Source organism: Callospermophilus lateralis, chromosome 3 (assembly GCF_048772815.1).
Source record: "Callospermophilus lateralis isolate mCalLat2 chromosome 3, mCalLat2.hap1, whole genome shotgun sequence".
Classification (NCBI taxonomy): domain Eukaryota; kingdom Metazoa; phylum Chordata; class Mammalia; order Rodentia; family Sciuridae; genus Callospermophilus; species Callospermophilus lateralis.
The window spans coordinates 112278732-112422910 of record NC_135307.1 but is presented as its reverse complement, the minus strand read 5'-3'; the positions used below and the strand labels follow the sequence as shown (position 1 = coordinate 112422910).

Below are 144179 nucleotides of genomic sequence, written 5' to 3'. Positions count from 1 at the left end.
TCATCTGATCTCCCAGGCAGTGTCCACTGCTGCTCCCTCTGTGTTCCATCAGCACTTCGTTCAGGTTCCCTTTCAGCACTGATTGTTCTGTTTATCTTTTTCGTTAGAATGTGAGGATTTCAATGAGAGAGAGCATACTTGCCTCACCTCTGGATTCTATGTTGAACATAGGAACAGGCATTTCCAAGTCCCAGTAAATGGCTGCTGGATCAATGAAAAATTTTCCACTTCACAACTTCCCCAGAGTCAAACTCTTTTTTTCAGACTCCACCCTGTGTTCTTGGCTCTCTCTTGATTGCTTAGCTCTCATTTTTCTTGTTGATAAATTGGAAATACATATTTAGGTGTTGTGAGAATGGATAAAGATAAAAATAAACTTCACATAGAAACCACCAAGGCAAACTTAAAGAGTGGCTTACATAGCTTTGACTTTTTAAAATATTTTAAATGTCAATTCATAAAACAAAAACAAGTAAACAGAAACTACAAACCTTTACTAAGTGTAGATTATGTTCCTGATATTGGGCTGGAGGCTAGAAAGAGACACAAATAACCCTTGCCTTTACCTTAGCATTAATGGAAGTTGTATACATTTTCCATCCCAATTTCTGTGAACAGATCAGATCAAAATGTTCCATTCACTAGAAGACATTGTTCTCTGAGACTGGTGGTGTACTTTCATATTAAGGATTCATACTTGAATCAATCTATTTACTAAATTAACAAGTTAACTCAGAAAGAAAAAATGAAGAGCCCAAAGCAGCATGGTGAAGAAAGAGCTCAAATTTGAAGGAATCAGTACTAGTCACAGTTCTACTCTTAAGAGATGTATATTAATCCTCCTGTTTCCTCATCTTTCAAATGAAGAGAACTTGGCAGATCGTATTTCCCAAAGCTATCTCCCATTCCACATGTTCTTCTTGCACCTTGACACTGATTCTTCTCCTATCATGTCCTTTTCCTTGATGCTGGGCGATTTGGGATTGCCTCAATCACTAGGGCATGGTAGAAGCAATATTATGTGACTTCTAAGGTTCAATTATAAAAAGCAGAGCAATTCTGAAGTACTCATGGGACAATAGCTTTTGGGATTCAGTTTATATTGTGTGAGAAAGCCCAAACCAGCCAGGGTGATGAGACCATAGAATGAGGCCATGTGTTGGAATTCCAATCAGTAGTTCACCAGAAGTTCCCCCTGACAGACATGTGAATGAATTCACATCCTGATGAGTCTAGCCCCTGGCTCTTGAGTTGCCCCCAGCCTTGGAGTCTTCCAGTAAATGTCCCAGACATCATGGAGCAGAGAAAAGCATTTACTATTGTGCCCATTTGAATTCTTGTCTCAAAGAATCCATAACACAATGGTTGTCTTATGCCATCAAATTTGGAGTGTTTTTTACTCAGTAAATAGAGCAGAAGGTCACAACAGTCCTGACAGCCTCACAAAATTGTGAGGATCAAATGAGATTCATAGGTAAGACCACAATCTGCCCATTTTAAAGTAGTCTACAAATATAATTCAATAAGCTCACATGGAGCAATAGGTTTTAGTATTTACCTGTCTACCCACCCCATGCACACTCAGGAAGCATACCTGGCAGAGTCTAAGGCAGCTCTGTGGAACTCAGCACCCCAAGGAGCCCAGTTTGAAAACTGCTACTCTCATCCAGCCCATTTACTCTATGGATGATGAGAAAACAGGCCTGAGTGACTTGTCCAAAGTTTTATAACTGACTAGGTGTTTGCTCCAATTTATCATGCTGCCTCCAAAAAGTGAAAGTTGTTTGAGGTAGGACCATCCCTGTGAGAGCCAGAAAGTTGCAAGCAGGAACAAGCAAGATCATTATGCAACATTTCTCTTCAAGTCTCAGACACTTTGAACTGTTGCCCAAGCACGCCCAAGACAAGCCTGTTTCATTTCCTTCATTCCCTCCCCAACTCTTCTCCCACTCAGTCCTAGCAGCATGGACCATTTCACTGGGTAACACAGAAAGGCAGAGCTGCGTACTCAACCTTGAGCTCAGCAGGCTGTCAGCTCCGTGATGAATGGAAAGCTGAGCTAATGCAATCCGCCTGGTTTGGGCAAAGCTCTGTTTGGTCACTCATCATTGGCATTCATGGAAGGTTTCTAATTGTCACCTGGTGATAGGGTGCTGCACTGTGGTTAACTGTGTGGGGGGGCCTCTCTTAGTTATTAACCTTTCTGTTGCCCCTCTAGCAGTGAGGGTGAAGACAGGAGGGGTTCTAATCAAGTTATATTTAATGTACTGCCTCTCTTACTCTGTTAATATTTCAACTATTTCAGAGGAAGGAAGAAAAATAAATACCCAACAGGAAGGATAAAGGTGAAAACTAGCCATCTAAGTACAGTGATGTCTTTCCGCCAGACACGGTACATTCCTACACTTGGGAAGGTCCCTGCAGATATTGATGAAGGACCCCTGGCATTCTGAAAGCCACAGACACATATATCTTCAAGTTTGAAAGAAGCTTTGGTGCCTGTCCTCTGAAATGAGAGTGTTGTTCATTTAGGATTTATGACACTGAGGAAGACAATTTATCTAAATGGCTACACAGAACATTAATGGGAAACTTCAGTGTTTGCAATGCAGTGGAAGCCAGGAGACAGGAAGCTTTACGTGGGAACCCGGGCAAACCAGGTTTGCACAAACTTCCAGACTCTGTGGATGCAGCAATCATGGAACAATCATTTAGTTGGACTATTTGTGTCGGAGGCGTGGGGGAATAGATAATGAATTGTCTTTAAAGACAAAGCAGATATGTTTAGTGTTCAGAGATTTTAAATTAAAAATGAACATTTCAAATCAGGAGCAGTGGCGCATACCTATAATCCCAGCAGCTCAGGAGACTGAGGCAGGAGGATTGTGAGTTCAAAGCTAGCCTTAGCAAAAGTAAGGCACTAAGCAACTCCGTGAGACCGTCTCTAAATAAAATACAAACTAGGGCTGAGGATGTGGCTCAAAGGTCAAGTGCCCCGAGTTCAATCCCTGTTACCCCCCCAAAAAAAATAAAATGAGCATTTGATTACTATAAAAGTAGGTATTCACTGAACAAAACTTGGTAAATATTGAAGTTTAAAATGAAACTAAATGACCCATATTCCTACCATGTGATGCTAACTACACTAAATACACAATCTTTTCTTTTGATCTTTTCCTCTGTTTATGTGTATACACATACAATTTCATGTAATACATATAATTTAAAGTTAAGAACTTCTGCACTGCAGTTTTGCATTCTGCTTCTTTGCTATCATTACATATTCTTCAAATGTATGTTCTGTAAAAACTATATAACATTTAGTCATGCAGATGTACCATAATGTATTCAATGGTTTCCCTACTATTAGACATTTAGTTGGTTCCAGGTTTCACTCTGTCTCTGAAATTTTCTTTGGGTAAATCCTAGAAGCGAGATTCCTGGATGAAAGGATATATACTTCTTTGTAAGGCTCTTGACACAAATTGCTTTCAGAGTCTTCCAGTCATTTTTTCTTCTCTTCTCTTTGGCAGTAGGCCACGGGTGAGCCATGGAGTGTCCATTGACTTTTTATCCTTTTCGTTTCCTGAGAATGATTATTGGTGTGTCATTCCCCTTCATCACTCCCTAGCCTCACAATTCCACAGCTTGGGTTTTGCCCTTGGCTCTGACTCCTACTTTACCTGGGACCTCACTCACTCCCTGCTTCCCCTCACCAAGACTGCCTTTGCCATCGGCCCTCCCTTTCCCTTTTCCCCTCTGCCACAAATCCCTTCTATGCTCAGGACCCAGTTTAACTTTCTCCTCCCCCACAGAGCCTTTCCAGACCACTCTCTATCCACAGGCTTCGCTGTTTCCAAACTGCTCCATAATTTATGTTCTTCACACCACTCCTCCGACAATTAATCACCACTTACCAGCTGTATGACCTTCAGTAATCCCAGAAGCTTGTCGTGAGAATTTAATGAGATCAAGCCTATAAAATAAATACCTATCACACTGAGGGACACACATTGCAGTTAGCAATAAATGGAAGCTCTTATTACTAAGATGGCCAGTTTGCCTTGTGACATTTCTTCTGTTGATTGTTACATACATCTTCTTCCACTGCCATTTAACTGTGTGTGACCTGGATCCCAAGTCCCCAAGGGCAGCTGCTCCACAGCACCTAGAACAAAATGTCATCTCAGAGCAGCTCACAGGGGATATTGCTGCTTGTAACCAGGCAGTAGGGTCTCATCCACATGTCTCTCCTTTGCCTTCTCCATCTAGTTTTGCGTCTTCACTGACCCTGGAGCCCAAAGCTCTGAACTTTTCTACCTCTTGCTCGCCTGTCTAAGCTGCTACAGTATATAGCAACATCTAGCAAATGCAATGGTTGAGTACTTAGAAATTATTCCAGTTTTGTATTTAATTTGATTGAAAGGTAGAAATATTCTGTATGTGCATTAGGGTTTCTATGTTGGAAGGAGACTTTAAGAACACCTTGTCCCTAGAACCCATTTTCCAGATATGGCAAAAGAACTTCATACGGTGCCTGGGTTGGTTTCCAGAAGGCCTAGGCTCTAGTTCTTCTCTTTATGAAGCTTTGTGTCCTGGATAAGTCACTACCTTTCTGGTTTTTAGTTTCCTCATCTACAAAATGAGAGGATTGAATTAGATGACATCAAAGGTACCTTTTAATTAAATGTTATATTTCTATGAAACGGAAGCCTGGAGAGGTTAAATTGTGGAGAACATGGGCTAAAATAAAAATCTGACACATCCCAGAGCTTTGTAATCACTCTAGTCTATTCTGCCAATCAGTGACATTCATCTTGTGCTTTCCATATGTTAGACAAATAGAATGATCACAAACAGGTACAGTCAGGGGCCCATTTCTCACAAAGCTTTCATAGTTTAGCTGAGAACACAGATACAAACAGAGAATAACAAACCAAGGTAAAAGTTGAACCTGCTAGGTTGTTCCCCAATATTCATTCTCCCCTTTCTCTAGCATGATTAATAGGAATTATACTGAGTAAAATAAAATTAAATTTCTCAGCCTTGGTTGCAGCTGAATATGGCCATGTGATCAGATCCTGGACAGTGAGATGTGATCAGAATCATTCTGGGCAATTCCTGGTCCCCCTTCCTCCATCTCTCCTTTTCCTGCTGGCTGGAGTGTGGGTGTGGTGATGAGCTGATCTGGGTCACGGAACCAAAGGCACTAATTACATGGTGGATGAGAATCGAGACTGTGGGAGCCTGGGTTCCTGATGCCCTGGAGCCACAACTGAACTGATTACTCCTGCACTGTTGGCGAAGACAGACATGTATTTCTAGGTGTCAAATGAGGCAAAACTCTTATCTTGGGTCTCTCTCAGCTTCTAAACACACATACTAACTAACATACACATTTCTACAAGCTGTGGTAGTCAAGTTCCTTTTAAGGAGTATGAGTTGGCTTAACAGAATAATGGGTAGAAGAAAAGTCAATCTAAGTGAAGTGCATGGAATTGAGCAAGGTCATTGAGATGGACATATAGATGGTAATTTGGAAAGGTACTAATGAGAAAGCTGGCCTGATTGTGATGATCAGTTGATGGCTTCCAAATCAACAGATCATCATAATCATTTGGGTTTAAAAATGCCAATTTCTGGGTCCTAGCACTGGTTTTTAGGATTACAGTGAACTAAGAATGAGATCCAAGAACCTGTATTTTAAAGCTCCCAGGTGATTCTTATGAAGGAACAAAATGCAATGATTAAAAAAAAAAAAGAAAGAAAGAAAAAAACTAGAACAGGACCAGATCATGAAGGGCTGTAAGTACCAGGCCAAGAATCCACTGCTCCCCAAGATCATGGCTGGCACCATCTAAAACTTCCTGGATTGTGCTCATAAAAATGATTGTCAGGGAGAAGGAATTCTAAGAGCACACGTGCTGTCCTAGATATATCAGACCCAGGCTTTTATTCCAGCTCTACCCTTTGCCAACTGTGTCACTTGGAGCATAAGCCTTAATTTCTTCATTGGGGAAAACAGGCAAAATAAAGGTTGCTGTAGAAATGCTTGGGAAAATGTATGCACAAATATCTAGCTCAGAGTCAATAGCCAATAATGTCACTGAAATGTCAGCTACCCCCAGGCATGGTGCCCTTGCTTGGATTGCTGTACACAAGGTGGGGTGATTCTGGGGAGCAGTGGAGGAGGAGGCAGGACTGGCAGTCTAGAGACCAGGACTGCTGTCTTCCCTCTGGCACCCACTTACCATAGACTCAGGGACCTTGGCACTCTGCTAGAAGTAAACCATGCCATCACAAGTCATTGGCCCCTGGATAAATAATTCAACCCTGTTATTATTTAGCACTCTGTGGTCACTGCTGGAGACCCGCCAAAGTCAGGCCAGGCCTCTGTGGCACTGAAGGGCTCTCGTGGACTCCCCAGCAAGCTCAGCTTTCAGCCTTGATTTCCATTAGTCCAGGATAGAGGAGAAAGGGTGCATTCTGGAAGCTCCCAGGGTTCTGCATTGTGACTTAGAGAAAATAAAAGGGCTTAATTACTTTGGGCTAAAGTACATGGGCATTTGACATTTTGAAAAATGGTTTTATGACATTTCTTTGATAGGTCTGGACCAAAGGCAGCAGTTTATACTTTAGAGAGGTGACAGAAAAGGAGAAGCAGAGAGCGCAAGCAAGGAATCTCAGTCTTTTATAACACTCCCTTATGTTTACATGCTTTATTCTTTTCAAATCAGTTTCACATTCATTACTAAATTATTTGATTTTTATAATAACTCAACAAGGGAGGACAGGGGGTAAAGAAACTCTTTCACTTACCAGCTTGGAAAATCCTTGGCAAATTAACTTCTCTGACATCAGTTTTCTCTTCTTTGAAATAGGAATGTTGTCTACTAAGGGAGTGGGATATTGGTGACAATTATATGAAGCCACTGGCAGCTACGAGTACAGAGCACATGTTCACTAGCTGTGAGTTTCCATCTCCTCCCACTACACAGATGAGAAAGTAGAGATGACAGAGACAGAAATAATGTGAATCCAGAAAGTGAGAGGACCCAGGATCTATATGTGCCTAGTTCAGAGGCTTCCACTACAACATTCTGGTAGTGGAGTCTGAAGTGGATTTGTGGGGCTCCCAATAGACTAAGCAGGACAGGAAGCAAGTGGAAGGAGAAGGACTCACATGAAAGGCAAGAGCCAGGCAACAGGGGAGCCGAAGAGGAAGCCACAGTGTCCATTGTCTGTCTCCAGGCAGTATGTCCTCCCTGCCAGGCTTGCAGTGGGACAAGCTGGCACATGGCACAGAATGAAGAGCCTCCAGAGCTGGAGAAAGTTCCATACATGAGCCTAACACAAGACACAAGACGGGGAGGACCTGCCACAGCAATGCCTGGCAAAACCAAGGCAGGAAGTGATCCTGACAGACTGAAGAAATAGTAAAGCTGAAACCTAAAAAGGTTAAACTCGGGGTCATACATGGGGTTCAGAAACCCAACAGCACAAAATATTGAATGAGAAAAACTGACTTGAAAGTAAAAGACACATTCCACTTTCTCCCTGAAATGGCTGCCAATCAGGAGGCAGCCTGATGTAGCTGAATGAGCACCAGAACAGGAGTCAAGAGACCCCATACCACCTCCACTCTGCTTAAGTTGCGAGCCTCTGCATAGAACCTGGCCCTCTCTGGACCTGTTTCCTGTCCTGCAAAATTAGTGAATTGGACTACTAGATAGTCTTGTGGTTTCTCTTGCTTTCAACCTAGAATTCTCTTATTTCATTCATACAAGAAGACTTGGTGGTTTTAGTTGGTTATCAGTTCAATAAGAGTATGTAAATAGTAATTAGTGCAAACTTCAGGCGTACAAATAGGTATAAAGGTCACTTTAAACCAGACAATGACCCAGCTGACCTCAATTGCCTGACAGCCCTCTGGGTAGTTGTCCATTGTGAGGACAAGATTCTTTTTAAAGAATCTAGAGGAGCCAGGTGTGGTAGCACATGTTTATAATCCCAGCAGCTCTGGAGGCTGAGACAGGAGGATCACGACTTCAAAGCCAGCCCCAGGAATGACGAGGCACTAAGCAACTCAGTGAGACCCTATCTCTAAATAAAATACAAAATAGGGATTTGGCTCAGTAATTGAGTGCCCCTGAGTTCCATCCCCATACCCAGAAAGAAAGAAAGAAAGAAAGAAAGTCTGTCTAGAGGAAAACTAGATTCTGACCAGAGAAAGTTCTTCAGTATTGTGAGAGGTCATATTTGCATTTGAAAAAATTGATAACTTGGAAATATTTATCCTCAAGAAGACAATCCTATGGCTGGGCTGTAGCTCAGTGGTAAATTGCTTGCCTAATATATGTGAGGCACTGGGTTTGATTCTTAGCACCATATAAAAATAAATAAATAAATAAATAAAATGAAGGTATTGTGCCCATCTACAACTAAAAAAATATTTAAAATATAAAATTAAAAAAGAAGAGAATCCTGAAAAGGAACATAAGAGCTATAAATTTAATGTCTGATAGGCTGCAACTAAAAGATGTGTCAGGATTGTGTTGAGCTCCAAGCTGCAATCTGGATAAAGTGTGTCCATTTGAGCTAAACATGTGAATCCGTCTCTGTGGAGCCAAGAGAAGAGGCTCATGAAGGAGAGGGGCTGGCTGCTGTTGGAGGTGTAGGCCCCAGCTGAGGGACCAGCTTTGGGGAGGCTATAGACAGGGCTTCCGTGCTGGGTGTTAGAGTTCCAGAAACACTCCAAGATCTCTCTAATTCACAGAGCTGAGGATAGGGAGGAGCAGGGAGGATTGAAGGAGCATGAGCCACTGAACAAACGAGGAGCAGGGTGAAGGGAGGCAGTGAGGAGGGGGCCTGCTGCTCTGTAAATGCCATATTAATTATGTGGCTACCCCAGGCAGTGTGCTAGACTAATTAACAAAGGGCAAGAGGCAAAACAACATGGAGGTGGGGGATCGAGGAGTTGACCTTCACAACCCGAACTGGAGCAACTGATCAGGAAGGGAGCCATGGGTCAGCAGAGCTCAGCAATTGCCATTTCCTGTCTGCTTTGTGCTTCAGATTGTCAGACCCTAGAGAGCAGAGAACTTACTCAGATCTTTCTGTCTCCCTATTAGTTAACTCCTGGCACCACATCAGACACACCACTGGTCTGATGCTCAATAAACATCTTGTCAAGTGACTACATGAAAGGACAAAGGAACCGCTGGAGATCAATAAATAATTATTGACTCAATTAATTAATGAATTAATTAATGGAAAATGGATCCAGACTTTCATTCTGATCTCGGAAGAATGAAACCATGAGAAAGGAAGCTCACAAAGGAGAAAAGACGAGGGTGGTGAAAACAAAGGAAACAAGAAATGTGTGGAAAGAAGGGAAAGAAACTAGGTGCAGTGCCACCTGCCTGTAATCCCAGGGGCTCCGGAGACTGAGGCAGGAGGATCAAGAGTTCCAAGCCACCTTCAGCAAATAAGTAAGGCTATGAGTACCTTAGTGAGACCCTGTCTCAAAAAATAAAAAGGATGTGGCTCAGTAGTTATGTGCCCTTGAGTTCAATCCCTGGTACCAAAAACAAAAACAAAAACAAAAACAAAAAAAAAACAGGAAAGAGAGAGGAATGGGAGAAAACTGAAATGCTGATCAGTAAGAGACCAGCAACACTGGCCTTTAGTGCACACACAACATACCCACCCACCCTTCCTTCCTTCCTTCCACTAATTCACTCCTCTCTTCACTCCCTTGGCCAGCCATTTTTCAGGGATTACCATCATATCAGTTGCTCTGGAAACTGTGGAGGACACGATGAGGCACAACCTCATGTAGAAGAAAAGCCAAATTAGGTTTGTTTTTTTAAAATATTTATTTCTTAGTTTTAGGTGAACACAATGTATTTATTTTACATTTATGTGGTGCTGAGGATCAAACCCAGTGCTTCATGCATGGGAGGCCAGCACTCTACCACTGAGCCACAATCCCATCCCCCAAATTAGGTTTTTCCTATTCTCCACTCCCCACGACACTAAACTCAATGTTTCTGTGACCCCCACAGATATGTGGGCATTCTTTAATTTCATTATGACCCTCCCTACCTGAAGAGAGTATCAGATCCCACAGGTTAGGGCTCAGTCCCACCGAACTCCCGACTCCCTCCACCCTTTAGTTGTTGGTCACAAGCACAGGTTGTGGCCTATGCTTCTAATCAACGGGATATAATGGGAGTTTTCCATGACCTCTTCCTTGGGTTGGAAGAATTTGCTAGAGTGACTCACATAACTCAGGGAAACATTTTACGTACACCTAAGTCAAATGCTTAGAGAAAGTCATGAGAAGAGGCCCAGAGCTTCCCTGCCCTCTCTGAGCACGCTACCCTTCAGGAACCTTCATGCATTTAGCTCTCAGGAAGCTCCATGTAGCCACATGAATTGGAGGGGGGGAATGGGGGGTTATGGAAACACCATTATATAGGGCGAATAATTAAATTATTGGTCATTGGTGATCAGCTCAACTTCTAGTCCTTCCCCCCTCTGCAACCCTCTAATCACCTGTTGATCTTTCTTATTATCAGCCTACATCTTGAAGCCTTTAGGATATGCCAGCTATTAGTCATCTCATTAGCATAAAAAAAGACACTCTGACCAGATTACAAGGGTTTTAGGAGTTACTAGTCAGGAAGTGGGGCGGAAGATCAAATATTTATTTCATAATATGATGACGCCAGAGGTAACTTACAAAAAGAATACTCCTCAAAAAAATAGTAGAAGATGCTGAGCACAGCATCACATGCCTGTAATCCCAGCATCTCGGGAGGCTGAGGCAGAAGGATTGGGAGTTCAAAGCCAGGCTCAGTAATGGTGAGGTGCTAAGCAACTCAGTGAGACCCTGTCTCTAAATAAAATGCAAAATAGGGCTGGGAATGCGGCTCAGTGGTTCAGTGCCTCTGAGTTCAATCCGGGTACAAAAAAAAAAAACCCCAAAAAAACTGTAGACATATGAGGGCTCCAGATCATATGCTGACTCAGTAGTTTCTGAGGCCACCAGGGACTAGATTGGGAGGAGTTCAAGGAATAATATTTTAAAACATTTCTCTGGCTGCCTCCTATTCACTCTAAGGAACCCTGAATTCCCCCCAGTAGTTCTGGGGTTTCCAGTGGTGATTCACTCTGGGAGTCTTAGAGCCCCTGATACCAGCTGGCTCACCAGCTCTGCCTTGCTGTGCTGGTCTCAGTCAAGGGCACAGACAACAACCACATATGGTGCCTGCCGAAGCCAGTTGTGTTGGAGTGCCACCAAGGGTCCTGCTGCTGCTGCTCATTCTGAAGCTGCCAATGTCCAGTACCTGTCCACGCCCCTTCTCTCCCATGCCGACACTTGGCAAGGGTATGGAGGCGGGAGGTATACTCCCCTTCCACAGTGGCAATGGTTGCTGTCTTAGAGCTTCACCGCCTTTGGCCATTACTGTGAAACTGCTCTTTTATAATTTTCTTGTAAAAAAAAGTTATATTTTCCTGCAAAAATGGGCCCAGGCTCAGTCAAGTGGAGAGTAGCTCAGACTCCAGTCTAGCAAAATCTGCATTCCCACTCCTATAACATGGCTCATAATCCTTGAATTTAAGCTGTATGGCTCCCTTCTCTCTTCTCTTAGGATAAATTCTTTTCCAGAAGGCTCCCTTGTTTTTCATCTAAACAAATTCCTGTCCCAGTGGTTCATCAAACATTCTTGACCCTATTGTGATCTTAACTCACTTAGGCTCTGAGACTCCCCACTAACTAGGGATGAGCTGATTGCATTGTATTAGGACTGGCCTGAGGTCCTCATTGGTCAGGTAGCTTGTAACATTGTGTTGAAGGTATTGGGGACTCATTTAAGTTTAGCAGAACAGAGTCTAGGGTGCTGATTGATTACTAATGCCTGCCTATGCCTTGAGAGGGAGAAGGGTAGTATGTGTGCCACACCTATGCCCTCCCTGGTTACCATTTGCCTTCAGAGACCAAAAAGTGGGCAGGAAGGGGAGGGATTTATGGTTTACTTCTAGAAATATTTAATAGTGACAATCTCATTATGTCTTACAACAACTCTGAGAAAGAGGGGTTACTAATAATCCCTTTCCCAGATAAAAATCTGAACTCAGAGAAAGTAAGGAATTTGTTTAAGGTCAGCTAGCCACTACTACATGGCAGAGTCAGACTCACACGTAGTTCACCATGCTTCACCCACCAGCCACCCACATGGTCTCTTAGTGTTTTCTGCAAATGGTTGGATCGGAAGACCAGTGAGGGCAGTGACAGCTTCACCCAATCACCCCCCAGAAGCAGGCTCTTTAGTAACCCACCCAGCAGTGATGTTGTCTGATAATGATGATGAATGCTGTGGTGATACTGCCCAGGCACCTCCTCATAAGGGGTTGGACTTCTCATCAGCAGAGAAAGGGTTAGTTGCTCCCAAAGGCATCTTTATATGTGATAGATGATCAGATCAACTCCTGACCACTTCAAAATGCACATATTCATCAGCATTATCCAAGCCCCACAGGAGCACTCAGCTAAGAGATTCACCTAAATGCTTTCCCTAAATGCAGACTTTGTCTTTGTCCTCCTTGCTGACACCAACCACAGAGCACAGGTCACCTTTGACTGCTGGTTGTCCTTGATCATTGAGATATCTGTATGCATCACCTATGAATTTCCTGCAGCATTTACCAGCCTAACAAATCACACACAGCTTCATTTCCACGTTTGTATCTCCAAGCTCCCTGCTCCCAGCCGTCCTGATTGTGGAGAGTCAGGGTTTTCACTGGAGGCAAATGGGTATGTTCCACATGCTAGTTCAAAGGTGCGGGAACTCCCCCTTCCCTATTGCACACCCTGCTGGGTATGAGAAGTGAGTTTCAGCACTCAGATCAGTTAGATACTTTCTTCAATCAACAACGGATCATCATGGATCATCACTGATATACTGGCCCTTCAATCCTGTAGGGAAGACGAGAACAAATGGAATTCACAGACCCTGTCCTCGAAGAGATGAGAAGACCACTGAGGCATAACGACACCATGCGGTAGGTAATTGAGTGATGGATTTCAAGGCAAGGAAAAAAAAAAGATTTTTGAAAATTGGAAAAGTCAGAAGTAAATATAGACTTTCACTTTCAGAGGAGGGTTTGTGAAGGAGGGAGGGGTCAGAGGGATGAACTCCAGGCTGCAATGAGGCTGCGATAGGAATTTGGAGAGACATCTGGGTGTAGTCTGGGCCCTGATCTTCACAAGGTGGCCGACCTCAGCACTGTACCTCCTCTCTCAATCTCAGCCTCCTAATCTACCAAAGAGGACTGTGACACCGAAAGTGATTTTTGTATCTCATTTGGCAACCACATGTGAACACATTCAGTGGGTGGAGACAGGCGTGAAATGATGGGAATCTATTTATGGTTATATTTAACCCATAAAGTAGGAATAGTTATATATTTCAGTACAGAAAAATTAGTGTGTTTGATTATGACCTGTTGTCCCAGATCCCACCAGGGGTGATATATAATAGAACATTCATGCAGTGCACATAAACTGAAAACTCTCCTGGCTACAAGAGGCCTGTATTATTACACAGCTTCAGCTTAGGAGAGAAACAGTCATTTCTAGAACCCTACAACTGGGAGAAGAACTATGTTGAGCAGAAGTTGGCAAACTTTTCTATAAAGGGTCAGATAATAAATATTTTAGGTTTTGTGGGCCACATATGGCTTCTGTTGTAACTATTCAACTCTGGCACACAAAAGCACCTATGATCAATGGGCTTCCAATAAAACTTTATTTATAAAAAAGAAAAAAATTCAGCCAGCTGGGCTGTGATGTGCCAACTCTGATGTAGAGAAATGGTTTGAGACCAGGAAAGACCCCCAGAGGTAGACCCCCAGAGGTCTTTCCTACTTCCTCCTACCTCTAGGTCACAATCATGTCTCTGAGAGGAACAGGAAAAGGCAAAACTGGGCCCAAAGTCCAGGCCTCGACTCCCTCCACACTCACTTCCTGGCGAGTATCTCCTCCTTCTGGACGTGGCCTCCACCTGCCTGCAGGCCTTCTAACCAGTGGGAGGACAGAGGGCCAATGAGCCTCTTTTTTCCCTGATTCTGGGCCAGAGAGCATTTGAAGCAGAAGAGGATCTGAACGTCCTCATCCAACAGATGAAAATGCTGACTTAAAAATCAAAGCAGCAAGAAGCAGAAAACTAAGTCTCAGTGCTCTTCTACTGTAGAGGCCATTTGGCTGACTGGCTAGGCCACAGGAGGTACTGCCAGCAGAGCAAGACCATAGCCAGAGAGAGGTTGGCAGGTGATAGCCACCCAGGGGCCCAGGGGTAGGGGTAGCTCTGTTCACCATCTGTCATAGTCCTCCCATCTTCCCAACCAGATCAGGGAAGGGCCAGCCTTTTGGCCAGGCACCAGAGGGTGCCATCTCTCAACCCCCCAAGTTAATGCCAAAAACAGGAAGTGATGACAGAGCTCAATGAAAGCCCTGGCATGGGTTAGGAAGGCACAGCTTTGAGTGGAAGCCACAAGCCTGTGCCTGCTAGGACATGGGGCAGCTGGCGGCAGGAGCTAAGCTTGGGCCCAGGAAGCCAATGAAAAGACAAGGCCCTGGGGGCAGTGACAGAATCCATAAGCCTTAGCAGGAAGGAGCTTTAGGAATTCCTTAACCCCTTGCTCCCACTTTACAGATGAGAAGACTTAGACCCATCACACACTTCTGAGCTGCCAGCCATGTGTCCTTATTCTAAGCCCAGGCCTCTTCCATCAACAAACACATATCTTACTTAAAAGACTTTCATCCATAGGGAATGTGTCAATGTGTAAAAATGGCTACAATCACAGTCCCTACCTCGTGGAGTTATTTTGAAGATTAAATGAATAACTACACAGTATAAGCTTTCTCAGAAGCAGGATTCATCAGTTAGACCATCCTGCTGCTCCTCTTTTTGGTTCAGTCTGACTAATTGATTTTTTTGTGTGTGGATGAAAAGAATGCTCTGAATGGTCATTGATCGGCTCACCATAAAGACTTTGTGCCTTTGTAAAAGCCAAGAGAGAATAGATGATATGCTGCTGACTATATATATACATATAACCTTGCTAGAGACGAGCTCAGAAACAAAACAGCCAATTCCAATGCTCTCTCCTCCAAGCAGGGAGAGAGTAGGCAGACAGCACAGAAAGCCTTTCAAGCACCCCACCCTCTGCAGCAGCCCTGTCTTCCAGAGTGCCAGGAAGCATCATCAATTGCCTGGTAGATGCTTCTAGCTCAAAGCAACAAGTCCCAGCTGAAAGTGTCATCTTCTTTATACCCTGGCTCCATGTCCTGACTATACTGATGGAGATCGGGTGTCAGAGTGGCTCAGGATTCAGGGTCTGTGATTCAGGCTGCTGGGTTTACATTCCATTTCTATCAATTACTTGCCAGGTGACCTTGGGCCAGTTGAATTGAATTTAGCTTCCTAAAATTGGGTCAGTTCTCCTAATAAGGTCACTCGCTGCTGTAGACTCCTCCATTGTTCCTCTTTCCTTCCTTTTGTATATAAATTAGCTACCAACAGTGGCTCTTTTTAAATTGCACAATGACATTTTTTCCCTTGCAAATGCCATGAAGGTAGTGGTCAAGCACCTCCCCAGGACACTGTAGGAAGTGCTCAATAAAGATGAACCTTTTAGCTGGACATGGTGGTGCACACCTGTAATCCCAGCAACTCTGGAGGCTGAGGCAGGAAGATTGAGAGTTCAAAGCCAGCCTCAGCAGATTAGTGAGGTACTTAGCAACTCAGTGAGACCCTGTCTCTAAGTAATATATAGGAAAGGATTGGGGATGTGCCTTAGTGGTTAAGTGCCCTGGGTTCAATCTCTAGTACCAAAAAAAGAAAGAAAGAAAGAAAGAAGGACCTTGAAGTCAATTGATTGACTATCTTATCAATAACCCTTCCAGGACTCCAGGGTCAGCTCTCAATGCAATGAGCCTGGTGCCAGGGGTGTAGCATTGTGGGAAGCAAATCTCAATTTCTCTAAGCCCGCCGCCCAGTTTCTTTGATCTTACTTTAGTTGCCCCTGGCCTTGAGGTATGTTTGGGTCCACACTGGTTCTTGAAAGGAAGCTTCTGGGATCCTGCTCCGTCAGGGCCAGAAAACCCTCTCTGGAGGGGCTGTCACTGCCTTGATGGATTCTGCCTGGCAGGGGGACCATGGCCCAGTTCTTCTATCATTGCTGCTCAGCAGAGGGCTTTTAAGCACAGAGCCAGAGAAAAACAGAAAGTTTTTTGCTTAATAATAGACATTTACTGAATAGGGACGATATTTCTCCCTTCCTTCCCTCCTTCCTTCTTTCCTTCCTCTTTTCATTTACTTCTTAACTACTTTTCAGTTATTCAGCTTTCCTTCTCTTTTCTTTCTCCTCTGGTCCCTGTTTCTCTCATCACAGTAAAACTCATTCTATGTCCTATAGTAGCAATCAAGAGCTTTTAGCCTAGTTACATTTACCTCGATTTTGTCAGAAGATGAAATATAAAATGGATGAATGGATGGGGTCCTAACAAACTAAGCACATGACACTTGAGTTTGCCCATCTTTCAGATGGACTCTTTTACATCTGGTTTCCTAAAGTCATTAGGATAAGGACAAATTAAATGCCAGCCAAACCTTCTTAACAATACCATTTTCTTTAAACTTAGGGTTTCCACAATCATTTGTGGGTTTGGCTTGTCAGACTACTGTGTTCTTCCTGTGGAATTTATCTATAATCTAGGTATGCCATCATTGGGAGGCAAGGCATTTGTGGCCTGCTATCCAAATACCTGGGGTTTCCATGGTCAAAATGTAAAGAAAAACAAGGCCATTTCACTCTATCCACTCCCTTCTTTAGCAGATGGGGGGAAAAAGTGTTCGTGGGATTTGATAACTGGGCCAGGGTCATGAAATGGGTTGGCATCAGAGATCAGGCCAGCGGAGACAGCATGAATTTCTAAGATCCTAAATCAGAGCTATTTGGGATCAAGGCTGTTGAGGGCTGTCTTTAGCTGGAAGGGAAGAAGAAATCCTGAAGATTGGTATCTGTAAGGAACCCCAGATTTAGAGCCCCTAATCTCCAACTTCAAGTTTGCTAACATCTATAGTAAAGGATAGAGATGTGGTTTTAAAGGCAAAAGAGAAGAGGAGTTGATCTGTCAAAACTGGAAGAAAAGGAAAATGACTTCTTTGGGCAGTCAGAGAAGGTCTGCCTGTGGGTTGTTGAGATGAAACCAGGTGCTGGCTGGTCCCTGGCCAGAATATTTGTTTATGTCATCTCCAGCTCAGGGCCTAGGCCTGGGCCTCCCTGGTTACTCAGAAGCCACCCCAACCAGTAGAAGGTGCCTATGCATTTCCTCAGTTTTGCTCCTCTTAGAAGCCCTGTTTGCTGGCCCCTGAATAATATCTCAGTGCAGGACAAGTTATTTGAGAAGTCCCAGAAAAAAAAAAATCTCTAAAAATGCCCTGCATTCTGAAACTTCCCTGGTTAGAGATCATTCCTTTGCCTAAAGCAAACTTTAGCATCAGAATCACCTGGAGGCCTGTTAAAGAGGTCTGAGATGGGGGCCTACAATTTGCATTTCTTAGAAGTTCACAGATAATGCTGCAGCTGCAAGTCCTCACAATGAGAATCCCTGGCTAAAACTTTTGACCTTTTCCCTGGCTCTACCCTTCAGGAGAAGTTGGAGTAGTGAGATGGACTTGACCTGGAATTGGGTATGTTAGGTCTGTCTCTTGGTGGGAGTCGTTGGGCAAGTCCATTCCCCTTTCTAGATCTCAGGTTTCTCACCTGTGATATGAAGGGTCTCATTTGAATATTCTCCCTTTGAATTTTGCCTTAGACATGTGAAATTTTATCCCCGCCCCCTCCACCTGACCAGGGTTTCTGTCCCCTCTTCAGTACTACTTGGTTGAAAGTGGAGTTGGTTCCTCTAGGCAGAAACCTGTACAACTTGACCTACAGTCTTGGTAGATGTCCTGGTTCATGGGTTCTTTGTGCTGAAACTTTCACCTCCCACGGTGGTGCCTCCAGCTCAGCCAGGTCTGAAAAGTTCATGTTTTTGAATGAACAACTCACAACTATTTTTACTGGTAGGAAGGGGAAAAGACAAAAAGTACAGTGTAGAACACATTCTGGTGAGAAACTTCTCCTACAAGGTGGAGACGGTGAGAAAGACAATAGTTTCTAGGTTCTAGGATTTAGGGCCCACCAGAATAATCCAGGACAATCTTATCTTCAGTTCCCAAATTAGTAACATCTACCGAAAGACTGTTCTTTCAAATAAGGTCACATTTATAAATTCTTAGGGTTAGGATCTAGACATATCTTGGGGCGGGGAGGGCAGGTTACCATTCAACCAACTACAGGAAGCAAGAGACATACGCTCTATTGCTTCAGTGTGCGTGGCCAAGGTGCTCTGCGAGTCAGCTGCAGACAGCTGCTTCTCTTGGTCCATAGGTGGGTTTCTGTGAGGCAGGTCCAGGAGCTCTGACTGCTGAATATACGCTGAGATAAGCTCCAGGGCTATGCATGTACCAGCAGAGACTAAAGGCTGAGAACAGCCCTTCCTGTACCACTGACTATAAGATGGGTTCACCCCTTTTTACCTCATCCTATCTAGAATCAACCCACAAAGGAAACAGGCATAACCACACAGAGACTCAAGAATATTTGAAAGGCAACACACAAAGTGGCAACCTCAAAGTCTAAGCTCTGGATAGAGGACACCATGTGTTGTAGATGGGAAGGGGAATGGGCTGGGCTTTGAGAAAAACAAACTTGGACTGTCATTGCAGCTCAGTAGTAGAGCACTTGCTTAGCACACGTGAGGCACTGGGTTTGATCCTCAGCACCACATAAAAATAAATAAATAAAATAAAGATATTGTGTCCATCTACCAGTAAAAAAAAATTAAGGAAAATAAAACTTGGGAAGTCCGACTCTGTGAATTATGAAGATTAAAAGAATTATTATTCCTCTGTTCCCCAGATTGCCTCATGTACGTGATCTCACACCCCTGTAGCCAAGGGTAATAGTATGATATTAATAGCCTCTAAGGCTCAGGTCCTGGCCTGACAGAACTCAGCCTGTCCATAGTGCTGGAGCTGGACCTGCAGGCTCCTGCTGTGTGACCCTTAAACTTAGACTGCTGACTTGTGGACATCTGGGTCCTAAGAGTGGGGTGGCTGGAATGTTGATATCAAGAAAGCTTCATTACCGGGGCCAGCTTTTCAGCAACCAGTATTTGCATATTTGAATATTCTCACAATGAGGATGTCTGCCCTGATGCACTGGCTGGATAGTGGATGTTGATAATCCCACTTTGTAGAGGAGGCTTCGAGGCTCAGAGGGGAGAGGATATTTCCCTGAAGTGAGAAACTTGGTTGGGAAAGAAAGCTGTCAGGGCTGCAGCCTTGGAGGGAGTAAAAGATTTCAACCAGAAAATCTCCCTGACAGTTTTTATCCAAGGAGCTTAGAGAAAAGCAGCCACTCATCGGACAGCTTACCAGGGGGATCTCAGAGCAGCTTCTTCCTCCCTGGGGAGCCCGAGTCTGATGGTAAATATGAGTGAAAACTCACCCTCCTTGCCCAGATATTGAGGCCTCCCTTCCCAGTAGGGACAGTGCAGCGTTCCCAGCCCGGCAGCCCTGTGTACGAATGGAATGGAATGGAATGTCCGGACGCTGCCAGGTGGAGGGACGTGGAACAGAGCATTTCAACGTGGCAGCAGGAAGGGCCTGGCAGAAATCAAGCCAACTGGCTGATGATGAGCATTCAGGGAACACTCAGCCTGTGGAGCGTTAGTGGGCGTGAGGGTCAGCTGGGGTCGGTGGGGAGGCTGCAGCCCAGCCCCGCTCCTGCCAGCACTCTCTCTCAGTTGGTTTGTATGTCATAATGCTGTTTCTGATTGAGGTGGGGATATGATTTCACTGCCTTAAAAAATCAGCAAACCATTGACTTCATTTGCATCTCTCTTCTTACTTATGAGGAAACTGAGGCACAGAACAGGAGTGACTGGATGTCACTTGATGGTCAGTCCAAGTGGATGACACTCCACTTGGACTATTGCCTCCTTTCTCGGGCCAGCACTGTGCTGGGCCAAGGGCCAAGTGGGGTAGAGGGGTGGGGAAAGAAAAAAACAGGACACACACACACATACACACACTCACTCACATTCACTAGGATTGCTCCTGTCTTTCTTCAAGCCATCACTTTAAGAACTTCTAACCTATCTCTTTGCTTCTGTGTTTGCCTCTGAATTCATTTTCCACCCTGAGCACAGGGATCCTTGAAAAAATGTAACTCATGCCATGTCACATGTCTGCTTGAGACCCTCTAGTGGCTTTCTATCACACTTAGAATGAAATCTAAATTCCCTATATGGCCTGTGAGGTTCTTTATCTGCCCCTGCCCCGCCCCACATCACCTCCCCCATTCTTCCCTTCATTCACTGATCACTGTTTATAAGAATTTTTCTTACTTCCTCTTCCCTGGAAGGTGATTTCCTGGAGAGCAGCAAGCTTGCCTCTCTTTTTATAGGCATATCCCCAGTGTGATGTTTGGTAGGCACTCAAAAGATGTTTATGGAATGAACAAGCACAAACACTGAGATAGACAGCCTCTAAGATGGCCCAAGGACCCCTGCCTCCTAGTGCTCAGGCTGCTATGTCATCCCCTCCTACACCAAATAGGATGGATTTGTGTTATCAGTAGTATAGACTATTACAGAAGATACAAATTGTGACTTCTGAGGCCGGGTCCTGATAGGTGTGACCATCTTTGTCTTGCTCTTGGGCTCACTTGCCCTGAGGGAAAGCAGCTTCCATGTCAGGAGGGAGCTCCAGCAGAAGGCCCATGTGTGGGGTATGGGCCTCCTGCTGCCAGCTGCCAGTGGGAGAGCCATCTGCAGGCAGCTCCTCTAGCCCAGTCAAGCTTCAGGAGCCTTGTGAGGAGCTGTGAGCTGTGAGCTGAATCCACCCTGAATTCCTGACTCACAGAACCTGTGAACAACTAATTGCTATTTTAAGATACAAAATTGTAGGCTAATTTGTTAGCTGGCCATAGGTATTTATTAAAAATACATTTTTCTTTAGAAAGATGGAATCATAATACTGTTCAGAAATCAACTTTTTTCACTCCATCAGTATACTGTGAACATTTTACATGTTAATGAATCCATACCTTGGCAAGTTGAGACTGTAGGATTCCAAGTTTGACAGCCCAGCCTGGACAGCATAGCAAAACCCCATCTCAGAAAAAAAGAAAGAAAGAAACTAATCTATATCTATAATCACTCAGAGCTATAATGAATAAAAATAGCACAATTTATCTACTACTCAAAGTCTCAATTTTTTCACCATTATAAAAAAAATACAGGGGCTGGGGATGTGGCTCAAGTGGTAGCATACATACAAACAAAGATGTTGTGTCCGCTGAAAACTAAACTAAAATAAATATTAAAAATATTAAAAATTCTCTCTCTCTCTTTCTCTCTCTTAAAAAAATTACAGTTAGCTTTTTTTGTGGGTGATTCTTTATGACATGCATAATTTTCTTAGGATAAATTCCTAAAAGTGGAATCTCTGGGTTAGAGGATATATTTGGGGCTACATATTTTTAAATTATGTCTCCAGAAAGCTTTCAGGACCCTTTTCCTTAGGATTTGAGAGCACCTGTTTAACAGGCAAACTTCAAAAACATTTACTATTTTGCCCATCTGATAAGTTTAAGAAATACTCTTTGATTATTTGAATGTACATTTCTTTGATTCTTAATTACAGCAGCTTTGAGGCCCTGGGCAGGGAAGTATCCAAATAGAGAAGGTTCTGCCAGCAGTTCTTTCAGACAGCCCAGCACCCCACCTCCTGCAGTCTTGGGAATGCCACACTCCCCACCTCTTTCTCGGCTGTCCCCTGCTTTTTTTCTCTTCACAGTGAGCAAAGTAGAAGTCAGGGATTTCCTTCTCCAGGCCATGGCGAGGCCTTGCTTTGCCCCTATGGATGAAGACACCGGTGTTGCTAGCTCCTGACCTGCTGGCCTGGTGGGTTGGCAGGGCAAGGTCCATCCATCTGACCTCTCTACAGCTGTCTGGGGAGGGCCACCCGGACACCTGTTCTCACAAATTAAAGGAAAAGCATTGCCTCCATTTCCCAGCCCCAAATTCATCCTACCACAGAACGGAATAAAAGAACTGAACGGGTGTTTATACAATAACACAGTTAGCTTTATAATAAGACTAAGCCATTTTGCAATTTCCAGATCATTCCGTTCTTCATCTCAGCTAAGGTATCTGCTGAGCAGGAAAACCACCTGGTCTGCAGGGTGGCCACACCTCTCACACCTGGAAAGCCCTCCTGCAAAGTTCACCCTCCCTGGTAGGTCTGGAAGCCTGCAGTGCTGTTCCCTAATATTTCTGTTTCCTGGAGCCCCACAAACCCTCAAAGGCCCAGCTCACTAACCAGCCTCTCCTGAACTTGCTGTTTTCTTAGGAATCAAACAGATGGTGTCTGCCTGGTGGATGTTAGGGTGTCATGGAAACATTAACGGCTCCTCTGGAGCTATCCATTCCTGGAGCATGGGTCTCTCTATCTTCTCTCCAAGTAATAAGAATTCTGACCTTCAACATTCCTGTTGAAAATTTACACATTTTCAAACAATTTATAGTGATAATTTCTTTAGAGCCTGAAACCAGGAACAAGAGAGGAAGGGGACTCTCAGTCCTCTTTTGCACTTGTAGGACACTGGACCACAGAGAAAGCTGCACCCCCAGATGAATGATGTGATTGAGGTTACAGGGTCACCAGGGTTTGTCTTCAGATCCTGTTCAAATTTCTTCCAAACCTGTTCTGAGGACCACACTGTGACCTTTCTGGGCCCTAAGCACTTTAGCTTTCTTGGGCCTCTTCCACTACCACAATAAAATATTTAAAATGTTATTTTATGATTGTCCTGGTATAAAGACAGACAATCTGGGTTAGATTTATTAGTCTATATTCATTAATATTTTTTTCTTCTGATTTTAAATGATACCAAAATTAAAACATCTTCCCAGGCCCTCAAAGTCCCAGGGGCCCCAGGCAAAGAGCCTGCATTAATAGTCAAGGGGCCTTGCCCAGCTGCCCACATGAAACACACATACACCACCACCTGCTTTTCAAAGTGCCTCTATAGATGTGGAGACTAGATTATTAAGAAGAAAAAAAACCTCACTGATTAATAATGAAAAACACCTGCAAGTCGCACAGCCTTCCAGCTGGGAAACACACAACAGCTACCATTGATCTGGGAGCATCAGGAAGTTACTAGAGTTCATGGTCTCCTGGGGTGCCCATTCCTCCAAGTCTCATGCCCGCCTGGTCCCCAGCTCCCACCCCACCCTGATGAAACCGGCTTCAAGATCCTTCTGGTCACAAACATGTCTGGTGCCACTGTAGAGACTCCTCTTCTCTTTCCTCTTGAGGACACATAAAAGACTTTTCTCCTGAAGATCAAGAGGACTTGTGACGTGACTGGGGATAGCTCCAATGTTCCAAAATGATACTGGGAGACTGCATTCAATTAAGAGACTAAATAACTCTTTGTGTGAGTCTTTGAAGAGCCCAGGTAATGGCTTTTATAATTCCACTGCAGGTAATTGCGTGAGTCTCGCGCTGTCTTTTTGCCTTCAGGGAGGGAGCAACTAGAGCAGATGAGGCAAATGTGGGTTGCACATGTGACTGGATCCCCTGCCCACAGTGCAACCGACATTTTCACTCTGTCAGGCACTCTGTCTGCCAAGGAGTCCTTTTGTGTTCATGGGCCCCTTCTGCCATAACAAAATATTAAGAATTGTAGTTTCTGATTGCATTGGCAGTCGGCCATTGAATTCTTCATGACCCTCACAGTGCAGCGTTCCAGGTGGCACCTGGGATTCCACACAGGCTAGCAGTTGAGAACTATTAGTCTTCCCTGATCTCACCCACTCACTTCAGGTTTTACTCCCCCCACTCTTTTTGTAACTTTAAAGTAATATAATCATAAGAAATACAAAAGGCACCACGCATTGACATAACAATGACTATATATAAGTGTGTGTGTGTGTGTGTGTGTGCATGCGCAAGTGTGGGCATAAAACATTTTCTCTATTTTACAAAGGCAGAACGTGAAGTTCAAAGAGTTTAAATATTTAACTCAGGACATAACAGCTAGCAAATGGTAGAACTGGGATTTGAATCCAGACTGACTAACCCCAACCAGAGCACAGCTCAGTGGAAATGTGAATTCTAGTGGGGATTAAGCCCTTAAATTAGTGATGAAGCATTGACTGAAATTCCTGGCAATGGGAGGCTAGGGGATCAGGGTAGCATTATTCTGCAACCCCGTGGTGTGAGTCTGCCTAGTGGGACTGAGATCTTGTTCTCCCATCAAAGGCTCACAATGCTGTGTGAGGCTTTAAGGGAAAGGAAAGGTGCTGTTGTGGAGGGCACCCGTTTCTCCAGGAGCTCGTTCTCCTCTCCAGAGATGCACTCAGCTGCCGGCCTATTGGTTGACTGTGAGACCCTGATGGTGTCTGGCACAAATCTTGGGTCTCCAGCGTGGCCTCTGCCTCAACTGCTGCCTTTCTTCCCAACCCTAAGAATCCAGAGTTTCGGGAAAGCGCACCACTTACTTTATTTTCACCAGTCACCCACAGGAAGCCTTACCTGTACCCACCAGCACCCAGAGAGATTAGAATAAAACAGGGAAAATGTAAGCAAAGAATCTACCCATTACATGAGAGGATGGTGCTGAGCCCCCAATCCACAGGGCCAGTCCCTGCAAAACGCAGGAAGCCAGGGCTCGAGGGCGATGCCTCATTCTTGCTTTTGCTCCTTTCCCGGTCTCAGCATCTCATCTGCTTCTACACCACACCTTTGGGATACATAAATCCCCTCCACTGGTACCTGCCCTCCTACCATGGCTATTAGCTTAGACCTCTTCTCTGTGAGGACAGAGGTGGGGGTGGGTTGGGGACAGCACCTGCCCCCTTGTTAAGCACCAGTGATGTGCTGAGTACTGAATATATCTTATATTATCTTCAGCCCCATGTGTTGGTTGCACCCTCTTCATTTTACAGTGAAGCAAGGAAAAACTGATGAAGTAATTCACCAAGAACCACACAGCAAGAAGGGGGAGTTAGAAGTCTAGCCCAAATCTGCTCTGCACCACAGATTTTCTTTCTCCTCTCCCTGTCCCAATCCTGCATCTCCTCCCAGCCATGAAGCTGACCAGGAAGTTAGAGCTGTAACACTGATGGGTTTCCCCCTCCTGGGTAAACTGCCTTTCCATGAGAATGACCTCAAAATCACAGACATGCCTTCCCTTATATTCAGATCCAGAAGGATCTGAATACCTTCACCAGTCACCCACAGGAAGGCTTACCTGTACCCATGAGTCCAAAAGAGATTAGAGTAAAACAGGGAAAATGTAAGCAAAGAATCCACCCACCAAGTGGGAGGATGGTGCTGAGCGCCCAATCCACAGGGCCAGTCCCCACAAATTCTTGGTGGGGCCCAAGAATTTGTAATTCTAACAAGCCAGGTGATGCTTGTTAGAGTCATGGGCATAAGGAAGGGACGGGGTTTCAGGTTTATAGCAGGAACACATTTGGGGCTCAAGGGATTTTTCCAGAGACCATGAAATCACACCACATGGGCAGCTGTGTTGGCTCAGGTCTCTGGTATTCTTCAAGGTGAGCCAGGGAATCTGTTCTGTAATTTGATCTTGGGAGAGGGAACCACAGAGCCCTGGTCCTGCCTGCTGAGGACTGCCAAAGCCAGGCGTGTGGGAAAAGAGGAAGGAGGAGGCAGCAGCTGCGGAGCTGCTCCAGAAGCCTCCGCTGAGCTTTTCATTAGCTGGAGCCCTACTTGCCCTTGGGGTCGAGTCTGACACCCGGCTGACAGGCCACAGCAGATGCAGCCCCCGAGGCAGCTGCCCCCACCTGCCCAGTAACAGACACAAAGCAGGGAGCTAAAGGGCAGAGTGACTGCTCACCTCAGGGCACTCAAGGGAAAGCTGCCACCCTTTCTTTCTGGCATACTCAGGGCTCAGGGAAGCAACTTCCAGTTCACCTAGGAATATGCTCCTGAAAAGGACCGGAATCCATGCCCCGAGGCAGGCAGGAGAGGAGCTGGGTAATGAGCGCAGTGTCAGAATGGCCTGGACACAGGCGCCCAAGCTAGGAAGAGAGAACATTTACTGTTGCTCCAGGCTGTGGTTATGGTTTGTTCCCAGTAAGAACTCTCATCTCAGAAAGGCTTGGAAAAACCTTTTTTTTGGTAAAAGAATAGCAACAGTAACAGTTATTTTTGAGCTCTTACTAAGTGTGTGCCAGGCCAAACACAATTTCTTTAATCCTCAGGCCAAATTCAAAAGGTATTATAATTCCAGTTTTAAAGATGAGGAAATAAAGGCCCAGAGGGGCCTACCAGCCAATGTCTGGCAGAATCAGGATTTGAACCCAGATTCCAAAGCTCTTCCCATCAGGGCAGGGAGCCTCCATCCAGTACAAAGGAGTCTCTGAAATGAGGAAGGAAATTTTGAGCTGACATTCAAGGGGATGAAAGGACCAAGCTACACAAAGTGGAAATCTCTCTTCCACTGATTTTTTATTTGATCATTTTTGTCAGTAAACATGTAAATTAGCCCTTCCAGTCTTTTAAAAAGCTCTCCTTCGACTCCAATTCTCCCTTCAATTACTGCTTACTGCTCCATTTCCCTGCGAAGCCCCACAGTTTTCTGTACTAGTACAAGAAGATGTGTGTAAGGTGAGCCCACACCTCATCTTGGGGAGGGACATACCCTGGATTTGGAAGGCCCTGTGCCCTTAAATGTGGCAAGGCAGAGGGTGGGGTGCTCTTGCCTCTTCTCCCATTTCTCTCTTGGCCACCCTAGGAAGGGCTCTGTCTCTTCCGGGCAGAGAAGGGATTGCATGTGGCCAGGCAAAAATAGGACATTAGGGAAACGAGGCTGAAGGTGGAGGCGAGGCAGCCTAGGTCCTGCTCACAGTTATGCTCTGGGTTGCTTTATGGGCCCTAGAAGAAACCATCATTTGTAGAACCCCCACAATACTCCAGCTGTGAGCAAGTAATATACTTAATCTCATTTGCTCCTCGAGTGATATAGTAGGGAATTCTGTCTTTGTTTCACACAGGGGAAACGGAGGTACAGACAGGTAAGGTCCTTCATCAAGGCACCCAGCATTCATTAAGCCAGGACTAAAATCTAAGAGATAGTTGGGGGGCTTGCCCAGCTGGCTCCATTCCATAGTGCATGTGGGATGAGAAGACAGCTTAGTGTCTACAGTGACTTGAAACCCACCCCCATTTTATGCCTTGATGTACTAAAGACAGATTGATCAACCAGTCTTGGAGGGTAGGCAGCTTGGCTTTGATCCAAATGCTAGGTCAGTTGGAGAGGACCATGCCATGGTGGTCACACAATCCCCACATTGCAGAGCCATCCATGTCAAGAGGAACCCCCAAGGCTGTCATTTCCTACCAGGCTGGACAGAACTGAGGGAGGGGCAGCTAAGGTGATCCCATGATCCCAGCAGCCCAGGGCAGGGGCTTGCCTGAAGAGATGGAGTTTCAGAGCTAACTGCTGGTCCTCGAGCCATGTCTGAATGGTTGTTGAAGGAGGAGACTGGGGCTCGGCTTGTTGTTTAACCTGGCTCTGTTTACCAGCTGTGTCTTCTAACTTCCCCAAGCCTCAGTCCTCATCCCTCTAAAATTATGGTAACCTTCCTTTGCAGGTTGCTGGAGAGTGAAATGAGATAAAATAAGTGAAGCACTTGGTATAGCTCCTGTCACATCAATGGTGCCTCTAAGTGAACAAAGGCTAGCTTGTTAAGTAGGAGAAGAAATGGGTTGACTTCAGGGAGGTGAGCTACAGCTCAGACTAGTGATGCTGTTTCTTTTTCTTTTTCTTTTTTAGTTGTAGATGGACAGAATGCATTTATTTTATTTGTTCACTTTTATATGGTGCTGAGGATTGAACCCAGTGCCTCATGCAAGCTAGGCAAGCACTCTGCTACTGAGCTACAGCCCCAGCCCTAGTGATGCTGTTTCTTTTCTTTTTTTATTTGTTCTTTTTAGATATACATGACAAGCTGGGCGAAGTGGCGCATTCTTGTAATCCCAGCAGCTCGGAGGCTGAGGCATGAGTTCAAAGCCTCAGAAACTTATCGAGTTTCTGTCTCTAAATAAAATACAACAGGACTGGGGATGTGGCTCAGTTGTTAAGCACCCCTGAGTTCAAACCCAGGTACCAATATATATATGAATGACAATGGGGTGTATTTTGACATACCATATATATGTGGAATATAACTTGCTGTTCTTGTTTGTTTATATGATGTGAGTTTACTGATGATGTATTCATGTATGAATATAGATAGGAAAGTTATGTCTCCAATTCCCCCTTCAATTACTGCTCCATTCATTCTTGTCTTTCCTATTTCCATTCCTCCTCCTTTCCCATTCCTCTTTGTCTAATCCAGTGAGTTTCTATTCTTCCCTCCTCCTCACCCCCTAGTGATGTTTTTCCTTCCCATGCTCAGCCCTGAAAAGGGAGATGGCTTACCATCTGGGTCACCTCTGCAGGACTCTAGAAAAGAATCCTGAGAATTCATGGAGATTCTCCTTGGATTCATGGAGAATTCTGCTGCCAGGATGCTGTAGGATCAAGGCTTCCTAATGTCTGAATGTGACTGACTCCCCTGTGGCTCCCCATGGAAAGAGGAGAAGAAATCCATTTGCCTGCTCCCTGTGTCTCCTGACAATGGTGGTAGAGACAAGAGGGGACAAGGGTCTATAATAGCCAAGGATGTGCTTTAAAACTGCAGTCAACCAAAGACAATTCACAGGGCAAGTACTATGTCTACATGTGGCAGTGACTCTGCCAAGCTACCTATCTCCTGAGATGAACACCAGCCTGCCCTCCACAACCCACTTCTTCTGGCTTCCTGGCTCTTACCACATCTAAGCTGTTCATCCCAAGACCACCCAGAACACAGGAGACAAGAGAAATGGGTGTCTCCCTTTCTCCGAGTAGGCTTAGAAATCGCTTCTCACTTTAAGCAAGACTGTCTGTAAGAAACAGGGAACACAAGGCATGTCCCCACTTTCAAAGAATGTGCTAGTCAGCTGAGCACACAGAGGAAAATCACAAAGCATGTTATTAAGGATCAAAAGGAATGTCCCAGACAATGAGCTCTTGAACCATTTGAAGTTGACAGATCACTGGAGCCTGGGGTGCAGTGTGGAAGGCTTAGCGGCAGATGTGAGCTTTGAGTTGGGCTTTGGGCAAGAAACATTTTCCTAAGAGAGAATTGGAACGGGTTTTCTTTCCAAGTGAGAGGCTGGCATGAGCAAAGGTATGAGGGCAGGAGAGTGCAGGGCATGTTGGAGGCAGGGAGGTGGCAGCCAGTTTGAAACACGCAGCCTGGTCATGCAGGGAGCAGAGGAGGATGTGGCTATGACTCTGACAGCAGGCCATGTGAGGCTTAGGTAGGGGGAACCATGGTCCCACAGAAGACTCAGGGTCTTGAGTGTGGGAGTGGCTTGTTAAAGGTTAACGGAAGGGTACAGGGTGGATTACAGAGAGAGGGAAGCTGTCACAGTGCAATGGTATGAGTGGAAAGAGGATCCAAATCCCTGTGCCACCAACCAGAACAGGCAGAAGAGTGGCAGGATTCAACTGGAAGAAGTCTCCAAGAGGTGATAAGCCCAAGGAGTGGGGAGAGACGGGGAAGAACCTGAAGGAACTCTAGCCTTCCAGCAGAGCCACAGAGAATGGGGTAAAAGGGGTCAGAAGAATTGGGATCATGAAAGAAAATGACATCATGGGGGAGAGGCTGAGTCACTTAGAATGCAAACCGTTATGTGGAAAACTGGGAGCAAGGAATCTGGAGTGAGATGGTCTTGAGGCTTCTCTTCCAATTCTGAGACCATGATCTCAAGTCCAGTTGCCCCCTGGGGAAGCCTCAGCTCAAACACACCTCCATCCCCATCTCCTGGACCCCCTTCATTGCCTCATCCTTCAGTCATGAGAAGCCCAGGAACAACCCCTCAACTGCCCTACTGCCCTCATCTGACTCATCGTTTAATTATTTCACTCCCAAACAACAGGAGCCATGTCACAATGATACTGTTGCTCTCAACAGCAATTGAACAGTAAAAAGGTTAATTACATTTTTTTTTTTATTAAAAAAGATCAGTGCACAAAGAAGATGTTCAAACAGTTGGGCAGACTAATTGAAAGCTAATGTTGTCACTAAATTGAATTTCAAATGAATTTTACATCCATAGTTCATTTTGCTAATTTCATTCTCTGCATCCTGTAATTTGTTGACAGTGATTGATTATTTAAGTGAATAATATCTGTGTACCAAGATCATTTAGTAATAGAAAATGCCACATATGATCATAATGTTAATGAATACTGTTTACTTACATTTTCACTGCCAATTTAGTTTGTGGGAGACATTGGGTCAACAGAGTAAGCCCCAAGATTCAGGGGCTCAGGATGACTGTGGGGACCCAAGGCTGTTGGGGTCCTTCACGGAGGGGGCTGAATGGATCTCTGTGTCTTTATGATAGCAGGCCACATGTGCACATCATTTGTGTGTCATCTGTTATTATGTATTTTTTTCAAGCAAAAAGAAAACAAACACAATATTCTTTCCCTCTTCTGATATATCTGGGTTTAAGGTTCTAAATCTTTTTGGATAGATTGTTGGTTAGGCTAGTATTGAGAAAAACATGACTTGCTGATGAGAAGAGAGGCACAAGAACAAAAAGGCTGAAGACAGAGGAGTGTTGCTGTCTGTGGAGAGCTGTAACTTAAAGGAAAAATGTGTGTGTGTGTGTGTGTGTGTGTGTGTGTGTAAATGTGTGTATATCCTAACACTTTAAAATTTACTGTCTGTTGGAACCACCTGGGGATGCCGTTTAAAAATGTAGACTTCCATGCTTCACCCCCTAGGAAATCTAGAAAGAGGCCCTGGAATCTGCATGTTAAGCAAGCAGGCACCCAGGCTGGGGGTGTAACTCCATGACAAAGCATGTGCTTAACATGCAAATTAAACATAACACATCAACAAACCAAAAGTCCCTAACGTGGTGCTAATGTGAGGGGCGCTGATTAACACTTTGAGAAACCTCATCCATTCCTGAATGTTCGCTGAGACCCGCCTCAAATTCTTTCCCCAGCTGTTTCTAATCCATTCCATTCCCTGCTACCTCCTCACCCACCCTCAAAATCACTGCATGAAATAACAGCTATTATTCCCATGTTCTGATTGAGGAAACTGAGTCAGGGAGAGGTTAAATATGTAGTGATTGGAAGTCCAGAATTTGGTAATAGACTTGAGAAACATTCTTGCTTCTAACTCTGTGACCTTGAACAAGTAGGTTTCTTAACCCCTTGGAGCCTCAGTTTCTAAAATGTAAATGGGGAAATTAATCCATTCTTGATAAAGGATTGAGTGGGCTTAGATAAAGTACTTTCCATAACACCAAGTGCCCAGCAAGCATCAACTAGACTGCAGCTATTCCTCTGAGCTGACTGTATGAGTGCCACCAGAATGAGGCCAGGAGGAGCAGAGAGCATAGAGAACTGGGCAGCCAGCCACAGCCAGGGACATATGGAAAACTTGAACCTCATAAACAAATAGTCAGGACCAAGTTTTGCTTATTAAATTTTTCATATTAAAAGTTCACTTATTCTAAAAATGTACTGTTTATAGTGACATATTCACAAGTGTGAAACTAATCTACATACATATTTCCTGCACTGTTTGAAATATAAAGAAATTGAAAACAACCCAAGCGTCCATTCATCAAGGACTGGTTAAATCATTTTAAGGTTTATGCATACCATGAAATGCTGAACTACTATAAAAAGGAACGAGGAAGTCCTCCTGTACAGATGTGATATTTCCTCAAGTTTCAGGGTTAATAATAACAAAAGAGAGAGATATAGATCAATAGATTGACAGATCAATAGACAAATGTAAAAAGTGTTGAAGGATAGAAAAGAAACATTATCAGCTGCCATTGGGTCAGGAACTGAAGTGGGGTTGGACAGACGGGACAGGAGGAAGATTTTTGCATGACAATTTTTTCATACCCTTTGAATTTTAAATGATGAACATGCTTAAAAACCAGAAAAGAAATAATTAAATGAAATAGAAAAAAGTGTGTTAACAGTTACTTGATCGTTTACACAATAAATATTTTGGGGACTGCTGCTAATTGCTGAGGACCCAACTAACAAAACAGGCCAGGATCTGCCCTGGTGGGTTTGTGTGCTGGTGGGAGGGAAACAAAAAGCATAATAAATGCAGTGTGCAGCCTTCTGACAGATGCTATGGGGTGGGAATAAGTGGGGTGAGCAGAGTAGGGAATGCAGGGGGGTGGCGTTCTTTTGTTTGGGTACTGGAGATTGAACTCAGGGACCAGAGATGCTCAACCACTAAGCTACATCCCCAATCCCCAGCCCTTTTTGGTACTTTATTTAGAGACAGGCTCTCGCTGAGTTGCTCAGGGACTTGCCAAGTTTCTGAGGCTGGCTTTGAACTTGCAATCCTCCTGCCTCAGCCTCCTGAGCTGGGATTACAGGCATGCACCACCACACCTGACTTGTGGGGGGCTGGCATTCTAAAAGTAGGGTCAGGGTAGACCTCTCTGTGATGAGGAAATTCAAGGAGTGATCCCTGCAGATGTCTGGGGCAAGGATCTTCCTGCCAGTCTAAGAAAAAACTAGTGCAAGATTCCAAGGGGGCCATACTTGACATAGGGGAGGCCAGTGTGGCTAGACTGGGGCAGGCTGGGTGGAAAGGAGGAAAGGAGATGAGAAAAAGAGAGAGAAGGAAGGGAGAGGGCGGGCCAGGTAGGGCTTTTCAGGCCACAGTTAAGAATTTAGTTTTTACTTTGAGTTAAATTGGGAGCCACTGGAAGTTTTCCAGCATGGCACAAGGACTGGGCTTGCTAGTGTCTTGAAGGCTTGCTCTAGTTTGTGTTCTGAGAAAGGACACCCAGAGCAGGAACGGGAACACATCAGTTAGGAGGCCAGTTGGGATTACAGGGCTGTATTCATTCCCTAGGGTTGCCATAACAAATCACCACAAACTGGTGGCTCCACACAGTGGAAATGTATTCTCTCCCATTCTGGAGGCCATAAGTCCTAAATCAGGGAGGCACCAGGTCTGTGCTCCCCACCAAGGCTCTAGGGGAGACCACTTCCTTACCTCTCCAGCTTCTGGTAGTTCCGGGTATCCCTGGACCTGGAACTGAACATCTTCAATCTCAGTCTCCATCTCCACATGGCTTCCTCCCTGTGCACCTGTGTCTCCTCTATCTTTCTCTTACAAGGACCTGTTACAGGATTTAGGACCCACCTTGAATCCAGGATGATCTCATCCTGAAGTCCATAATTGTACCTTCAAAAATGCGTTTCCAAATAAGGTCAGATTCCTGGAGTTAGGATTTAGGCATATCCTTCGCGTGGGGGGTACAATTCAACCTTCTACTGGGGACAAATACCAGGATAATAGTGGTGGAGATATTGAAAAAGACTTAGATACTTGATGTATTTTGAAGGTAGAGGCAGCAGGATTCAAGGAGTAAGGAGAGGAGTCAACAATGACCTTGAGGTTTTTGGCTGAGCACCTGTAAGAATGGGGTTGCCACCCATCGTGATGAGGAAGGTTGTAGATGGATCAGATTGCATGCAGGGAGGGACATCCTATGTTTGGTTCTGAACATCCTATGTTTGAGATGAGTAGTGGGCATCCAATTGTAGATGTCAGGTAGGCAGATGGATAGAAATGCTGGAGTCAAGAGGAAACTGCTGGGCTATAGCATGCACCTGGAACTCTGCAGCATATAGATGGCATTTAAAGCCATAAAGCTGGATGAACTTGTCTGGGCAGTGAGTGTGTCAGGAGAAGAGAAGAGGATCTCTGCCTGGGATGTGTACTGGGCTGTATGCAGAGATGAATATAATGCCGCTGCTTCCAAGTGACCCATAATCTAGGGTCGGAGAGAGACTGGTGCATAGATCAATGCTCATAAGTATTCCAATTGAAAGCTACCCTTCTCCCCAAACCAACGCCCAGTCCACTGCAGGGGATGATTGTTCTTCCTCCACACATCCTCCAACTGGCTGACAGGTCAAGGTTTCTGTTTTTATAGATGTCCTTCAACAGCTGGTTCTTTGGGACTTGCATGCATGCAGAGATGAAGAGCAAGAAGACAGAAGGCAAAGCCCTTTGAAATTTAGGAAAATTCTTCACACTCTCCAGGAAGCACCTGGGCTATAGCACCTCCCAAGTTCATCACCACCTGGCACAGGGTTCCCATTTCTGGCTTTTCTTTCCAAATGAAAGGTGGGTCAGAAACATGTACTTATGAGAATAACTCTGCCCAGCTGAGTGGCATTGCTGATTTCCATCCATTTCAGCAGCCTTCAATTTCCATTTCTATTTGTTGAAAGATGAGAAAACAAATATATCGGCAGGTTGTCAAGAAATATTTTCTCCCCACATCCAATATTCTGTGTGTGAGTCAAATCTAGTTCTACTCTTAAAAAAAATTAAAATCAATGCTTCTATTTGTAGCAAGGCCATTTGTTCTTATCGAGTTTGCTCTCATACCAAGGAAACTGGTGAATCCTTCTCCATTCAGGAAGCTCAGAAGTTTTTGCAGGTGGCTGATGGGGCCTAGGTGCCAACACAGGCAGGAGCGCTCAGAACAAATGAAGCAAGTTCAGGAGTGTTGATTAGGGGTGCATAGCCACAGAATATAAGTCCTTAGGTTTAGACTTTTGGGGGTACAGGGAAATTTAACTACACTATTGGAGTTTCTGTTAGTACAACTAAGTCACACGTTATCTAAAATGTGCAGTGCAGACTGCTGTCCTCTCGCCTTGTGTTCCCATGGTTGTCTGTCTGTGCATGCATAGCTGATGTCTCTTCTGTGACCTAATCTTCCATTCTTATAAGAATGCCAGTCATTTTGGATTAGGGTCCATCCTAAAAAATCCCATTTAACTTAATTACCTCTTTAAGGGTGTCTCCAGATATAGACACATTCTGAAGTCCTGGGAGTTAGAGTTTCAACATGAATTTTGGAAGGACACAATTCAGCCCAGAACACTAGGCCAATTCTCTAAACTCTGGGGAAAATTGTCATCACACTGTGCTAAGGGAAAGAAACAGGTTGCAAAAAATATGCATAAATCCTATTGTTGCTTAATAGTGTGTGTGTGTGTGTGTGTGTGTGTGTGTGTGTGTGTGTGTGTCTAGAAAGACTTTAACAAGGGCAGAGGCCAGTTGCTTTCCCTGAAGAATAGGACAGGATGTGGAGGACTTATTTTTATTTTATGAATCCCTTTGTTGTTTGTTTGCATTTTAAAAACAACTATTCAATAAGTTTGTAATTTAATTTTTGCAGAGAGAGAGGACAGGAAAAAAGGAAGGCTGCTCTTAATCCCTGGGAAGCTCACTGATAGTGTACAGCACAGGGCTTTCATCATTGCCACCATGTGCCAGGTATTTTACTATCAACTCATTTGACCTCCACCATAATTCTGTAAACTACATATTGGTACCCCCATTTTAGAGATGGAGGACTTGGGCTCAGAGCAGCTAAATTATTGTCTCAAATGCAGACAGACAGCAGGGAACTGGCAGGCCTGGGTCTTGCAGAAGCACCCACTGGGCCATGTGAATGGCTTGAACTAAACTTTTCCCTTTGTCAGAAAAAATAGCTCCAATATCACCACCGAGCTGGTTGATAGTAGGAATTATTGACACTTTTTTACAAAAGGAGTATTCCCTTCTTTGGCCAATGGGGACCAAAAAATGATCATAGCAAGCTCTACAGCTGAAACTGCTTCAAGCTAACATTTGAGAGTGCCCACTATGTCTCCAGCTCTATCATAAACACTATTTGTTAATAGACCCCTCACAACAACCCCTTTTATTGATGAAAATACCAAGGCACAAAGAATTCACAAACAGTAAGGGAAGCTGAGGAAGCAAGTACTGTTGGATTTGTGCAAGTTGCTGGAGAGCTTGGTGCCTTAATCTCAATTGCGATAATCAAAGGCAAAATGGGCATAAATAATAAAAACTGGTTTTGGGGGGGCATACTGGAGATTGAACCCAGGATCGCTTTACCACTGAGCTATATTTCTAGCTTTCATGCCTCAGCCTCCTGAGGAGCTAGGATTATAGGCATGTGCCACCATACCCGGTAAATAATATAAATTATTTGATAATAAGAAAGGCTCTTTTAAAAGAGTGTGGGTCAGATGGTAGTGGAAGCAGATTCATTATTAAGTGGGGGTAATGCAGGTTACAAGGCCAGCAATAGCACCTGGAACAGTGTGTGTCCTTCTGGACAAGTAGGAGTTTAGTCTCAGGCCAGCTTCCTGTGACAGAAGCCATACTGATCCTTGGGCTGCAGGGTCTAGGCCTACCCCCAGAGGTGAAACTGAGATACAGAGCCAAACATATACATTTCAACCAGGATTCAGTGCAAGAATTCCATGTCAGACAGAGATGTTCTTATTTCCCTTAGGTGAAGACTGGGGGTTCCTTCTTGGTCACTGGGGCTGAGCTGCAGGAAGGGTCACTATGGAAGGTGGGAAGTGAGAATGAAGGGGCTGGGCAGGCTTGCACCCCTGAAAATGCTGAACACAAGCTAGTTTCTTTTTATTCTTAAGCTTTGGAGTGTTGTTAGTGCACTGGCGACATTCAGGATGCCTTAGAGCTCCACATTTCTAAACCAACATTTTTATAATTGCCTCTAGGACTGTCAGACTTCATTGGGATTTTGAGTCCAGCTGGTGATTTCATGGAAGGGGTGATGTTCAAAGCTGTGGATAAAAGCAGGTTGGAGAGAAATAGCCTAAAACCTCTCCAAGACAGAATGGGGACTAACAGAGTTGAATGCAAAGTCATGCTGTTAGGTTCCAAATATCATTGCACAAGATGACTTGGGAGGTCAGGCTGGATCACACTTCACATGAACACTTGGAATTTCTCACTTGGCCACAAGTTTCATGTCAACTGAAAACATAATATGATACAGCTGCTGGAAAAGTTATTACAAATTTTGTCTCATTCCTAGCAGCATGATGCGGAAGCCTAGCGAGGTGAGGGTTCCAGTGCCCCAGACTTCATCAGGGTGTCAGGTCCAAATGACGATTGGCAATAACAGTTGTCAAGAGCTCCCTGAAGACTCATTTTATTTGGCCCACAAAATACTGTAGAAATTCAAAAATTGAAAGAAAGAAAAAAAAATCTGACGAAAATTAAAAGTTTTTTAAAAATCTGATGTCCAGCAGCTTTTGAAAGTTCAGAAGTTTCTAACACAGTCCTTTTGTAACAACACCTGGCAGGATCTGAATGCATCTGCCTCTTTAGATCAAGCAGTTGCAGGACAGGTTGTCACACCCACTTCCGGTGTCCAGCCACAGCAAGGCTTAGTGCTACCTTTTATCATTGGATCTGCAGAGAAAAACCCTCTCTGTATCCATGTCTCTAGGAAAAGTGGGAAAATGGAGTGAGAAGATCAGGTGGTTTTACTGTACCTGGCCTGCTGTTTACTTGCATTACTAGCCTGGTTCTGTAAAAGCTTGAATTTACAGTTCCTGAGAATGATACACATAAAAGAAGAAGCGGATTGCACAGGAAAGTATAATGGGGAAGGGCTGAATCAACTATACAGGAAGCTGATGGGAAAGGCCATCCTAGGGCACAAAGATTGGATGTATTACTTTGGTGGGCAGACCAGATGATGAGTCCAGAAAAGTAGATTTCAGCATAAGATATGAATGAATTTTTAAGCAATCAAGCTTTCCAAATGGGAACAAGTCGTCCAGAGGAACAGAGAGCTACAGCTGGTGAGGCAGAGGTTATTCAAGGATGGAGTCACAAGAACTAAGAAAGAAGGATACACTTTGCCAGAAATTCTGGTGCCCCCATTTATTCATTGTGATCTTGAACAACTTACTTAACTTGATGTCACAAAGCAGACATTAAAATCATGCTGCCTTTTGGAGATGCGGTGAGGGTAAAATTAAAAAGTGCAAGCAAGTTATTTTGCATAAGCTTTGGATATAGTAAACATTTAACAAACGTTAACTATTGCTATTTGCAATTGGGTGAAAGGTTGGATAATTTATCTCCAAGGGCACTGCTAAATCTATGTTCTGTGATTTTGAGTCTTATTCATCTCTACTTCCTCTCTACAAGAAGTTACTAAAAAGAAAGAACATGAGTGAATGTCAGTCTCATTTTATTTTATTGCTTTTCTTCTACTCCCACCAAGACATTTCTAATTTATGAAAGAGCCACTGGATAACTATGCAAATTTACAGACTTAATTTTATTTATTTGGCACTGGGGATTAAACCCAGAGGCACTTTACCACTGAGCTATATCCCCAGCCTTTTTTATTTTGAGACAGGGTCTCACTACATTGTTTAGGGCCTTGCTAAGTTGCTGATGCTGGTCTTGAACTTGAGATCCTCCTGCCTCAGCCTCTTGAGTTGCTGCGATTGTAGGTGTGCACCCTGAGCCATTCCTGGCTACAGACTTTTTAGCTTTTTCTATATCTTCTTGTACCAAACATCATGGAAGTCCACTAAGATTTGCAGAAGACATTGAAGCTATGCCCTTGTCCCAGAAGCAGAGTGGCAGCTGGGTGGGCTGGAGCACAGTGGAGAGCATAGGTGGTAGCTGTGCAGAGTCTGCCAAGCCAGCCTAGACCTGAGGCTCTGAGAGCCAGGGCATGGCTTCTGCAGATGCTGGCTCCATTCAGTGCTGCTGCCCTGGACCCCCAGCATATACCATCCATCCAACTCAAGCTCCTACTTCCTAAGCAGAGTGGAAGGAGTAGGGTAGATCTAAATGGGATCACAGGGCTAACCAATAGAACTGATACTTTTCCAAACCCTGGAAAAGTACCAGTTCTATTGCATAAATCTGGACCAAATAGCATTGACCCAAGAGCTATATAGATTTGCACACTCAAGCAACAACCCCCATTGGGTCCCCTCTCATCCTGTGAGAGCTGTTTCTTTTCTTCCCACTTGAATAAATCCTACTCTTTGGCACTCACTCTTTCTCATCTGTTGAGAGCCACAGCGGATTCGGAATGGCCCCTGGCATTTTGCCAGAAGTAATGGTTGAGAGGCGAGCCATTAAGATGATGCTGGATTGATTCAATTGTATATTAGACTTTTACTGTCCGGGAATAGGGTGGCTCTTGCTGCAATGGTCGCAGGCTACTTTGGAGTTCCCATTGAGTTCTCTCAGTTCCGGTGTATGCGCAGCCCGGGGGAGGGAGTTATGGTTGGTGTGGTGTGTTCCTGGAGGAGCCGTGTGTGTGGTTCAGGAGAGTTCCCAGGGAGTGTCCTGGTGGAGTTTGGAAATAAAGTTTGTTCCTGCTTGAGTGGCTCATGATTTGTGCCCAGCCAGACTGTGGCACTCATCTGCAGATTTCATTCTTTGAATTTGTGAGACAAGAACCCAGAAAGAAGAAATTGGTGGTGAACTTCCGGGGACTGCTGCAACACTAAAGGGCATAGCCTGCCATTAAGAGGTGCAACATGTCACTCAGTGGTAGTGGAACCCTCAGAGCTGATGGCAGCAGGCATCCCCTGCCTTGATTAGCTGTTAACACTGCAACAGGCTTTCTCGGCTACAGAGGCCTGCAGTTTTTACACAAACCCTACCTGCCAGCAGAAGCGAAGGAACTCCAGTTTCAATATGCTCATTTGCAAATGTTTGCTTACCTTCATTCCTCAGATTTAAATTGATTGCCCTGAGACATTTTATCAGAAATTATTACATTAATGGGCTTAATCTAGTTCAAGATCAATCAGCTCCTTATGAAATGGAGGAAGTGGACAACTACAAAATGCTGAGTCATTAAATGGAGAAGAGACCTCTTCCTTCAAAGATGGCATGGATCTTTCTGGCTGTATGGGTTCTGGGCTTACGGCTTTATGGCTAAATCTGATAAGGGAAAAAACATGAGAGGAACACAAGTTTGTCCTTTTTCTAGCAGAATCTGGATATGGTGGATACTACAAAATATATTCCTACTTTTCCTTTCTAGTCAAATAATTTTCTTGTTGTTCAGGATACAGATGTGCCCAACTGCCCAGCTGCACAGCTAATGCACTTCCTTAGTACCCCCCTGGTGTAGCTGGTTCTAGACAATGAAACAAAGGCAGGCTTCAAGGATACACCCTTACCTTGCTTAAGCCATTGATTACCACATGTTCTGTTACTTCTAGTCAAACAGAATCCTATTGGATTCATAGTTACTAGGTGTTTCTGTTTATTGTCACTACCTAACAAACTACTATAAAACTTAGTATGGGGCTGGGGATGTGGTTCAAGCGGTAACACGCTCGCCTGGCATGTGTGAGGCGCTGGGTTCGATCCTCAGCACCACATACAAATAAAGATGTTGTGTCCGCCGAAAACAAAAAAATAAATATTAAAAAATTATCTCTCCCTCTCTCTTTAAAAAAAAAAAAATACTTAGTAGCTGCCGGGTATGGTGACACATGCTTATAATCCCAGCCGCTCAAGAAGCTGAGATAGGTAGGTCCCAGATTCAAAGCCAGCCTTAGCAGCAGCAAGGCCCTAAGCAATTCAGTAAGACCCTGTCTCAAAACACAAAACAGGGCTGGGGATGTGGGTCAGTGCTTAAGTGTCCCTCAGTTCAATCCCCAGTACCCACCCCCCACCCCCAGAAAACCAAACCAAACCAAAACTTAGTAGCTGAAAAAAAGAATTTCATTATTTCTCTGAGCCTATGGGTTGACTGAACGAAGCTCATCTAGATCATTCTTCTGCTGGTCTTTCTTGGGGTCTCACGTGGTTGCGGTTAAAAAGTCCCAGATGACTTCACTCGCACACCTGGCACCTTGGTAGGGACAACTGAAAGGCTGGGCCTCTCTTTTCCTCCTGACCTTCTCTCATGGCTGACCTTTTTACACGGTGCTGGATCCCGAGAGAGAGAGAGAGATTTCCATGAGAACATGTTCCAGTGTGGGTGTACTTCTCAAGTCTTGGCTTGCATGCAGTCAGCTAATGACCACAACCTCTGGCCAAGTCCGTGGCTGTGGGAGGAGACTCCACAAAGGCCTCAACTAATGGTCTACCACACCAGGGATGCTATAGAGTGACATATTCTTTATGTACAGGGCAGAACTATGTACGTCCCCGAGTCCATTCTAAATAGTGGAATGGATTAAAAAAAAAAAAGTAGAGAAAAACATATTTTTCACGATTTCATCCTCCTCTGTCTTATTTATTTTTCTTGGAATACCATTCCCTTCTAAAAAAGGGCAAAACGCACTGGTCTGTGTCAAGTTCCTCCGAAAGTATCTCAATGACTTGGGATCTAGGAGTTAGAATCTGAACCTTGGACACTAACATTATAAATGGATAGCCTATAGGCATGATATATGATTGATTGAATATATATGATTGATTGATATATGATTGATTGATATATTATGATTGAAGCAGTGTGGTTTTGTTTTTTTTTTTTTAAAGAAATTCCATTTTAGAAACCGCATTCTAAGCTTCTTTTGAAGAGCAAGCAACCCTGGGTCTACAATTTTCCATTGCTACAACTGGCAAGAGAGGAGAAAAGCCCTCCCTTTCAGAGGGTCCTGGGCTGTCCAGTTCCCTGACCACCACCCCCCATCCTGCCTAGTTCTAACAGGAACCACAGGTTCTGATGGTGAGCCAACTTCTCTGCCTCACTCATTTCTGTTATCTGCTGGTCTCTGAAGATTTGTGGGTTGCAACTACATCTTTATATTTTATCTGAATTTTCTCCCTTTCACCATTTCCTCTCATTTACCATTTATCTCCTCTCCATAGAACATGCTTATTTTCCACTAATCATGATTCTGTCATCGTAGCTTATCTAAAGCCTTCCCTGGCTTGAGGCCCACTCATCAAATAATGTCCTGCTCTTTGTTTAAAAAGAACCTAAAAATCCCACCTCTTTTAAAATCCTGGCTTGACCTACTAATGGTAAAGTGGTAGCCGATTCTTCCGCATTTCTCTAGGTTTCCATCCAGGACCTGGACTTTGCTCCTTTCTAATGCCTCAGCTCAAAGCTGGATTACAGAAAGCAGCTCAAGACACAAGGACAGAGTCTCCATGTAAAGCAATGTTGTGGCATGTGAGGACCGCTGGTCTAAATTTGGGACAGTATTCATGACAGTGGTTCTCAAAGTGTGGCCCTTAGGGCAACATGTCCTGCAGACACTTGTTCAAAAGACAAAGTGGTAGGCCCCACTCCTGAACTAAGGATCAGGAACTCTGGGGAGTGGGCCAGCAGCCTGTGCTTTGACTGGCTCTCCTGGGCACTCAGATGCTCACTTCCGATGGAGAGCCACTAGCACAGAGCTGGCCCACACCAGGAACCCTGTGGTTCCAACCCAAGCTAAGCAGAGTTAAGTGGACGCTTCCCAAGGGGCAGCTGGTTCTGTTGTCTCTTCAGTTAATGATTCTGCAAGTTAATGATTCCCAAAGTGGTTTCACACCAGCAGCACCTGCAGCCTGACTCCCAGCCTCCCTTTCTCTGGTCTGGGTGGAGTCTGGAGGCTCTAATGCATTCCCAGATGATGCCAGTGATCAGACAGGTTCAGAACCATTTGTTGAAAGTACCTGCTGTGGGCTTCTTCCTGCCTCCTATTAAGCACAGGTGGGGTAATTGACGCATATGTTCCTAGTCAACTGCCTTGAAAGCCTCCTGATTCTGCCACTGGTTTTGGAGGGCCACTGACAGGCAAGGGACATATATGGAGTGACACACCTCTTTACATACTGCCCCACTTCCACATACGGAGTGCAACACCTCCCTCCCCCAGCTTCCCCTACCTAAATGCCCACATGGCCAAGCCAAGCTATTTGGTGTGTCTGCCCTTTGGGGCTTTCTGTAATGGCACTTGACCCATAATATGCTTTTCTCCTGGCCACAGGGGATTGTTTGCAGACCTTCAGGAGGGTTGATAAATAAATGATGGGCTTCTTTCTGGCCACGGGAAACCATCTCAAGGTCAATGATATTGCAGAGCAGGGCTTTACAGGGCTTGCTAAGATTAAAAAATCATCAGCTCCCACTAACCACATCCCCTCTTTTCTGAAACTTTGAAGCTTCACTGCTGCAAAGAGGAACACAATTAAGCCTCGATAAAATTTTAATAGCGGGAATTATGCACTCTGCAACCAGTCTACAATTAGCCGTTGCTATGCTACGGGCAAAACCTAATCACGATAATGAGGCAAACAAAGGGAGGGAATTAATCAGGGCTATAAGGTTAGCGCACAGCCGGTTCCATCTCAGAGCACTGATTTCTGAAACACAGCAGTTGGGCCCATGGGAAATCTCAGGCCTGTGCAAGGTTAGATTAGCTGGTGTGTATATAGTGTATGTGTGTATGTGTGTGTGTTTGTGAGGGAGAGAGAGAGAGAGAGACAGAGAGATCTCCTGAGCCAGGAAGGCTATGTGAAATTCATTCCTACTATCACCATAAGGATGAATCCATTTAAAAAATGATGATGCCCCAGCCCTGGCCAGGAAACCAGATTCCAGCAGAGAGATTGCTATAGGGAATGCAAATCCTGCCCTTTGATACTTTGCTATTCTAGGTGTGGTCCTTGGATTATGAGTGTCCTCTGGGAGTGGGTTAGAAATAAAGAATCTCAGGTCCACCTCAGACCTACTTAATCACACTGGATTTTTAACAAAATTACCAGGTGATTTGTGTGCACACTGAAGTTAAGGCGACCTGCTCTGGGAAATAGCAATTTAGTAATGATCACTGTTGTTAGCAGAATTATTATTTCTGTCAGATTCTGAACAAGATAGTCAACACATGTTGAATACGATGGTATTCAACATCTTATTTAATCCTCACCATAATCCCATGGTTTACCCCTATTGTGGACCAGAAAAACTTGAGGTTCAGAGATGTTAAGAAACTTAATCCCAGTGGAGACTGAGGCAAGAGGATTGCAAATCCAAAGCCAGCCTCAGCAACCTAGATTCTTTTTTGTTTCTCTCTCTCTCTCTCTCTCTCTCTCTCTCTCTCTCTGTGTGTGTGTGTGTGTGGTGCTGGCGATTGAACCCAGGGCCTTATGCATGTGAGGTAGGCACTCTACCAACTGAGCTATATCCCTAGCCCCAAAGCCTAGGTTCTTAACTACTGGTTCACAATGACTCCTATCACACATTGAGCAGGGGTAGTTAAAGAGAGCCACAATTAAGGACAAGGACGATATATGATAAAGGACCACAAGTGATTTTTTTTATTTATTTATTTAAGAGAATAGTTTTAGGAGATCATAAAGTGGCAGGGGAGATTAGGGGTGGAGGAAGTGACATTTGAGCTGGCGTCTGCATAATAAGTAGGATTGATCCAGATGTGGGGGTGGGAGGGCATTCTAGGCAGCAGGATCCCGGTGAGAGGCTTAATGACTTGGAGGCCTGAAAGAGGTCTGTGGGGCTAAGAGGACCACACTCAAGTGGAACCATGTGTGAGGTGGGGCTGGATTATGGGAGGCCTGAATGTCAGGAGAAGGGTTTGGACACTACTAGGAGGTGATGAGGATCCACAGAGGAGCCAGGGGCATGGCATGGTCAGGCCAAGCTTTAGAAGGATCTGCCCTTGATTGTGATGAGCTCAATAGAGAAGATCAGAGGAGACTCAGAAACACCAAGCTACCAAGTGGCCATTGGGACCAGAAAGAAATAGGCCATGAGATCCTGCATGGAGAAGGGGGACAGGACCCAAAGGAGATGTCGGAGGGAGAGAAGGCTTGGGGAGAGGACGGAGGCACGGTTTGTGAGGTGTTGCATTTGATGTACTCCACAGCCTCTATCAACCAATGTCGAGAAGAGGGACAGCAAAATGAATAAGGCACAGAAGTCAACTACAAGGACAGCTAATCCTGATGGGGCACCCTAGGCAGGCCCCAAGGTCAGTGGTCTACAGGCTTTGCCCTCCAACACTTAATACAGTCTCCTGAGGTGACTTGTCACCCAGGGGCTCCCACCCCAAGCTGCCCGTGAAGATCACCTACAGAGCTTTAACAACACAAGTGCCCGGGGCCCACCACTCAGGCGATGTGTGTACTGAGCTGAATCAGGGTCCTGGTCAAAGCTATGAGGATCTCAGCTGAGGCTCATTGGTTACCTCCAATTTCATCAATGCCCTCTAACTGAAAACCACCAGGAGCACATCTGTCATTCACCAATTAGGGTCATTACTCACTGCAGAGGGGGAGAAAGCACATGGGGAGTTTTGGGATGTGTTCTCTCCAGGAGAAGGTGTTAGCAAGGAACTGATTATAGAACAGGGCTCTGGTGGGATGCCTTGGGGGAGGGAGGGTCGAAGGAAGCAGGGTTGCTCTAGACTGGATGCTGTCAGAAAGCAGGGACATTTCTACAATTATCTCAGTAAGTCTCATCTGTTGGTGGGAGAGACCAGTATGAAGATTGAAATTGGTAAAGAAGTAATGAAGGGGGGGGATTTGGTGTTTTGTGGGTGGCATAGCAACTGTGTCTGTGTTCAGATAAATTCAGGAAGTGGCCTTTCTGCGTAACATTTGATCTCTGTCTTAGAGTGAATTGTCTGAGGCTGATGTTCTGTGAACTTGTTCATGTCATAGGAGGATAGCCTGGCTTTGCCAGGAAGGTCCCTCCAGCTTCTGAAGGTCAGCAGCTGTTTTTTTCTTTGTCACCATCCATACTCTCCTTGCCACTCCCCAGAGGGGACAATGGAAGGGTAAAGATTTAAAATAAAGCAAGAAGAGGGAAGAGAAGGAATAAGTGGAGGGCAAACCTCATGGATTCTGCTTTAAAGCTCCAAATGGAAGCGCCTCTCAGCTGCCTGGGTGGCAGGGCTGGAAAGAGATGAGGGGAAGCCACTTGTTAATTTTTCACTGCCGTGCAGCCCAGCCCTCACACATCAGCAGTGACCTTGCCACTGCCACCCGCCTTGGAGCAAAGACTCTTTCCCACCATCTGTTTGGCATCAGGCGATTGGTGGTGTTCAGCTTGGTGTGAAGGAGAAGCTGCTCATTGAAAGGGAGGAGGGGTGGGTAGTGAGAGGATCTGGGGACCCAGGCCTGCAGCATGTGTGTGTGTGTGTGTGTGTGTGTGTGCGCACATGTGTGAACATACCTGCATAAGTGTGCTCTGAGAGAAGTCTTGTCCAGACCATGCTGAGGAAGGTAGTCACCCACAGTGTGTGTGGCGTGGGGTCTCCCTGAATCTGGAGCCCTGGCTGCAGGACACCTATACTGGATGAACTGGTGTCCCTTTCACAGTACAAATGTTCTGCCGCCTCTCTGCCCACACTTTAACTCACCCAGAGGAGGAGTGGCATGTGTTGGGACCCTTCCTTGTTCCCACCCAACTCAAGGGGCCTATGTGTTCTCCCACTTTGAGACTGACTTCATGAAACTCTGGTGACCCAAGGGTCTTGGAAGCAGCAGGGGACAGGTGGCATCAAGCATGCCATGCCTTTTGTGCCTTTCTCAATTTGTTTTAGGTTTTCCTGTTCCTGGAATGCCCATGCCTACTCTGCCCTATGCAGCCTTCCTGACAGACTCTCCCCCAGCCCAATCAGCCACCCCCGCCTCCGCGCTCCTGCTCCTACAGAAGAAACTCTCATGCTGTATTTATTGTTATGTGTTCCTTACCTGAGTGTCTCTCCTATAAGACAGGGAGCAGGCTTATTTATCTCCTGGTCCACAGCCCCTGGAAATTTGCCAGACTCAGAAAAATCATTCGGTAAATGCTTGAGAAGGGAAAAGAAGAGGAGAGAGAGAGCCCCTTGCTATGTCTAAATGCCCAGCAATGTCCTGGAGACTCCAGGGGTTGGAGAAGACCCCTGGCAGCTAAGTGCCTGCCTGGTTGCTATGAAAGACAGTCCACTGATTCACATTTGGGCCAAGTCACAGCTGGTCATCCCTGACCTTTCTCTTCCCATCTTACAGGAGCTTTTATGCAGACAGGCATGAATGAGACAGACCTGGGGGAGTCATAAAGTCAGAAAAATGTGGGCCACAGAAAGCAGCAGGTGTCCTGGGGGTAGAAAGTCCTCAGAGGAAGGGATGTCTGGCAGGCGGCTTTCTTGTTAACACAATTTTAACCCATTGACTGAAACCAGTCCTTCACTGAAGCCACAGAGGCAAAACAAAGCAGAGTTCCCAGGAAATAAGATGGGGGAATTGGGGATTAGGAAACATATTACACACCCGCTGCGTCCCTTGGGCAGAAGCAGAGCGACTTCGGCACTCCTGTGGTGCTGCTGGGTCCCTGGGCAGATGCAGGCTGTCATCTCCCTGGCCACCGTCAGGGCCTCCGCAAGAGAGACCTGAAGTGCAGCTGTCTCCTCTTTGCACTCAGATCATGAAGCTTTGCCACTAGGCTTCAGCTTCAGCTCCAATGGAGATGCTAAATGACAGTGAGGACCAGCACAGGCATGGCGATGCCGATGATTCCAACCGTCTGTAATTGGTGAGACAATGAGAACAGGGAGAGGTGATGACGGAGGGAACAGTTTCTTTTCTCAGCTTGAGATGACTGTGTTGGCCAAGCAACCTGGGAACTCCCAGCCTGGAAGGTCCTCCCTCTAGGTCACCTCAGGAATCCCAGGGAGGCCTAGTTTCAGAGGTTCAGAGACTCAGCCAGCGGCTAGGAGGAGGAGAGTTAGAATAACATCTGAAGTGTCCCTCTTAGTCTACCCCCATGGGGCACTGAGGGGCACTAGGAGCAAGATCTCAGCAGTAGTGACTTCAGGAAGGCCTCCAGCATTGCAAAGTGGCCTACTGGCAGTCACTTAGGCCAGAGTTCCAATCCTGGCTCTGCCACCAACCACTTCAATGATCTCAGACAAGACACCAGGACTTCCCATGCTGCTCTTACCTCATCTATAACAAAGAATGGTGGCTGTTGTGTGAAGCTGGTGGGATTTGGATTAAGTGAAAAGAGATGGCAGCTGGGAAGGGAGCCAGCACATGGCCTAGCATATTGGTGATGCCCCAGAATGGAAATTTCTTCCTCCCTTGCTTTCCTCTTCTTAGGGCAAGAACATGCCCTTTCAGATGCTGCCTGCCAACACACTCAGACAGCCTCATTCTCATCAAAATTAATGATCCAGGAATTTACCTGTGTCTAAACACTCCATGATTGTGTCCTTGGCAAAGAGGAAGCACTTGGCTGATGGTAGTGGTCCAAGGGTTCCAAATATTGACTCTTCTAATTTGTCTCAAAGAATATCCATCCAACTGCAGGTCAGGCCTCAAGCTGGAGCAGGCTGGGATTGGGTAAGAGTCTCCCCTTCCCCATGATGATTTTATCCACTCTAATTGCCTCCCAGTCCAGACTTCTAGCCTCCCAAGTTTTCAGCTTCAAGTGATTCATCTCAAAGGCCACCTCCATGAGCCCCTCATCTGCTCTCTAATTGGAGACGGGGGGTGCTAGAGGCCCCAGTGCCTTAATTGCATTTGTTAATGGGTAGGTGCAATTATTGCTGCCACACTCCTGCACACTGCCAGGCAGACAAAGATGATTAAGGGGATCTTTAAAACTCTAGCTCCCTGCAGCCCTCTCCACTAATTGAGCAATGGAGGAAGAGATATTGAGCTCCATCGCTCCTTTTTTAAAATTAACTCCTGGCTCCAAAGTCCTCCTTGGAGCAGTGCTTTGGCCACATGGCTCAGAGCATTCAGTTCCAAACCCATCCATCACCTGTCACTTAGGCATGGGGCCCAGCCAGATCATCAGTGGGTCTATCCATCACCCACAGGCTGGGAGTGGGCTGGGGGAGGAGAGGTGCCTTCATGGCCCCCAGAGGGTGATATCATCCAGCCTGACTGTAGCACCTGACTTAACCAAGAGGTGGCCTGAAGGGGTTTCACTGTCCTTCTTAGCCTTAGGCATCTATGCTCAGCCCCGTTCTGAGTTATGGCAATTAGCTCCTGACTGGTCCCCTGCTTCCGAATTCAGTGTGTTCTCTACTAGGCAGCCAAAGTGATCAGCTAGAAATACAAATGGGATGAGCACTAATGTTAGAAACCCGCCAATAATTTCCCAGCTTATTCAGAATGCAATTCAAGTTCCATGCCATTGCTTATAAGGCACTGGCGGCCTGATACCTCTCCATCCTCAGCCTGTCTCCCTCTAGCCCTTGCTCACTAACTTCTACATGGCTCTCCTAATTCCACCCTTCCAGTCACACCAAGCTCTTCCAGCCTCAGGGCGTTTGTCCTGCTCTTTCTTCTGCTTGGAAGAGGTGGTCTTCATCCTTCTCCTAATTGGTCTCTTCTTCCATCACCCATTGCTTGAGAAGCCTGCTATCCTTCTGTGACTGCCTTGCTTTAAGTAGTTTTCCACTTTCTTATTTAAAAACACAACGACAACAACGACAAAAATCCTTGTTTGTTTCCTTCAAAGTAGATGTCACAGGGCTGAGGAGGTAGCTCATGGTAGAGCACTCGCCTAGCATGCACAAGGCCCAGGGTTCTATCCCAGTACCCCCCCCCCACACACACACAAAAAAAAAAGGACAGGTTTTTTCCTTCCTTATTTAAGTTTTGTTCTTTTGCTGTTTCTATTTCACTAGACTATAAGCTCCCTGAGGTCAGGATCCTTCTCTTGGTTCATCACTGTATCTCAAATGCCTACTGGAGTGCTTGACACTTTCTTATTAATCCAGCAAATATTTATTGGTATACTGTGTGTCAGATACTCTTTTAGGCACCAGTGATGAACAAAAGGGGGGAAAAAAAGTCCCACGTTCCTGGATCTCATGCCCTAGAGGGACCAGGAAAGATAGGAATAGACCATTAGCATAAGAAGTCAGTCACATAGAATGTTAGAAGGTAATAGAGCTCTTTCTACCAACCAAGGCTGGCTGTGATCAGGGAAATGAGATCCAGGTACCAAGAAAAGGAGAGAGAGAGAATATTGGGATGTGGGAGGTCAGTTATCAAGGTCAATTAACACTGAGGCATGGTGTGTTTTGTTCCCATGAAAATGAAGACTGTTGGCTTCCAGCTTCCTTCTTCTGGAGTCCCTTTTCCAACCACTGCCACCTTCTGAGTGGATCTAGCTCTTCTCGGTGACACCCACTCTTCATGCTCCTCACATTTTCCTCATTCCCAGCTTCTGACCATGGAAGGCTGGTGCAGTCAGCTGAGCTTGGAGTTTGGCCTGTCCAGCATTCGCTTCCCTTTCTTCTGAAAATTGCCTTCCAATTTTTCTTTGGGGACCAATTCCTACCCCCCAGTGGATGTAGATTTGGTAGGACTGCCAGTCAGTAGGCTGCCAGGCCCAGGCTCCTCTCAAAAACTGAATCCAAAATGGAGAGACCTAAAGATTTCAAACTGGAAGCTAATTCATTCTGATGAAATAATCATCCACTGCTGGCACCTACGCCCTCCAAGCCGTCCTGCTTCCTGGCCTTTCCCATCATGTGTTTCCAACTTTTCTTTTCCTTCGGAAGCTGCACAGCCATTTTTCAATGCATCCATTTTGTTGTTGTTGTTGTTGTTCCTGTTGCAGTGAGCTTTCCAATAAATCCTCCTTGTTTCTGATCATGGGAGCTGGTTTCTGTTGCTTGCAACCAGAGATCCTGACTGGCACTGACCATCCTGACTGTCTTGGAAGAGACGGATGGGGACAAGCCCATCCTCTTGTTTGCTAGCTAGTAAACTTGGCCTGGTTGGGTGAAATTGATGATATGTTTTGGGGCCTCAATTTCTTTGTCAGTAAAACGAAGACAATGCTGTCACGTTCTTCATAATTATCATGAGGATTTAAAGACTTGAAGTGTGCATTTACAACTGCCTGGCAGTCCCCTCATCCCCTCCTCTTCCCAGCCTGTCAGGCAAGTGCAAGTGCGGGAGGAGATGTGGTACAGCAGGGACAGCAGGTCCCACAGAGGTTGCTATGGGAACCCAGCCACATGTGCGGCATCCCTGGGGTGCCAGGAGGGGCTAGGCAGCTGCTGGGGGCCGGCTGCAATGACTCTGCCTTTTGGAGCAGAAAGCCTCAGCTGTTCCAGTGCTCCCAGGTCCCCCACTCAGCTCGGTTCACAGAACTCCAAACAGAGCAGCTGTTCAGCTTCAGAAACCGGAGGAAGAACTACTCTGCATGCTCTTCGCTTCCAATCTCAGGGGAGGCTGGGAGTGAGGAAGAGCATTACTCGGCTCAGAATCCTCAGACTAGAGACAAGCCTGAAGAAGCCATTTAGCCAATCAATCCAACAACAGACCTTCAATGATTCAGTTCTGGGAGCCCAGCACTGAACTGGAGGCAGTGAGGGAGGCAGGGAACCAGGAAACATTAATGGAAGGATTTCAGTGAAGATAAAAATAGAAATTAAAAATGGCAACCACAGCTATCATTTGTGGGGCCCCACCTTGTGTTCGCCAGGCTGTTAAGTTCTTCCTTCTTTCTTTCTTTCTTTCTTTATATATATATATATTTTTTTTTTAGTTGTCAATGGACCTTTATTTTATTTATATGCGGTGCTGAGAATTGAACCCAGTGCCTCACACATGCTAGGAAGCGCTCTACCACTGAGCCACCACCCCATCCCAAAGTTCTGTATTTATATTCACCTCTACACCCCACGCCATGCACTCTGCTGGGAGGTGTCTGTGTGCCCCTTTTACCCGTGTGGACAAAGAGCTCAGAGAAGTTGCTGGGCAGGCCCAAGTGTGACCTAGCCAGGAAAGATTGCCTGAGTAATCCTATCTTTAGTCTAGTTCATCTATTCACTTCTATTAGAAACGTGTTGAGCATGCTGCATGTTTTGGGCTCTGTACACGCCACGCTTGGAGTTGGGTGGGATAGACTCATGGGCATACAAGTGACCATGATATTGGCAAAGGGCCAGGAAGGGATGTGAGAGCAATGGGACAAACCAATGGCAAATCCTTGAATGTCAGGGTGGAGTGGGGAGATACTGGCAGCACTGGGACTTCCAGGCTGGATGAGTGGCAGGTCAGCAAAGGAGAAGGTGGGAGGGGTGGAGAGAATTCCACAGGGAGCCCAGCAAGGGCGTTAAGCTTCCTGCAGGGCATCTTTATCCTGGGGCCCCCAGCTGTGCAGGGGAGACTGTTCAAGAGCTGAAGTCTAGCTGTATATGGAATGCTAAGTATCTGAATTGCATTCTGTAGGAAAAAGGAAGACCTCTGAAGAGTTGTAAGCACTGGAGTAATTTGTTCAGATTTGCTGATATCCAGTTGCCTTCTGCCCTGGTGTGTTAGGATGGACTGAAATGTGAGCTGGAAGCAAGGCAGGAATCCTCTCTGGAGATGGTTGTCCTGTAGTCTAGGCAGGGGCTAAAGGGACTAAGGCTGTGGCAGAGAGAAAGAGGGATGATTAGGAGGGACACTTCAGGTGTGGAATTAGTAGACTCTTGTTGGCAGGAAACTGAGGATGAAACTGCTCCTTTCAGAAACAGAGTGGCTCTCTGTGGTGCTTGTGGGCATAGGGATGTGTCTGTCTACCCACAAGTCACATGAGTGCATGCACGAGAGCATGCACGCACCTGGGGCCGCTGTCTGGACACACTCTGGTGGTCCTCTATGTACCTCTGTGTGTGGGAGTCTGTGCTCTCCGGCATGTCTGCTTTTGCAAGTCTGTGCCTATGGCCTGGGTGTCCGCCTGCTGCTCCCAGTGCAGCAGCGAGCCTCAGCCCCCGCTGTTGTGCTCCCAGCTCATCGCAGGATTCTGTGTGCCAGGCACCCCCAGGGACTTAAGCTGCTGCTTTAGAGACTCCTGCTGCTAAAGCAGGATGCATCTTCCATCCCTGTGTGATGCTGCCACAGGAACCCCAAGGCAGTTCTTCAAAGGGAGCTACTGGGGGTGGAAAGAAAGAAAGTAAACATCAGGATTAAACTGTGAAGGAACCCTGCTCCTGGCCAGGACCTCCCCGCATCACGCAACATGCAGGCTTTGATTTGACAAGTGCATTTTCCTGGGCCAGGAACCCAGGGCTAAGGGGTTTCTAGGAGCTGCTGTTTGCCACCCAGCAGGTTCCCATAGACTGGGAGTCCCCTTTCCACCGTGGAACAGGCTGCCGATGGCCTGCCCTCAGCGGCAAGGACAGAGGAGCCTTCCTTTCCTTCCCTTCCCTCCAGCACCTTCCCTTCATTCCTCCTCCCCTTCCCTTCAACTTTCTTCTCTTCCCTCTTCTTTTCTCCTTTCCTCCTCCTTTAACCACCATTTCTAAAGGACACCCAGGGCTTTAAACTGACTCACCTCTGTGTGCTAACTCTGACATTCAGGGGGTCTGTGATCTGGGGTAAGGGTGCCTGTTTTAAAATATAGCTACTTGCATTTCACAGGGTTGTTTGTCAGGATTAAGAAAATCAGGTACACAAGTGCCCATCACAGCGCCAGATATGCTGGAGGAGCCCAGCAGATGGTAGCTAGCTTTATACCACTGTGACAAAATAACTGAGATAATCAACTTAAGAAGAGGAAAGGTTTATTTTGGCTCACAGTTTTGGGGGTTTCAGTCCATAGTCATTTAGCCCTAGTGCTTTGGGCTTATGGTGACATAGGACATCACCAGTGGAGCAAATGAGGAAGGAGGCCTGTTCACCCCATGGTGGCTAGGCAACAAAGAGAGAGAGGAAGGCCCTGATCCCAATACCCCCTTCCAGGGGACACCCCCAATGTCTTAACTTCCTTCCACTAGGCCCCACCCCCTAAAGTTCCACTGCCTCTCGTTTGTGCCACAAGGTGGGACCAAGCCTTTAATTTATGGGCCTGTAGGGGACACTCAAGATCCAAACTCTGGCACAATTAGAATTGCCATTATTATTGTATGGTGATCATAAAGCATCTGTCAATCTCAGTTTGCTTCTCCCCCAAAGTAAACAAAGAATACAGTAAAAAATTTATAAAAAGGAAAGTGCTAGGGTACTTAGCGGGGCTCAAAAGAGCAGAGGCCCAGCCTTCCTGGAAGACAGAGGGCAGGGGGATCAGGAAGAGCTTTCTGGAAGAGGTGACTCTTGTCTTGAGTCTTAAGGACAGCTAGATCTCACCAGGTGAGCCTGGCCTCGGGTCCTGGGTGGGAAGTCTGCCTACAGGCTGTGATATAGGCAGGTCACGGGGTAATGGGCACCAGACGAAGGGTGCTGGACTGAGGAGCTGAAGGAAATCTTTCTAGGCTAAAAGACCCTTCCTGGCATAGCACACATCCAAGAACAGATCGAAGCGGAGTATCAAATCGTGACCATTGCAGCCCAAGTCAGGGCAGCTCTGAGGCTGATCCAGCTCCTGGACCTCCAGGCCTCAGCTGAGGCTGTCATTTCATTCATTGCTGTACACATTACCATTGTGCAAATTACCATCTTTATTTATCCTTTCACCACTGATGGGCATTTGGGTAGTTTCTGGGTTTTGACTTCCACAAATAACTGTATATGAACGTTCTTGTACATGACTTTTAATGGATGCACAAATGAACTTCTAATAGATATATACTCAGGTTCAGGATTTCTGGGGTAGGTATGAATATATACAACTTTAATGACACTTCCAAATGTTCTTTCTTTATTTATTTATTTTGGTACTGGGGATTGAACTCTGGAGTACTTAACCACTAAGACACATCCCCTGCCCTTTTTTGCATTTTATTTAGAGATAGGGTCTCACTGAGTTGCTTAGTGCCTCACTTCATTGCTGAGGCTGGCTTTGAACTCACAATCCTCCTGCCTCAGCCTCCCCAGCTGCTTCGCTGGCTCCTGGCTTCAAATGATTTTTCTAAGGGGACTGTACCAATTCACCCTCTCACCAGCAGTACAGGAGAGTTCCAGTTACTCCCGTCTTGAAATTTCAGCAGCTCTGTCCTAGCTCCTTCATGAAGTGGCTGTCCTAATTATTTAGCCTCTGTGTTCATATTGGGGGGGTTTGCCTTGTTGATTTGTAGGGGTTCTTTATATATATATGCAAATTCTTTGTCAAATTCCCATGATCTTTGAGACTCAAATATCCCCAGGGAAATGCAGGGCCTAACATCACCAACGGTGAGTGGTACCAAACTGCTTTCTTCCCTCTCTGGTGTGGGAAACCCATCCAGAAAGAGTCCTCCTCAGCAAGGTTGCCCTCTCCTTCTGCCTACCAACTCCCTCCAGCTGGGAGAAGCTGAACTATGAAGAGGATATGCAGAAAAGAACCAGGAGCCAATATCTGAAGTTTTCACAGGGGGTGGGGGTTATGGAACGAGATAGCCTTCCTCTTCCTGGGCAGTAACAGATGGATAGCATCTGGCCTGTAGGTAAGGAGGTGAGTAACCCTAGATTGTGCTCAGGGAAGCTCACAGACTCAAGACTCCTGGCAGAGGCTGTAGGCAATCAAAGCACCTTCTTCCTTCCAGAGAAAGTGCACTGAGCCAGGGGGCATTAGAGGGAGATGAACAGGAAAAACCAGGGCAACCAGAATTCCTTGGGGGCAATGTGAATGTACAGGACTCATATCAGTGAACAGGACTCTGTCTTCCTCTCCTCAGGTCCCTGACCCTTAGCACCGTAAGTGCCCCGTATATGCCTACAAGGAAGTAAGGGGCATGTAGAACCTTCCAGAAGGAAGCTTAGTGAGAGAAGGGTGTGTTAGTCAACTGTTCATCTCTGTGACCAAAATACCTGACAATAAACAGCTTAGAGGAGGAAAGGTCTGTTTGGGCTCATGGTTTCAGAGGTCAATCCATGGTTGGGTGACTCCATTACTTTGGGCCTAACATGAGGCAGAGCATCATTGGTGGAAAGGCTTAGTGGAGCCAAGCGTCTGGACTCAAGGCAGCCAGGAAGTAAGAGAGAGAGGGAGAGGAAGAGGAAGGGGCTGGGGGGGCCCCCGGGGAGACCCCCCACCTCCCTTCTTCACAACTGTTCCTGAACATCTACTGCGTGCTGAGGCCAAAGCCAACAATGCAGCTCACACTTCCCTGTAGAAGATAACCAACTGAGGGGGCCGGGGCGGGGCCGGGGCGGGGCCGGGGCGGGACCGGGGCGGGGCGGGGCCGGGGCGGGGGCGGGGCCGGGGCGGGGCCCCTCCCTCCACTGCTGTGCTCAGGTCTTAGAGCTCGGTGTTAGTGCTGCTGGGTGAGACAAGCCGCAGTCTGCGTTTCCAAGCACCTCTGGAGACACCTCCTTCCCTGCGTGGCTTTTGTTTTGTGAAAACTTGTTTTCGGGGGAATCTGCTGGCTTGTGGTGGAGGTGGGGGCGGGCTGGAGGGTGACGCAGACGCAGCTAGAGCTTCCTAACCAGAAAAGGGGCAGACTTGGGAGGAGGAGATGGTGTCCTGGCAGAACCTCAGAGGACAGTGGCCAGAGAGGCTAAGACTGCTTGTCACCCAGGCTCCTGAACTTGGCAAAGATGCAAATAACACACACACACACACACACACACACACACACACACACACACCTGCACACGCACGCACCTCCACACAGAGGTAAGAGATGAACTGGGCAGGGACACTGCCAAGCGTCCAGTTCTCCAGGGACTAGGAATCCTGGGTGACAGCCGTGATCTTGGCAGCCAGCAAGGACCTGCTCTGCACTATGTGGATTCTGACACCCTTGCCAGAGCTGGAGGAGCCCCGCGGTGCACCCCTTCATCACCTGGCTCTCAGCCGTCCACTTTGAAACTTTCCGTCTCTGAACTGTCATATTTCTCTTTAAGTTTCCTGTTTGATCCTCCACTCCCTGACCCTAGGGTAGGCCTCAACCCAGAATCCATATCTGCTTTTCCAGCCCACACACCCAACCATGAGTCCTTTAGACGGAGACTGTGGGGGGATGATAAAAGGACTCCTTCACCTGGAGGCTGTGAGGTGAAATGAGGTCATCCATGTCCACCGTTGAGTGTAGTGCCTGGGACTGGAAATGACCATCATTAGCCCTGGGCTGATTTCCTTCCCTAGCACAGGGCAGCAGGTGTGGAGGGACATGGCGCATTCAGGGCTTGACCACAGACAGGTACAGCAGTGGGCTCCTGGGCGGGTCACTGAACAAAAAAGTGACCTGGAATCTAGGACATGTACGTGACCACACCCGCCAGGCTGAGGGGCCTGAGATCCCCGTGCAGGCCACGGGAAGCTGCACTGTCTCTAGGCAGGAATGTGCATTTTTGAAAGGCTCTGAGGCCACTGTGTACAAGACAGATCTGAAGCAGGGAGAAGAACTGTCCACGGGGCCATGTCTGCCCCTGGATTATGCAGATGGCACTTCAGCATCTGGGCAGGCAAGTTATGGAGCAGGGGAGCTGGGCTCAGTGGCAGATGCCCGTAGTCCCAACAACTCAGGAGACTGAGGCAGGAGGAGCACTTGAGCCCAGACTGGACAACAGAGTGAGACCCCCATCTTCTAATAAATAAAATATATAAAAAAAACAAATAAAGGAGAAAGGGAGTCTAACCTATTTTCCTATTTCCTAACCTATTTTCACTATTTTTAGTGAGTAAGCAACTTTAACACACATTAATTCTACTGTCAGGGAGAAAAAAGAAAAAAAAAAACTGCAAAGAGATTGCACAATAGAAAATCTACCAATGGAGCTCCGTAGGTGGGAGTGATTCCAGCACAGGAAAGAAAGTGTCTTGTTTTCTGAGATCCTGACACATCTTCTCCCATTGACCCCTGGAGGCCTCTTCTTCAGCTTGTGCATTAATTAGGGCTCTTCATGCTGCAAGTAGCAAAAGAAACAAATAAAACCTCAGCTCCAGTCAGCTTAAACAGAAAAGGAAAATGATTGATTTGCAAAACTGAAAAGCCTAGAGTGAGGGCTGGTTTCAGGCGAAGTTTGATCTGGTGACTCCATGTCACCTTGGGCTCATTTCTCTCTGCCTAAGGATGAAGTTCACGCTTCATCCTTAGGCCTCCCTTTGTGGAAAGAACCTCTGGCAACTCCAGGCTACTCTCAAAATGACCAGAGGCTGCACGGGGGCCTGGCTTCACATCTTGACTTTCCTCTTTCTAAGATAAGGGGGATTTCTCTTCCGGTGGAGGATTCCCTTTTTCCCAGAACAGCCCCCCTTTTCTCCCCTCACTCCCACCCACATCTTTTCATTTCCCATTAGCTCTGAGGGTCACATAGCCATCTCTAAACCTGCCAGGCATGGCTTAGCCTGTCTTAGCCCTGTCACCCTGTCTCAGCCACCTGGATGACAAGGAGCCCTGCAGTGTGGGATGAGCTCTGGGGTGACCCCAGCACCCGCTTCTCCTTGTATTCCTTTCCCTCCCCCTAGACTTCATATCTCCCTCACCCCCATCCTGTGGGGCTCCTCTCTGTGCAGGCTCTGTGCCATCCTGGGCTTTTCTCTCCTATCTCGCCCTCTCCCATCTTCCTTGACCACCCATTTATTGGTGACTCCAACGCCTGCAGGACCTTCCACCCAGAGATCCCACTGGCGCGTGAAACCCAACACTCTAAACCTCGGTTCATTCTCACGCCCAGCAAACCACCCAGCTCCACAGCTGCTTCTCTTTCTGCAGTGTTAGCGTTACCACTGATTAGGGACCTGGCCACCCTCGACTCCTTCCTCTCCCCCTTGTCCCCAAATCTAATCAATCCCCAGGCCATGAGTCTCATTCCCATCCACTTCTTCCTTTCCTCACTATCCAGCCCCTATAAGGTCCTCAGCAAGTATGGGTGGTTTCCATTTTTCTGTGGCCCTATTCCATGCTCTGCAGAGCCATCTCACTGACTGCTACAGTGGCCTTGCCTGTGGGCAGACTTCATATTTTCATCACTGCAGCGCTGAGGAGAGCCCAGGACAAGGTGCTTCAGGGCTTCCTCAGAAACCTGGAGCATAACAAATGGAGGAATGAATTCTTGCTGGGAACTGATCATCTCCGAGGGCCTGGGGAGACCAAAGGGGCCTCTGGCAACCCGTGCTGGCCTCCTGGAGTGTCCCCTGCCTCATTCAAACTCCCTGGCAGGGGTGTAGGGAGGCTGCTGGTGTGAGACCGCACGGAGAGGAAAGAATTCTCCCACTCCATGAAGCCCTGGATCCTGGGTTCCCTGCGATCCGCTTTCCCTTTAAGCCCGAGTATGCGGCCCAGCTTCCACAAGAGCAGCTAAATGTTGAATTGCTCCACTTTTTGTCAACTAGTACATTGCCACAGGGGCTCTGGGAACAGAGTGTGCTTGTTCTTGCCCACCCCGTCACGGGCGGTAGGCATGTGGGTTAACAGCACCTAGGATTTTATCTGCAGCAGAGATGCTAAAATGTGCATCAGGGAGAGGAAAATGTGCCCCTGTGAAAGGAGTCTTAAGAGCTCACAAGCTTCATCCACCTTCTACAATTTGGTGGAGACGGCAAATTGGTGGCGAATATAGGAATATGGTTGTGTGCTCTGCTTTCCTCCAAGAGGTTTCTGTAGTTTCGTTGGCTCGATCTTGCCACTCTCCTGTTAAATAAGAGCCTCCTTCAGTCCTTGATAGGCTTAGAAATAAGGAGAAGGAAGATGAGAACTTGGCTTTGTGGTGTTCCTGCTTGGCTCACTTGTGCAGGACACCTCATAAGCATTGTCTTATTTAAGTCTCATGGAAACCCTGACAACAAGCATTCTTCCACCCCCATTTTTACAGATGAAAAGACAAAAACTCAGAGAAGTCCCCTGACTTTGCCTGAGGTTGAATGGTTGGTGAGTGGCAAAACTGGGACCTAAATGCAAATCTGTTTCCCAAATCCCTGGAGGGACCAGACTGAGGACACAATCATGGTCAAATCCAAGACCTTAGCAACTCTTGGGAGAGATCTCGGTGCCCAGGGGCCTGGAGCCTATCACACTACTTTTGACTCTGGTTCCCAAGGAGAAGCCTGAGTAGTAAACCTCACAGAACCCCTCTGTCTTCCGAATGGCAGGAATTTGAACTGCATATATCATGGTAGACTTTGTCAGATTTCTCCCTATGTGCTCCACTTTATATTATGCCCAATGGAACTTTTTTTTTTTTTTTTTTAAAGAAAGTTACCAAGAAGAAAACCAAAAGTGAACCATAATATCACTGGTCAGATAAACTTGTCAACAATTAAAAATCTAAAAACATAATTAAAAATTCAAAAAACAGAGAAGTTTTAAAAATTAAATACCATTTCTCTCAAAGGCTTCTTTGCTAATATTTTCTTACAATTCCTTTCAGTAAAAAGGAACAGGTATGATCCTGTATGTATGACTCTCTTTTATTTTTCACACAAATGCAGTCATAGCCCCTTCGGTGTTCTGCAGCTTATTCTTCTTCACTCAGACACACTAGAGAGAATCTTTCTATTAAGTAGCACAGAGAAACCCACCTTTCTTTTCCTAATGGCTATGTGTTCAAATTTTTTGCTCATTAAAAAAAGAAAAATGTGCCCTGGGGTCTTTTTCTTATTAAACTCTTTATAAATCAATCAGTTTTTCTTCAACTTTGTGTGTTATAAATATATTTACCTTGTTTTTCACTTCCATAACTTCAAGTGACAGCATTTCTTCTTTCTAGTGTATTAGTCTGTTTTATGTTACTATAACAGAATACCTGATGCAGGATACTTTATCAAGAAAAGAGGTTTAGCTTACAATTTTGGAGGCTGAAAGACCAGGACTGGGTGGATCAATCTGCTTAGCCTATGGCAAGGGCTTCCCTTAATGTACCACAATATGGCGTATAAGCAGGAAGGGCAATGACCACACAGAAAGGGGCAAACACATGGGGTGGCCTTGCTTTATAACACCCTGTTCTTGTGGTTCTAATCTAGTCTCAAGAAAATTAGAACTCCTACAAGACAGCATCATTCCCTGCTGAGGTGGTGCCCCTTGTCCTAACCACCTTCATCCAGGCCCTACCTTTTAAAGTCCCACCACTCAACACTGTCACACTGAGGCCAAGCTTCCAGCTCACCTTTGGGGACTCCCTCAAACCTCAGCAGGTAACCTCACAAGGACCACAGAGAAGGGACAGGGGGCTGTACTAGCTTCCTACTGCTGCCGTATCAAATTACCACAAACCTAATAGCTTTAAACAGCTCAGATGTATTGTCTTACAACTCCGGAGGTGTGAGATCTAAAATGGGTCAGGGCTGAGGGCCTTCCCCAGGCTCTGGAGAACCCTTTCTCAGCCTTCAACGCCAACCATCTTCAATATGTCCCTGACCTCAACATGCGTTCTTATGCGTTGTCTGAGGCTCCTGACCTCCTCTTACGAGGACCTGTGATGACACTGGCCCACTCAGGTAACCCAGGACCATCTCTCCATCCTATCATCCTTAATTTAATCACAGCAGCAAAGACCCTTTTGTAAAGTGACACAGTCACAAACTCCAAAGATTAAGACAGGGACATCTTTGGGAAGCCATGATTCAGGGAAGAAGAGGAGGAGGGCCAGGGGAGGGCAATAATTCGCTCCCAAGTGGAGCTGCCCCCTCACCTCTGTAGTTCTGGAACTTTCTATACTCAGTGTGACCTAATCTTCCTAAATGTGACATCCTTGCTCTGCCAGGGCTGTCACATCACCAGATTCATTTCTTATTCACCTCCCCCTCCCCCCCCCCATATAGCTTGGGGCAATTTATGGGAATCCAGGACCTGTGCCAAGAGATTCCCACTCCCAGCTGGGTCTCACCCCCTGGCTAGGATAGAGCTCCTGCAAGCCAGTGGCCAAGCTTGGTTGTGGTTGTGGTTGTTACATCACATAACATGCCCGGCACAGCATTTTATAAGTGAGGAGAGAGAAAAGGGAGGAGGCAAAGAGGAGGGAGGTGCTGCTCCCCCAGCCCCAGCCCTGGCACAGGCCTGTAGGAGATCCCCCTTCCCCCTCAGGCCCCAGCCCTGCCCCTCCCCCAGCTCAGGCGACCTCCTTCCTCTAGGTGATGAGACGTCCAAGAGGACATTGCCCACAGGCAGGTGTTCCAGCAAGTCTGCGGGACAATCATGCCCTGGTTGCCACTGAGCCACCAGTGCCCTATTTTCTATTTAGTAGAACCTGGAACCAGAAGAGGAGTAAAGTCCAGCCTCTTGGAATTCTGCTGGGAGGGGAAAGTGAGGGAGGTGAGGGCAGTTCATATAGAGTGGTGAGGGGCTCAGCTACTGGGTCTTATTCAGAAGGCAGGGGGATGGCCTGGATGACTCTCAAGATCCCTACCATCTCTGTTCATTACCACGCTGTCCCCAACCTTGTAAATCTCTCTCCAGCTTCTTTGAATCCTTCAGCCTTAAAGCCTCCCAGAGTAGATGGCCATGGATTTTTGATTATAAAAATAGCACATACTTCTTATTACTAAAAAACAAACAAACAAAAAAAAAACATTCAGAAAAGCATAAATCAGCAGGAAAATATGATACCCAGCAGGGTTTGGCAGCGCACACCTGTAATATCAGTGGCTCAGGAAGCTGAGCTAGGAGGATTATGAGTCAAGACCAGCCTCAGCAACTTAGTGAGGCCCTAAGCAACTTAGTGAGACCCTGTCTCTAAATAAAAAATAAAAAGGACTCGGGATGTGGCTCAATGATTAAGTACCCCTGGGTTTAATCCCTGGTACCAATATATATATAAAGCCCACGATCCAGATGCCTGGAGAGAACCATGGTTAATATGTTAGCCTATTTCCTTCTAGCCCTTTTATTTATCTATTTGTTTATTTATCTTGCTTTACTGGGGCTAGAACCCAGGGCCTTGCATATGCTAGGCAAGTACTTATGACTGAGATACAGCCCCAGCTCTTTCTATTTTTTTTATTTTAAGACAGGCTCTTGCTAAGCTGCCCAGCTGGCTTCTAGCTTGCCATCTACCTGCCTTGGCCTTCTGAAGAGCGTTTTAGCTGTTTGCCCTCTGGTCGGCTCTTCTAGTCTTTTCTGTGCATATGTATTTGTAAATTCTGGGACAGGGTTCCTCCTGGGCTCTTCCACAACCTCCAGGTGCTTTGTCCCCTGGGGCATGACTGCTTCCCACCCTCCGCGAGTGGCTCTTTGTGAGGGGGGCTGCTTCAGTACCACCTCTCCCTGCAACCAGGGACAGCCTGCAGTTACCTGACCTGAAGGAAGGTGTCAGACCTTCTCCAGGTGTTTTAGAATTGGAGTCCCATTTGGCGGGCAGCAGGCAGAGGAGGTGGCTCCTGAGGTGCCGTGGATCTTCACAGGTCTCCTGTATTGGTCTCTTTGCTTTCTCTTCCCTCTTCCTGTGCCACCTCTGGATTTTTACCTTCCCTAGATGTCCAGCCTGCCCCCTCTGGGAACCACCTCTGTTCCTGAAACTATGGAGAGACTCTTGAATCCCCCCTAGGTCTCCCACATCTCCTAGCCTATGGGTTTCAATGGTCTCATCTTTCCTCCACCACTGCCAGTTGCTACAGAAGAGGGGCGCAGGGGAAGAGGGGGTTCTCAGGAGCAGAGCTGGAAGGTCTTCCCCTTGAACTCTAGCCATAAGCCCAAGAGTGCATCTAAAATAAGAAATAGCTCACTATCCAAAGACTAATGTCTTCCAGGAAAAAAAACAAAGCTATGTGACCCACATAAGACATTAATATTCCTCCTATTAACTATACGCATAATTCTATTTCCTATGAGCAAATACTCTGACCTTATTAGCCCAAGAGAACATTTACTTCCTCTCTCTGTCCAAGGCTGGATGACAAGACATCCTTCATTAACTTGACAAAAAAGCATATTGCACTCAAGTTGCCAAACCTTTTAATCGTTTGGAAGGGAAATAGGAGTGGGTGAGGGATGGCAGAGAGGGCAGGGTGAGAAGTCTCATTTCACTCAATCACACTTATTTTTAACATGCTTGAAATTACACAATTTTGTATCCTGTTTTTTTCCCCATAATATCATAAGCATTTCCTGAAGTTTTTGAAGACTCCACACCCTGTCTTATATAAGCACGGTTTTAAATGAATGTAAAAGATTCCATTGGAAAGCACAGCCATGGTTCTAGAGTCATTTTTAGGAAGACAGAGTCCTAAAGACCGGAAGATCCAATATATTTCTGCAGAGCAAAAACTTTAAGAGCCCCAAGAGCCAGCTTAGTAAGGGCTGGGGACTTTCCAAATAAATCGCTAATAGGAAACGACTTAAGTCAGATGATTGGAAATATCACTGTAGATTGTCAAAGCTGTGTGCAGAAGGCATTGAGGCCAGCCCTGCCTGTAACCACATAGAGTCAAATGACATCATAGAAGGAGTTAAGGTAAAGTCTAAAGCCAGATACAAAAGATACAGCGTCTATCTGGCTGGGGGATATAGCTCAGTGGCATAGTGTTTGCTTAGCAAGTGTGAGGCCCTGGGTGTGATCTCCAGTACCAGCAGAGGGAAAGGCTACAGTATCTGGGTTATTGTGCCTGCAGCTGTCAGACTACTCAATGGAGTGGAACCGAAGACATTTTATCTGGGACACTCACAGGCAGCTGTTTTACTAGACATAAGCAGACAGGATTGAAGTAGCAGATTTCTAATGTTGAACTCTTGACAGTCAGTGAGATTGTGTAGTTGTATAGCCCTGACTACACATTAAAAAAATAAATAAATAAAAGCAAATGGCAAAGATTTATTGCAACTGATTAAAGAATAAGATTTTACTTTTTCTGTTTTTCTTCACTCAGGATAGCCTCAGAGAGAAAAAGCCCTCTACTCAACTTCTGTAGCTTAGGGACCCCCAAAAACCTTTCTGGAGGCTGGAAGTAGACTGTCTTAGTTTCCCCAGCCCTTGCCCCTGGAAGTTAGGAATCTATGTTCCTTGGTCAGGACTTTGCAGGAAACACTGGCATATTGACAATTCTACAGAGCATTTTATATCACCAGTTTCTTTGGTTTTGTTTCATTTTGTTTTGTTGAACAAATTTTATCTTCAGGTTTCATCAAGGGGAGTTGGTTAACAGGATAGAAATTTTGAAACAGGAACTCAATTTCTGCTTGTCACAGATCTTCTTAAAAGTTGTCAGTTATCTGCAGGGGACCTTCAAAGGAGGGGTAAGTAGCTTATTGCCTCACTAGGACCCCCTATGACTCTCCTAGAGGGAGCAGCCAAACAGATGTGACTTGGAAATTGGCAGAAAGTAAAGAATGGAACAACTCCCTTGTGACAGCACAAGCAGCAACCAGCAGCCAGCCTGGAAAGACGTCTCTTCCTCGTGATGTATCCCCACCCCAGCATACCTCTGATCAGCCCTAGACCTCTACCTATGTCCTGTCCCTCCCCAGCACCAACTCTTCAGTGCAAGAGCAACCTCTTAACCGGTTTACCAGCCCCTGGTCTTTCTGCCTCCTCATTTCCACACCATGGCCAGCCCAATCTGTCTAATCTGGGAACTGATATGGAGATGGTATAAAGATAGCAACACCTCCTTCCTTTCCTGGAAATAATCCAAAAGTAAAAAGCAGTTGAGAAATAAAATCACAAGTTCCATTTTTAGTGAAAATATCAGATACCCAAAGCACAAAAGGGGTGAAAGAGTCACCCAAATCAACGGAGCCTCAGCAGAGATATCCCAGGAGGAAGTGGAGCACCGACGCCTGTGGTCAAGTGTCTGGTGGCTGCAAAACACTCACCCAGAAAGGAGGGGCATCGTGGACGTGGAACGCAGACCTCCTTATTTGGAGGGGGTCAGTTACTGATGGCATGAGCTTTGCTGGATTGGGACTAAAGAGGGCATCACCCACACAAGCTGTTTTTGCAGGAAGTGGTCGTCTCCGTGGCAACGGGTGGAGAGCCGAGCTGTGGCACTGGGCAAAGCCTTACCACTGGCAGGAGAGAATTCAGAGATAAGTGAACTTTCATCAACCCTGGGTCAAAAGAAAACAAGAAGACAGTGTTGGCTTCTCTCACACATGAGGTTCATGGGGAAAATAAAATTTTAAAAAATCCCTTGTGAGGGGCAGGATGGCGCACACTGTAATCCCAGTGGCTGGGAAGGCTGAGGCAGGAGGACTGTGAGTTCATAGCCAGCCTCAGCAACTTAGCAAGCCCCTGTCTCAAAATAAAAAGAGATATAAAAAGGTTTATGGATGTGGCTCAGTGGTTAAGCACCCCTGTGTTTAATCGCCAGTACCAAAAATAAAAAATAAAAATCCCTTGCTTCAGTGGTGAGTAATTTATATGAAGATTGGCAAGGAAAAAAAAGGGGGGGGGTGGCAAAATAAGAAAAAAACAAAACTGCAGGTAGAAAAAGATCCAGTAACACATATTTCCTGGAGAAGAAGAAATTTCTAACTAGAAAATTAAGAGAATTTAGCAAAATAATCCCCACCCCCAAAGAAAGCACACACTTTAGATATCTGAGAAGAGGTAATAAAGCAATAGGAGGAAGTGAATCCTGAGCTGGCAGAGGTCGGAGAAGTGGTGGAAGAAAAAGAAACCATCCCACTTGCATTTTGACAATGAAGCCTACCATCTCGAAAAGAGTACAATGGAGAATAAATACCGTCAAAAACACAGAGAGAGCTAGCAAGAGCAATAAGGAAAGCAAGCACATTAAATGAAATGAAGGACAGATTAGAGAAAGTGACAGGTGTGTATGAAAGGCAAAAAGGTTTGTTTGTGTGTGCATTAAGTGTCTCTGAAAGGGCACACAAGAAATTGGGAATGTTGGCTGTTCTCGGGAGGAAAATTGCTTTCAGGGTAGGGTGGAAGGGTGGGAGGAGGGCAGGGGTGGAAGGAAAATGTTTCACTTCCACTTTTTTTTTTTTCAATTGTGACTTGTATGAATATATTAGCTCATCAAAAAAAATTCAGATGAAGCACTCCCACTCCCCTCCATCGCACTTTGTTCAAAACACTTTCATTGCTCTCATTGCTCTTTGGATAGACAGTGCATATCTCAAAATGGCTCATCAGTAGGGTGATCATAGGATTTATTGGCCAACAGGACACCTGAGGTTGAAAGAAGGAGCTACAGAAGGAAACCAGGACTAAGGTGACCTATGATAAGGCCCACTGTGATCTGGCCCTGGCTTCCCTCACCAGCCTCACCCCACCTTCCAGCCCTCAGCTCCCACCTAGCCATCCTGACTCCAGGCAGCTGCCCTGATCCTTCCAGACTCTCCCCCCAAGCTGCTTCTTCAGGACAGCACTCTTCTGCCCCCAAGTCCCTCTGACACCTAAATTTTGGCTTATTCTTCATATCCTTTGGGTCCCAATTTCTCTCCCAATGTTTACATAGTTCATGAACTCTAAAATGCACCTCCCCCTGTATTTTTTACAACTCTGATATTGGAATAGGTCTTACACTCCATGGTGTGTCACCATTCAATCAGCAGCAGTTGTCTTAATGATTCATAAATGAATGGGACATCGTCCAACAGAAGGCAGATTCAATGACCTGTGTTATCACACTGTACCCGAAAGCCAGTTCCATGACTTTTCACCAACTGGGGTATCTCCAAGGACAAGACTGTGTTATTTTTTTACAAAATTCCCAGTGGCACTTGCTGGAAACCAGTAGTTACACAATGAATGTTTTCTGAATGTATATAAATAAAGCATATAGCTTTACTAACTTCACTGAAAACATTGCAGTTTTCTATCAAGGTCCTGGAGCTTAACTAACTCTACAAGACTTAAATGAAGCAGAAAATGTTAGGGGGGAAAAAGTCATCTAGGGGTAGGGGAATTCTCCTGGATATTTCTGAACATTGTTTTCTCCTAAGCAGGTCTGGTTTTCTAAGGGCCTTCAGATCTCCAAATGTCCAAACTTGATGACTGAAAGAAATCAAGTTCCATATAGAATGAATATTTAGGTTTCTAACAATAGGTCTTTAGATCTATACAGGGAAATAAAATACAAGTATTTTGCATATGTATGTATATCTGCTTTAGGGGAGAGGCATAGGTAAAAGTTATTTTAAGGAGTGCTCTAGTTGATTCCCATAATCTTGGATGTCTAGGCTATAGCAGAGGTTTGGAACTTTGGCAGCATGGTAGAAACACATAGAGAGTTTTGAAAACTTTTATTACCCAGCCTCCTCCCCTATAAATTCTGATTGCATACATCCACATGCGTCCTAAGCATTTGTCTTCATTTAAAGTTCACTGGATAATGGTAGTGGGCAGTCAGGCTGAGAACCCAGGGCCCCACAACCTCTGGGATGGTTGGAGATCAGAATATGGAACTTGCTGCCTCTTATGTCCAGGAATCAGGCATCAGGCTCCTATGTACAGCTGCCTACTCATGTTCAAGATGAAATGTCTTCAAATCCAGTAACTCACCTAGTTATGGTGCCTTCTGCATCTGGTTTATGCATTCACCTTGGCTCCTCCTAGGATGGGCTTCCAGTGCAGAATCAAGTCTGAGAGGCAACCCCCACTGTAACATTCCAGCTAGATCTGGCCTCAAAACTGCCTATGTGCAGCTGTGACAACCTGGAGCAATACTTCCCATCACCTACCACAAGCCATTCTCCATTAGCAAATGCTTTGGAAAGTCCCCAGGGTATCATTTCCATTAGTGACTTCATTTTGAAATTCCATCAAGCCTACCAGGTGCTATATGCACGCCTCTGTATGCATACACCTTAAAGAAAGCAAGTGTTTTCCTCCTCCTCTAGCTCAAATTTTTCTAAAATCACTTCACTTGGTCTCTGAGGAACATTGAAGGAGATGAGAAGATTGGAGCTGCAGAACACCTGGCATGAACAGTGCCAGCATTTTTTTTTTCCTATGACCAGTCCTTGAAGTCCCTGGTACTCTGAGACATCGTACCTTAACAGGACACAATAGGAGCTTCTTCCCAAGGTCATGGGGTGCTGTGGAAAGTATCCAAGCTCCACACCCCAGTTGGAGCTTTGTGACTTCTGTGAGCCTTTGTCTCTCTGTCAGTATTGGGGTGAGGACTGGAGGTGATCTAACTAAAGCAATAAGTAGGGCACGGTGCACGTAGTAGGTGGCTATGATTGCTATTACCTCCCCTCTGCCTTTTGGTATTTCTCTTCCAGAGAAATGCTTATACTGGATTTTTTTTTAAATGTCATTGCTCAATGAGCTAGAAAAGGCAGCCCTGCTGATTAGAATGCTGGTTTGCAGGAAACAGAGTAGTGGTGTTGACATTTGCAGAAAGCTTTCTAGCTAAACTTTAAACACTGCGGATCTAATCCTGCTGGCATCGCCTGTTAGTGATATTTCTATGGCTTTAATGGACACACCAGTTCAATCAGACCCTCAGGGAAAGGGCAGGATAATTGGTTTCCTTTAGGGTTCCAGCAAAATCAGGTGGACACCAAATCCCTTTGAGCATGAAGGAAACAAACGCATATTGAGCGTTACCTGTCTCCTGTACATAGGAGGTGCTCAATAAGTGCTGACAAACTGAATACTGTGAAAGAATGAATTTACTGCATAGGCCAGAGTGGACTGCATTGTTCTTCCATACTAATTGTTTGCTGTGGCTAATTGGCTAATTTCAAATATCAATGTCTTTATTTGAGCACAGTGGCATGTCAGGTCCCATGCTAGTTCTGGGGACATAACTAAGCAAAACAGACAAGGTCTTTCTGCCTTCTGAGACCTCAGTGCAGTCTCAGAGGGGGACAGGGCGGAAACAGGGATATAGTGTGACAAGTCCCATGACAATGAAAGCCCTGGAGACCTCACCAGCCTGGCGGGGCCACTGGAACGGAGAAGCAGGAAGATGCATCGGCAGTGGGAAGGCAGGTTGCTCTAGAAGTTAGCAGGAAGGAGGATGGGAGAGCTGCCAGCCCTCAAAGGAACTGGAAACAGGCTAGTAGAACTGGTGCTGGGAAAGGTGGGGGGCAAGTGAGAGGGGGAGACCCCCACCAGCTTTGCCAACCTTGCCTGGTGGTAGACAGGCAGGCTAGTGCACCCCAAGGCACAAGCAAAATGTTCTGCTATGGCTTTAAAAATACTTAATGAGAAAATCAGCTCTTTAGTAAAGAGTATGGCTTTAATTTTAAACTACACCCACAGAGATGATGGGTCTATGCGTTCAGGGCTGGTGAAGTTCTCCATCAGTCTCCACCGGTAGCTCCTTAAAAGCAACCAGAGCTACTGAAGCAAGTAGGTGGCAAACAAATAAAACAAACAAAATATCCAGCATGGCTTTCTCTGTCTCTATCTCATCTGGTTCAAGGGGAAGCTGGTTCGCTAATGCTGACGGCTGCGGAGATAGACCTGTGGTGCGACCTCTTTCCACTTTTCCACCAGTCTCCTGGGAGGACCGGGAAAGAGTTGGGTACTTGGTTCTGTCTGGAAGCTTGTGCCTGAGAGCCAGAGATCTAGGGTCTGTCACGTCTGGCCTGAGCCCAGGCTTCTCCCCTCACCCCACTCTCCTTCTCTAGGGAGGTTCAGGCAGGGTTGTGACCCTGAAGCTGGATCTCAGGGTAGGGGTCCCTCTTCCCCACTGCTGGCAGCCACTTCCCCACTTGCACCTTTTAGGGGTGCAAGCTGGCCTGATCCTCTCCGTGCCGTCCCCTCCAGTCTCATCTGTGCCCAGGGTTTGATTCTTCCCTAGGCTTTTTATGTAAAACCTGCCTGGCCCCACGGAGCCTGGAGATTCCTGGTGGGGTGCTGCTGTCCCGGCTGAGTGGGCATTGCCAGTGCCCCGACACCCACCCTACTCCAGGCTCACCATTACTTTCCCTTCACTTGCCTGGTGACCCCCAGCCCACCACCGCTCTGCACAGCACCCCAGCTCTTAGGTTGTAGACACCCCCCCACCCCTGCTGGTGCTCACACCCTCATGTCAAATCAGGCTTTTCCCATCCTCCTCAATAGACCACCCCTGGCACCTAAGCCCCAAAGAGGTGGCTCCTTCTCCTTCTCCTTAAAGTAAGGTGCCTACAGTCACCATGATTCGGTAAGTTGTACAATCCTGTCTACCATCCTTCTTCCTTCCACCTTGTCTGCCTGCCCCTCTTTCTCTTTTTATGATTTTCCCTAGTTTATCACAGAGAATGCACAAATCCCTTTTCATTGTAAGACATTGAAACAATACATGAGATTGCAAAGCAAACTGAAAATCATATTGCCACTCCTCACTCACAATTCCACTTCCCTCCTCAGGGGCAAAACCACCTAGCAGTTTGGTATACATGTTCCTCACATTCGTACTCATATGAATATATACATCTGGGGATATACAATATGGGTGTACCACATATATGTAGATATGCACAAGTACATATAACTTGTTTGTGTTTTTATTTAGATGGGATGGTACCACAAGTGTCTCTATTTTCATTTACTAACATGTACTGCCTATAATACAACATACATATTCTTTGCACTATAGCACATCCATAACTGTGGATTTATTGTGGTTTATAATGTCCTGTTATTGACATTTTTTGGTGTTTCTAATTTTTTTTTTTTTTTTTTTTTTGCTATTACAAGGAAGTGGTGATTATTGTAATTATATCTTGTTGCCCAACTCATTACCCTCAAACTTAGAGGTTTAACACTATAATAAATATTCATTATTGCTCACAATTATTTTTTTCAGTAATGGGGATTGAACCCGGGGCCTATGCATACTAGGCAAGCACTCTGCCACATCCCCAGTCCTGGATCACAAATTTTGCCAGCCAGGAATTTGAGATCTGCTTGGCTCGTGGGTTGTGGCTCAGCATTTTTCATGAGGTTGCAGTTGATGCTGGTGGGTCTGCAGTCACTGAGTTTGCCTAGAGCAAGGATCCACTTCCTCACAGGGCTGGCCAGTGGGGGTTGGGTGTTTGCTGTTGGAGGGAGGCCTCATCCCCCCACCCCCGGGTCTTTCCATGAAGCTGATGGAGTATCTCCACAACATGGTGGCTGGCTTCCCTCAGGGCCATTCAAGAGAGAGCAAAGTAGAAACGGCAGTGCCTCTCTGACCCAGCCACAGAACTCCACCTTGTCACCTCCAACTCTTCTAGTCATTAGAAGTGAGTCACTAAGTCCAGTCCTTTTGAGGGAAGAAGGTCAAAGAATTTTTGAACATGTCCAGTATAATCCTTCTACAGAATCTTTGTGTGCTTGTGTGACGATTTCCTCAGGACAGGTTTCTAGAAGTGGAATTGCTGGGTTGTTTAAATTAAAATTACACTTTTAATTTTCATAATTTTTGTCTATGTCAGAAATCTTCATTCCTCCTATCCCCATCCATTCACTCTCTTTTAAAAATAATGAATCTCCTGAGTTTTAGCTGGGAAAGGTCAAAAATGTGTTTTCCAGCCTCCCTGGCTGCTATGTGGGGGAATGAAACTGAGTTCTGGCCAATGGGAAGTACAAGGGTGCTCAGTCCCCCCTGGAGTCCTGCATCCATGAACTCAACCAAGAGCAGACAGAAAATATTCAGGGGGAAAACTGTATCTGTTCTGAGTGAAGTGTAGATTGTATTCCTTGTCATTATTTCCTAAACAATACAGCATTACAACCATCTACTTAGCATTTATACTGTATTAGGTGTTATAGACAATCTAGAGAAGATTCAAAGGATATAGATTATATGCAAATATTATACCATTTTATATGAGGGAGTATATGACATCCCTGGTATCCTCTGATTTGGATCTTCAAGGTCCAGAACAGTCCTGGGCAGGTGCTTGCCTAGCTAGTGTGAAGCAGCCCTGAAGCTTCTGCCATCCTTCCCCTGTCCCCATGGGGTAAGCAGTTGTGAACAGATGTGGTGGTGGGAGCCAGGTAATTCCAGGGGGTGCTAGAAACACCCTTGATGATAGTGTTGCAGCACTTATAAAAATACTTTTATTCCTGGATAACCTTGTGGGACAGAGCCATCCTTCTTCCCAGAACTTTCTACGGGCTTAGAATTTAGTGTTAAAAACAAAAACCTCCCCAATTTATTTTGTTTAAGCCACTGTTATTTACAGATGACATGCCCTCTAGAAAGGCCTTACCAACAATGTATGAGTATCCATTTTCCCTCCTTGCCCACGCTGTATCTCACCAATTTTTATAAATTTACTAATCTGTTGGGCTCCCTCTTATGATTTTTTTTGTGGGGGTAGGAGACCAAGATTGAATCCAGGGGCATTTAACCACTAAGCCACATCCCCAGTCTCCCCAACAAACACACACTTTTTTTCTTTCTTATTGTGAGACAGGGTCTTGCTAAGTTGCTGAGGCTGGCTTGGAACTTGTGACCCTCCTGCCTCAGCCTCCTGAGCCACTGGGGTTACAGGCCTGTGCCACTGTACCTGGCCACTTATGTCTTCATAATCTCCTTCATGTGCTGTTCTACCCAATGCTAGGGGCAGGCTGAAGGACAGTCTGATGAAATTTTTAAAAAAGAAATCAACCATAATCTGTGTTAGTAGAAAGCACAGCAGTCTATTTAGACTTCTGCTTTGGGGAAAGAGACTCCTCTAGCTAAGATGGTGCACAGCACCGCTGAAAGGCTCCATAGAGATGCATGCAAAGGCCTCGCAGCCTGCCCAGGATGTGGGAGGACACAGTCACTCAGGTGAAGTAGTCTGGCTGCTCAGTGGGTGGCGCTGACTCGGGGATCTGGAGGAGGGAGTAGGATGGGGGGACAGTTAGCCTCCCAAAGTCAGGGGCTCACAGATTCCTTAAGCTGCTCTGGTGAGAAGCAGGGAGAAGGAATGGAAATATCCAGAAGGGATGGCAAATGGCTGAGAGTGGGATTGCTCCATTGATCCCTTTCCTGCCACCTTCTGTGTTGACTTCTGCACGGAGTGTCCTGTGTGAGCCCAGGCACTGTCTGTGGGGCTGGGATCCTGAAGAACTGTATGGTACATGACGATGCCCACAGCATGGGCTCCCCTCACCTGGAGAGTGACTCCACGGGCAGGAGTGCAGGCCATTGTGAGGACAGAGGAAGTGAAGCCTGCCTGGTGCCTGGTGCCTGGGTCACCAGATCCTCTGTGAAGGCAGCTTATTCAAGAAAGCTGTGGAGGGGAGACCATCCCCCAACCCCATTTCCTTTCTGGGCCCTCTGTCCCCTCATTGGTGACTCTCATAAACTTGTTTTAATGCCCACCGCACCCCCAGAAAGCATCCTGCTTTGGTCAAAGATCGTATAGATTCCTTCTTACTGAGGTGGGAGGGCAGTTGGATGCCCTCCTTTTCCTGGTGCACTGGTACCTGAGTGAGGCCGCGCTGTGTTGGATTAAACGAGAGGAGCAAAAATCGAATTATGAAACTTCAGCATCATCAAAGCCAAGTGGAAAGCATGCAGGCCAGTTGGGGGTGCTTCACGGATGCTATTGAAGTCATAATTTTGGGGGAGCTGCCCAAGTCTCCTCCACTTCTCCCCCTTCCATTTGCTCTTCTCTCTTTGCTCCCCTTTCCCTTTCCTCTCCCCTCTCCTCTCTTTCCTCTGTCTTTTCCTTGCCCAAACGGCCATCTGAGTCCCTGATGATTCAATTTGATTACGTTACCATAGGCAGGTGTGTGTCTTGTTTAGTCACATTAAAAATAAATCACTTGGCCACACACAGTCGATACATCAATCTGTTACTTCCCTCTGCTTTCCAGGAACAGATTGCTCAAAACCCAAACGACTGTTGGGTGAAATGCGAGCAAGGAGAGGAGTGAGAAGGAGGGAAAGCCCTTCCAAACCCACCCTGCAGGCTTATGCACTCAGGGAGGGAGCCGGTCATGCGCACAACCATGCCAATAGCAGAGTCCTGGCTGCATGCTTTGGACCAAGGACGGTGAGCTGAGAGGAAGCTGGTTTGGAGGGGAGCCGGGACTTGGGTTCAGTTAACACTTACTACGTGCTGGGCCCTGTGTTTCCTTTTGCATCTTTCTTCTAAGGAGAACTTGGGATCCTGGCTGAGAAACTGGGCAATATCATCTTTCAGGACCTCAGTTTGTTTAGACTAAATAACATTAAATCAGTTCCTAATCATTCTTTGGATATGAAAGAAAAGTCTTGGAGTTAGATAAATCTAGCTTTACTACTTTAGGCCAATTACTTAACATTGCTGAGCCTCAGTTTCTTTATCCTTAAAATGGGGGTAGAAATCAAGATCAAATGAGATTACATATTTAAGAGACTTTTTTTTTAAAGAGAGAGTGAGAGAGAGAGAGAGAGAGAGAGAGAGAGAGAGAGAGAGAGAGAGAGAGAGAGAGAATTCTTTTAATATTTATTTTTTAGTTATCGGCGGATACAACATCTTTGTTTGTATGTGGTGCTGAGGATCAAACCCGGGCCGCACGCATGCCAGGCGAGCGCGCTACCGCTTGAGCCACATCCCCAGCCCCCTTAAGAGACCTTTTTAAAATAGGCAGCCAAGATCTGGTCATGGAGGTGCACACCTTTAATCCCAGCCACTCGGGAGGCTAAGGAGGGAGAATCCAAATTCAAGGCCAGACTGGGCAACTTAGACTGCAAAAATTTTAAAAAATAAATTAATAATAATAATATCACTATTGATAATATGGCAGTTAGATAGGATGGTGTTTAAGCCTCTTTCATAATATACAAATACCTCCATCCTCTTAGGTTTTTTTAAATTTTTTCAGGTGTGGTACCACTGTTCCAGGAGGGATGTGTATGTGTGTGTGTGTGTGTGTGTGTGTGTGTGTGTGTGTGTCTATTTTCTTCTTGTTCTTGATGAAAATAGTCTGAGGGAGAGACAGTTTAGACTTTGGAGAAATCTTAGCATTATAAAAAACCAGACTCCAACCTCCACAAACGTCTCCTAGGATTCAGTCAAGACATTACAAAGGTCCCAAGATGTCCCGTGGTAAACCAGAACTCTTGCTTTAACCAATAAAATGTGGTGGAGTGACAAAGGAACAGTTCTGAGCTTAAGCCTTAAGAAGCCTTGTGTGTTTGGGAATCCCTGAACCAATATGTAAGAAGCTCAGCCTCTCTGTGCTGGAGAGACCATATAGAAAGGACCTGTGGAAAGAAATACCTTGAGATCATACAGAAAGAGGGAGAGGGACGCTCCCAGCCTCCTGACTGAGCCAGCCTTTCAGCCCCCATCTAAGGCACCAGCTAGGTGAGGCACCATCCTGGATGCTCTTGCCCACTCCTGCCCCCAGGTGACCTCAGTCCCAGCCTAACACTCCTGCAACAGAAGAACTTTCCAGCAGATCCCAATCAATCTATGCACTTGTGTGAGATGATACAATGATTGTGTCAGCCCAGAGTCATGGTGTGTGCCTAGAGTCCCAGCTACCTGGGAGGCTGAGGCCAGAGGATGACTTGAATCTCATGAGTTGGAGGCCAGTCTGGGCAACAGAGGGAGACCCCATCTCCAAACAAAACAAAACAAAACAAAACAAAAAGGTTGCCTAGAGCCAGGTATGGTGGCACATGCCTGTAATCCCAACTGCTTGGGAGGCTGAGACAGAAAGATCACAAGTTCAAAGCTCAGCCTCAGCAAAGGCAAGCCTAAACAACTCAGTGAGACCCTGTCTCTAAATAAAATACAAAATAGGGCTGGGGATGTGGCTCAGTGGTTGAGTGCTCCTGAGTTCAATCCCTGGTACCAAAAAGAAAGGTTGCCTAAAGCCATTCTCATTTGGAGTTGTGTATCACATAGCAGTAGATCATTGGACAGTATCTGTTTGAGCTTTCATTATGCACCAGATCATGGATTCTCATTAAGAGGGACACAGAGGCTGGTATGGTGGTGCATGCCTATGATCCCAGTAACTCCAGAAGCTGAGGCAGAGAGGATCATGAGTTCAAAGCCAGCTTCAGCCACTTAGTGAGACCCTAAGCACATCAGTGAGGCCCTGTCTCTAAAGAAAATATAAAAAGGGCTAGGGATGTGGCTCAGTGGTTAAGTGACCCTGGATTCAATCCCTGGTAGAAAGAAGGGAAAGAAGGAAGGGAGGGAGGGAGGGAGGGAGGGAGGAAGAGGGGGAAGGAAGGGAAGGAGGAAGTAAAAGGGGGAGGGAGAGGAGGGAATGAGGAAGGAGGGAGGGAAGATTTTGAAGCAAAGGGCAGGTGACATTTCAGAGAACGGCTGTGTATGGGGAAGTATTATAGCATCATACCAAGAAAATGAGGAGCATGTGAAGAGACGATTGAGACACTTCAAGTGGGATATTAGCTGGATATAAAAATAGTGGGGCTCCAAGGGGAGCTTGCCATGTTAGGCTCTAGGTCTGCAGTGGGGGCCTTAGGAAAGTCAGTTAGTTCAGGGTCCCATCTGGTGGAAATATAACTTGCGAATGGCAGACAATCCCTTCACAGCCGAGTTCTAAATGCCCATGATTGTAGAGTCTTTGAGGACTCCTTTTTGGCACCCGCTGGTGAGCTCAGGAAGATGTACACAACCTGTTTATAGAACGCCCTTGTTTGCCTCCTCCAAGGACAGCTGGGGGATGAGGAGGGTGTCAGGGCCCCTCCTTGTGGCTGATGAGGAGCAGAGACATAAAAGGCTGCGGAAGCAGCAGCTGAAATCAGAGCTAATTGGATGGCAATTAGCAGGTTAATGGCTCACATCAGGGATATGGCAGCCTTATGGCACGGAGTGACTTTCAAGTTTCCTCCTCTGTGTCTCTCCCCTCCTGGTGTTTGGTGGGGCTTTGAAGCTCTCCTATCTGAGAAGACCTGGGTTCTGCTGAGCTCCTTGACCCTAGGAGTCAAGGCAAGGCCAGAAGGTGAGGCCAGAACTAAGGAACACGAACTTGGAAGAAAAGGAGCAGCGGGGCATCCCCTGAGGAGCAGGGTAAAGGGCAAGTTGGAGTGGGATGGGACAAGGGTCCCAGCTCTAGGCAGAGAGCCAGGTGGCTCCTGACAGCATGGCTGTCACATTTTAGAGCAGTGCCTTAATTCATGGTTCCACTCAGCTCATTGCATCTATCATCTCAGCAAACACTGTTGAGTTTTTTAGAGGTTGGTGGGTTAGGAACATGTTTTATTGTAACAGGGACCTAAGCACTGTAGATTGACATTCCCTTAGTCCCTAAAGAGCTATTGGGTGGTGACCTCGTGCTAGGGACTGTTTTAGGAGCTATGGACACAACAGGGAGAAATGCAAACTTCCTGCCCTCGGAGAGCAAGACGACTGCACTGGTTAGGGCAGGTCCCTGAATGCCCAGGGCTTCTGTGTCCTGGTGATAAGATGTCTCTGGATGGCTAGAGGTCTCATCAAGACCGGAAGCAGAAGGAGGCGGCCCCCAGCCTCACCTGTTCCAAAGAAAGTCAAAGCTTTCCCACATCCCCCAGCACAGACTCCCTGACTGGGCAGGAGGCTGTATTAGCATGTTTGTGATTAGTTTATCTGATCACTATTTTGACCTGGGGCTACCCGGACCAAGTCAGAGGACAGTTTGCAAGGGAGAAGGGGGTGGAGATTGGGCAGGTGGTCAGGTGGACTGGCTGCCTCTGATTATGGGATGAGACACTGGCAAGAGGAAATGTTCCATGGGAAAATATTCCATTGGGAATATTAAATCAATTGTTAAAAAAAAAAAAAAAGCATTAGATACAGTCCCAGATGAGACAAAAAGTGCTTAGTGAAGCAGGGTACATTGGCGCACACCTGTGATCCCAGTGACTCAGGAGGCTGAGGCAGGAAGATCTCAAGTAGAAAGCCAGCCCTGGCAACTTAGTGAGGCACTAAGCAACTTAGACCCTGTCTCAAAATAATAAGTAAAAAAAAAAGAGAGAAAAAGAAAATGGCTGGGGATGTGGCTCAGTGGTAAGGTGCCCCAGTATCAAAAACAATTCTCTAGCAAGTGCCTCCTGTTTGCTAAGGTCTCTTCCAGTGCTCTGTAAGGACCTGTGAAGGACATAGACAGGATCCAGCCTCAGGGGATGGATGTCTGGATGTGAATGAAGGTACTGACAAGAGACGACATGTAGACCCGAGACAATCTGTGCCCAGGAGACTGCGGAGAGGGATTTGGCGGGAACAGGTATCAAATAAAGGCACCATCCAGACAGTCCTAGCAGGCACATTGCCTGCCTTTCCTGCCCACAGCCCTCCTGGGGAACCTGCACAGCCCTGTGGTGGCCAGCTCCAGGCCCATCTCTCTCCCTGCCACAGCTGATGGGACCAGACATGCCCTTGTTTGAAAAGCTCTAAGTGGCTTCTCCATTGCTTCAGGTTAGAGTCAGAACTGCCCACGCCATATTCCCTTCCCAGCTGTCTCCTCCCCTGGCTTCAGCCCCTGCCCCAATGTGCCTCAGTGCCTTGAACAAGCCAGGGCCTGTGTGCACAACCTGACCTCCCCCACTCTGCTTCCCTGTTGGAAAGTCCCAATTCTCTAACCCCACACTCATCTGGCCCTGCCCGCCCTGCCCTTGACTCCTGCTTCCTTCCCATGAGGCACTGTGCTGGCATATGCATCAGGTATTGGCACCACGGGCCTGTTTTAGTCAGCTTCTCCCATGCTGTGATTGAAAGACCCGACCAGAACAACTGTAGAGGAGGAATAGTTTATTCAGGGGCTCACAGCTTCAGAGTCTTAGTCCAAAGAAGGCCAGCTCCATTCCTTGGGGCTCAAGGTGAGGCAGAACATCATGGCGGAGTGTGGTGGAAGGAAGCCATTCACATGGTGATCAGAATGCCTAGAGAGAGAGAGAGACACTCCACTTTCCAGACACAAAATATATATCCCATAGCCATGGCCCCAATGAGCCACTTCCTCCAGCCACACCCCACGTGCCCCACTCACCACTCAATTAATCCCACCAGGGATTAATTAACTGATTAGGGCGACCCAATCATTGCTCCTCCAAACTTTGCATTGTCTCACAGGTGAGCTTTTGAAGGACGCTCACATCTAAACCATAACAGGCCCCCGGTGTTTCTCCCTTGCTCTATGCCTCGTGGGGCATCCTTGCTGCTTGGCCTGTCACCAATATTTGTGGGGAGCCTGGGTGAGTGAGTGGCTCTCTCATGGTGAACCCACCTGATTTGAGAGAGTTTGGGGGGGGAAGGGGGGCAGCATGGAGAGGGGGTTTTCCTCTACAGCCTCAGTGGGCTCTGGGGAGCCGGTGATTTTGAGGCCTTCTCCTTTCTGCCCCGAAAGCCAAGTCTTTTCCTGCTCATATCACTATCTTGTCCTCATCAGCAGAGCTGAAATCCCTCAGGTACTTTTCCTTGTTCTCTTCTGAAGAGGAGGAGAGCCAGCGAGCAGAGGGCCTGGAAACGTGGCTCAGATTTGATAAACAGACAGGAGGTTTCAGCAGCAGTCAGGAGAGAAGGATACACGTTATCCCCCGAATTCACAGTGCCATGCCGACCAGCTGGAAGGCTGCTCCGATCCCCTCCTGCCTCTGGCAGCCAGGATCAGCAGTGCTTGGACACGGGGAGGGGGCTGTCGCTGTGCCCTGGGGCCCTCCCTGCTCCTGGAGTGAGGTGGTTCTCCTGGGTGGGGAGGGCATTGATGAAACCCCAAAATACGCTTTGGTCACCATGGGGCTGTGGGGGATCCACTGTGACCTCCCTGCTGAAAAGGGGTGTGGTAGAAAAGTCCTAACACCTGTGAAATTCTTTAATCGCCATTATCCTTGAATTAACATTGATCAAGGATTGTGACAGGCAGGGGACTAGGCATGGCTTTGACCCCACCTAATCAACCTCCACCCTAGTGCCTAGAGGATGATCAGGATTTATTGACCCTTCCCTGTGCCCAATTCTAGGTAGTTTGCACTCCTCCAGGTCCCCACCTGCATCCCAAACACGGACACTCACACAGAGGAACACACACCCCAGTTCACAGTCCCCCACATGGGGAAATGAAATGTGGCACTCAAAGCCACTGAAGAGACTCTGCCCCTCTGTCTGGCCTGCATGGCTCCATGCTTATTTTGCAAGGGCCTCCTCTGCAAAGGACTTGTGAATCAAAAGAAATTAGATCTAGTTCTCACCCCAAGATGATTGTAATTACGATTTAATGAGCAGGGACATGTCTACACATAAAATTACAATAAACTAAGGTTTAAAGTACATAATAAAAACAAAAAACAGGAAGAAAGCAATGTGCTGTAATAATTTTGTCATTCATCGTTTAAAAAGCACTTGCTGGGCCAAGGCCTGGGATGCAGGCCTGAGTGCATCTTGGGCCACCATCTGGTCAGATGAGGTAGTCCAGGCAACAAAGCCTTGGGACAAACAAGCCCTAGGCCCCTTCAGACCACATCTCTCTCCTTCTTACCTTTGACTCCAGCCTGTGGAAAAAGGCAGGTCAGTGAGCCTTATCTCCAGCCTTTGGGCTACCTGTGCTCTTATGGAGTCTTTCTGGCCTCCCTCCTCTGTGGTGGTTGGCAGAGGGCCCCAGGCTCCTGGACAGGTTGCTCACATGCATGGCTATCCACAGATCCCACATGCCACAGCACTCACCTGCCTCAGAGCTCTGCTGGGTGATTGATGGGACTGCTCTTGCTCCTGGTCCCAGAGAGCTCCTTTGAATAATAACTTGGCACAATTACTCTCTGTCTTTTTTTCCTCTCTCTTTTTGCTTTCCCTATTTCCTATTCATTTGCTCTTTCTAAGTCATCGGGCTCCTTTGAGTTAGAAGAAGAAAGAGCAGAACAAGGAAGAGGAGGAGGAGGTGACACAGAGGAAGTGGGGGACCATCAGCCTCACTCCCTTGTTTTTCAGGGTGGAGAGAGCTATCACCAGCCTTCCTTGTCTGGGGACTTTAAGGTGGAGAGCCAGTCAGATTTGCAAATTAAACCTCATCGCTGGTAAAGAAAGCAAGTGTGGGCCATCGGGAGGTGGAGGGCAGGTAAGGCAGCTGCCTCCTCTACCCTGTAACTCTGGGCCTGCCTGGCGCAGGGGTGGTGGAATCTCTCTCAACCTAAAAGTGGAGTCACAGAGAAGGTGGGGGCAGAAAGGGATGGAGGTTCAAGGCAATCACATCAGCTCACCAACGCTTTTGTTGATCACCAAGCACTGGGGAGACAAAGATGAATAAGACGCCTGCCCCAGGGAGTTCACGGGCAAGTTAAGAGGTCAGCACAATACCACTCCCACCACAGGACTGTGGGAGCAGGTGGGTATTGGACAATGGGAGAGATGGCAAGCAGTCTTTTTTTTTTTTTTGAGGGAGAGTATCAGGGATTGAACTCAGGAGCACTCGGCCACTGAGCCACATCCCCAGCCCTATTTTGTATTTTATTCAGAGACAGGGTGTCACTAAATTCTTTGCACCTCGATGTTGCTGAGGCTGACTTTCAACTAGTGATCCTCCTGTCTCAGTACCACCCCCCAACCTGGGCTGTTGGGATTACAGGCGTGAGTCACTGCACCTGGCTGCAAGCAAGTCTTTACAGATAATGATGTTGTGAAATCTCCATCTGGTGGTGGGTAAGGATGCTCCAGATGTCAGGTTCTGCAGAGACAGAGGCTTGAAGGTGTGAAATGAGGGAGACCGTTGGGGGTTTCTTAGAACAGGAAGAGCAAGATGGGCTTTGGCAAGACATGAGAGGCAGGCAAAGGCCAGGTAATAACACAGGTTATTAAAATAGTAGATCTCGATCAAATGCTTAGTGGAGAGGGTTTGTGTGGCAGACCCAGGAATCGGATGATTACAGGAGGTGAGCCACCAACAGGAAGATGTGTGATCAGATCCACAACAGCGTAGGACAGATTAGAGCTGCAAGGGGCTGGAGACAGGGGGCCCAGCTAGTAGGCTGTAGCCATATTCCAAGCCAAAACCAGTTAAGGACCAAACTACGGCAGGAGCAAGCCAAGGTAGGACCAATGGGGAAGTGACTAGGTCTGAGAAGCACTTAGCATGTCATGTTGACGGGGCTTGATGACTGGCAGGAGGAGGAGGAGTCAGGAGAAGACAGGAGTCAAGGTCACCACCTGGGGCCACCAGCTGAACAGGGGATCCTCCCAGTGGAGACATTCATGACACCCACCACCTGGTGGGTGGTGCTGCAGTTCCAATCACTGGGACAAAGACATTCACTTCTCTTGAATGTTCTTCAGGGTTATATTTAAAGTCAAGTTTAATTTGTATCATCCAGCCACAGTTGAGATTTCCCCCGCCAGAAGTGTACCATTTATCCCTGGTATATTTATCCCTTTCTTCCTTCCCTCCTTCTTTCCTTCCTTCCTTCTCTGTCTTCCTTCTCCTTTGGCTAGCAGGCTCTGCTCACCAACTAGGATGTTTAAGGATGGTGCTCTTTGTCCCTGGGTAGGATGGGGCAGCCCAGATGGGTCCCTACTGGCTGGAGGTTGGGAGGCTGGGAACTTCCTGAGATCACGTTCCCTTCCAGTCATCTCTGCTCTTCATCTCAAGTATTTATCCCCCTTGGATTTCCTCATAAAATAAGTGTATTGTCTGAATCACTCTTATTTTTAAAAGGAGAGAGTCGTCATATTGTGAAGACAGATCATAAAAAGCAGAATCCATGGGTCAGGGAGGCTGTTCGGCATTGGTACTTGTTTAGTGCAGGCAGAGTGCCAGGAGTCTGGACCGGGGGAGGCTGGTTGGCACAGTTACCCCTCAATGCCCCTGGCCTCTTCTGTCCTTCTGAAGCAGCCTCAGGCCTTCATGGGGTCTTTTGTTTTAATACTTAGACCATTTAAAGCAGGCAGCTTTGCATATTGAATAAGGGGCACTGTGTCCCGGGGACTGACCCTCCGCCAGAGGGGCCGCCCCTTGGCAAATACCTGAAATGTTTCCACTTGAGATTTAATGCTAAGGGTCATAGATAACATTGCAGGCAAGCTCTGCCTTTTGTTTTATTCTTCTAAAAAATGACATAACCCATTCATAAGTACATAAGTTAAAAAAAGTATAATAACACGAGTGGTACATGAAATGCCTGGTATAAAATTTATACATTGGGAACATTATACAGGTAACACACCAGTACATGAGCAAGGTAAGACGGACTTCACAAACTCCCCCAAAGTTCCCACAGTGACTGCTCCATCCTTCTAACCCTCTTTTCCCACATGATACATATACATTATTTATTTTTCATTGTATGCATAGGATCAGATCAAATTCTTGGTACTTTTTTTTTTTTTTTTTTGTTGTTTTTACATGACATTCTATTTGGGGTTTCTTTTCAAAATTAAAACAACATACCCTTATCATAAAAACCTCAAACTTCATAGAAGGGTAAAAAGTAAAACAAAACAAAAATCAAAAGTAAAAGTCCTTTCCTTCCTGTCTCTCCACTCCCACCCCACAGAGCAAAGAGAAGTATTTTTGTGTCCTTTTAGAGATGCCTATGCATGTACAAGCATTTAAACACATGTGTCCTTAATGTGTTCACTTCATAGACAAAAAGTGAGAGCTCAGAGAGGCCAAATGATATATCCAAGGTCGCGCAGCAGCCTGCGGCACTAGCAAAAGTAGAAGCCGTGCTCCGACTTCCCGAGAGCAGTGGCTTTGCCGCTGCGCACACATAAGGTTTTGCCCAGAGCCAGCCTCAGCTGGTGCCTCTAATCTCTCCCTGCTCTAGACCTTGTCTACAAAGCTGGTGACACTTTGCAATATGGCCCATGTCCCCCTCCCCTCCCACAAATGCCCCAGGCTCTCAGTGTATTAATAGACTGCACTTGTGCTGGGCGGGCGGGGCAGGTCCAGCTAATCATTTGTTTCTCTAAAACCTTCGTGGCTGTCAGAGTGTGGTCACAACAGAACAGCTGGCAAAGGCATTCAGGCAGCTTGTGTGTGCACTTTTGTTCCCCAAATTACAAATGACAATTAGATGCAGAAGACAATTCCATGTCAGCCCTCCCTTGCCCTGGTGGGAACTGACACCCACTTCAGGCCCATTCATTCTCCCTTGTGCTTGATTTGGGGGCCACAGGCCTGACCTCCGGGAGCTCCCAGCCTGATGGAGGAGATCAGTTGTGCCCTTCCATACGCCTCCCTTTACCTGCAGTTAGCTGGTGCTCCCTCCCTCCCCCCTTGTGTCAGCCTTATCTATCTTGGGCCCAGATGTGTCTCAGCATTGCCGACATCTGGCTGAAAGAAGAAAAGTCAGTCGGCTCTAAGGATGCATTTGTTTCTTGTTGACACCGGGATGGCACCCTTCTGGTCACCTGGGAAACATCCAGGTGGACACACTCAGCATGCTGGCCACTGGTATATTTGAACTTGCCACCTAAGTTCATATGTTCACTGAGGGCAGAGCCTGGACCTATGTATGAGTTGTCCCCAAGCCAGACCTGCTCAACTCCACTCAACCTTGCAGGTGGACACTCTGTTGGGAGGAGAAAAGAGGAAAGCACAGAACTGAACAGCAGGAGCAGGCGGAGTGGGGTGGTGGGGGTGGTAGGGGAGGCAGGGGCAGAGTGAGGTGCCAGCAGCGGCAGAAACTGATCTTGAAAATGAACTCTCTCTACTGACTTCACGGTGCTGCCTGAGACTGAGCCTAGAGGCGTTGTCCTGAGAGGGGAGCTTTGCAGTGGGGTGGGGTCCTTCCTGCTCTTTCCTTTGATTTCCTCACAGGAATCAGTCTCCCTTTCCTGCACAACAGACCCTCCTGAGATCTCTGATTCTGCAACGCCCCCTTGTGGGCAACTGGAGTCTGGCTGGAAAGAATACAGAACACAGGCACATGGTCACTCGGTCAAGGGAATTTACAATCTTGTTTAAGGTTCTTCCACCTGCTCCCACCACTGCCAAAAAAAAAGTACTCAAACAGCTGGCTGTGTGCATATGTGTATTTGTGCCAAGTGGAAATCTGCTCTAAGAGAGAAAATGACTGAGTTCTGCAGCTCAAGTGTGTTCTGAGACAGGACAAAATATAAAACAGTGGTGTGTGTGTGTGTGTGTGTAATTCTATGTTAAAGTGATGCTGCCAAGACTTTAAATGACTTTGGTACATCCTCTACACACTCCAGTCTCAAGTTGGGCCACTCTCTTTCAAATACTTCTGAGTCCCAGATAGTGACAGGGTTTCCTTTCAGCCTTCCCAGGCCTGGTGCAGAGGGCTGGAGCAGACTTCACAGCAGGAAATGGGTTCAAACCGTGTGTGGCCTCAGGATGGCAAAGCCGAGGTCTGAGATTGGTCCATCAGTCAGGTGCCCGCCCAGGCTTGCAGGTAACGCAGCAGGACCTGGTGGAAAGGCCCCGGCAAAGGTCTCCAGCCAGGCTCACTCCCAGTCCACCTTCACCGTCACAGCTGTGACCTGCACATGTCATCAGCTCATTTCATGGAGGAAGAAACAGACATGGAGAGGTTGCCAGGGCCACCCAGCTGGGGTGGCTGAGCTGAGCGCTCTGTGTCCCCATCTGCTTCATGATCCCACAGAGACACACAAGAGGGTGTCTCCATCTTCCCTCTCTAATGGTCAGTGGTCAGAGAGAAGAGAGAGGCCAGAGTGTGCAGCAAGGAGGGACACTGAGGCACATGCCAGGAGAGAGAGGAAGGTCGGAGGGATTGAGGGGGGAAGGCAAAGATTCAGAGAGGTAGGGAAATATGCCGTCCCACTCTCCCCGTGGGACTGGATTCTAGGAAGATACATGTGCCAGGTTTCATTCCCAGACCTTTGAGATTGGAACTTCTGGGTGTGGGACCAAGGAATCTGCATTTTAAGTTTCTCTGCGTGTCAAAGTATGTCAGTATCTGTACCTTACTGTGAAATACATCAGAAGAAGGAGATAAATTGGTGGATGGGTAGAGGGAGGGACTGACAGGTCATACATGATAAAGCAAACACAGCAAAATGGTAACCAAGGAGTCAGAAGGTGGGTCGCGCAGTGCACTGCGCAATCCTTTCAACTTTCTGTATGTTTGAAAATTGCATAACGAGATGTTGTGGCTGAGTAGGTAGGCTGGGGATCACTATGGGAGGCAGAAGTCTCCCTCAGAGGACTTTTGGAGGAGCAGCTGTCCTGAAGTCCCCTCCTGCCTCTCCATGACCCCAGCCTCCAGCCTCATCTCCTCAGCCTCATGCAATCCCAGAATGCACAGCAGGCATTCAGGGGTTCAGGGGTCTGCCCGATGGGGCCCCCCCTTCTCGGTGTTAATCGGGATTCAGTGGTCCCAGGGCTTTGTCCTGCTGGGTGGGTGGTCTGAGGCTGGTCCACACAGGGCACTTATATCCCTATGACAAAGCCAGTGATGGAGTGGATATGTGGCACAGCACAGAGAGCCGCAGCTAGAAGTTCTCTTGGAAGAACCTGAAGCCAAACTGCTCACAGTGGCCCTTCAGCACCTTGGCCAGAGCTGGGGAGCCACAGAAGAAGACCTGCACCTTGCCCTTCTTTGCAGCAGCCACTTTCTGGAACACCTGGAGTCAGAGGGTTGGAGAGAGCAGAAGGAGAGGTGGGGCTGGGATCAGAGACCAGTGCTGCCCCCACCTGGAGGCAGCAAGGAGCGGACCCATTTGACCCAGGAGCTTGAGGAACATCCGTGGCACAGCTGCTGGGCTCACAGTGGAGTCCACCCCTGGCCACTCAATCAGGAGCCACTTGCTCAACTTGTAACATGGCTCAGAAGGGAGTTAGGGCTAGAAATAAGTAAAACCAAGGCCCTCCACTTGAGAACCCCCTTCTGTGGGAAAAACACACTCAAATTGATGCAGCTTTGGCAACGAGAGGCTGTGTGCAGCTGCTCGGGAGCCCCTGGGCCATGTGCTACGATCTAGATGCCGCTTTCTTTTTTATTATTATTAATGAGTTAATTTATTTATATTAATTAGGTATATATGACAGCAGAATGCATTTTAGTTGATTGTACACAATTGCAGCAGAACTCTTCATTTCTCTGGTTGTACACGATGTAGTGTCACACCCTATGAGCAGTCATACATGTACCTAGGGTGATGATGTCCCACTCATTCCACCATCTTTTATTTTCCCCCTGGTAAGGACCCTTTTTTACCCCAAATAGTGTTTATAAATTGCCTTTTGAAGAAGGGCCCCTTTGACATCCGTGTACCACTCCCATGTACTGTCCCTTAGCCCTCATGACCCTGGCTCAGAGCTTCTACAGCAGTTTTCAAAGCTGTGCTGTGGGCCACTGCCTGTAAAGACTGTGCCCCAATTTTTCAGGGAAGAAAATAATAATAATTAATAAACATAATAATACATAACATATAATAGTAATAAAACCAATCTGAGAAGTAAAATGGAAAGATCACAAACTACTTCTTGCCCATGGGCCTCAGTTTCCCCATTTGAAACAGGAGATGAATAAGACTTAATGTTTCCCCAGGACCCTGACCACCTGGGCTTTCTGGCTTTGGTTCATAGGGACTCAAGGCTGGAGAGGCCATTGAGGGCAGGTAGACCAACTTCCTCTTAACCAGATGGGAAAACAGGGAGGCACAAAGTGAGCGAGTGACGGAGCAGAACGCGGGTTCCCTGACTACCGCTCCTGCCTGAACACCTCCTCTGAACTTTGGATGCGAACTTCATACTTCGCCCCTGGCTGCTTGACCCTGATCTCCCTGCTGCTGCCTCAGACTCTCAGCCTCATTGGCCCCTGCCCATTGTGGGGTTCCAGCTAGCCTTTACCTTGCTCCAGTCGGGCCGCCCAGGCTGGGTACGTGTCTGGAGACCCGTAATAGAGTCCTTCTTCTCCTTCTTGGCCAGGAGGTCGAGGGCCATCTGCAGGCCAATGGCCTTCATGTCATTCTTGCCTAGTGCAGAAGTCATGTACATGTGCAGCTCCAGGAAGTGGTCTGCAGATGACAGAAGAGAGTGGTACCAAATGGCTAGCACCTGTGTTGGGGACAGGGCAGGATGCTGGCCACTATTGTACCCTGGGGCTTGGTGGGACACCAAAAGGTATAGGAACTCACACCTTCAGCCAACCATGTTTGCCTAGGACCTACCTCGTGATTGATGCTGTAGAGAGAAAAAAAAATTGATGCTGTAGAGAGAAAAATGGCCCGTGGCTTGAGCTGGGCCTCTATGTGCATGGTGAACACAAGTTAATGTACACCCTTGGCCTCATGTGAGCCTCACAAACCACTCCAGGAACTAGACCCTACTTTGACAGAAGGGGAAATAAATCCCAGAACAGTCTTTGGGCTCCAGAGCTCCTGTGCATTCCTCACTGTCTCCCCTCAGTCTGCCTGTGGACACAAGTCACGCACACATGAAAAGGTGATTGGCTTGAGTGATGGCTCACACGGAAAGTACTACTGATGTACAGGGAAGAACTGTGGCTGAGAGAGCTGCTTCCAGGAAGGGGCACAGACTGGGTCAGGTCTTGGGAGAGGGGCAAGGTTCAGAAGGAAGTCAAAGGAAGGCATATTCAAAAGGGGGAACAGCATGAGCAAGGACAAGGGGCTGGAGTGGATGTGAAAGTGGGGGACACATGTGAGTGGCTGGCTGGAGCAGAGGAGATGGGACTAGAAATGCAGATGCCAGAATCTGAAGGTCTTGAATGTTCAGCTGGGAATCGTGGGAAGGTCAAGGGTATCTGGGCGGAGCGCCACATGGTGAAAACAGCTCTTTGGGAAGTGGTGTCAGAGGGCTGAAGGGACGGGAAGTTGACCGGCATCGGGGAGACCCATTAGACCAGCACAGCCACACTTTGGAGCTGAAAGCGTCCAGGGCACTGAGATATTGTTCATTCAGGCCTCAGGGCAATTGGAGCTCCCAGGTGGATAAGTCCTCCCAGGATACAATTAATCGATTATGTAGAAAAACTCAAAAACTTGTGTTCAAGCTGCTTCCTGTTTCCTGGGTTGTGACACAAATGTTACCGTTTTCTGAGTGTGCCATCGTGAGAAAAAGATTGTGAGCACAGCTCTAGTGCTCATTCAAGCCAGAGATGACAGGGCCCTAAGAGGATCCTGGAAGAAGCATTCATGAGCTGACAGTCACCCCATCCTTCCCCTCACCCACCCCATGCCTCCATGAAAGAATTCATGCCATCCCAGCTTGCTCTCCGTTGTTCCCTGTGCCACCATTAGCCTGGTTTCCATCGGCTTAAGGTCTCTGCCACTGTCCAAATGGAAACGGGCCTAGGAGGCACAGCACATTTGTTTCACGTGTCACTTAACTCTTAGTAGTGCTAGGTGGCCTGCAAGGGGGGAGATGCATTCTCAGGGGTGGCCTGCTGAGAGGACGCTGACTCTTCTTACGCCTGCTTCAGAGTTAGAGGGGGAGAGGAGAGAGGAGACTTGGTGGCATAAGGGAAAAGAGAGCTTCCCTGGGGGGAAGCATAAGGGAGCGTCCCTGGGGGGGGGTCTCACCCCCTCCAAGCAGCTATGTTTAAGACTGTCTTCCCATTTCCTAAGAAATCATCTAAAAGAAGGAAGAAAAAAAACCATGTACACTAATATATTAATTTTAGATATATCTGAGATAGGGGAGAATTAGGAATAAATAAAATGTTTAGTAGCAGGAGCTTGGTCCCATTATTCATGGCACCACTCACTCTGTCTTTCATTATATAACCATGAAAGACTTCCAATTTTTTTGAGGTAGTGATTAAACTTAGGGCATTTACCATGGAGCTGCATCCCCAGCCTCCCCTGCCCCCTTCTCCAATTTTATTTTAAAGTTTTAAAATTATAACAACAGTGAATTTTTTCCTGGCACAAATAATGCTTGTTTTTAAAAAAGCAAAGGGATGTGCAAATGTGTGATGTTCCTATTTCATTAAAAATAAGAGAAAATCTGTGCTGTGTTTTTCTCCAGCTCTTAGTGTGAAACATTAAGCACTGGCCCTAGACAGGCATATGTCTGTAACAGAGAAGCACACAGACCTAGCTCTCCCAACTACTTAGCAAATTCAAAATCTGCTGCAGTATGTCTTACTGTCTTCTCCCTGCCCTTCCCCCTCCCCATCTACCACTACTCATAAAAAGAAGTAAAGAGAGGTCAGGGGGTTTTATGTGGCTCGTGGTGGAGATAGAGCCCCCCAAACCAAGCAAAGCCAAAGTCTTGAACAGAGCGAACAGCAACAAAAAATCCTTATAGGATACAATTAATGTAGAAAAACTCAAGTTTCCACAGAGCACACCAAGGCACCTGGCTGACCAACTCCTCATCCTTCCCGCATGTAACAGGAGACCCTGTCACAAAGACACCCCAACAGCTAGTTCCTAGCTAACTAGGAGAAGCTTTAATTTCTCCCATCCAGCTGTCATGTGGAAGCCCTCCTCGCCTTCTGTAATAATAATACAGAGGCCACAGGGCAGACTGACGGAAATGAGAAGGAAACTGGGCCTTCACCCACTGGCCGCCACCACTACTCCCCTTGGGAGGTCAGCCCAGGAAGGGTTTTCCTACCTCCTTCTTTTGCTGCTAGCAGCTGCCTCCCCTTCCCCACCAGCAAAGGTTCTGAAACTCTCAAAAGGGGCCCCTTGACTTAAGGACACTCCTACAACCCTTACAGTTCCTGGGCTGCCTCTCCTCTAGCCAGAACAAACTGCCTGGCCTGTTCTCTCCTCCCCCGTGTCTACGGTCATAGCAAACAAATCACCCAACAACACACACAAAGCCCCCAAATCCCTAGCCCCATGGGAAGATTACCAGTAAATCAACAAAACGAAATATAATCACAACCTCATTATCACACAGATGAGATTTGTTGTTGCTGTCCTTGCACGGCTGGTTAAGGAAAAAGGAATTATTCCACAATCCCTGAGGAATCCAAATTCCGTCTCATGAAACGTTAGGATAGAATGGGGCAAAGGGTCGCCGATGGATGGAGAGAAAAGAAAGGAGCAAAGTGTTTATAGAAAATGAGGAGGAAGGGGTGTCCACAATAAAAGGCCACATTGCCTCCTCTTGGCACTCTTGTCTTGGCTGGCTCTTGTGGCTCCAGACTTGGCTTTGGGCTTCACTGGTTTGGCCTTCTTGGGCTTGGATGCCCTGACTGGCGTGGCTTTGACAATCTGGGGGTTTTGGGTTTCTTGGTGAGGCAGCTGCTTCCTCTTGGCCTTCATGTCTGAGGTGGCTTTGGGCTTCTTCCTTGGGGTTTGGGACACAGCTTTCTTGGGCCTGAATGCCTTCTTTGGTGTGGCCACCTTCTTGGCCTTTCTGAAGGCTACTGACATCCCAGGGTCTTTGCTCTTGGCCAGATGGAAGGACCTTGAGGCACCCATCCCTTTGGTTTGCTTAAGGACACTGGAGGCACCAGGTGCTTGATGCACAACTTGATCTGGGAGTTGGCATTCTCACCCACCTTGTAGTGGCTCTTGATGATATACCTCTGGATGGGTAGATTGGTGCCAGAGCCAGAGTGGTTCTTCTTGGCCTGAACAGCAGCCACAGTTATATCTGAACACTTGGGGTAGCCTGTGCACTTCTCGGAGGCCTTGACCCACTTGGGTTTGGCTGCAGGAATGGTTGTGGAGCTTTTAGGCATTATGGCCCACCTGGTCCTGCTGTTGAAAGTGCCTTCCAAAGGTCCAGTCCTTGTCAGAGGCTAAGCAAAGCCTGATTTGGGATCTGCTCTCAGGCCCCTGACTAGCAGGCCAGATTAGAGTTTGCCAGGGCTGCAGAGGAGGAGTTACTCACTGCCTGTGCCCACTGGCATGGTCATGAGAGGGCTTGCTGGGCCCACCCTGCATGGCCCACCCGTGGCTCTGTGCTCAGCCTTTTCGCCTGGCTCTGCTCACACTCTTTTCTGCCTTCTTTTTCCCAGCTCCGTGTCTCCCCAGCCCTTCTTTTATTCTTTATTTTGAGACAGGGACTTATAGGTTGCTGAAGCTGGCCTCAAATTTGCATTCCTCTTGCCTCAGCCCAAGTTGCCGGGATTACAAATGCGTGCCACCATGGTTGGCTAATTTTACTACTATTATTGAACATTTATAATTACTGAGATAGGTGGACTCCAAGGGAGAGAGAGAAAGTGGTCCTTAGTAGAAGAAGACCCAATCTATGAGCATGATCAGCCATGCTTGTCTCTTTAGATGAAGGAAGCCTCCAGCATATGCTTGTACCAGATCAATCAGTAAGAAAACATAATCGATTTAAATGTGACCAGCTTCAAAGACCTACACTGATTTATGGCTACTCTACTTAACCAGGAAGAAACATTCTGAACCGCAAATATCAAAAGATGAACATGGGATTTGACTTTCACAATAAAAGTTTTCCTATGAACCTGCACTTTTCTTCCTTTATATAGGGAAAATCCTATATATAGCGAGAGAGCTCAGCCTAGGGCGCATCACTGTCTTCTCTTTTCTGAGAAGCAAGGGGTATCTGCATCCTATCTTGGGGGCATGTATACCTTTGTTTCACTGTCTTTTAATAAACATTTGCTTGTGCCTTGTTTTTGATAATGGTGGAGGTCAAGAACCCACTCAGCCCAAGCTGAGATTCCACTGCTCCCTAGGAGGGAATTCTCTGGATTCCTGTCTGGTGTCATCCTTTAGTAACATGAAGAGACTGGCTTTCCTTTCCTTTTAGCTTTTGCCTTTTGATTGCATGGCATTCTCTGAAAACCTCAGTTCCCTTTGACCAAAAATAAATTGGGATATGTTCTGGAGGATTCAAGATGGCAGATTTGAGGAAGACTGCATTTCCAGTTGCTCCATGGCTCAGGATTCAAGAAAGCAGGAGTATAGCTTCTGAGCAAGTCCGAGAGAAAATGAAAATGACAGTCGGGCAGAAGGAGTGTCTATCCATCCTCACTGACAGTTTTTCACACTTTAGTGAAGACTCTTCTTTTTTTTTTTTCCTCAAGAATCTTTTTTCCCTTTTTTTTCTTTTTTTTTTTTTGCAGGGGGCAGTGTGTGGTGGTGGTGGTGGTGGTGGTGTATTCTTGCTGTGCTGATTGGTTTATGGAGATATATATATATATATATATATATATATATACACACACATATATATATACACACACATATATATATACACACACACACACACACACACACAAATACATATTTTTTTTCTTTTCCTCATTTTTAGCATTTAAAAAATTGTAGTTGCAGATGGACAGAATGCCTTTATTTTATTTGTTTATTTTTACGTGGTGCTGAGGATCGAACCCAGTGCCTCACACATGCTAGGAAAGCACTCTGCCGCTGAGCCACAGCCCCAGCCCTTTAGTATTTTTTATGATATCTACTTTTCCTTGTCTTTTGAGGGTTGGGGTGGGTTGTTTATTTTAGTTTGATTTTATTTGCTTGTTTCTTTTGTTTCTCTTTCTCTCCTTCTGCCAAATTCTCTTGCTCCCTATCTTCAACTTTTTTCTGTCTTTCCTCTTTTGTATTCACCACTTGCCACATCTCTTTTGCATTCTCTGTTTACATTCTAAATATTCTAAACTTTCTTTTATGTTTCTATCATCTTTTATTTTTTTCTTAATGAACTGAATTTTTACGACCTTTTAGAACTATTTGGGTTTTATAACTCCTGCTCTATCATTTTTATTTGCAGTTGTTGGTACTGTGTATGGCATAGTTGACACTTATTGTTTACTTATACCAAATCTAGTTCACAGCTATTTGTTATTTTTGCTGTTGGCAATTGCTTCCCACTCTTTTCTATTTTTAAAAAAATTAGTGTTGTAGATGTCATTATAGGCACCAGGTATTTATTTTAATGCTGTATATTGTTTGATTTGGGTATTTCTATTATTTGTTTCCCCTTGTCTGTGATGTGCTGAGAATTTACAGGAACACTACAAATTCACAGGGTATAGACTGCTGCTGAACTAAACCCAGTCAAGAGAGAGTTCACGTTGATCCACATACAAATTAATCACAATCAAATTTCTGCGATACTTAAATACAAAAAAATAGAAGAGGCAAAAACCTAAAACTAAGAACCAGACTCTAAATAGAAATTTCTACATGGCAGGAGGTCTCAGGTGCCACTCATGGATATCTATCTACTCCTGTAGCAAAAACAGAGAGAATTGACACAAAAGGTATGGATACCACACCTATGAGAGGTCTAAATCTAGATCACTCTAAGACACTTGGACAAGAGGAGGCTGTGCCCTATAAAGGCCCACACATGAGTGTGGAAGAGAAGTGCATCCCATCAGATATACAAAACCCAACACAAGAAGACAAGAAAATGAAAAACACAAGGTAATAAAATGCCTCCTAAAGTTCATTATTCACTAGCAACTGACTCACAAAAGATATTGAAATGGATAAAAATATCAAATAATTTAAAATAATTACAATGATTAAGAAAATGATTAATGAATAGAGCACACACAAACACAAATGATTGAATGAATTAGGGAAGTCATTATAGGATATGAAAGAGAAATTCAATAAGTAACTAGAGATATTGAAAAAGGACTAAACAGAAAGTGGGCATCCTTGAACATATAAACAGTATTAAAAAGAAGAAAATAAGTAACCATAACCAAAATATACACGAACTCTTAGATAACATCAAGAGAACAAATTTAAGAATCACCAGAATTGAAGAGTATTGTGAAATATAGGCTAATACCATGGATAATCTGTTCATGGAAATAAGAAAGAAAAATTTCCAAATCTTGAGAACAAGGTGGACATCCCAATACAGGAGGCATTCAGAACTCAAAAAGACAAGATCAAAAAAGAACCTCTCCACAACACATTATAATTAAAATGCCTAAGATAAAAAATAAGGATAAAATTCTAGAGAAAAAACATCAGGTCATGTTTGATTACTTCTGATTTCTCAGCACAAACTCTAAAATACAGATAGGCTTAGAATGATATATTCCAAGGCCTCAAAGAAAATAACTGTCAACAAATATTGCTACATCCAGCAAAGCTATCCTTCAGAATCAAAAATGAAATAAAAACTTTCCAAGTTAAGCAGAAACTAAAAGAATTCATGACTATTAAGCCAGCACTACAGAAAACACTTAAAGAAACACTTCACAGAGAAGAATCAACAACAAACCCTATTGTTGACAAATCAACAAATCTCACGAGAAGAGTGGCTAAACAAACAAGAAACAGGATCAAATTAAACATTAGAAATACATAAAACCACCAGGAAGAATAACATTGTATGCAAATGGTCTTAACTCTCCAATTAAAAGACGTAGGCTTACATAATGGATTAAAAAAGCAAGGACCAACTATTTGTTGTTTTCAAGAGACTCACCTTATAGGCAAAGAGAGCCAAAGGCTAGAAATGAAAGGATGAAAATTGATGTACAATGAAAATGGAGCCTAAAAATAAGCAGGATTATCTACTCTCATATCTGACAATGCAAACTTCAAGCCAAAATTAATCAGAAATGACAAAGGTAAAGGGAATAATCCAAGAAAAGGTTATAATGAGAATAAACATTTGTGCCCCAAAAGTTGGTGCACCTAATTACATAAAACAGACATTACTCAAATTAAAGCCTCAGGTAGACCCCATTATCCTGATACTGGGTGATTTCAACACATCTCTGTCACCATTAGAGAGGTCATCCAGACATAAACTCAGTAAAGATCTCTGGACTTGCCAAAATATTTATTAATCAAATGGACTTAACATACATCTATGTAATATTTCATCTAACAACAGCCAAATACACTTCTCACAGCTCATGGAAATTTCTCCAAAATAAACCATATTTTAGGTCACAAAGCAAATCTTAGAAATACAAAAAGGTTTTATGTAATTCCTTGCATTTTATCTGATCATAATGGAATCAAAGTAGAAATGAACACCAAGAATACCTTACAGAAACTATAAAAACACTTGGAGATTGAACAATACAATTTTGAATGAATGGGTGATAGAAGAAATTAGGAGAGAAATTTTAAAATTTTTTAAATTAAGCAAGAATAGTGATACAACATACCAGACTCTCTGGGAAAATACAAAGGTGATTCTAAAAGGAAAGTTTTTACCTATGAATGCCTATATAAGAAAACCAGAGAGATCCCAAAAGAACAATCTAATGATGCATCTAAAGGCCTCTGAAAAACAAGAACAAACCAATTCCAAAACCCATAGAAGGGGGAAATAATTAAGATCAGAGCCCAGATCAATAAAATTGAGGATAAAGAAACAAGACAAAGGATCAATGCAATGAAGAGTTGGTTCTTTGAAAAGATAAACAAGATTTATAAGTCCTCATCCAAACTAACCAAACAAAAAGGAGAATCCCAGACATAACAGAAATCCAAAGAAGCTTTAGGGACTATTTTGAAAATTTATACTGCAATAAATTGGAAAAATGTAGAATAAATTTATATGTTTCTAGAAACATATGCTCTGCCAAAACTGAATCAAGAGAACATAGAAAACCTAAACAGACCAATAACTATCACTGAGATAAAATCAGTAATAAAAAGCCTTCCAACAAAGAAAAGCCTAAGACCAGAAAGATTCTCAGCTGAATTCTATCAGACCTTTAAATAAGAACTAACGCCAATGCTCCTCAAATTATTCCATGAAATAGAAAGGAACACTTCCACATTCATTTTATGAAGCTATATCACCCTCATACCACAACCAGATACGGCTAGATCAAGGAAAATAACTACAGACCAATATCCCTGATGAACTTTGATTTAAAAATCCTTAATACATATTAGAAAATCATGTTCAACCACATAGTAGAAGCTCACACATCATAGCCAAGTTGGTTTTATCTCAGGGGTGCAAGGATGGTTTACCATACACAAATTAATAAATGTAATTCATCACATAAATATAATTAAGGATAAAAATCACATAGTCATCTCAATAGATGTAGAGAAGGTCTTTGACAAAATTCAGCACCAATTCATTATAAAAGTATTAAAGAAACTAGAAATAGAAGGAACCTACTTCAACATAATAAAGGCTATTTTAAAAAAGCCAACACTATAGTGAATGGAGAAAAACTGAAAACATTACCTTTAAAATCTACCCCTCCTATTCAATGTAGTACTAGAATTTCTAACCAGATCCATTAGGCAACAGAAGGAAATAAAAAGGATAAAAATAGGAAAAGAAGTCAAATTATCACCATTTGCAAATGATATAATTTCATACTTAGAAGACACAAAAAACTCCACCAAAGGACTGATAGAGCTAATAAGCAAATTCAGCAAAATAGCAGGTTACAGAATCAATATATAAAAATCAATAGCCTTCCTATGTATTAACAACAAATCTACTGATAAAGAAATCAGGAAAATAAATTCCATTCACTGTAGCCTTAAAACAAAACAAAAAAACCCTAGGAATAAATCTAATCAAGGAGGTGAAAGTCCTTTACAATGAAAACAATCGAAAATTTAAAAAAGAAATTGAAGAAGGCACAAGATGATGGAAAAAAATTTTCCCATATTCACGGATAGGCAGAATTAATACTGTCAGATGGCCACAATTAATAAAGGGGCCAAAAAACACACTGGAGCAAAGACAGTTTTTTGACAAATGGTGTTGAGAAAATTGGTTATCCATATGCAGAAGAATGAGACTAGGTCCTTATCTCTCACCCTGCACAAAGTGAACGCAACATGGATCAAAGAAGACCTAGAATTAGACCAGAAACTATTTAACTCTTAGAAGAAAATATAAGGTTAATACTCCACCATATAGGTTCAGAAAGTGGTTTTCTCAAAAGGCCCTTTGCAGTTCAGTAAATATGCCAAGAGTTAATATATGCGATGGTATCAAATTAAAAACTTCTGTGCAGTAAAAGAAACAAGATATGAAGAGAGAACCTGAAGACTGGAGAAAATCTTTTCTAGCTACTCTTTTGACACCGGATCAATATACAGCATATATAAAGAACTCAAAAAACTTATAACCCAGAAAGAGAGAAATACCCCAGTTAATAATGTACAAATGAACAAACAAGACACTTCTCAAAAGAAGAAACACAAACAGCTAACAAATATGTGAAAAAAATATCAACATCTTTAGTAATTAGGGAAATGCAAATCACAACTACACTGAGATTTCATCTCACTCCAGTTAGAATGGCAGCAATGGAGAATAAAAACAATAATAAATGCTGGAGAGGATATGGGGAGAAAGGAACACCTATACACTGATGTTGGATTTTAAATTAGTGCAACCACTATGAAATTCAGTATAGAGATTCCTCAAAAGATTAGGCCTAGAACCACCATATGACTCAGCTCTATCACTCCTTGGTAATTATTCTAAAACTTTGAAGTCAATATACTATAATGACATATGCACATTCATGTTTATAGCAGCAGAATTTACAATAGCCAAACTGTGGAAGCATTCTAGGTGTCCATCAATGGATAAATGGATAAAGAAAGTGTGAGATATATACACAATGGAGTTTTATTCAGAAATAAAGAATCAAGTTATGTTACTTGCAGGAAAATGAATGAAATTCGAAAACATTTAGTTAAGCAAAATAAGCCAAATTTAGAAAGTCAAGAGTTGTATGTTTCCTCTCATGAGGGATCTAAGAAGAAAAAGGGAAACAAAGGTGGAGTAGAATTGCATGAAAATCAAAGGTAGATCAGTAGAGGAAAGGGACCAAGAGGAGGAGGAGGGGAGGCCTCAGGGAAATACTGAGGAGTGATATTGGCCAAATCATATTGTTATATTGTATGCACACAGGAGTGTGTAACAAGGAATCCCACCATTATGTACAGCTGTGATGCACCAATAAAACATGGGACAAAAACCAAATAGCACAGAGGTGTCAGGGGAATGCCCCAAGGGTATGTGCATCAGCCATACAGGGAACTATTCAGGACAACATGTCCCATCCCCGGGTCAGAGGGGACTCAGGAAGCTGTGGGGGACAGGAAGGGTGGCAATACAAGGCCTGATCCACTGACGTTCTAAGCCATTTTCCTTGTCTCCATAGACAGAATATTATCCCCGAGGCCCTGTCAGAGCAGATTCTGGCCCAACTTGCCAGAAAAGCTGACTCTATAAAGCTGCACATTTTGCATTCCAAGCACACAATGGCTTCTCCTCCGGCTCATTTTCTTCGACATTCTTTCCCCTGTAACATGGAAGAGTTGTCTCTGACCTGTTGCCTTTTCCTTCCTCCCCTTCCTTCCGTTTGCAGGGTGAACTCATATTGACCCCTCCTACGTCTCTGCAATGAATCTTATTTTCTTCACAGAGACTCCTCCTCAGCTTTTCACTTTCCTCACACACCCAGATCCGTCTCTGCACTTTTCTCTTAGAACAGCACCTGGGATATGAAGCTGTGAAGACTTCCAGTCCTTACAGATAAAGCCCTAGAGGGGAAAGGCCCCTTGGCCTAGTGTCGGATATTTCTGGGAAAGAGTATTCTTATTAGCATCATTCAATTGACTGAGTCACTGTTCTTCCTCTTAAATCAGCAATGGCTCTTCTAAGATATATTTCGTTTTGTTCATTACACCCACATCCTCTGAAAAAATTATTTATAAGGATTTTGTTTCATTTCTATTCTAATTTTTTTCTTTTCTTTCCTTCTTTTTTTTTTTTTTTTTTTTTTTTTTTTGTGGTACTGTTGGGGGCGGGGGTTGAACCCAGAGCTCCACTCATGCTAGGCAAGTGCTCCACCACAAAGTCACATCCCCAGCCCACTCATTTCTATTTTTAGGGAAATTAGTTACCTTTCATAAAACTCTAAAGACTCAATTACTGTGTTATCTATCTTTGCCTTTCACAGGTATTATAAAGCAAGGCAGCTCTCCCTGGGTGCTCTTGGTAAGGAGACAGCATTTGCTGTGTGCTCATGGGTCTTTAGGATTCCCTCCAGGAGACAAGGTGCCCTCTACCCAAGCAAGTGGCAACAGCAGACACACTAATATGGCCTAATCTGGGGGCAGGGACTCCAAAGTGTTTTAAGTATACTGGAGCCTTTCTTTATTTGTTTCTCTTTTCCTTTATATTTATACCAGCAGATTTTAAGTATTAAAAAAAAAATACTCCATCTTGTTAAGATACAGGTAATTCAACATCTATCCCTGTAAATTGACCTTTGGGTTACATATTAATAATCAGCATTATTAGATCCAAAGCACAGATCTTAAAAGACCCCACCATATGATCCCTTGTTTAATAGAAGGCACAAGAAAGCTTATGAGTAAACCAATAAATTGTGATAAAATCCAGGAAGTTACCCTGGAAAAGGGTAAGAATCCTGACTTGCTGTTAAATAGGCTTGCTAAGACTTTCAAGAAGTACACCAATATTGACCCAAATTCTCACGAGGAACAGGTTCTCCTAAGGACTTACTTCATTAGTCAATCTGCTCCAAATGATGGGAAAAAAATTCAAACATGCACTCAGGACCCTCAGAACCCTATCAACCAACTTCTAAATTTGGCCTTTGGGTTTTTCAATAACAGGGGAAAGAATAAAAGAGACCATGAAATCTTGAAAAGGACAGGCAAGAGAACAAACCCAATTACTGGCCTTAGCGCTGGGCAACAGGCTGCTCCCTACATGCCCAAAATCTCCATGTAAAAGAAAGAGAAATAGCTCAAGACCTAGCAGCTGCAAAAGAGCCTGGGCATGTTAGCCAGAACTTCCCCAAGTGAGGTCCACCATACCTGAGTTATGTCCCCTCTATAAAGAGGGAAACTGGAGTCCAGGTTGCCCTCACCACTGAAGGGAAGGGAGGCCATCTGCTCCCATTATGGCTGCCGTGGGGGACTGAGGATGCCTGAGGTCTCTCAAAGCCGCCTTTGATTAGCTGGCAATCATTTCAGAAGAGCCTTGGGTGACTCTTGACGTGGCAGATAAAGATATTGACTCCCTTTTGGATATAAGGGCTCAATTCTCTGATTTCTCAAACCTTCTGGACTTCTTTCTCATCAAATGTGTGTTGTGGCTGATGTTGATGAGACCCCAAAGGTCAAATGATTTTACAAAATGCTTAACTTAAAAATTTAAAAGCTTAATTTTCACTCAAGATTTTCTGATTCTAAAAAAGATTCCTCACTGGATCATCTCCTTCCTAAATGAAAGGACCCTTTCCGGGTTCTTTCAAGCACCCTTAGAGCAGTTAAATTACAGGGACACACTCAATGGATTTACTTTTCAGAATTAAACCCGGTCCTCTTGAGACTCTACAGGATTTGCCTTTATCTGAAAATAGCCCTTCAGACCCGTTCAGAAGATGTCTCCTTAACTTGTGAGCCACTAGAAGATCTCTGAATCTTATTCAAGTGGAAAAAGAGCTGCTCAAGATAAGATCTCTTGTATATAATATGTCTAGCTTCCTAGCCTCACAGCTCTCTTGTTAGTGAAAGGCACCGTATTATATTCTATTTGGTCCTTGTGTTTTTAACCTACCTGTAAATTTCACATCTTATAGGATGGCTCAACTTCACTTAAAGACTACGCACACTCTGGTGGATTCCAGTCTGTCTCCTCTGCTAAACCATGGTCTCTCTCCTTGTCCCCACTACATCAGACAGGCAGAGACCTTTGACCCCCCATTAGGTAGGAAACAAAGGCCTCCTCCAGCTTAAAGAAGCTATAGAAGATGGATCTTCCCCCTTCTGGAAGGGACCCAAGGGATCAAGGGATCCAAGTTGGAGATGGGGAATGTGATAGAAGGGTTCTCAGGGGAAGAAAGAAACCCTTACTAGAAGGAGCCCCGGATTGATGAGCATAACCAGCCGTGCTTGTCTCTTTAGTTAGATGAAGAAAACCTCAAGCGTATGCTTAGACCTGATCAACTAGAATGAAAACATAATCGATTTAAATTCCATCAGATTCAAAGACCTGTAATGATGGATGGCCAGACTGCTGAGCCAAGAAGAAACATTCTGAACCACAACAGCAAATGATGAGCATGGGGTTTGATTTTCACAAAAGCTTGCCTGTGAATCTGCTCTGTTTGCTGTGCTATGGGAAAGTCCTATAGAGAGAAACTCGGCCCTGGGCGCAGCACTGTCTTCTCTGAGAGGCGAGAGGTGTTCACCTTCTGCCTTTGGGATATGCATACTTTGCTTTTTTGTATGTCTTTTAATAAATCATTGCTGTACCTTGCTTTGAATGTATTCTGAAATTCTTTTCAGTATTTTAAGTCAAGAACCTACTCAGGCCAAGCTGGGATTCCACTGCTACCTTGGAGAGACCTCCTCAGATCCCTGTTCAGAGACATTATTAATGCTTCTACTATTACTAAATTTACTGAGTATCTATTAAGCTCCAGTTACTGTTCTAAGGGCTCTATATGGGACATGTCATTTGATCCTCATAACAATCCTGTGAGTTGGGTACTAGTAGTATCCTTATTTTCCAGATGAGGAAACTGAGGCAAAGCAGTTAAGTATATGCCCAAGGTTCTAAAACCATTAAGGAAAAAAGATGCAAACTGAGTGAATAAAGCTTAAGCTATAAAAGTTCAAAATTATAAACTATGATTTCATTCATTTAAACTTTGACATGTAACTAAAAATTAGAAGCCACAAGTTTCAGCTGCAATTAATGAGAAATCTTGAAAGAAATTTGATGTAATAAAATCATTGACTCAAGTGGTTTTGAGGATGCAAAACTCCAGTTTAGCTGTTATCCTTTGTTTATACAGATCAGGAAGAAGCAAATAGCAAAATATTTATGTACCAGTAACTAGAAGATTTATATTAAATCCAAACCTTTCTTCTAGCTTGTCATCACAAAATTGAGTTTCTAATGAATTAATGTATGTAAAAACATTGAGGATGAAGTCAATGCTCTATAAATATTTGCTATAATTGTTATTTACAAGAAAGGGCAAAGAGCTTTCCTGAAATATTCCACAGTTTAACAGTTATCTCCCAGAGACTGCTGACGTGAACGTCAAGGGTTTGACTGTTTGTCATAATAAACTACATCTGTTTGACTGTTGCTTGTAGAAAACTGTGTTTGTTTACATGAACTTTTAAACTGTGCTTATCAAAGGAATATGCATTCACTCATGACAACTTGTGATAATTAAAAAGCCACATAAGATCTAGTTCCCAGGAACTCAAAACAGTCTAAAAGCCTATACCAATTCTCTTGAAGTTAGAAACATATCTAAAGACATTCCTCTTTGTATGTTATTGCACAAGTAAAACAAAACAGCAAATAATGAATCTTAAAAGATTCATTTTAGAACGCAGTGCAAAACCTCTGTGTTTCTCAAAGAAACACCATGGAGACAGGGATGTGACCCAGAGAAACATTTTTTCATAGCTAGAAATGATGATAGTAAACACTTAGTAAAAAAAAAAAAAAAAATGTAGGCTACAACACTTGGGGGGATGGGGAAAGTGAGGACAGGGGAGGACATTCCAACATTCATTTCTGATAAAAATATAAAAGAAGGGACCAAACTGTTAGAGATCCCCTGTGTGATAAAGGGTGCAACCATTGCCTTAGACACTCACTACACTCTGACTGCCACCTCACCAGGAAAGATGCTAAGCCTTCATCCCTGAGAAACATACATGTTTCTTTAAGTTGACCTCAACTAATGAATCATGTATAATGAAAATTTGTGTTGGAGTAAAAAGATCCGTATTTACCCTACAAATTTAAATGGCTAGAGATGTGTATAAATATATGAGGCAATGGTTCCCAGCAGGTGACAGAGACCGGTTACTGCCAAGAAAACAAATGAAACAGGCCCTACATTGCCTGGCACCGGTCTCACGGAAGTGAGGAGACAGACTGGAGTGCAGGGAGGCCAAGTCAGCTAGAATTTGCTAGAGACCATACTGGAAAAGGGAACGGTAGAGAGGAAGAGGGGAAGGGAAGAAAGGAGAGACTTTGGAAGGGAGGATGAGAGGGGGGAGGAGGAGACAAGGGAAGGAGAAGGGACTCTGGAAGAAAGGAAGGAAGGCAGGAAGTAGCACACTCACTAGCTCTGGAATTCTGCATAAAGTTTCCTCTGAGTCTTTGGCTGAGTGATAGCCTGTACATGTGTGAAAGAAAATTACCAGAAAACACTAAGAAGAATAATACCTGGCGTTCCAGCAGAGCTGTGAATATGTATTCCTACCAAGAAAGAGTGGAGAGATGGTGGGATATACAGGGCACTAGGCAGACTCCTCAGAAGTGTGTCATCTTAGTTCTAGGGCTAAATATATGAAATTCTGCTCTGGACACCCTCTAGCAAAAAGCTAAAAGAGAGTCTTAAAAAGATCCACAGAGTCCTACATTACTCAGCTGTGCACCAGAACAAAGTAGAGTACTATTAAAATAAAATGTCACAAAATCTAAAAAACAAAACAATTTAAAATTCAAATTGCTTGGTCTCCAACAAAAAAAATAATCATACATACAAAGAAGAAGAAGGAAAAAAAAGATTTATCTGGGAGAAAATTAATAATTAGAAACATTCAGAGATAACAGAGGTGATGGAATTAGTACACAAAGATGTTGAAACCATATTATAAATGTGCTTAATAACATCAAAGCAAAATAAACAAAACAAATATGACAAGGAGAGAAATGGGAGACATAAAATGGAACTTCTACTGAAGAAAAATACAATAACAGAAATGAAAAATATATTGAATAGAATTAACAGCTATTCTAAATCCTCTGATTTTCCACATAAATTTTAGAAGCAGCTTGTCAACATCTAATTTTTAAAAACCTGCTCAAATTTTGATTAGGATGGAAATAACAGAAAAGTCTCTGAAGAAGAAAAGACCTATGAACTTAGAGGCTTAGCAACATGAAGACATAGCAATAAAAACTATCCAAAATGAAAAGAAAGTGGGGTGGGGGTCAGGGAAAGAAATACACTCTCTCAGTGACCTGTAGGATAACATCAAATGGTCTAACATATGAGTAATCAAAATGACAAGAATGGAAAAAAGAAACAGAAAAAAAAAATGTAAAGAAAAAATGGCTCACAAACTTCCAAATTTGATAAAAACTCTAGGCTCTAGAAGTTCAATGACCTCTGAGAACAAGAAATACAAACAAAAACACACAAAGAGTCATCATAATAAGGGGGGGGGGATCTTAAGTGGTAAAAAGAGGAAAAATTACTAAAGAGGAATAAAGATAAGTACAAGAGTTATCTTGTCGGAAACTATGCAAGCCAGAAGACAATGGAGGGAATCTTTAAAGAAGCAAAGGAAAAAAATTAACTGATAACAATATTGTTAAAAAATCAAGTGAGGTCGAGCACAGTGGTGTATACCTGTTATCCCAGCAGCTTGGGAGGCTGAGGCAAGAATATCAAGAGTTCGAAGCCACCCTCAGAAATTTAGCAAGACCCTCAGCAGCATAGAGAGACTATATCACAAAATAAAACATAAAAAGGGCTAGGAATGTGGCTCAGTGGTAAAGCAGCCCTGGGTGCAATCCTCCAGTACCAAAACAAACAAACAACAACTAAAAAAAAGCTAAGGTGGGAAAAAGACTTCTGGAGGAAAATGAAAAGCTAAAGAAATTATCATCTGCATTATTTTAGATCCCTGATACAGGAAATATAAAGGGAGTTTTTCAAGCAGAAGGAAAATTATCCCAGATGGAAATCTGGAAATACACACAAAAATGAAATGAACCAGAAATGGTAAGTATGTGTATAAATGTAAAAGAGGTTTATTTTAATTTAAAAAAAAATTTTAAAGATGACCTTAGATAATACCTTTATTTTGTTTATTTATTTATTTTAAATCTTTTTTTTTTTTTTTTTTTTTTTGGTGGGGTTCTTTTTTTTTTGTCTTTTTTGGAACTGGGGGTCGAACCCAGGGCTTTGCGAATGCAAGGCAGACGCTTTGCCACTGAGCTACATCCCAGCCCTTATTTATTTATTTTTATGTGGTGCTGAGGATCGAACGTAGCACCTTGCACATGCTAGGTGAGTGCTCTACCACTGAGCCACAACCCCAGCCCCTTAAATTTTTTTTTGAAAGATAATTGACTATTTAAAGCAAAATAAATAACAAGGTACTGTAGGACTTATAACACATGTAGTAGTAAAATGTATGACTAAGCACAAAGGACAATAAAGGAGAAATTATGGTAAGGATAATGCTGTGCAATAAGTGGTGTGATAGTATTTAAAGAGAGACTGTAATGTTAAAGATGTATATTTTAAGCCCAATAGCAACCACAGGAATAATAAAATCAAGCAATATGGTTAGTAATTAAATAACAGAGATAAATGATATTACAAAAACATATAATTAATCCTAAAATACACAGAAAAAGAGGGGGAAAGGAAAAAAGAAGAGAGGGACAAACAGAAAAAAAAAACAGGATGGTAGATTTGAACACAATTATATCAATAATTATGTTAAATATAAATGGGCTAGAAACTCCAATTAAAAGGCAAATATTATCAAATTGCATTTTTAAAAAGAAAGAGTTATAGGTTGCATAGAAGGAACTCACTTTAATGTAATAATGAGACTGGTAAAAAGAATGGAAAAAGAAATATCATAGCATAACTAATTAAAAAAAAAACTAGAATGGCTCCATTGATTTCAGAAAAAAAAATAGACCTCAGAACAAGGTATATTATCAGAGATGAAGGATATTATATAATGAGAAGGTGGTCGATTCATCAAGAAGTCATAAAGATCCTTACTACGTATCCACTTCTGTTGTGCAATGAAGACATTCGCCTTTGTCTCTGGTTCTTGGAGTGAGACTAGAAATCCTTGGAAAAAAATTAACTGGGTATTCATATGTAAAAATTAACTTCTACCTTTAACTCTCATCCTATACAAAATTGATTTTGAATGGATAATTACCTAAATAAGTGCTTCTAAAAAGAAGGCAATTTTTCTCCCTCAGATATTTGATAATATCTGGAGGTATTTTATATTATCATGACAGGGATGGGGTACTACTGTCTTCTAGTGAACAGAGATTGAAAAGTTGCTGAAATCCTAAGATGTATAGGAATTATGCATATAATAAGAAATGATTTGGCCCAAAATGTCAATAGTGCCAAAACTAAGAAATTCTAACTTAAATGAAGAGCTGAACTACAGAATATATAGCAGAAAACATTGGAGAAAATTCTCATGACTTCAAGTGACCTAAAGATTTTAAATATAACACAAAAAAAAAGAGAAATAAAAGAAAAGATTGATAAATTGGACTTCATTAAAAAGTAAATTTGTTCTTCAAAAGACAGTTTAAGACAATGAAAAGGGCTGGGGATGTGGCTCAAGTGTGGGGATGTGGCTCTCTCTCTCTCCTCTCTCACTCTCTCTAAAAAAAAAAAAAAAAAAAGAAAAGACAATGTTTTGTAAAACATCCATCGAATAATGGATTTGTTTCCAGAATATATAAAGAGTGCTGACAACTAAGTAAAAAGAAGACAAACATCTGGATTTAAAACTGGGAAAAATACTTGAACAGACACCTTGCAAAGAACATATAACAGCTAGAGAAAAAAAGAGGGATTAACAAAAAGGGATTTCACAAAAATAGAAAGCAGACCAGTCAAGTAGAAGGGAATCGAGGGGAGGAAGAAGGGAAAGAAAAAGGAGAGTACTGGGAAATGAAATAAGCCAAAAACTTCTGTATGTGTACAAATATGACCAAAAGAATCCCACTTTTATGTGTAATTATTACGCACCAATAAAAAAAAACACACAAAGAACATGTAATAACAAGTCCACAAGAAGATATTCAGCATCACTAGTCTCTAGAGAAATGCAGAAGAGCACATTAGATCACTCACATCCACTAGAAAGGCTGAAACAAAAAATGCTGATGAAGATGTGGAGCACCGGGAACTCTCATTCACGTCTGACAAAAATGTAGAATGGCATACTTGCTTTGGAAAAGTAGCTCAGCGTTTTTACACTATTGAACTTAATACTTACCACAATACTCAACGAACCCGCTCCTAAATATTTACCTGACAGACATGTAGGTAAAGATCCAAACAAAAACTTGTCTCAAAATAATCAAAAAATGGAAATAATTCTACTGTCCATCAACAAGTGAAAGGAAAGACAAATTGTAGCATATTTGTAAAATGGAATACTATTCAGCAATAAAAACGAATTTAACTGTTTATGGATACCTGCAACAAAAAGGATAATTCCCAAGGTGCTATGATAAGTAGAAAAAGTGGACATTCATATGATTCCATGCATATGAAATCTAGAAAAGGCCATATTGTCGGGATAGAAAGCAAATCGGTGATTACCAGGGCTAACGGTCAGGGGAGGATGTTGACTGCCAACATGGGATGGGGATGGGGAAACCTTTTGGGTAATGAAAATGTTCCGTAATTTGGTTGTAGTGTTGGTAACACACCGTATGCATATGTTAAAATGTCACTGTATTTATTGTCCAAAAGATTTTTCTAATTTTATTGTATATAAATGAGGCCTCAAAAAATAATCCAATGATCCATGATGGAATGTGTATCCCTGAGCTCTGCTCTCAGGGGAACTGAACTAGAAGGTCAAGGTGGGGCCTGGAGATCTAAAATTTAACAAGTGCAATTCTAAATTAAAAGACATCATAAAAAAGAGTAGTTATGAAAATAAATAATATACATTTTTATAAAATGTGAAAAAGAAAAGAAAAACTTGGAAAAAATTCTTTAAGATGTTTAGAGTAATCTGGACCACTGGATGGAATTATGAGTGATTCCCCTCCATTTTTTTGGGGGGGGGTACAGGGATTGAATTCAGGGATGCTTAACCACTGGGCCACATCCCCAGCCCTTTTTTGTATTTTATTTAGAGACAGGGTCTCACTGAGTTTTTTAGGGCCTAGCTAAGTCTCTGAGGCTGGCTTTGAACTTGTGATTCTCCTGCCTCAAGCTCCTGAGCCATTGGGATTACAGGTGTGTACCACTGTGCCTGGCTCATTTTCCTTTTTTTTTTTTTTTGCTTTAAAAAAAAAAAACTTTACAAAATATTACATTATAGTGGACCTTCCTTATCTTACATAGAAATGGAACAAACACTTTTTTAAAAGACACTGAGTTCATATTAAAATGGTTCATTTTATGGTATGTGAACTTTACCTCAATAGATTATTTTTTAAAAAAGAGACCTTGACTCCCCAGTCCCTCCCCACAGGCTGCAGGACCTGTCCCTCTCCTACCATCTTGTGCCTCCTGGGCCTGGTCCATCTCCAGTTTGGTCAGCAGGCTCACGAACCACTCAAAAGACCTCTGGTCTCGGTTGATCCAGATGAAATCCACCTAGAGAGAGGGGCTTTGGCTCAGAGGAGGGTCTCCCTCATTCACGACATTCTCACATCTGTGGTCCCCGGGCCCTGAGGACCCCCAGTGTCTACCTATGGTCAGAGGGGAAGACAGACACACAGAGGTAAAGAGACTCGCCCAGTTTCCAGAACAGCATGACCAGGACCCAGGTTCCTGACTCCAAAGCTAGAATTTGTCTTTGTAAGCAGTGTTCTGAGATATCAGCTTGGGAAAAAGAGCTATGCAAAATTACTGTTTAGTTCCCTGTGCACAATAATGACTTTCCAAAAGGCAAACATGTTTTCACCTCTGAAACCACCATTGGGTCATGGATGGTAAGCATGAGGCTTGGAGCTGGGCCCCTGAAGGTGCTTCTTTTCAGGGCCCAGCGGGCTCTCAGAAGTGACGGGAATGTTGATAGCAGAGGCCTGGACATTTAGGAGGGACCAGAAGAGCTGGCATTTTGGAGGAAAAGAAAGAGAAAGAACAACTTGGAAGGAACAAGGGGGTCCCAGCAGAGGAGAGGTAGGGTACCCTTCCTGCCTCTGCCCGGGAGCACTGGCTCCTGCTCTGGGAGGTGTTGGGGAGAAGGTTCTGAGGTCTGCCTGCGGGAGGTGGCACCCACCTTGTGCAGCTTCATGTCCTGGTCCTGGAGGCCCTCCATCCAGGAGTGCTGGCAGCTGGGGCAAACGTGCTTTCTCTTTTGGTGCCTGAGGGGAAGCAGGAGGAGGGGGGTTTTTAATTTGGGGGGAATTGAGACTTTTCAGGACCCCGGAGAATAGTGTAGAAGGTAGGAAGTAAGGATGGGGTGGTAGAGCCCACCCGATGAGGAAGGGGGGATGAGACACAAAATAAGGCAGAGGACAAGGAGGAGAGGGAAGAGAAGAGGGGAGGGGGAGAGGTGAAAGGAGATGCAGGGGTTAGGAAGTGGGAGCATGGGGGGCCTCTGTCAGGACAGGCCCAGGATGTGGGCGGGCATGCTCTGTGCACCCACCTGTGCATGATGCTCTGCAGGATGGAGGCAAAGGGGGTGATGCCGATACCTGCCCCAATGAGCACGGCGTGCTCAGAGGCAAAGATCCTGCGGGTGGAGGTTCCATAAGGGCCATCGATGTAGCACTGTCACAGGGAGTGAGAGGAAAGAGGACTGTGGGGAGAGCTGCACTCCCCTGTCTGGAGGAAGGTCCCCAGGGCCTCAGCACCCTTTTATACACAGGCAGTCAATCATCTCCCAGGCTTGAGCCCAGGTCTAAGCGGCTCCTACTCCAGCCCTCTTTCCACAGGCTGAGCTCGCAGCACACTTCTGGAGAAAGCCCTAGAATGTTAGGATGCAGAGCTGGGGACCCAACCAGCATCCCTGCTGTGCCCCTGTCACTTCTAGGGTGTGTGCTGTGGGTGCCAGGGAGGCAGGGAGAGAGTGCACAGAGCCCCCCCACACCATCCCTGATCCTGGAGAAGAAACAGGCAGGGCACCCGTGGGTTTAAGGACAGGAGGAGGGTTTGGTTAAATAGTCTGGAGACCTGGAAGCCAGCCCCAGGGATTAGAGGAATGGAGGGATCAAGAGCCAAAGTGACCTCCTCACAAAGGCAAAGAGGCATTTCCTCAGAGGGGGAAGGAGGTCTCCACCACAGCCACTTCCTGGAGCCTCTTACCTTGATGTTGCAGAATCGATGGTTCTCAGAGGACATCTCAGAAGCCTGCAGGGAGCAGAGCAGAAAGCTGAGTCTGGGAACGGACAGCGCTGGGCATTTCTTAGAAGCTTGCAAGCCCTTGCCAGTCTGAGCAACTGGATTGAAAGGGAATCGCTTTTTCTGTCCAAACCATTTCAGGAATAGCAGCAGTGTGCTGGTAAACTGGCTCCTGGTGCGGGGCAGGGGGATCTCAATCACCAAGAGATTAGCATATGTCCATTTCTGTGGCTTAAATACCATTGGCCCTCTGTATCCACAGGTTCTACAGAACACAGATTCAGCCCACTGTAGATTGATAATATTTGGGGGGGAAATTGTGCCTGTAGTAAACATGTATAGAATTTTTTTCTTGTTATTATTCCCTAAACAATATAGTATAACAACTATTAACATATGTAAATGTCCGTTTAAAGTATATGGGAATATGTACGTAGGTTGCAAAGTCCACATGATTTTATTTATGGGCTTCAGCAGATTTTAGTACCCAGGAGGGTCCTGGAACCAATCCTCCTTGGACACTGAGGGACAACTGCACTGCCATCATAGCTCCCAACATATGACCGTGTTTAATAACTAGCTCACAAAATGGAGAATTTAACAATCAACTTGTAGGGTTCAGTGTGAGTCAGCTCCAGACTGAGCAAGGCTGGGGAAAACTCAATCACACCTTTAGCTGCATGTTCTCATGTCTGGGATGGAATGTTCTTTTCCCTCTACCTAGAGCCCCTTTGCTCTTCCCCGGCTGTCAAATACCAGTGCCTCAGTCCACATCCAGCTCATTTGAAGTCACATCTCCTCTTTGAGGCTTTGCCCTGATGCTTCAAGAAAGAAAGGCACCGAGGGCCTGGGGCTCTGCCCTGGGGCTGGTGCAGGCCCTCTGGGTGGGGTCCGGCTCTGCCTGCAGTGCCTGACTACTCCAGACCTGAGCACAGGTAGACGGCCAGACACGCATGCAGTTCAACACCCTTGCTTCTAGAAGGTGAAGGAAGCAGAATGCAGAACAGGCTGCAGGAGCCTGTGATACCTCCCTCAGAGGAGTTGAGGCTGAGGGCGTGGAAAGGACTGCCCAATTCCGCAGAGTTCCACGTAGAGTCTAGTCTCCTGTGACCCATCCTGTGTCACATTACACCATGCTACTTCTTCATCTTGGGGCGGGGACTGCTTAGTGTTGGACATAAACTGCTTCTGGGGGTTTAAGAGGTACCTGGGAGAGGGCTGCTCCCCTTTCAATTTTCTCTAATCCTTCTGATAGCAAAGAGAAAGACTTCAATTCTGGCTAACACATCTTTAACAGCTCCTTAAGACTAATTTCTTAGAGAGTACTGATAGACCTCTCCCCGCCCCCTCTCTGTTTTCTTTTAACAAAGTGAGAAGGGGTGAGGGAGAGTGAAAGTGAGAAAGGGAGTGTGTACCTGCAGGAAGCAGGCCAGTGGGTGGAGCCTCAACAGGCAGAAACATCTAGAAGAATTTAATACCACGTTTTCATTGTTTTTACTTTAGAGTTAGCATGTTTATGGCACACAATACTGATTTTCCATTAAAGATAGCAATCTAAGGAGTCTTTTAAAATACAATTTAGAGTACTGTGGTGATGTAAGAGAATATTAAGTAGAAAATATTGCTAATGAGCTGTGAATGTGGCAACAATTACAAGGGTGGAGGCAGATGGTTGGCTGCAGAAACCCCACTCCATGTGGGTCCTGCCTGAGAGTGGGCTTGCCCTGAAGCCAAGGATGCCAGGCCAAGACCCAGCACCCCTGGGCAGACATGTCAGCCTCCACTTCCCTGGCCTTACCAGGTCCCCGCCCTGAGAAGAGGCTCCCCACCATGCTGGGGTCCCTTCTTCAGCCTTTATGGGGTCCTGGTCTTTGTCCTCCTGGCACTGTGGTTCCTCGGTCCTGTAGGACGTCAGCTCCATAGCGACATTCTTGCTGGAGGACTCAGCATCCTGTGCTGAGGTACAGGAGTGGCTGGGCTGTGGTTGCAAATCCTGTTTTGTTTCAAAACAGAAATTGCTTTATATTACAGAGTCAATTCCTGTTGTAAAAACATCACATATTACAGAAATAATTAAACAATAAAATGAAAAAGTACAGGATGACAGCTACCATAAACATTTTCTCTGCTCTTTAGATACTCTTTTCTTTAAAAAAAAAAAAATTTTAGTTGTAGTTGGACACAATACCTTTATTTTATTTATTGTTTTTATGTGGTGCTGAGGATCGAACCCAGGGCCTTGCATGTGCTAGGCAAGTGCTCTATCGCTGAGCCACAACCCTAGCCCCTAGACACTTTTTCTAACATAACCATGTGTATGGGCACACATATCCACACACACACAGACACACACCTGCACACACATGCACACACACACTTATTTTATATCGATGGAGCATCCTGCTTTGCAACCTGTCTTTCCCACTTCTACACTCTGACTAGCTTTCCATACTAACAAGTTGAAATTTCCATAATCTTTCTTAGGCAACTTACTATTCCATTATGAGGGTGATCAGTAATTTCTCTGGCTGCCTTCTGTTGCTGGGCCTTCTGACTGTCTTCATTTTCTCATTATCATGAGCGACCATGCGATGTGGAATAGCACATTTCCTGTCATTATCCCTAGACCCTAGTTTACTTCTCAGCATAGCATTTGCTGTCGCCTGACATGTTACATGTGCATTTCATCTGTTCATCGAATGCCTCTGCACCAGAAGGTCAGCAGTGCTGTCTCTTTTGCCTACCGACATATCTCTAGCATCTAGAACAGAACCTGGAGAACAGTAGGTGCTGCGCTCAGTAAATATTTGCTAAAGAAATGAACAAGGCTTTTTGTGCACCTGTCCAATTAGCTTTTTAGCATAAATCTCTAAAAATGGAATTGCTGGGCCAGTGGGTGTGCATATTTAAAATGCTGACACATATGGCCAGACTGCCTGCTAGAAAGACTGTGCCAATTTATTCTGTGGCAGCAGGGTCTGAGGTCCTGCGGAAACAACCTGCAGTGTGTCTTCCTGCTGGTTCCCAGTGTGCCATGGCTCATCCGGTTTGCAAGTCAGCTTCTTCCTTCAGGAAGTTTCCTCTGATTACTGGAAGAGAACTTTTCTATTTTTCTACATTTTCCTCCACATCCCACAGTTTTGCTTTTGGCACCATTCTGGAATGATCCTTTTCTCTGGCCAGACAAGATTCTACCTAGTGCCCCGACTTCCCCAGCACCCATGTTGAAGTCAGGGCTGGGACCTGCAGGGGCCAGTGAGTCCTCCTCCTTTGACCTTCAGATATATTAACTAGTCTCCAGGCCAAGAGGCAGAGTCTCGTGTTCAGCTTCCCTCAGCTTCCTGGTCTATCCTTATTTCTTTGGGAGCTGCTCTGATCTGTCCCCATTCCTCTCCCCCCGCCACCCCCAGTACTAGGGATTGAATCCAGGAGACTCAATTGTTGAGCAACATCCCCAGGTCATTTCATTTTTTATTTTGAGACAGGGTCTTACTATGTTGCCCAGGCTGGCCTTGAACTTGCCTCAGGCTCCCAAGTCCCTGGGATGACAGGCATGTGGGCCACTGTGCACAGACTCTGTTTCTCCAAACCCTCCCTGGCACTAGCCACCTGGCAGCTTTGTGGGCTTCATCAAGGCTCCAGAGGTAACAGTGCTGTTGCTGCTGATGGTGATGATGACCCAGGGGCCCACCTGGACCATGCTGCCATTTCCCTCAATACTCCATCTGCATTCTTTGGGTCAGTGCTTAATGGGATAAGATGAGAAGGGTGAGCCATGGAGGAAAACTATCTCCATTTCAAAGAAAAATAACAGGCTCAGCTAGGTTGACAGACAAGACAAAGACCATGCAGTTAGAGAGTTCTGTCCAAGAGACTTGGAGGTCAGAAGGTTTCTGGTCTCAGTTTCCCCACTCCTTCCACTGCTCCCCACCCTTTCTAATGCAGAAAATCAGGATGGAAGGATCTGAGGTGGTCAGGCTCCAAAGAGGCTCTTGGACCACACGGTCAGCCATTGCCTAGCCCACTAATGCTGCCGTCCAGACTGTGTGCACAACAGCTGCTCCTGCTGACCAGGAAGAAAGTGACTTGGTCCCCAGGGTCTGCCACCATAGGGGGCCCTTGCAGCCACCTACCTGGGGTCTCCTCTGACTCCTTCTCATCCTCAAGCTCCTTGACAGCCTCTTGGAATCACAGCCCACGGGGTCTGACACCTTGAAAGACTCATAGAGCCTGTTTGTCCACTGGCCTTGGGACCGGATGTGCAGCTCCATGGTGTCTGGGGGAGAGAGGGAGGTGTCTGTGCTGCCTCCAGAAGGGAGCAGGGCTTGTCTCACTGGAAGCATTGCCACTGGGCCTCAGTGGTTTGAGTCCCAGTTTGAATGTCCTTCCTCAGGACCAAACCCGTAGCCACAGCACTGGACTTGGATCTTTGACCTCTCTAGTGCAGCCTTTGATCCTTCTTGATGCAGTTAACCAAGCTCAACTGGGGCTCTGTCTCCTCTAACAGGGGAGGGGTGAGAGTGCCCCCAGCAACCCCCTAAGGGCAGGGCTTCGGCCTCATTCATCCGGTCAGGGTCTCGCCAACATGGGGATCTCCCCACACCGTTACTGTACAAGTAGGTGCTCAGTTCATAGTAGGAGCAACTGCTTTCACTGCAACCAGGCCTGCGGGGTAGCAGGTGCTTACTAAGGTACTCTGTTTAGTGAATGACTAGGAATGACTGGTGCTAAGGTGGTATGGGGTGGCATAACCCTCTGCTGGGGGTGCCAAAATGAACCTACCATTTCAGAGCAACGGCCACCTGAGAGATCTACTCTGATCTTGCCCTGTTGCTTTTTATTTTTTACTTTTTTAAACTATAGACTCTTTTAACAGTCCTGTGAAGGTAATGGATAGCCTCCCTCTCAGAATAAGGCTTTTAAATACATAAATAAAAAGTAAAAAAAAAATAAGTGTACCACTTATGATAACTTTGAAATAAAAAAAAGAAATTACAGATGAAAACAATTATAACGAGACATCAAAATTAAAACAATTGTGATTTAAGAATGTATGTGCTCTTAGATCAAACATGATAGGTAATCCACCAGGAACTACTGATCACTGAAGTAATGAGGAGATAAATGACATCCTGAGGTAGCAGCAACTGTATATGATAGAAAAAAAATCTGGCTTTTATTTTGAAAAAATAAAATACAAGTATTGTTAGTGTGACAGCATATGTAATTGCAGAAGATGCTCCATTTCAGTTCAAGGTTAGTGAAAATAAAAACATCTCCTTTGTTCCCAGTCCGAGTTCATGAATAAGCATAGAACCTGGTTTGACTGTATTTTATAGAAGCGGAGAGAGGTGAGGAGTCCCTGAACTTTGGGCCTGCAGCACAGGTCCTGTAGCCCTGCTCCCTTGCCTCTTCTCCCTGACTGTCCCACCCCTGAGGCAGGTCAGCCAGCTCTGCATCAAAGCTGGCCTGTGCACCAGTTCCAGCAGACTCATTGGGCTCCTAGCAGGAGGATGAGAATAGACAGGACGTCCCATCTCAGGACTCAAGAGATGGGCAGATTCCAGGCTGAGCCCCTGATAAAACCCTGGAAAGAACTGGTCAAGGGACACAGTCAATCGGAACATGGCAGAGGGAAGGGAGTGAGCCGCCCTGTGCCCCTTGCCTCTGCACCTGCAGATCTCACTTAGTCGGATAACTCCGTCTCTGAGAGTGTTAGAGGACGCCTATCCAGCTGCTCTCCGCAGAAATCACTAGCACTGTGACCCCGCAGGGCTCCGGGCCTCAGAGTTCCAGTAGGACGCCTGGCATTGGAGCAGGCCCCAAAGCTGGAAGTTCTAGCCCACACAAGTCTCTGCGAGCACCTTAGCAGAATCACCTATCAACACATCTGCAGATCGCCAAGACTGCTCTGCTCCCACACAGGTCACTCAGCTGCTGCCTACCACAGCACAATGCCATCGGGGGACTCCCCCGACCTCACCAACACCCAGGGGCTGAAAGCAGACCGCCGCCACCTTGGCTCAACATTCTAGCCATAGTAGCTGGGGGCAGTTTCCAGATCGGATCTCCAGGGGCCAGGTACCAGGTTTCCAACCTTCCCCCCTCTCCAACAGTGGTAACCCAACACAGTAGCTGCCCAACATAGGTGTGTGGTGCAACCAGGGAGCTGCCCACGGGAGCCCTGGGGTGAGAGTTTCCTCAATTGGGAACTACTAGGGGAGAGGGAGAGAGGGCTAAAGTCTGGAGCCTAACAGACCAGTAACTGGGAAATCTCCAGGCAAGAGAAGGAGATAGTACTGGGGCTCAAGTCCTATGAGTGGTCCCAAAAAGAGACCCGTGAGGTGCAGTCTCCCTTCAGGGACTGGCGGGTGTCACTCCCCACATCCAGATATCCTGCGCCAGGACCAGTTTTCCCACCCTGGTTACCTCCACCATCTGGAGGGCAGAGACACCAGCTTACAACAGAGGACCCCACCTATTGAATGGGAAGAGAAGCAGGGAAAGATATGGATCTCTAAAGCTAGCTACAACCTTGGTTTCTTCCTTTGAGTTTTTTGTTTGTTTATTTGTTTTTTCTCTTCTATACCTCCATCCTCCGGCCCTTACATCCTTAACATATGTGAAACCAAGAAGTTTGCATGAACTAGGTCTTTGAGGTCTGAGTCATCTGATTAATATAATATAGAGCTGTTGTATATGCCCTTTTTTTCTTTTTATTCTTTCATTTTTCTTTCCCCCTCCAAATTTTACAGTTTTGACATCTGTATTTCTAAATACATGTGTGTTCGTTTTATGTACTCTACTGGCATCTCACGTACTTGCCTACCCTAACTTACTTCCTGTCTATTCTCTTGCTACTAACCCTCTTCACTAGATTTCTCCTTCCCACTTCCTGAGATATATTAACTCTAAATCCTCACATCCTACCTCCTCAGCATATCGTCCTAGGCCCCACCCCCAGTTCATTGTCCACTGTCAGAAACTGTAAACCTTTTTACAAAACTACTGATTATATTTTAGATAATAATTGAATCCAACATTTCTGTACATTGAGACTAAACTGTAAATGTCTTAATAACAACACATTGTTCAAAGGTGGTACATTGTTGATATTGGGATCTGTTAACATTGTCCTTCCCCACAAAAGTGAGGTCTTGGAACCCTACAAGAGAACTACAAACCTACAGGGTAAAGACAATAACAATCTAGACCCACAGAGCTGGAAAGGAAGACACAGGAGCAACATGAAAAGACAAGGGAAGAAAGTGCCCCAAACAAATGCACCATATCATTAGAGTCATTGGGAGCCACAGCAGGAGAAAGGACAGAGAAGGAGTTTAGGATGTACATGGATAAAATGTTCTGTGAACTCAAGGAAGATATAAGAGAGCAAATACAAGCAGTGAAAGATCATTTCAACAAGGAGCTACATAAACAAATTCAAGAAGCAAAAGATGGCCTCAACAGGGAGATAGAGGTTCTTTAAAAAAAAAAAAAAAAAAAAAAAACAGAGGGCTGGGGTTGTGGCTCAGTGGTAGAGCACTTGCCTGGCATGTGTGAGGCACTGGGTTCGATCCTCAGCACCACATAAAGAAAATAAATAACTAAAGTAAAGGTATTGTGTTTAACTACAACTAAATATGTATTTTTAAAAAAAAAACAGAAATTCTTGAAATGAAAGAAATAATAAATCAAATTAAAAGCTCAAATGAAAACTTCACCAACAGGGTAGACCACTTGGAAGACAGGACATCAGACAATGAAGACAAAATATATAATCTTGAAAAGAACATAGACCACATGAACAGAATATTCAAGAAATATGGGAGAGCATAAAAAGACCAAATCTAAGAGTTATTGGGATAGAGGAAGGTATAGAGGTCCAAACCAAAGGAATGAACAATCTATTCAAGGACACAATATCAAAAAACTTTCCAAACATGAAGAATGAATTGGAATTCCAAATTCAAGAAGCCTACAGAATGCCAAATGTACAAAATCACAACAGATCCACACCAAGGCACATTATAATGAAAATGCCCAACATACAGAATTAGGAGAGAATTTTAAAAGCCACAAGAGAAAGGAATAAGATTACATATAGGGGAAAACTAATTAGAATAACGGCAGATTTTTCATTCCAGACCCTGAAAGCTAGAAGATCCTGGAACAACATAAATCAAGCTCTGAAAGAAATCTGGTATCCAGCAAAATTAAGCTTTAGATTTGAAGATGAAATAAAAACCTTCCATGATAAACAAAAGTTAGAATAATTTATAGCTATAAAACTGACACTAAAAACATCCTTGGAAAAATATTCTATGAAGAGGAAACAAAAAACAACAATGAAAATCAGCAGAGGAAGGTAGTACCCTAAAGGAAAAAACTAATCAAAGAAGAAAATCATGTCAAGTTAAATAACAAAAATAAACAAATATGGCTGGGAATACAAACCATGTTTCAATAGTAACCCTGAATGTTAATAGCTTAAACTCACCAATCAAAAGACATAGGTTAGCAGATTTAATTAAAAAAAAAAAAGACCCAATAATATTTTGCCTCCAGGAGATTCATCTGATACAAAAAGAAATACACAGACCGAAGCTGAAAGATTGGGAAAAATCATACCACTCACATGGACTGCAGAAGCAAGCAGGGGTTTCCATCCTCGTATCAAATAAAGTAGACTTCAAGCCAAAGTTAAACAAAAGAGATAAAGACAGACATTACATACTGCTCAAGGGAACTATACACCAATAAGACATAACAATCATAAATATATATGCCCCAAACAATGGTTCAACTATGTTCATCAAACAAATTCTTCTCAAGTTCAAGAGTCAAATTGATCACAACACAATAATCTTGGGTGACTTTAACACACCTCTCTCACCACTGGATATATCTTTGAAACAGAAGTTGAATAAAGAAACTATAGAATTCAATAATATAATCAATAACTTAGCCTTAACTCACATATATAGAATATTTCAACCTGCATCAAGCAGATACACTTTCTTCTCAGCAGCACATGGATCCTTCTCTAAAATAGACCATATACTATGCCACAAAGCAATTCTTAGCAAATACAAAAAAAGTAGATATACTACCATGTATTTTATCAGATCATAATGGAATAAAATTGGAAATCAACGACAAAAAAATTAAAATACTCTAACACCTGAAGATTAAACAATATGTTATTGAATGAATAATAGGTTACAAAACACATCGAAGAGGAGATTAAAAAATTCTTAGAGGTAAATGAGAACATAGATACAACATATCAAAATATCTGGGACACTATGAAAGCAGTTCTAAGAGGAAAGTTCATTGCATGGAGTTCATTCCTTAAAAAAAGAAAAAGTCAATAAATAAATGACCTCACTTTACATCTCAAAGCCCTAGAAAAAGAAGAACAAATCAACAGCAAAAGCAGTAGAAGGCAAGAAATAATTAAAATTAGAGCTGAAATCAATGAAATCAAAACAGAAGAAACAATTGAAAAAATTGATAAAACAAAAAGTTGGTTCTTTGAAAAAATAAATAAAATTGACAGACCCTTAGCTATGCTAATGAAGAGAAGGAGAGAGAGAAAATCAAATTACCAGCATATGTGATGAAAAAGATAATATCACGACAGACACTACAGAAATACAGAGGATAAATAGATATTATTATTAAAACCTATACTCCAATAAAATAGAAGATATTGAAGGCATCAACAAATTTCTTAAGTCATAGAACTTGCCCAGATTGAATCAGGAAGAAATACACAATTTAACAGAAATACACAATATCAAGTGATGAAATAGAAGATGCCATCAGAAGCTTACCAACCAAGAAAACCCCAGGACCAGATGGATACACAGCTGAGTTCTACAAGACCTTTAAAGAAGAACTAATACCAATACTCTTCAATTTATTTCAGGAAATAGAAAAAAGAGGCAGCACTTCCAAACTCATTCTATGAGGCCAATATTACCCTGATTCCAAAACCAGGCAAAGACATCAAAGAAAGAAAACTTTAGACCAATATCTGTAATGAACATAGATGCAAAAATTCTCAATAAAATTCTGGCAAATTGAATACAAAAACATATCAAAAAGATTGTGTGCCATGATCAAATGAGATTCATCCCAGGGATGCAAGCAAGTTTGGTTCAACATAAGGAAATCAATAAATGAAATTCATCACATCAATAGACTCAAAGATAAGAATAATATGATCATCTTAATAAATGCAGAGAAAGCATTTGACAAAATACAGTACCCCTTCATGTTCAAAACACTAGAAAAACTAAGGATAACAGAAACATAGCTCAACATCGTAAAGGCTATCTACACTAAGCCCCAGGTCCAACATCATTCTAAATGGAGAAAAATTGAAGGCATTCCCTCTAAAAACTGGAACAAGACAGGGATACCCTCTTTCACCACTTCTAGTTAACATAGTTCTTGAAACATTGGCCAGAGTAATTAGACAGATGAAAGAAATTAAAGGGATATGTATAGGAAAAGAACTTAAATTAGCATTATTTGCTGATGATATAATTCTAAAACTAGAAGACCCAAAAAGCTCCACCAGAAAACTTCTAGAACTAGTAAATGAATTCAGCAAAGTAGCAGGTTATAAAATCAACACCCATAAATCAAAGGCATTTCTGAATATCAGTGAAAAATCTTCTGAGAAGAAAATGAGGAAAACTACCCCATTTACAACAGCCTCAAAAAAAAAAAACAAAAAAACAGTTGGGAATCAACTTAATAAATGAGGTGAAAGATCTATATAATGAAAACTACAGAACCCTAAATAAAGAAATCAAAGAAGACCTTAGAAGACGGAAAGATCTACCTTGCTCTTGGATATGCAGAATTAATATTATCAAAATGACCATATTACCAAAAGCACTATACAGATTTAATGCAATTCCATTCAAAATCCCAATGGCATTCCTCATAGAAATAGAAAAAGCAATCATGAAATTCATCTGGAAAAAATAAGAGACCCAGAATAGCTAAAACAATCCTTAGCAGGAAGAGTGAAGCACGTGGCATCACTATACCAGACCTTAAACTATACTACAAAGCAATAGTACCAAAAAACAGCATGGTATTGGCACCAAAACAGACTGGTAGACCAATAGTACAGAACAGAGGATACAGAGACTAACCCAAAAAATTACAATTATCTTATATCGGACAAAGGCACCAAAAACATGAATTGGAAAAAAGATAGCCTCTTCAACAAATGGTGCTGGGAAAACTGGAAATTCATATGCAACAAAATGAAATTAAACCCCTATCTCTCACCATGCACAAAACTCAACTCAAAGTGGATCAAGGACCTAGGAATTAAACCAGAGACTCTGTGTCTAATAGAAGAAAAAGTAGGCTCTAATCTTCATCATGTGGGATTAGGCCCCAACCTCCTTGATAAAATAAAGCACAAGTATTAAAACCAAGAATCAATGAATGGGATGGACTCAAACTAAAAAGTTTCTTCTCAGCAAAAGACACAATCTGTGAGGTGAATAAAGAGCTTACATCTTGGGAGTAAATTTTTACCCCCTCACACATCAGATAGAGCTCTAATCTCTAGGGTATATAAAGAGCTCAAAAAGCTAAACACCAAAAAAACAAATAACCCAATCAGTAAATGGGCCAAGGACCTGAACAGACACTTCTCAGAAGAGGATATCGAATCAATCAACAAATATAAGAAAAAATGTTCATCATCTCTAGCAATTACAGAAATGCAAATCAAAACTACTCTAAGATACCATCTCACTGCAGTCAGAATGGCATCTATTATGAAGACAAACAACAATAAGTGTTGGCGAGGATGTGGGGAAAAGGGCACACTCATACATTGCTGGCAGGACTGCAAATTGGTGGAGCCAATATGGAAAGCCGTATGGAGATTCCTTGGAAAACTTGGAATAAAACCATCATTTGACCCAGCTATCCCTCTCCTCGGTCTATACCCAAAGGATTTAAAAACAGCATACTACAGGGACACGGCCACATCAATGTTTATAGCAGCACAATTCACAATAGCTAAACTGTGGAACCAACTTAGATGCCCTTCAGTAGATGAAATTAAACCCCCTATCTTTCACCATGCACAAAACTCAACTCAAAGTGGATCAAGGATCTAGGAATTAAACCAGAGACTCTGTGTCTAATAGAAAAAAAGTAGGCTCTAATCTTCATCATGTGGGATTTAAAAAATGGATTTGGGGCTGAGGATGTGGCTCAAGCAGTAGCGTGCTTGCCTGGCATGCATGGGGTGCTGGGTTCGATCCTCAGAACCACATAAAAATAAAATAAAGATGTTGTGTCCACTGAAAAGTAAAAAATAAATATTAAAAAATTCTCTCTCCTTTCTTTAAAAAATGGATTAAAAAATGTGGCATAAGTACACAATGGAATATTATTCAGCAATGAAAGAGAATAAAATCATGGCTTTTGAATGCAGTTGGAGAAGATAATGCTAAGTGAAGTTAGCCAATTCAAAAAAAACAAATGGCAAATGTTTTCTCTGATATAAGGTGACTGACTCATAGTGGGGTAGGGAGAGGGAGCATGGGAAGAATAGACAAACTCTAGATAGGGCAGAGGGGTGGGAGGCGAAGGGAAGTGGCAGGGGGTTAGCAATGATGGTGGAATGTGATGGACATCATTATCCAAGGTACATGTATGAAGACATGAATTGGTGTGAACATACTTTATATACAGAGATATGAAAAATTGTGTTCTATATGTGTAATAAGAATTGTGATGCATTCTGCTGTCATGTATTTTTTCTTTTAAAAAGCAATTAAAAAAAAAAAAGAACTGTCAAAGGACTGGGTTGTGGCTCAGTGACAGAGCGCTTGCCTAGCATGTGTGAGGTACTGGGTTCAATTTTCGGCACCACATATAAATAAATGAATAAAATAAAGGTTCATTAACATCTAAAAAATTAAAAAAAAAAAAGAACTGGTCAAATACTTGACATGTCCATAAGATAAACATCTTGGTATCCAACCCCAGAATACCATGTGGCCACAGGAGGGAAAAGCTTTACATTCCCCAACATGCAAAGACCTTCAGGACATCCTGTCCACTGAGTGAAAGTGGGCTGCAAAGCCATGGGTGTGTGACCCCAGGTACGCAAAACCATCTTGAATCTGGTTATCTGTATTGGAATAGAGAGATCTGGAAGCCTGTTCACCAAAGGACTGGCACTGATTTTTCTTTGGAAAAAAATTAGTTGAGGGATTTTAATTTTCCTCTCTACATATTTCTCTATTGTCTGAATTTTCTGAGAGTATACACATTTATTTTCAACAAAGCAGAAAAAGAGAAATATGGGAAGGAAAAAAATGGCATGTCCTCTCTAACCCCTAGCCTGCCTTTGTCCCGTGGTCACAACCCAGGTGATTCCAGGGTGGAGACTGTGCAGCTTCACGTGGGGAACCCTGGCCTTGGGTCTGCACCTGAGCTGTAGGAACTGGGCCAGAGGCTCTGCTGGCAGGGCTGGGAGGCATCCTGGGAGGCATTAGGAGCTCAAGCTTCTAGTGGTGTGAGTAAGAGAAGCCCTGGTGCCCTTTCCCCCTCATTTAGCCAAGCAAGGATCTGCTGTGACGAGTCACCCGAGATCTTCCCTGGCAGGAGCAGCCGTGCAAGCAACCCTTGCCTGCTGGAGGAACCACCTGTGGTGGGAGGCTAATTGCTGGCCTGGCCAGGAGAGAAGGGGTCAGGAGCTGGCCCCAAGAACAGCCCAGGACCTGAAGAAAGCATGTGCATGGGTGAGAGACAGAGGACAGCTGGGTAAAAGAAGGACAACTGAGCAGTCCTGTGGGTGCTGGGGACCCAGAAGAAATGGAAGTTCAGGGCTAGGGAAGAAGAATGCAAGGGCTTCAGCTGCCTTAGGTCTCTATAATGCTCATGTCCAGGTGGGAGTGTGGAAACCCACCCCCCTTGAAAATGCCTCGTTCTCCTCTGAGCCAGCTACTCCCATGCTTAGAAACCATCTACGGCTCTCAACTGCCTGAATCATCTATCCCAATTCCAACTCTGCATTCAACGTTTTCCTTGGCCCCATCTTGGCTCTAATTTGCTTTGTGGGCCACATTACTTCTCTTTCTCTCCCCACCCATCCCTCCTTCTGAAGCCAGAATTAAACAGGCAGTCAGTATGGATAGGTAAATCGAGTCAGGTCTGATCAAGGAGGCCAGACTGTCCCCTGAGGGATTGAAACGTTAATTCCTTCAGGGCCCTTCCTCTGTCCATATCAAAACCTGCCCCTGCTCCAGCCTGTTGCCAGGGTAACCTGTCCCAGGAATTGCCCCTCCTACAGGGAGCATAAGGTTGTTAATTAATGTGTCCTGGGCTGCTCCGTCCTCCCTTCCCCCCTCAGCCCACCTTTCCCACCTTTTGGCCAGCCACCAGCATTCCAGGGCCTGGCCACAGTAGGCAGGAAGGAGAAAGATAAGGGGAAGAGGGCAGGAGAGCAAAGGAAGCCTGGGACATATAAACAGGGCAGATCCCTCCCTTCTTGGGATGCCAGGATACCAGCCATGGCCCCCTTCTCCCTCCCGGGAGAAGTCTATGTTACCCCTTTTTAAATAAGCCCTGCTTTATGTGCTGGCCTCGGCGTGCTTCTCTAATGTCGTACTTCCACATGTGGGGAGCAGGACTCACCAATAACCGGGTTGTCACCTCCCTACTCCCTGCCCATCCAGGACCCATGTTCCCTGGTCTTCCTCTTTTTGCTTGTGCTGGCCCCTCTGCCTCTTCCCCCACCTCCTCTCCTACCGAGTAAACTCCTATTAATCTTTTGAGTCTGAGAAGCCTCCCCACTTATCCCACCAAGCTGGCCCCTGCAGAACCTTCTGGGGCAGCTGCTATAGCCCTTGCCACCCCACTCGAGCAGTTTTCGTGTCTTCCCCATTTCCGAGGGAGCTGAGGACAACTTTCTGTCTCTACGTGGGTCAGCACCATGTTCCGAGGCCCCAGGCTGCAGCAGGCCCACGGCAGGCGCTGGGCATGTGTGGTGAGTGGTGGGCACTGCCGTACCTTTCTGCTCAGGAGCACTGCTGATGGTGAAGGGGTGCCACTCATAGCGAGCGATGGTGGGGATGTTCAAGTACAAGTAGTCCCCAGGCCTATAGTGGAAGAGAGGGGGCCGCTGGATGATGAGATGAGTGACCTGAGAAAGAAGAAGGAGGCCAGGTCATCCTCTCTACCCTGGAGCCGCCAGGGGCATCAGAGCGAGAGGGCAGAGCCTGGGCCACTCCTTCCTCCAATGGTGACACTGTCTCTGCCTTTGAGTGGGACTCACCCTGAAGCCAGCCTGCTGGCCTAGAGATGGGTGACACTCAGGGGAAGGACAGTGGTGCTGCGCTGAAGGGTTTTTACCCCACTTCTCCCTCCTGGGCTTGAGACTTCCACAGCACTTCCTGTCAGCACCTGGCTGGCATCCCACTGCAATGGGCTTCTCTCTTTGAGCGTCAGCATCCTCCTGGACACTAGCTCTAGTTTATTGAGCACTTACTATGTACCAGAGCTGTGAGGAGCACAGTGAGCAAGAGTGCCAGGCCCCACAGCAATCTTCTGCTACAGATACTGGTCTTCCCCACTTTAGGGACAAGAAGCGGAGGCTCTGAGAGTTTAAATAACTTGCCCAAGGCCACCAGGCAGGGGGCTGTGGGATATAACTCCACCAGAGGCTGTCTGTCTCCAGTGCCTAGTCACACAGGGAGCCTCATCTTTCCGCATCCTGAGTCCTCAAACTGCAGCTGTCCAGAGCTGACCCGCCCAGCACTGCCTCTTTTTCCTCTGTCAATGGTGCCACTCTGACACCTGGGAGACGGCCTTGGCTCCTTCCTTACTCATCCCAAAATGCAGCACTACCTCTTGAGTTTTCTGTGGTAGGTGCCCCGCCATCCCCTGGCTGCTGCCTCAGGGTCAAGGCCTCATAAGCTATGGCTTCGTATTTGCTAGCGCTTCCCAATGGCTCTTCTCCAAGACACTTTCCACAGAGCAAATAAAGAAATCTAGCTAGAGTATGAATTGTCCATGTTTGCCCCACTTCACCACCATCTCCTCCTACAAGTGCAGGGGTTCCGGCGGCCTGCAGGGCAGGGTCCAAGCCTCAGAGGTCTTTCCTGGCCACACCCTGCCCACCTCTCCAGCTTCTCCCTTGGTTCCAGCCAAGTCAAATTCCTAGAGGTCCCTCAAGTACAGTGTGCCCCTTCACCACCCCGGGCCTTTCCTGAGCTATTCTTTCTCTTACCAATTTGCTTTCCCAACTTTCATAGCTAGAAAATTCTTATGCCACCCTCAAAACACTGAGGTGGCATCACCTCCTTGATTGATTGATTGATTGATTGATTGATTGAAGGCTTCTCTGACCTCCCAAAGACAGGGGTTTAATACTTCCTTACACTCTGCTTCTCTCTCCAATACAGCTCTGCTCTATGTGAAAGGGCTGACTCCCTAGAGAGCAGGCAGTGTTTGTGTGACTTATCACAGGCTTGCAACCTTGCAGCCACTTAATATATTCTTACGGAGCTGAATTGGGATTTTCTCCATGGACCTGGCCTTTTGCTATCTGTCCCATCACTCCCATTCCTAAAGGGTCATACCTGAAAGGCTGGGCTGGGTCTTGCATGGTGTGGGTTTCCTCCACTACCCTGGGCTGCAGTTGTACCAATGTGTATTTCTTTGGGGTCTAACAAGGTGCCCAGTGCTCTGCCCTATCACCTGCCACTCAGGGTTAGAGGAAAAAGCCCCCCCTTGCACCTTGGAGGGGAGGAGGTTGACTTCCACAATACTCAGGGGTGCCATGCGGGACTTGATCAGCCCCATGGCCTTCTCTAGGAGGAACAAGATGCCGGGGACCAGAAGCCACTTCCAGAAGTTGGGCCCGTGGAGGATGAGAAGGATCCACAGGGGCAGGTAGGACAGGTGGGTCCAGTAGAACACCTGTGGGGGTATGAGGTGGTCACTGCCAAGCTTGAGGCCTGGGGGTGGCACAGAGCCAGGACTCAGGGCCATCCTCAAAGCCCAGAGCCTTGACTTTCTCTCTGGGATGGGGATAGGTAAGAGGCTGAGGTAACCGAGGCGCATTGCTTCTTTGTTCTGGGGCTTGATGGAGGGAGTCTGGAAGGGAAGATTCTGATACAGAGGCAAACATCTGAATGTACCTGGCAATGTTCTGGGCAAAGCAGAGTGCCTACAAAGGGATCATGGACACCAAGGTCCCTGTCCACTGGCCCCTACTCTGCGGGAGAGGGGAAAGACAGCAGTGGTTTCCTGGGAGGGGAAAAGAAGGAGGACAGTTTAATGCCTGCTCTACCACCAGCTAGGGGACCTCGGGAAAGTTCCTGACTTTTCTGAGAATCAGAGTCCTCATCTGTCAAATGAGGATGTGGGCTCCTGCTTCAAAGCCTGTTGCCGCCACAGCGGGGATTCATGGCTTCTGTTCCTGATGTGGCCAGTTCAGTCCAGGACGCAGTTACGGTCTCCAAGCCAAGCTGGCCGCACCTTCTAAATCCTGAGCAGACTGGAGGCAGGAAGTGAAGAAGGAACTGACATTTTCAGAGCACTGTGTGCCAGGTATGGGACCAGAAGCTTCGCATATACTACCTCATGAACTTCCTAAAATAATTTCAAAGGTGAAGGATTAGACCTTCATTTTATTGATGAGGAAACTGAGGCTCAGAGAGGTTGAGTGAGCAGAAAGTGGTGGAGTGGGGATTTGGACCCTGGCGAGCCTGAGTCTCTTTCTCCCTGTGCCCTCTGAGCCCGACTTACACCAACTGGGGCAAAGGGGTAAGGTCACAGAAAGGCAGAATCTGCCGTCTTCAGCTGGCACATGTGAACTGGGCCCAACGGCAGAGCCCAGATCACACACAAATAGCACGCAGACCAGCCTGGGGCTTCCTGAGCTCTGCAGCAAGTCAGAGGGGACACAGCAAAAAAGGAAAGTGGGTTATATACAAAGATATGAAAAATTGTGCTCTATATGTGTAATAAGAAGTGTAATGCATTCCGCTGTCGTGTATTTAAAAAATAAAATCAATTAAATTAAAAAAAAAAAAAAAAGGAAAGTGGGAACCCAGCTTAGGGAAAGGCAAAAGGATCAGGGCTGGGGCACCTGGAAGTGGCCACTCCTGCGGACGCAGGGGCTGGAGCAGATGACCATGAGCAGCAGCAGCAGCAGCAGCGCAACGCCCGTTGGGGAGGCTGAGCCGTGCACCCAGCCGATGCCAGGCCGCGTGGTGAGCAGCAGTTCCCAGAACTGGAAGGGGCTGGCCTCGGACTGAGCCAGGAGTGCTGCAGACAAGCACAAGACCGCTCTTGCACCTGCCTTGCCTCTGGGACCCTCTGCATCAAATACTGGCCCAGGTGGGGACTTTGGCTCAGAGTGCTGGCCCACCCTGGGCCCCTCTGCTTCCCCTCTGCAGGCAGGCAGGACATACAGGGGCTGCACCCATGTTCAGAGCTGGGAGCTGTGTAATCCAGGGGTTTGTGAGGCCCAGGTTGCCCCCAGCCCTCCCCTAGACACTTACCAAAGTTTACGACGTGGGCCACAGTGTGCACAAGGGACAGTCCCACCACCATGTAGCCCATGAGCTGGTGGAACTGGATAACGTAGTCCAGGGGCAGGACCTGAGTCAGCCACGTGGCCCGTAGCCACGTGAGGCAGCGCCTGAGCATCAGCACCTGCGGGTAGAGTGGTAAGAGCCCTGCCCAGCAGCTCCCACTTGTCCTTTCCCCAGCAGGGTGTGCCTACCTCCCTCTGAGCTGCCTGGACTTCCTGAACAGACCCCCGCTGCTCCCCAGCCTTTGCGGCTCTCTGAGATCCACAGCTGGGTCTCTAAAGGAGAGTCTCCAGAATCAGGGTGAGAAGAAAATGCTAGAGTGCCTGCATGTGTTGTTTCTTTATTGAAACAAAATGAGAAACGTAGAAACTTTCACTAACGTTGAACATCTGCATTGACACGGTACCTCTTTAGTGAAGATGTCAAATGGACACTTGGCACGTGCAGTTCTCAAGGTGTCCTGGGGGAAGACCCCACTTTCCAAAATGCAGAGCAACTGGCGCAGGCTCCTCACTTTATCATTGTGATTGGTGGATTTATGTGTGCCTAGATATGTGGACCCACAGACTACAGTGTCTGCTTTAACTAAATGAAGCTAACTACGCCCCCCACCAAGGGCAGGCAGCTTAAGAGGATTCACTGCTGCGAAGCTGCAGAGTGGAAGTAGCATTAACAAAGCAAGAGTGAGAGATCAAGAGAATGAGCCATGTGCCGCACATTCCTGGCATTAAGTCTGTCAACTGGTTATGGGGTTGAAACAAAGCCCACTCTGGCAAGAAGCTGATAATTCCAGGAAGCATGTTTAGAATAGAGATGTGCATCCCTGATGGTGAAGGGGAAGTCTGGCCTTACAATGATATTGAGCCATAGCTGTATTAGCTAAGAGACTAGTTCATGCATATAGTAAAGCATATGAGGGGTTTTTGTTAGTTTTGTTTTAATTGCAGGCATGTGAGATACAAAATGCTTGGAGACAAATTCCATGGTACAGAGGATCACATTGGGACTTAAATTAGAGGTGACCTGAAGTTTTTTTCTCTCTGAATGGAGCCCAGCAGAGGCTTTACCATAGGGTTGTTGTGAGGACCAAATGAAATGTATTCATCACCATGCCTGATACATAGGAAGTGCACTAAACTGCCAGTTATGTTATTCCTTACTGACTGTGCAACTGTGGACAAGTCACTGTCCCTCTCTGGGCCTCAGCTTCCATCTCTGGGTTCTGGCCTAGGTGATTTCTAAGATGCATCCTGCCCTGCTATTTCTAGGTGTCTGTATGTGAGAACCCACATTCTCCCCCAACCTGCTTCCCTGCAACATGCCAGTGTAGCCCTACCGCAATGAAGCTGCAGTTGAAGTTGAGGCACTGGCCACAGCCTTTGGCCACCATGATGCTGGCACCAAGGGCCCGGTGTGCATTGGCGGCCAGAACAAAGAGCAGCACTTGGAGGCCAGTGTAGGTGGCCAGGCAGAGCAGCTGGTTGCGGTGGTTGTGCCAGTAGGCAGCTGTCAGTGGGCGTGGCCTGTGCAGAGGACGACGGTTGGCAGGTGGTGTCAGCCAGCAGGCAGCACTGCAAGACAGGGGATTCTGCTCAGAGGGATGCAGTGGGGCAGGAGAGGGGAAGAATCTGTGTGGGCTGTGAGGGTCACCTAGAGACTCCCACTTGCTGTGGCCCACCAACTCTTTGGAGCTGTGCAAGTAAGCCAGCTTCCTTCCACGCTAGGAAACAGAGAGGTCCAGACTTGGTCACTGTCACACAGTTAGGTGGAAATGGAATGGAACTCTGGTGTGTTGGATGTCACAACCACAGCTATTTTTTATTATTATTATTTCTGTTTACTTCTCCCATGAAAAAAAAAATGGCAACCAAAAAAGGAGAGAAGAATCTGAGATACACTTTGGTAAGTAACCCACAAGACAGTTAAGACACAAAAAGAATGGATTGCAAGATTGGCACTTTTCAGACAAACTTGGGTCTGCGGTCAGACTCCACTCTTATTTTCTCTACAGGATTTACTAATTGTGTACTTTTCTACTTATTTGTATATTGATATGAATTGCATGTCTCCAAAATGTCTCCCAGCAGAGTTGAGAACTCAGTCCCTGCCAAGCACTGCTCTTATTTTGAATGGAGCTTGATGTGTGGTGGCTGTTCAGCCAATATTTGTTGCTAATTATTTGTGTGATCCTAGGCAAGTTATTCAGAAGTAATTTCAATTCCTTTGAAAAAATAGACATTGTTATAAAGTGCATTATTGCATGTGAAAGTGCCCCCTGCACGTAGTAGGTGCTTAATACTGTGAATTGATTCTGAACAGACCGTGCAGAAAAAAATGGAGGCAAAACAATAGCTGCTCGCGGGACAGATCTTTATTCCCTGGAAAAAGGGCACGTGGGGACTACGCTGGGAAGGCTCCCGCCCCGCTCGGGACCTGGGTCTAGCCCCGACTCTGGCAGCGCCCGAGTCCCGCAGCTGTACCTGATGGTCAGGTTCTCCATGACGCCGGGGAACTGCTGCAGCTCGTCACGGAGTTCGTCGAAGGTGATGGCACCGCTGCCGTCCTTGTCCGCCGACTGGAAAAGGGCCAGCGTCAGCTGGTCCAGCTTCTCCTCGGGCAGCGAGATGGCGCTCTCGCGCAGGCACGACCGCAGCACAGTGCGCAGCTCGTCGGGGTCGATGGAGCCGCTGCCTGTCCCGGGTGAGCACGGAGAGACGTGGGGGAGGGCGGAGCTGAGGCAGCCCTGCAGAAGCCCTGCAGAAGCCCTGCAGAAGCCCTGAAGATGCCCTGCACTCACATTGTATTGGGTAGGGGGTGTTTTCTCGTCACCCACCTTCAGTTTTCTGCCAAGCATTTCCCTTTAGGCGCAAAGACAAAGCAAAGGACCAAATGTCACCTTCGTGCAGCTCAGAAACCTTTGGCTCCCTACTGCCTAGCTCAACAGAAATGAGGGCCTCCTCAAGTCTGGAGAATCTTTGACCTCAGTGGATGGCTTTCTCCAGAATCAGTGGTATCCTCGCTAAGTATTCTTCAACTTCCAAGATGATCTGCCTAGAAAAAGTACTTGCTTAATCTATAAGTAGCTGTGCACTCAGACTTCATTATCCATTAGCCAACCGAATATGGGGTGGTGTTGAGGAGAAGGGCCCTGTTGCTCTCCAACTTAAAGCAGAATGTTTATCATGTTGTCCCAGAGAGGCTACGGCTGGGTACTCCAGTCCAGCCATGTGGCCTTATGTGGACACGGGTGGTTAAAAGTGTGATGGACAGCCCAGTGCACTGGCACACACCTGTAATTCCAGTTACTTTCGAAACTGAGATAGGAAGTTCGAAAGATCAAAGCCTGATCAATTTAGTGAGATACTGTCTCCAAATAAAAAGTAAAAGGGCTGGGGATGTAGCTCAGTGGTAGAGTGCCCTGGGTTCAATCCCCAATACTTTAAATAAATAAATAAATAAATAAATAGTAATGGGTAAAAGAAGTCAAAACACCTAAAATAAGATTTGGAACATTTTTTCTGTAATTATGTTCCATTTTTTAAAAAATGTTCATTCTTCCTAAGCAGCAGGACAGGACTGGGATGAATGTTTGCTTGCACTGCTTTAGATGTAGACACAGCCACGGTAGCATCCTGCTTCTGCCCCTTGCTGTGTTATGGTGGCTCTAAGTCTTTAGAGTATAGACTCTCTCTTTGCCCATCTATCAAATGGGGATAATAATTTCTCCCTCCAGATTTGGTTCAAGGATAATGGACAATCGTGAATCATCTAATACAGTGTCTGAAAGAAATTGCATATACATGGGATTTTTTTTTGCAAATGGGAGGGGTTACCGGGGATTGAACCCAGGGGCATTTGACCCCTGAGCCACATTTCAAGCCCTATTTTGTAATTTAGAGACATGGTCTTACCTCACTTTTGCTGAGACCGGCTTTGAACTCAGCCTCCCAATCTGCTGGGATTATAGGTGTGTGCCACCATGCTTGGTCACTCAGTTTACATGGAAATTCTTATTGGTATTGTGATCATTATTTGGGCCCAAGTCAAAGCCCACAATCACATTACAATGTAGAGTCTAACATACCACTTTCTGACCACAAAACCACCAGCTTTCTTTCTCCCACCTTTGTCCTGAAGTGGCACCCCCTTTCTCCACTGAAAAGTCTTAATTGGGCCTCTCCAGAAATCTTCACCCAGACTGATTTTAGGACTGTCAGCAAAAGAGTCTCTGCAAAAGAGTTCAATGTAGATAAACTTCCTATTTTCATGTCGCCCTGTTTTCTTGGCCACTGGCCAAGAAGATACCAGCCCTCCAGGTGCTGGACACACCCTTACTAGTTTTTCACAAACATATCCAGTATAGTACTTTGAAGAAATATACAAACAAGGCTCTGGCCTTGAACTGGGATTCACAGAGAGGTCTACATTTTTAAGATAAGAGAAGTTACCAACTGGGCTCCATAGTAACAGCTGGCAGGGGGAGAATAGAAAGGGGAGAAGAAGCTCTCCCCTTCTCAGGTGTTGTCCTTGAAGGGTTAACTTGCCCAAAACAGTGAAAGAAAAAGCTGCTTTTATGTGAACTTCTGTATACTGTGAACTTCTGAGCCCCTCCCCTTACATGCTGGGTATAAAACTCTGAAACTCCCTGAACTCGGGGTTCAGGGGATTAATTAATTACAGCAAAAGCTGTGCCCTCTGAACCTGGCTGCAGTCAAATAAAACTGTTTCCTGCTATCTTCGGTGTCTTGCCTCCTTTATCCCTACAACGGTCCCCCAAGGCAAGATATACATTTCTTCTTCCTCCAGTTACAGACGGACCCCTCCTTATCAGGTCATTGATGACCCCCCAGGTGTGAGCAAAATTTGGTATTTAGGAACAGCCAGTGATGAGGGGCCCGGGAGACTGGGAAGGGGGGTGGGGAAGATGCTCAGGAAGTAGGCATGGTCAGCAACTCTGGGGGTTTCTCTAATTCTCATTCCCACCTGACCCCATCTAGCTAGACCTCATTCCTGGAACCTGCTCCCCAGTTGCATGGGCTGTTGACCATGCCTGCTTCCTGAGCATGTCGGCATCGACATTTAAATTTTTGGAATGCATATCCAGTCCTGTCATTCCTCTGCTCAACACTTTTTGATAGCTCCCCATTGTTCATTGAACTGAGACTCCAAACCATGGCCTTTGCACTTATTAAAGGCAAAAATGGGAAGAGGCACTTAGTAGAACACTCTTCTCTCAGCCTCTACCAGAGCCCCTCCTGTCTTCCAGCTCTTCCTTTCATTCTTCACATTAGCAAATGGTGGTACTGCTCCCCCACACACACCCGCCATAGAAATCAAAGCAGAATAAATCAGCGTCCACACTCTTCTGCAGAAAAAGCTAGCACTCCAAGTGGCTGGCTCTGGCCCCGAAAGTTTAGATGTGTAAGCTGGGAAAGGTTCATGTTGCAGAGCAGAGAGCTTATTTATTTACAGGGGTACCAGCGACCAAAGAAGGGGCTTTGGCTGTCTCCTGTGCTGAGAAGATTGGTCTTCCTCCCTTGCAGTAGAGCCTGGGCGGGGTGAGAGGAGGCCATGCCCCTACCAGGAAGCTGCTAGGCTGGGCTTCCTAGCTCCCTGTATTTATCTTTCGTTGTTCTTAATATTTAAAAATAATTTTGAAATCTCCTGCCTGAACACGTAATATAAGCCTTCCTAGGAATTTATACTAAGGAAATAATCAAATAAATCACCAAAGATGTACAAATCAGGATGTTCGTTGAAATTTTGTTTATAATGCCAAAGAGGAAGGGCGGTAGGCTGTAATTCTCCATTTAGGTAAAGGGGTTTAAGTAAACAGAACTTAAACTGATAATAACAGTTTAATAGCTGATCCCTTTAATCCTGTGTTTAAGCACTGTTCTGAGTTTACATAAATTAACTAATTTATTCCTCCTCTCAACCTGGTATATACTATTATCATTATCATTATCCCCATTTAATAGTTTTAAAAAATGAGATACACAAAATACCTCAATAAGTAACATGCTAAAATTCAGAGATGAAACTGATATTGGAACCTAGGTAGCCCAGCTTCAGAGTCTGAGCCCTTAACCACTAAGCTAGGCTACACAGCATATGTGGGAACCATGAAGCCTCACTCAAAAACAGTGCAAGAACCCCTGTGAGTTCCCATAAGTAACAAGTAACAGTATTAGAAAGGAAGTGGAGAACTTGGAACAATTGTCCATTGCTGAAGGAACATAAAACTCTGCAGCCTTTGTAGAAAACAAGGCAGTTCCTTGAAAAATTAGACACAGGATTATGATGTGATCTATCAATTCCACTTCTGAGTATGTACCAAAAAGAATTGAAAAGAGGAACACAAATGTATATTAATGTCCATAGCAGCATTATTCACAGTTACCAAATGACAGAAACAATATAAGGGTCTGTCGACAGATGTATGAATAAACAAAAAAATGTGGTGTGTTTGTGTGTTAGTGTGTGTGTAATATTATTCAGACTTAAAAAGGAATGAAATCCTGTCACATAATACAACATTGGTGAAACTTGAAGACATCATATTAAATGGAACAAGCAAGACACAAAAGGACAAATATTGTATAATCCCACTTATATGAGATATCTAGAGCAGTCAAATTCTCAGAGACAGAAAGTAGAAGGATGGGGGTAGGGGAATGGGGAATTAGTGTTTAACAGTACAGAGTTTCAATTTGGGAAGATGGAAAGTTCTGAATGCACTTAATGCCAGTGAACTTCACCCTTAAAATGGTTATAATGGTAAATTTTATGTTATGTATATTTCACTATGATAAAAATGATGTTGTAAAGCAATGTATTCTTACATGAAAAATATTGATATTGTTTAATGAAAAATAAACTAGCATGGTCCCATTTTTAAAAAAGGTGTGTGGGGTGTGTGTGACCATAGAAAGAAGTTTGGTAAAATGTTATGGGAGGTGTTAGCTTTCTTTACACCATTTTGAGTTATCAGACATGTTCATGGCGAGCTTCTATCATTGTGATGATAAGAAAAAAGCAACAAAGTGATTTCTTTTTTCAACCAAAGAACAGAAGGAAACCACCAGCTTCTAGGTAAGTTGAATCAAAGGCATGTGTTTCCTGCCCCAGAGGGGCAGAGATGGGGGACTTCAGGAGGGACAAGGAAGCCAGCCTCTCCTGAGGACCCAGGCCCAGGCTGGGTCTGTAGAGCCTCATGGAACTTAGCATTGAGACGGCTGGCTTCTTCCAAGGGCCCCTCCTCTCCACCCAGCCCGTGCCCAGGAAGAGCCCTCACCATCCACGTCGTACACCTGGAAGAGGAATTTGAGTTTGTCCATGGGGTTGCCGCGAGTGAGCAGGGTGAGCGCCTCCTGCAGCTCCTCCAGGGTGATGGTGCCATTTCCGTCCGAGTCAAAGAGGGTAAAGAACCGCTCTGCAAAGAAGGACTGTGGGGGGGGGGAAGGGTGGGAGACCCGTGTGGCTGCAGACCTGCATGCCAGAGCTCCTGTCGGCCTTGCAGTCCAGATCTCTGGGTGGCCCCTTACCCAACCTGGGAAAAGGGCGGGTTCCTTCCAGAATTTGTCTCCTCCTCTTTTGGGTGTCCACAAGGGGGTAAGTGAACTTGTCAGAGACTTATACAGTAGACCCAATTGACATTGTGCTTTTCTGGTCCTTAAGGCTCTCTGCAGCCTACACTATGGCTTGTTCTTAAGAGCTGACTCAGTTACTCAACAGTCACATACTGTGCAGCTCCTGCTTTCCAGGCCTGGCAGCAGATGCGGGAGACACACAGGAATTAAGGTGGGTGGGGCTTGGAGTCCTGAGATGCCTGGGGGTGGGGTGGGGAGGAGCTTGTCTGCCTGGGCTTCCTTCCTTTTCTCCTGGGTTCCTAGGGTAGTGCCTTTATCTTTCTATCACCACGAGTGACCTTTACCTTGAGGTGTTCACAGCCTCCTGTTTTGAAGGAACTGAATCATTGGACCGAGTGGGCCAATTGTTCCTTCCCTGTGTTTTCTGTGTTAGGACTTGCGACTTTAGTTTTCGAAGCAGTGCTTTCTGATCCACCTGGGGCACTCAAATGCTCACTGGCCAATCCCTGCCAAGGACACGGCCACCATCCCATGTCAGCTCAGAGGATAGTTGGCTCTCTTTTCTGCTGATAAGTGCACTGTTTTCTTGGCAGGGAGGCCTGATGCAGTTCAAAAACTTTTCCCTGGAAAGAGGCTAAAGTCAGAGCATCAGCTTTACCCTCAAGGCTAGAGGGAACTGAGAGGCTGTACTGTCTCTCAATATTTCTGCTGACTTCCTACTTTGTGGGATTTCTTTTCTTCTTCCTCCTTTGATTTCTTTATTTTTTGTACTGGGGATTGAATCCTGGGGCACATCCCCAATTCTTTTTTGTTTTTATTTTGAGACTCACTAAATTGCTGAGTCTGGCTTTGAGCTGGTGATCCTCCTGCCTCAGCTCCTGAGTCACTGAGATTACTGGCATGAACCACCGCACCCAGCTCGTGTGTTGTTGGAAAACCCCAGAAGGCCATGGCTACTCAGAGGGATGGGAGGGCACCAGCAACCCCTTGCTAGCCCTTCTTAGCTGTGGGGCCTCAAGTCCAAAGGAACCCTGGGGAACTCCCTGGACCAGCTGCTCTTCCACTATAAACTATAAATGCAGGGCCCCTGCTTCGGGTCGTCACTTGCCTCTTTCACATTCAGTGCTCTTTTGAATTCTTGTCGGTTGATCTCCCTGTCTTTTCCGGCAATGTTCTTGAACTGCTGTGTCACCCACTGAAGCCACTTGGCATCCTCCTCTGCACTTGTGCTGGGAGACAAAGGAGACAAACTTATGGGCTTGGGGTGGCCCTGGGCTCCAGAGGGCCCATGGTGGTGCCAGGACCTCTGCTGCGCTCTAACTCAGGCTCTGGGCCTCGCCTGCACTATGTTCAGCTTTGACTGTGGGTCGGAACTTCCGCAGCCAGGCCTTTTCCTCCCCAAGCCTCCAGCCCTGCCTCCCCACTATGGGGGCTGGCCAAGGCTTGCATCTCTATAGGCTATGAAAAGACAGGGCTCCCGTGGGACGGACCCCATGATAGGGATCACTCCAGATGATGATGGCTTTTCCACCTCACCTTCACACAGCTCTTCCCTGCTTTCCCATCCTTCCTACCACTCCTGCTTCATTGGATCTCTGGTGGGCCATGGCACTTTGCAGAGAGGAAATGGACTCAGAGCAATTAAGTTTCTTAGTTAAATGTATTCAGCAGGTTAGACACAGAGACAGAGCTCAAATTCAAGTCTGTTCTTTCATCCTGGTATGCCCCAGAGCCTCTGGTCCTGCTCTAACACTTCTAGAATCAGCCTGGCTCAGCCAGGACTGCAGGCCCAGGGTGCAGTCTATGCAGCCACACAGCATTGACCATCTCCCCTCATGCCCCCTGATCAGAGTTTAGTGAGGAAATTAGGACACCCCTTTCCGTGACATAGTCACAGGGCTCTTGGCAATACAAGAGGTCCTGTGGGGTTCTGGTGGGGGGATTGCTAGGAGGGGGAGGGGAAGAGTAATAGCCTCTGCCTAGCTTGTGTCCCAGAAAAATTGTAATCCCCAATGGAGCGACACTCTCCAGCTCACTCCACCCTTGCCAGCTTCCTCTGCTGCCTGCCAGGTGGTGCCAGGGTCCCCAGCCTGCCTTCGAGCCCTGCTGCCTACCCATTCCGTGTGACCCTCAGCATCCTGGGGCTTCACTCCTTCTTGGCTTCCTCTGCCCCTATCTTCTGTTTACCACTCTCCCTGACATTCCTACTCCTGAGCACTCAGGCACCTCCAAGAGCAGGTGTCCAGGTCAGGCCCAACCCCCAGGAGCTGAAGGGCAAGCCCCTGAGCAGCAGTCCCTGAGAGGTGCTGAGCGCTGGGGCTTAGAAGGGTGCATTCCAATGATAACACCAGAGCTGCTGGTTTAACCCTCAGAGAGAACTCCCAAACCTTCAGAGAGGGCTTGTGAGCTACCCTTGCTTGCTCGGCAACTGTGCAAGTTATCTGACTTTTCTGTTTCTCTCTATTTGATCTCTTTATAAACATGTGTTGGAGGGCTGGGATTGTGGCTCAGTGTTAGAGCGCTTGCCTAGAATGTGTGAGGCAATGGGTTTGATTCTCAGCACCACTTATAAATAAATAAAATAAATGTCCATTGACAACTAAAAAAATTTAAAACAATGCATTATATGTTATATATGTGTGGTATGTATATGAGTATATGTTTATATATAAACACACGTATATACACACATATACATACACAGTACACTAAAGCATATATATGTGCACACATACATATGCTTTAGTCTATTGTGTATGTTTATGTGTGTGTATATATGTGTGTATTTATATATGCATGTGTATATTTGTATGTATATACAATAAATGTATATTTTATTGTGTGTGTGTATGCATGTATGTGTGTATATATAAATAATGTATGCCTAACTCCACCTTCCAAATCAGCAAGTCTAGTATAGATTCCTATTTCCCAGAGTGGACACAGAGAGATTTCCTCCCAGGGACCCTGAAGTGATTCAGGGCAGAGCTGTGACTAGGTCCCAAGCTCTGGGCCCCTCAAGTTCTCTGTACAGACCACCTAACCAGGTGCTTGCTGCCTCCTCATCTGTAAACATATGGTCCTAGTGAGCCATTGGGACTGTGCACCAAGAAGAGGGTTCTCCAGGCAGCCTCTTCCAAAGGCCAGTTCAAAGCCCCTAGGGCCCACCTCACTCTGGAGCAGGAAGAGAGGTGGGGACTTCAGAAAAGTGCAGCTAGAAGTGGCAGGGGCTATCAATGCCCACGCCAGCCTCCCACAAAGACAGGGAAGTTTCTGCATCCTCTAAGGCAGGAACACAGGTCTCCAGATTGCCAGGCACTTCATTCCTCCACATATTGGTCCCTAGCCCATTGTTCCTTTAAGCTTTGGGGTACCCAAATGCAGTAGGTATTGTTATTATTAAATCTGTTGGGCCATCACAGAAACAAATTTGTAAAAATAGAAGGGAACTTCCAATCAGAGCTTCTCATCTCCCAGGGCCTCAACATAAGTCTATTTTAAGATTTGGCTTCTCTGAGCTTCCTAGATAGTTCCATGCCAGCCGCAGAGAACCACTATGTCAACCCCAGTTCCACCGGCTCCCCCTCCTGTGCAAAAAATCAGCCTAAACTTTCCTTGATAGGAGCTCACTACTTCTGTAGCCACCAAGTCAGCATAGGTGCCCCTGTGCCCTTGAGTTTCACAAGTGATGACTTCCCACTTGTGATGTGTCCCACGACCATCACATCTCCCTCTGACATCCAGTCACCTTCTAGCAGTTTCAAGACAGCCCTCCACAGCCACAAACACCATTCTCCTGAAGAGCAGTGGCTCCCACATTGTACAGCCTGCCTGCCAGAAGCAGGGGAGCTTGTGAAACAGTGTGACGCATCAACTCCAGTGTGAACTGGGCACCTGCACATTTAACCAGCACTCTGGATGCTTGTGACCAATTCAGGGTAGTCGAGGCCATAATTGGAAAAGTACTGCCCTGAGAGTCGAGCAGAACTTTGCCTCTGAGGACCCCTCAGTGAGTCACTCCACAGAGCTGCGAGAACTCTGGAACACAGACTGGGTATAAATGCTGGCCCAGGGAGGCAGGGACTGGATTGCACCTCTCACTTCTCAGTGATGAGATCAGTGTGGCCAGCCAGCAGAATGTGAACGAACAGGTAACTCTGGGAAGGGGTGAGAGGAGACTGGGACAGGGAGTGACAAGGTAAGAGCAGAACTCACATCTCCTAACTTTCCCCCAAAGCAGACCAGCCACCCTTTCTAGATCTCCCACAGGAAAAGAACCCCACCTTTCCCTGTCCCTGTCATGGAAAGCTGGACAAATGAGCCACTCACCCTCTGCAGCCTTCAGGGTCTGGCCCAGCTGGTTCTTCAGTCAGCCTCATCTTTTCCCTGTCTTCCAGACCACAGGCCGCAGCCACACTCCAGCTCCTTCTCCCTGACTTTCCTGAAGACCTGCTCACAGCCACAGCCCTCAGCAAGCCATGTGCTGGCTAATGCCTTGCTTGGTCCAGAGAAATTTCAACCAGAAAGCCTGGAGCAGGGGTGGAGCGAGGGTTTTATAGGGAAGGATGTTGGCTGTCTTCCATCCAATCCAGGGTCTTTCGCTTTTCCTTCCTCAAAGAGACTGCTGTGCAGTGAAGGGGTCGGGGATCAGGGAAAACTTACCAACACCCTAGTCCGGCTCTGCTTAGTGCCACTTTGTAACCATAGTATCAATTCTCAACAAAATGTTTGGGCACTTAGTCTGAGCTGTGTACTGTGCTAAGAACTTTCCAGGTATTGTTCACTTTAGTGCATTACACAGCCTGGCTTGGAGGGCATCTCTAGCATCATTCTAAAGGGAAGCGTGGAGAGGCAAAGCAGCATGTCCAGGTGGCTCAGCATGAGTTCAATCTGTGCTGGGCTTATTCTGGAAACTGCTATGCCTATGCATGGAGCTAAAGTCTGCCCCAGCGTATGTATAAAGATACATTGGAATAATCAGGTGCAGAGGTCCCAGCTCAAAGAGCCTAGAGTAAAGATCTCCCACAGGAAAAGAACCCCACCTTTCCCCTGTCCCTGTCATGGAAAGCTGGACAAATGAGCCACCCACCCTCTGCAGCCTTCAGGGTCTGGCACAGCTGCTTCTCCAGGCAGCCTCCTCCTCTCTCTGTCTTCCAGACCACAGGTCCCAGAAAGGTTGCTGTCTGGACAGCAGTGTATTAAAAGCTCTTTTTTAAAAAGCTCCAGAGAAATTGTCTACTTCCCCAGATACAGTCACCGTGCAACTAGAATTCAAAATGCTTTTTACTTTTCCTCTTGACTTGCAAGAGATGAGCTCCAAATGATAACTCTGACCATCTGGTGCAGATTAGGACCACCTAGTGGAGATTTTAGATGTCTCTGGTTGTGATGTTATGATGATACATATTTTCATATTTTCACCCACAATTCCTGGCTCATAACTCTGTTTTCAAAGTGGGCCAGAGAAACTAAAATTTCTCTTCCCCAAGGGAAGCTATAGAAACTATTATTCCCTCAACTTTCTGACATGGAGCAGGTCATAAAGAAATTCTCTGACCTACTTTGTCAGATCATCAGACCCCCCTATCTCAGAAGGAGTCCTGCTCCATACCCAGCAAGAAGGAGTGCTGCGTAGGGAGGCTGAGTCGAATCCGGACAGACGGGCCTCACGGGGTTTCCCACTCAGTCTATCATAATCTCTCTCTCTCCCTCTCTTCTCTCTCTCTCTCTCTCTCTCTCTCTCTCTCTCTCTCTCTTCTGTGCTGGGAGTTGATCCTAGAGCTTCACACATTCTAAGCACATTCTCTAACCACTGAACTATACTCCCAAACCAGATCATACTCAGATCATGTACCATCACATTTTTACATGACTGTTCAAGCTTCAATGGTGCCTACACAAGAAGGCTTCCATGAAAGCCCCGAAGGCCAGTGTTCAGAAAGTTTCCAGCTATCTGGACACGTGGTAGTTACTTGAAGCCATCATGCCCTTTGCTCATGCCTTTCCCTGTGCATCTCTTCATCTGTACTTTTGTAATGTCCTTTATAATAAACCAGTACACATGTGTGTCAATCACCTTTTCATCACTCTGACCAAAATAACCTAACAAGAACAACTTAGAGGAGGGAAAGTTTATTTGGGGCTCATGGTTTCAGAAGTTCAGTTCATGGTCAGCCGGCTCCGTTACTCTTTGCCTGAGTGAGCCAGAGCACCGTGGCAGAGGGGCTCAGTGGAGGAGAGCACCGTGGTAGAGGGGCATGGTAGAGAAGCGCTCTCACATCATGGCAGCCAGGAATCAGAGAGAGAGAGAAAGGAAGGTGCCAGGTAAATATAAACCCCAAAGGCACACCCCCAGTGACCCAGCTCCTCCAGCCATG

The 144179-nt window shown here is 45.4% G+C and overlaps 1 protein-coding gene and 1 pseudogene across 2 annotated transcripts; both read right to left on the bottom strand.

The window, feature by feature from the left end:
• Window positions 1–87096: 87096 nt before the first annotated feature.
• Nox5 (NADPH oxidase 5) lies at window positions 87097–142185 on the bottom strand. Of its 2 annotated transcripts, none has more exons than XM_076848665.1 (16): window positions 142132–142185; window positions 138911–139031; window positions 137480–137658; window positions 132691–132975; window positions 131547–131781; window positions 130178–130331; window positions 129763–129941; window positions 128406–128588; window positions 126678–126810; window positions 115742–115884; window positions 111573–111617; window positions 110914–111038; window positions 110545–110629; window positions 109817–109916; window positions 88457–88623; window positions 87097–87228 (listed from the first exon to the last, which is right to left on the bottom strand). In XM_076848665.1, the coding sequence occupies exons 1-16, from the start codon at window positions 142179–142181 to the stop codon at window positions 87097–87099; spliced, it is 2316 nt and encodes a 771-aa protein (XP_076704780.1). In that variant the 5' UTR covers window positions 142182–142185. The 2 variants fall into 2 exon arrangements, with proteins under 2 accessions (XP_076704780.1, XP_076704781.1); XM_076848666.1 differs by having other exon boundaries at window positions 132691–132901; window positions 137508–137658.
• On the bottom strand, window positions 91636–92270 carry LOC143393492 (histone H1.0-like; annotated as a pseudogene).
• Window positions 142186–144179: the final 1994 nt, after the last annotated feature.

Coding starts and splice junctions, on each gene's coding strand:
- Nox5 (XM_076848665.1), bottom strand. CDS start 142,181: ATGAGGCTGACTGAAGAACCAGCTGGGCCAGACCCTGAAGGCTGCAGA. Junction 139,032..142,131: donor GACCCTGAAGGCTGCAGAGG/GTGAGTGGCTCA, acceptor TTTGTCTCCCAG/CACAAGTGCAGAGGAGGATG. Junction 109,917..110,544: donor AGGACATGAAGCTGCACAAG/GTGGGTGCCACC, acceptor CCCTCTCTCTAG/GTGGATTTCATCTGGATCAA.